Here is a 113,335-nt window from a genome sequence, read left to right on the forward strand (position 1 = left end):
AGTTTCACATCTCCCCCCCTACATTGTCCCCAGCTCGGAGCTGCAGTTTCACATCTCCCCCTCCTCCATTGTCCCCCAGCTCGAGAGCTGCAGTTTCACATCTCCCCCTCTCCCATTGTCCCCAGCTCGGAGCTGCAGTTTCAACTCTCCCCCTCTCCTCATTGTCCCCATCTCGGAGCTGCAGTTTCACATCTCCCCCTCTCCATTGTCCCCAGCTCGAGCTGCAGTTTCACATCTCCCCTCTCCCATTGTCCCACTCGAGCTGCATTTTCACATCTCCCCCCCCACCCCCCCCATTGTCCCCCAAGCTCTGGCAGTTTCAGATCTCCCCTCTCCCATTGTCCCCCAGCTCGAGCTGCAGTTTCACATCTACCCCCCCCCCACTGTCCCCAGCTCGGAGCTGCAAGTTTCACACTCCCCCATCTCCCATTGTCCCCAGCTCGGAGCTGCAGTTTCACATCCTCCCACTCATTGTCCCCCAGCTCGGAGCTGCAGTTTCACATCTCCCCCTCTCCCATTGTCCCCAGCTCGGAGCTGCAGTTTCACATCTCCCCCTCTCCATTGTCCCCAGCTCGGAGCTGCAGTTTCACATCTCCCCCTTCTCCCATTGTCCCCAGCTCGGAGCTGCAGTTTTCACATCTCCTCCCCCCTCTCCCAATTGTCCCCAGCTCGGAGCTGCAGTTTTCACATCTCCCCCTCTCCCATTGTCCCAGCTCGGAGCTTGCAGTTTCACATCTCCCCCTCTCCATTGTCCCCAGCTCGGAGCTGCAGTTTCACATCTCCCCCTCTCCCATTGTCCCCAGCTCGGAGCTGCAGTTTTCACATCTCCCCCTCCACCATTGTCCCCAAGCTCGGAGCTGCAGTTTCACATCTCCCCCTCTCCCATTGTCCCCAGCTCGGAGCTGCAGTTTCACATCTCCCCCTCTCCCATTGTCCCCAGCTCGGAGCTGCAGGTTTCACATCTCCCCCTCTCCCATTGTCCCCAGCTCGGAGCTGCAGTTTCACATCTCCCCCCTCTCATTGTCCCCAGCTCGGAGCTGCAGTTTCACATCTCCCCTCTCCCATTGTCCCCAGCTCGGAGCTGCAGTTTCACACTCTCCCCTCTCCCATTGTCCCCAGCTCGGAGCTGCAGTTTCACATCTCCCCCCTCTCATTGTCCCCAGCTCGGAGCTGCAGTTTCACATCTCCCCCTCTCCCATTGTCCCCAGCTCGGAGCTGCAGTTTCACATCTTCCCCTCTCCCATCTGTCCCCAGCTCGGAGCTGTCGTTTTCAACATCTCCCCTCTCATTGTCCCCAGCTCGGAGCTGCAGTTTCACATCTCCCCCTCTACCCATTGTCCCAGCTCGGAGCTGCAGTTTCACATCTCCCCCTCTCATTGTCCCCAGCTCGGAGCTGTCGTTTCAGATCTCCTCCGCACCCCCCCCCCTACGTTGTCCCCAGCTCGGAGCTGCAGTTTCAGATCTCCCCCTCCCATTGTCCCCAGCTCGGAGCTAGCAGTTTCACCATCCTCCCCCCTCTCCCATTGTCCCCAGCTAGAGCTGCAGTTTCACATCTCCCCCTCTCCCATTGTCCCCAGCTCGGAGCTGCAGTTTCACATCTCCCCTCTCCATTGTCCCCAGCTCGGAGCTGCAGTTTCACATCTCCCCCTCTCCCATTGTCCCCAGCTCGGAGCTGCAGTTTTCACATCTCCCCTCTCTCCCATTGTCCCCAGCTCGGAGCTGCAGTTTCACATCTCCCCCTCTCCCATTGTCCCCAGCTCGGAGCTGCAGTTTCACATCTCCCCCTCTCATTGTCCCCAGCTCGGAGCTGCAGTTTCACATCTCCCCCTCTCATTGTCCCCAGCTCGGAGCTGCAGTTTCACATCTCCCCCTCTCCCATTGTCCCCAGCTCGGAGCTGCAGTTTCACATCTCCACCTCTCCCATTGTCCCCAGCTCGGAGCTGCAGTTTCACATCTCCCCCCCTACATTGTCCCCAGCTCGGAGCTGCAGTTTCACATCTCCCCCTCTCATTGTCCCCAGCTCGGAGCTGCAGTTTCAGATCTCCCCCTCTCCATTGTCCCCAGCTCGGAGCTGCAGTTTCACATCTCCCCCTCTCATTGTCCCCAGCTCGGAGCTGCAGTTTCACATCTCCCCCTCTCATTGTCCCCAGCTCGGAGCTGCAGTTTCAGATCTCCCCCTCTCATTGTCCCCAGCTCGGAGCTGCAGTTTCACATCTCCCCCTCTCCCATTGTCCCCAGCTCGGAGCTGCAGTTTCACATCTCCCCCTCTCATTGTCCCCAGCTCGGAGCTGCAGTTTCACATCTCCCCCTCTCCATTGTCCCCAGCTCGGAGCTGCAGTTTCACATCTCCCCCTCTCCCATTGTCCCCAGCTCGGAGCTGCAGTTTCACATCTCCCCCTCTCCCATTGTCCCCAGCTCGGAGCTGCAGTTTCACATCTCCCCCTCTCCCATTGTCCCCAGCTCGGAGCTGCAGTTTCACATCTCCCCCTCTCCCATTGTCCCCAGCTCGGAGCTGCAGTTTCACATCTCCCCCTCTCCCATTGTCCCCAGCTCGGAGCTGCAGTTTCACATCTCCCCCTCTCATTGTCCCCAGCTCGGAGCTGCAGTTTCACATCTCCCCCTCTCCCATTGTCCCCAGCTCGGAGCTGCAGTTTCACATCTCCCCCTCTCCCATTGTCCCCAGCTCGGAGCTGCAGTTTCACATCTCCCCCTCTCCCATTGTCCCCAGCTCGGAGCTGCAGTTTCACATCTCCCCCTCTCCCATTGTCCCCAGCTCGGAGCTGCAGTTTCACATCTCCCCCTCTCCCATTGTCCCCAGCTCGGAGCTGCAGTTTCACATCTCCCCCTCTCCCATTGTCCCCAGCTCGGAGCTGCAGTTTCACATCTCCCCCTCTCCCATTGTCCCCAGCTCGGAGCTGCAGTTTCAGATCTCCCCCTCTCCCATTGTCCCCAGCTCGGAGCTGCAGTTTCACATCTCCCCCTCTCATTGTCCCCAGCTCGGAGCTGCAGTTTCACATCTCCCCCTCTCCCATTGTCCCCAGCTCGGAGCTGCAGTTTCACATCTCCCCTCTCCCATTGTCCCCAGCTCGGAGCTGCAGTTTCACATCTCCCCCTCTCCCATTGTCCCCCAGCTCGGAGCTGCAGTTTCACATCTCCCCCTCTCATTGTCCCCAGCTCGGAGCTGCAGTTTCACATCTCCCCCTCTCCCATTGTCCCCAGCTCGGAGCTGCAGTTTCACATCTCCCCCTCTCCCATTGTCCCCAGCTCGGAGCTGCAGTTTCACATCTACCCTCTCCCATTGTCCCCCAGCTCGGAGCTGCAGTTTCACATCTCCCCCTCTCCCATTGTCCCCAGCTCGGAGCTGCAGTTTCACATCTCCCCCTCTCCCATTGTCCCCAGCTCGGAGCTGCAGTTTCACATCTCCCCTCTCCCATTGTCCCCAGCTCGGAGCTGTCGTTTCACATCTCCCCCTCTCATTGTCCCCAGCTCGGAGCTGTCGTTTCAGATCTCCTCCGCACCCCCCCCCCTACGTTGTCCCCAGCTCGGAGCTGCAGTTTCAGATCTCCCCCTCCCATTGTCCCCAGCTCGGAGCTGCAGTTTCACATCTCCCCCCCCACTGTCCCCAGCTCGGAGCTGCAGTTTCACATCTCCCCCTCTCCCATTGTCCCCAGCTCGGAGCTGCAGTTTCACATCTCCCCTCTCCCATTGTCCCCAGCTCGGAGCTGCAGTTTCACATCTCCCCCTCTCCCATTGTCCCCAGCTCGGAGCTGCAGTTTCACATCTCCCCTCTCCCATTGTCCCCAGCTCGGAGCTGCAGTTTCACATCTCCCCTCTCCCATTGTCCCCAGCTCGGAGCTGCAGTTTCACATCTCCCCCCCCCCCCCACCCCCCCCCCCCCACTGTCCCCAGCTCGGAGCTGCAGTTTCACATCTCCCCTCTCCCATTGTCCCCAGCTCGGAGCTGCAGTTTCACATCTCCCCCTCTCATTGTCCCCAGCTCGGAGCTGCAGTTTCACATCTCCCCCTCTCATTGTCCCCAGCTCGGAGCTGCAGTTTCACATCTCCCCCTCTCCCATTGTCCCCAGCTCGGAGCTGCAGTTTCAGATCTCCCCTCTCCCATTGTCCCCAGCTCGGAGCTGCAGTTTCAGATCTCCCCCTCTCATTGTCCCCAGCTCGGAGCTGCAGTTTCAGATCTCCCCCTCTCATTGTCCCCAGCTCGGAGCTGCAGTTTCACATCTCCCCCTCTCATTGTCCCCAGCTCGGAGCTGCAGTTTCACATCTCCCCCTCTCATTGTCCCCAGCTCGGAGCTGCAGTTTCAGATCTCCCCCTCTCATTGTCCCCAGCTCGGAGCTGCAGTTTCACATCTCCCCCTCTCATTGTCCCCAGCTCGGAGCTGCAGTTTCACATCTCCCCTCTCCATTGTCCCCAGCTCGGAGCTGCAGTTTCAGATCTCCCCCTCTCATTGTCCCCAGCTCGGAGCTGCAGTTTCAGATCTCCCCCTCTCATTGTCCCCAGCTCGGAGCTGCAGTTTCACATCTCCCCCTCTCATTGTCCCCAGCTCGGAGCTGCAGTTTCACATCTCCCCCTCTCATTGTCCCCAGCTCGGAGCTGCAGTTTCACATCTCCCCCTCTCCCATTGTCCGCAGCTCGGAGCTGCAGTTTCACATCTCCCCCTCTCCCATTGTCCCCAGCTCGGAGCTGCAGTTTCACATCTCCCCCTCTCCCATTGTCCCCAGCTCGGAGCTGCAGTTTCACATCTCCCCCTCTCCCATTGTCCCCAGCTCGGAGCTGCAGTTTCACATCTCCCCCTCTCATTGTCCCCAGCTCGGAGCTGCAGTTTCACATCTCCCCCTCTCATTGTCCCCAGCTCGGAGCTGCAGTTTCACATCTCCCCTCTCCCATTGTCCCCAGCTCGGAGCTGCAGTTTCACATCTCCCCCTCTCATTGTCCCCAGCTCGGAGCTGCAGTTTCACATCTCCCCCCCCCCCCCCCCCCCCCCCCCCCCCCCCCCCCCCCCCCCCCCCCCCCCCCCCCCCCCCCACTGTCCCCAGCTCAGAGCTGCAGTTTCACATCTCCCCCTCTCATTGTCCCCAGCTCGGAGCTGTCGTTTCAGATCTCTCCCCCCCCCCCCCCCCACCCCTCCACATTGTCCCCAGCTCGGAGCTGTCGTTTCAGATCTCTCCCCCCCCCCCCCACCCCCCCACATTGTCCCCAGCTCGGAGCTGCAGTTTCAGATCTCCTCCGCACCCCCCCCCTACATTGTCCCCAGCTCGGAGCTGCAGTTTCACATCTCCCCCCCTACATTGTCCCCAGCTCGGAGCTGCAGTTTCACATCTCCCCCTCTCATTGTCCCCAGCTCGGAGCTGCAGTTTCACATCTCCCCCTCTCCCATTGTCCCCAGCTCGGAGCTGCAGTTTCACATCTCCCCTCTCCCATTGTCCCCAGCTCGGAGCTGCAGTTTCACATCTCCCCCTCTCATTGTCCCCAGCTCGGAGCTGTAGTTTCAGATCTCCTCCGCACCCCCCCCCTACATTGTCCCCAGCTTGGAGCTGCAGTTTCAGATCCCACCTCCGCCCCCCCCCCCCCACCCCCACCCCCCGACATTGTCCCCAGCTCGGAGCTGCAGCTCCAGCCCCTCCCCCCCCCCCCCCCCCCCCCCCACCCCGCAATCTTTCCCCCCAAACGGTTCATTAACAGGGTAACCTTCCAGTTGCCTGATTGGCCGTTTGCTCAGATCCTATTTCAGGCTCCGATTGGCTAATCCGGGATTTCAATGGAGCCTCTGGAGGTGAAGGGAGATTCGGGGAAAATTAGGGGTAATTTATAGGAGGTACTGGGGTAATTTAAAGGAGTTACTGGGGTAATTTAAAGGAGTTACTGGGGTAACTTATAGGAGGTACTGGGGTAATTTAAAGGAGTTACTGGGGGTAATTTATAGGAGGTACTGGGGGTAATTTATAGGAGGTACTGGGGGTAATTTATAGCAGTTACTCGGGGTAATTTATAGGAGTTATTGGGGGTAATTTATAGGAGTTACTCGGGGTAACTTATAGGAGGTACTGGGGTAATTTAAAGGAGTTACTGGGGGTAATTTATAAGAGGTACTGGGAGTAATTTATAGGAGGTACAGGGTAATTTATAGGAGTTACTAGGGGTAATTTATATGAGTTATTGGGGGTAATTTATAGGAATTACTCGGGGTAACTTATAGGAGGTACTGGGGTAATTTAAAGGAGTTACTAGGGGTGATTTATAGGAGATACGGAGATAATTTAAAGGAGTTTTTGGAGGTAATTTGCTGCTCTATCTTTATCACATTATTTTGAGGCCTGTGGAATACCCCCAATAGAATGACCCTACCCCCAGTAGCATGATCATGCCCTCAGTAGCACGATCATGCCCCCAGTAGCATGATTATACTCCCAGTAGCATTTTCCTACTGTATCAGCTTCTCAACTCCTGCCCTCTCAAGGACATCCCCTATTCCAACTCCACAATGTTGGAACGTAATCCACTAATCATTCCCTGGTTATCTTCTTGCCCCTAACACACTTATAAAATGACTTTGGATTTTCCTTTATTTTACCCACCAGTGTTTTTTCATGCCCCCTCTTCGTTCCCCTAATTTCTTTTTTAAGTAACCCCCTGTACTTTCTATAGGGCTTTCACTGTTTTGAGCTCTTGGTATCTACCATAAGCTTCCCTTTTGTCCTTATCCAATCCTGTACATTCCTCGACATCTGGGGTTCTCTGGACTTGTTGGTCCCACCCTTCGCCTTTATAGGAACATGTTGACCCTGCACTCTCACTATATCCTTTTTAAACGATTCCCACTGCTCTGCTGAAGATATTCCTACAAGTAGCTGCTCCCAGTCCACTTTGGTCTGATCCTGTCTTATCATATTAAAATCGGCCTTCCCCCAATTCAGAACCTTTATTTCCGGTCCATCTTTGTCCTTTTCAATAACTACCTTAAATCTTACTGAGTTATGGTCACTATTACCGAAATGCTCCCCTACTGAAACTCTTCTGACATATACCAATGGTAGCTGGTAAAAGTGGGAGAAATTCCTGGTCAGCCATGTGCTGGAAAGAAATTGGAGTCTCTACCATCACTGTCCATAGCTCCAGACTACAACACATATGTAAGACTGGCACAGCAACTTGGATTCATTGAGGGGGCCGGTTGGCTCAATTGGTTGGACAGCCAGTGTGGATCAGATTGGTGCCAACAGCATCAGGTTCAATCTCTGTTCCAGCTGGGGTGAATTCAGGACCTGCCTCCTTGCCCTGCCTGTGGTGGCATTGTGGGTCAGACCTGGCTCCAGGTAGAGAACTCGAGAAGAAGAAGTGCTGATATCCCATTCTGGACAGACTGGGGTCTCAGCACTGGACTGATAATACTGGCAATGACTTTTTTAGCAGTAACTTAGAAAACAATGATATGTCCATGTTTAATAAACTTTTATGCAAACTATTTGGGGGAGAAAAATCACCTTTTAGGTAAAGCACCAAAGGGGAAATCATGCGCAGACTGGGTATTGATCCCTTTTATGAGTCATTTAATATTTAATATTGCTGTTATGTAAGATTTACTCACCACCTGACTCCCCAAAGCCTGTCTACCATCTACAAGGCACAAGTCAGGAGTCTGATGGAATACTCTCACTTGCCTGGATGAGCACAGCTCTCACAATGCCCAAGAAGCTTGACACCATCCAGGACAAAGCAGCCCACCAACACTACTATTTGAATTTGACATAATTTTGAAATATAGTTTCTCCAGGGATCATGAATGAGACAGGATGATAACTAATGGCGTGTGTAAAACAGTATGACGGGAAATGATTGAAGGTAGGAGCGAGAGTTAGGAAACAATAAACATAGCACCAACTGGGAACTGGAATAGCTCATCTTTGGTGTAGTTCAATGGAATATATCAATCCGGTCTTGATGTATATTCTAGTGAAAAGAAAGTGTAGATGAGAATAATAAATCGATAGCTTTCTCTTGGAGATGTTAATGTCCTTCCCTATGAAGTTTTTAAGATAATCTGGCTACTACCCGAGACATCGGCACCATGCAGGAGAAGATAAGCAGAGAACTTCAGATGATTAGCGTATTGATCTTTTGATAAGACTATCTGAAAGTCAACGATGGCTCCTCTCAGATGAAGCATGTGGCATATCAGGATGGGATACCATGTGTGAGTGTGCAGGTGTGATTTGTTAGATGAAATAACTAACACGTGGACGTGCTGGTGGATTTGCACTGAAGAACAGGGCCCAGGAGTACTCGGTTAATTGGCTTCATGTGATGAGATCAGCACGCAGAGATGATTCAGTCTTGTAGGTGATGATATAGGCTTTCCAGCAGAAGTAGTGTACATGGAGCCAGATCTCCAAACCGGGCCAGAGCTCCTTGCCTATGATGCTGCTGGTCAAATGGAAAACTGGCAGACTGAGACTTTGCAGCACAGCAAGGCAACATTACTGGTTCCACAAACCAGAGGCCTGTGTCACATGACTCCCACTTCTTCATACTGTCTTTGACAAAGGGTGTGTATCCCTTATCTGGAACTTCAAGATTGTTAAATGTTTCAATCATGAAGAATTGAAAGAAAGTTTGCAGGGTCCTTTGTCTTAGCTGACTCCAGTTGACCAACCTGGATTATGAAATGCAGATGACCTTTGTTTAGCTCTCTTTGAATTTGGTCTGTGTTGCTTACAGGGGGTCATCAGTGGCTCTTCAGAGATAATGATGTGAGTTTCCCTGAGATTGCCAGGTAGCCTCTTTTGTTTGTGGGTCACAGACAGGGCATAGATTCATCCATTTTAGGTCTTTATCCGTTTGAAGTTTTTAGAGAAAGCAATGACCATACCTCCATATGTTTTATAAGAAAAATATACAGGGTGAGGTCTTAGTCCCTCAGAGTTCTGAAGAAGAGTCATACAGCCTCGAAATGTTATCTCTGTTTCTCTCCCCACAGATGCTGTCAGACCTGCTGAGTTTTTCCAGCATTTTCTCTTTTTGTGTCGAAGAACACATCCTGTCCTGTGTAAGTGGTTATCACAGTGAAGAGAAACCCAGGGAAATGATGCAAGTAAACACCAATGATTTTTTTTCTGTGAATCAAGGGGAAAATTGTACCCATGGAGATGAACATGAATGCAAGGAATCTTCGCTATGTTTTTTTAATGTAATTTGTCAGTTAGTGTCAAAACTGAGTCTTTGAACTCTGCATTAGTGTTTCTCCCACAGAGCCAAATTCAAGGATCCTCATCTTCTGAAGTTTGCAATGCCTGTTCAGGTTCGGTATACTCACCATCATGAGACTGTGTGTGGGGATACCTTCAAATTCCGTGATGTGGCAAATGAAGTGACTGCAAAATTGATAGAACTCTCCAGAAAAGGACATTCTCCTTCAACTGCCCTGAATACCCACAAGCTGGGTTGGCAGTTAGATCATGGACCTCTGACTAGCTCTTTGCAGCTGCAGATCGAGTGCAGTGTCCAGATCTTCAATTTTGCCACAGGTTGTACATTTATACTTTTCATTGTGATTTCAGAGAGCCTTAGCTGTGTAACTGAGGCAACATTTCACGGCTTACCTAAATTGGCCAATTGTGTCTTGGACTGTTAACTTGGTTGAGTTACCCCACTATTGTGCAAGTTAATATTATGATCGTTAAGTAATTTAAAAAGTGTTTGTCACCTGCCAGTGCATTAGATTCCTCGCGCACTTATTTAAAATTAATGGGATAGATCCTAGTGCATCAGGACCCTGTGGAAGTCCTGATTCGCACACTGTGCGCTAATAGGCCATGATGCTTACATTTCCAATGGGCAGTTTTGCGTTCCCTGGGTCCCTATGAAAATGTGTCCGACACTGACCTCAATGTGGGAGAGTTGGGCCTGGCCTGTCACATGCTACTTACATGGACACTTAGCGAGAATAGCTCCATTGAAAAACCCTGGTGTAGGCTAGTGATAAACAGCGGAGCCCACCCACCACTCCCTCCCCCACGCACACCCTCACCCATCCCCTGAGTACACTCACCCCCAATAACCCCCCACCCCCAATACCCTCCCTCCACCAGTCTACTTGCCACCTCCCCAGATTCCCGACCCTGCACCTATCTCACTCCCACCACCACTAACCTCATTAAAACCCTTACGACCTTAAAAACTTACCCGAATACATAGCTGCTCTTGTGAAAAGGGGAGTGGGTGGGGGGGAGTCATGTCGTCGCCTCTCCTGCGCTCCGCATTTTTCTGCCTGGATGTCGCTGCAGTCAGAATCAGAAGACACGGTTGTGGCCATAAGGAAAGGTAAGTTTGTAATGATCTCCGCAGTCAGTGGCAATCGCAACAGCATCGGCTCCGACCAGAAGCTCGGGCCCCATGCGTTTCTGTTTGAAACATTAGGTGGAATTTTCCCTGAATTTCACCAAGTGCAGTGGCGGGAGTGAAAAAGGACTTTTTTCCCGCCAGCTGCAAGGGCGAATTTTTGCATCGTATCGTCCGCTTCCTGCCTCATTAATTATGCAGGCTCGGGAAACACGCCGTATCGCTACCCCTGAATCACCCGCCACCTCGGTACTCACTGTTTCCTCACTCCGGGTGCCATATCGAAACTGCAGCTGCGCACACACAGTTCTCAATGCCTGTACTCTGCACATTCACACAGTAAAAGGAAAATAGAGAAAAGGAGTTTTACAGTGTAAAGACCACAGGAAAATGAATATTAGTTCACGTGAGTTCCAGAGTCCAAAGTCAGAGACCAGAGGGTGATTCCCTTGTAGTGGGGTCCATTCCGATGTGTTTCTGTCTGGTTAAATGATGTGAAAATCCTTGAAACAAATGATGCTGCTGCGAGATGGGCTTTACTGTGTTTAAACCACTTGGCAAGTGTTGTTCAGAGACTTTTAGAATCAAGCAGGCTTTGTGGAGTTGAGACTGCTTATCCAGCCTGGCTGCTGGAGTTGTGTCTAGCTGATGTTAAAACAGCAGTCTGGCTGCAAAGACCAGAGATGTAATATTAAACTGTCCAAAAGGCTGGAGACTTGGGTCATGTGACATTCATTGTCCACAATGGCTTCAAAAGGGATGTTTGTCTAGCATCTGGTATTGGCTTTGGTTTCAGGACTGATAATGTCTCAGTCATTAGTTGCTGAAAGAGTTTCCATCTATGTTGAGGGTCTGGTGTTTGGGAAGTCATTGTCTCAGCAGACCCACTAACTCCGCTAGCAAGGTTGGCTTCTCAAATGCAAATGATATCCCCGTAGCTCCTTTTGAAATTAATCTGAACAGTCCCAGGTATGATGTGAGTCTGTTAGTAGCTCTCTAGGCATAATGAGATGAGACAGTCCAGAAACTGAGCACATCATTCTTTTTCCTTGAAACTCCTGGTGATAGCTCCCAGACAGCGTGTCAACCCTGTGATCAGGTGACTTGTAGCAGCCATCTTAATTTTCTTTGTTCAGCAGAAAAAGACCAGTTTTAAAAATAAATAGCAATAAGGATAAACTTTTCATCTTGCACTCATCGGGACAATTCGCAACGATATCAAATGTAAAGGGAACAACAATTTATGATGTATGAGAATAGAGTGCTGATTGGTTGGCAAGTGGACTCTGATGGGTAGAGGTGTTGCTACGCCATGTAGAATGCACAGTTGGTGGTGATGTAGCTGGGGGCCAGGGAGGCGGGGTCTGAAGAGCAGGACAGTGTCTCCTAGCAGGACAGTGTCTCCTAACATGACAGTGTCTCCTAGCAGGACAGTGTCTCCTAGCAGGCCATCCCACCTTCCCGAGGTGGGATCCCTCAATCAAGCAGTGAGTGCCTGACAACAAGAAAACCCCGGCCTCACTCGGTGGGGTTGCTTTTCAGGCCACACTGCGTTGAACGCCAGTGGAGCTGGGATGAGGCCCTTAAGTGGGTATTAATTGGTAGGGCTTAACAATGTTGGAAATGCAGGTTCCTTTAAGAGGAAACCAGGACAGATTGGGGTGAAGGGTGTTTGGGGTGGGGTTCAGAGGTGGGGCTGAGGTGGGGGGGGGGGGGGGGGGGGTAGTGTTTGCTTCTGAACAGGGAGAGGATCCAGAAGGGAAGAGTATTTTTATTGAGCTATAGTTTAACAATAAAACAGTTGTGATTCACAGAATGCCTTCTGCAGCCTGATTCAGTAAATGAATATCCATCTAATAGACGGGCCTGACAGTCTACAGACATATCAAACAATTACTTAATGCAAAGATAAAAGCAAAATGCATTTTCATTTCCACTAACTGAGATGACTAGCCATTAATATTTTATCTCGAGCGCTGCATTATTTGTTGACTGAGTTACCTTACCACCTGTTGTTGTAGTGGCAGGTTTTGTGTGTGTTTAGCTTGCAAATTCCTGGATGGTCACCTTATTTGGATGAAATAGCCAAAAACAAAAGAATAACTCGCTGTGGACAGGAATGAGCAATTTATTTCAGGTGTCAATAACATCAGTGATAACCCTTTGACATCTTCTTGATGTTTTGTATTTTGAAGAGACATTCAAAGACGACTACAAAAAAGTCACTTAAGTTCACAGGGGTCCGTTCTTTTCCATCTCTAGAATTAATCCCACAAAATGCGGGCTCCAAAAACGGGTCACCCGAAGTGTTTCAGCCTTCCATTCATCCACCAAGCGCGCACCAAGATAGTGTTCGTGCTACCAAACCCAGTGACCCGTGACAGCCTGCCTGTCCGCTGGAGGAGTAATTATATATGCTAATCTCACTCAGTCTGACTGGGTCCAGTTTCTCAATTAGTTCTGCAGAATCCATGCCAGGTTAGCTTTGGCTGAAACAATAACTTGCTGTCACATAGCCCATTTAATGTAGAAAACACATTCCATAGCACTTTGTAGATGTAGTCAAGCAAATTTGTTTTTATTCGTCCATGGGATGTGGGCTTCGCTGGTTAGGGCAGCATTTATTGCCCATCCCACATTGCCCTTGTTCACAGAGGGCATTTAAGAGTCCACCACATTGCTGCGGCTGTAGAGTCACATGGAGACCAGACCGGGTAAGGTCAGCAGATTTCCTTCCCTAAAGGGCATCAGTGAACCAGATGGGTTATTACGACAATTGGCAATGGTTTCATGGTCATCATTAGACTTTTGATTCCAAACTGGATTCAGATTTCACCATCTGCCATGGTGGGATTTGAACCGGGGTCCCCAGGGCATTACCCTGGCTCTCTGGATTAGCATTCCAGTGACAATGCCACTATGCCAGCACCACCTCACACCTGTGCCAACGGAGGGGGTATTAGAAATGGTGACCAAAAGCTCGGCCGAAGAGCTGCGGCTGGGATTTTCAGGCCCCATCGTGGGTGGAACCTGCCACGGGTGAGGCGGTGACCCGGCCAGAAATCCATTGACTTGCGGCGGGACCGGAAGATCGCAGCAGTGGGTGGGCGTGGAAGATCCCGCCATGGGTTTTAAGGAGGAAAGAAAGAACCTGCATTCCTATAGTGCTTTTCACAACCTCAGGACATCCCAAAGTGCTTTACCGCCAATGGGTCACTTTTGCATGGAATCACTGTTGTGACAGGAAATGCGGCAGCCAATTTGCGCACAGCAAGATCCCAAAAAACAGCAATGAAACAATGACTAGACCATTTGTTTCAATGAGGATGGATAAATATTTGCCAGGACACCAAGGAGAAGTCCCCTGGTATTCTTTGAGTGATAGCCATGGAATATTTTCAACCCACCTGAGAGGGAAGACAGAACCCCACTTCAATGTTGCCTCCAAAAGAAGGCATTCCTTTTCATTTACAATTGTATTTTATTGCAGACTATCCAGTAAGGACAGAAATAGGAACTTAAGTTTAAATAGTACATTTTACACCGTCCCGATGTCCCAAAGTGTTTGAGTTACTATTGACGTGCAGTTATTGTTGTGCAGATAAATGCTGAAGCCAGTTTGTAAGGTCCTACAGTCAGCAATGATGTGAATAGGGTGGGTAATTGGTATGTTTTGGCGCGGTTGGTTGACTGGGACACCTCTTTCCCTCCCCCCTTCTCATTGACCAGTCCAATGGGAGCTTTAGCATTCCCTTAGCTCACCTGAAGGATGGCTCTGACAACAATGCAGCTCCCCATTGGTGCTGCACAGAACAGGGATTCTTACTTGATCTACGGCTTGTGACATAAATGTAAGTTAGGCACTAATAACTCCAACAGGAAATTTAGGAGAAACATCTTTACTCAGAGTGTGGTGAGAATGTAGAGTGGCTGAGGTGAACATTATAGTTGCATATAAGATAAACACAAGGGAAAAAGGAATAGAAGGAAATGCAGATAGGGCAAGTTGAAGAGGGCTGAGTGGAAGCTAATGTGAAGCATAAACATTGGTATGAACCATTTGGGCTGAATGGTGTGTTACGGGGGCTGTAAACTCTATGTAAATGGCCACAAAGACAAACGGATCGGATGCACCTGCTCTCTTGATAGTTTCAGATGACTGACAAGAACACAGCTCGAGAAGAGTTCCTGAATGTTGTGGCAGCCTCACACGTAGTTGTAGAAGAGCACAGGAAGTTGCTGAGGGTCTTATAATAATGGTGTTTTAGATACTCTCTCGGCAAAAAAGCACGCCTGAAGCCTCTACTCTTTATTGTAATGTGTACTGCACGATGTAAATGATGGCTTGTATTTCAGGTCCGAAAGTTACAGATGGACAGATTTTTTAATCAGTCAGGGAATCAGGGGTAATGGGGTAAAGGCAGGAAATCGGAGTTGAGGATTATCAGATTAGCCAATGAACTCATTGAATGGTGGAGCAGACTCGACGGGCCGAATGGCCTACTTCTGCTCCTGCGTCTTATGGTCTTACGGACTACTTTCTGAACGAAACTGGATATCACACCCTGTATGCAGCAATTTTAAATGACCTTTGCATAAATCTCCTATCTCTGTTCGAGTCATTTTGTGGGGTGGAATTTAGCATTGGTGGATGTATATTTAGCAAGCATGTTTGTGATTCCTATCTTGTTTTACTGGAGATGCTAACATCTTCCTTCAAATGGCAAAGAAGAATTTCACATGAGCATATGAAGCACTTGTCCTCATTTTGGTACGAATTCACTTCAGTGTGGCCGTGTTGGTTTGTTCACAATCCGAATTAGAATGAAATTGGCTTCAGCAATAACAACTCACAATTGTACAGCACCTTTAACACCTCAAGGTGCTTCCCAGGAGCATTATCAAGCAAAACATGACACTGAGTCATATGAGTTATTAGGGTAGATAACCAAAAGTCTGGTCAAGAGGGGTAGGTTTAAAGGAGCATTGCAAAGGGGGAAAAGAGAGGCAGATGGTTTTAGGGAGGAAACTCCAGATCTTAGGTCTTATTCTGATGCTTTTGTTTTTAGAAGCCTTTCTGAACAGTGCAGGTCCCCATTGGAATCTATCTTTGGGAAAAATCTGTTTAAACAGATAAGCATAAATTTTAAAGGTGTAGATGCTCAGTCATTTTCTTTTTTTTTGAGGATGCTACTGTTGCTTTCAGCAGATAACCTAGTCTGACACCTCAGCATAGACCATGGGGAATGATGCAAGAGGTGCTATGCTTCAGATGAGACACATTTGGCTTTTAGTAAAAACTGTAAACAATTCCAGACCACTGCACTATGTGAAGAGGAGGGTTTGTGATCAACATTCCCTTCAACCAACACCACAACTAACAGGTCAATTGGTCATTCAACTGGTTTGCTTTTTTCAGGCCCCTGCAGTGTTCCCTTGGCTGCCACGTTATAGTGACTGCAATTTTTTAAAAAAATTCATCGTAAAGTGCTTTTTTTGTTGCCTTGAATGTGATTAAGTTATGAATACAAATGTTTTCTTTCTGATCTATCTAAATAAAATGCCCTCGGATACAATATCAGCATGAAATTGCCCAGAAATCCGCCACAGTTTTTTGTGACTGTCTTAAGTTATTTTTCAAATGAGCAATATTGTTGACGGTCTATCAACAACATCACCTGCCTGCAACTATAGCTTGTCCCTGGCATCCGATTGCACCTTAATGCATTCCACAGCCCCTCCAATCAGGTTTCCATCCCTGCCACAACACTAAACAGTGGCAGGATTTTTAGGTGGGCGTATGGGTGCAGGCCCGACCCAGTTGGACGCAAAATCGCACGAGATGAAGTCAAGCGAGCATCCCAACATCATCCCACACTCACGCGATCTGTCGGTCGGTGAGTGTTGGAAGCACGGCCACCGACAATTAAAAAGACAATTAAAATAGTTAAAGTCCCAATTGTCTCCGATTTACAGTTGGCAGGCGGGCAAATCTGCCAGGCGAACTTTGGCATTTTTGATGAAACCTCATCCTAGGGTGGGATGAGGTTTCCGTTATTAAATTTATAAAAAAATAAAAACGTATGGACGGAATTTTCATCATGTGTTTGTTCAGGTGACTGATTCTGATGCCTGGACATTTTTTTTTTCCAGATTTCAAAATCTTTGTTTAAGTGTTTTGAAGGCTTCAGCTCCCTGAGGCAAATCTCCGCCTTCAGGGAGCCTTCATTAGGCGCTCGTCCACGCTTACATCAGCACCGGCCCCCACCCCGGCAGCGCTGAGCATTTCATTGAACGCTTCGAGCTGATTGGCCGGCCGTTAATTGGCCAGCCAGCATGTAATCGTGGTCGAGGGCCAATCACGGGTGGTGGTCCATTGCCCGGACGCTCCTGGGCCCACCGATCGCACCCACATGCCCATTGTGTATCCCAATCATAAATGATATCCAATGTGACTGTGACCATGATAAACCATTCCTGATCAACCTTTCCGACCTGCTGTCAAGCTTTGACATGGTTGACCACGTCATCTTCCTCCGATCCCTCCTTATGATCCATGTGTTTGAGACTGTCCTCATCTGGTTCGATTCCTACCTATCCAGTCATAGCTAAAGGACTGACTGCAGTAGCTCCTCTTCCCACTCCTGCACCATTGCTTCTAGAGCCCCCAGAACCCCATCCATCTCCCTGATTTGGATCTGGAACTCCCTCCCTAAACCTTTCCATCTCTCCAAAAAGCTCTTGGTTACCTGTTCCTAATTTGCATCATGCAGTTTGGTGCCACATTTTGTCTGATGAGGCTGCTGTGAAGTGCTTTCTGATATTGTACAACATTAAGGAAGCTATGGAAATACAAGTTAACTTCAAAATAGCCCAGTACACTCGAGATGAATTTCTGCCAGTGCTTAAACCATTAGTGCTGAGGGTCTTTTGGACACCAGTTTATTTGTCAGTCCTTTCTCTTTTAGTTTGTTTGTTTCATCAGTTTTCCCAGATGAGTTCTTGCCTCCTGTCCCACATTTATATCGTTAATTATTGCTGTGCCCCTCAGTTCATCCCATCTAAAGCATGCAGTCAGTGTAAGTGAATAACTTCAGTTAAAACAGAGGTGGATGTGCTATAGAATTCACCGACTAAATAGACTGTTCTTTGGAGTAGCTCCCTGTGGAATCAGTTCGATGCTCCTCACTCAGTAAGCTTTTCTTATAATCTCAACTATAAAATACCTACTGCACTTCTGGACTACTTTCGAATCTATTTGAAACAGGTGTTGCACATTTATAAAATATTTTGAGCTATGCAATTTGTAAAGGGTAAAGTTACATAAGTAAAAGGAGTGACAGAATAGTTTAACAATACCTCTGTTTGTTTGCTTATTTGTATCTTATGCTTAGATTTGCAGTCAAAAGGAAATTTTAACATAGTTACACTATTTCAAAGAGGAGGAGTGGAGTTACCCCACGGCGCTCTGGTCAACATCTATCCCTCAGGCAAGGTCACAAAAACAGATTATCTGGTCATGATCACATTGCTGTTTGTGAGACATTGCTGTGGGCAAATTGGCTGCCATGATAATTACATTACAATAGTTACTACATTTCAAAACTGTGGCTGTAAAACACTTCGAGATGTTCAGTGATCGTGAGAAGCGCTATTAATGAAAGTTTTTCTATGTAACACAAATTCATTCTATCATTCACCTATATCTATTACTAATAGCCCATACTTTGTATTATTCTAGATTTTAATAGAATTTGATTTGAGTTGATTTGTATAAGTTAAATGCATGAGGATACAGTGTTATTATACAATCCTTCCTGCAGAAGCCTCAGTTTATTTTCAAAATGCACCGCAAAAGCATTTTGGTTTAATTGTTTCTGACTCAACGTTTCTCAAGTTTTCAGATGGATGGTGAGAGTTCCACTACAGATGCTTCCCAGTTAGGACAATCGCGGGTGATTACATTAGTGGAAGTCGCTGTGTTTTACAGTCTCACGAAGGTAAGACATAGTGTTCTGCGATTGAGTAAAAGAGTATTGAAAATACTCTTATGGGTTTTTCTCCCCAGAAAGGCTCCCTGTTGGAAATGGGCTCTGTTCCATTTTCATCACTGTACGGCTGCTAGTGTTGGTGTGGGTATGTGGATGAGTTGGATGCACCGGCATTACATTCAGTCACTTCAAGAGGTCTTTTCTGTTTTTGTACCCCTTAAATACCCACAAGCAGACTCTGAACACATCAGAAACGGCTGCTGGTGATGCACACTGCAAAGTGATACCATTTTCTTTTAGCGATGCAGCTATGCTGTGTGTTCAAGCAACCTCCAATGCAGGTAAGCTGTCACTGTGCATGCTGACTACCTCTATGTTTAAGATCAGAGCTCATGTTTCAATCGTTCTTTGCGTGACCTAAGGACATCTCAAAAAAGCACCTTACAGCCAATGAAGTAATTTTTGAAGTGTAGAAACTGTTATAATGTAGGAAATGCAGCAGCCAATTTGTGTAGAACAATGTAAGAAATAGGTACCTTTAAGAAATGGGCCTGAATCTTGTGCTCATCGGGTGTGTGTGATTGGCAGGCCCGGAAGCAGATACAAAATGCGCTTCCGGCTGCGATCGGCCCCTGAACGCGATTTCACGCTGGCTGGCTGTTATGGACTTGATTTTCCAGACAGGTTTCTCATAAGAAACAGTGAGCTTTATTTACAGGGCTTCAGCAACAGTGACAGGCAACTTCTGTAGTTGCTGGCACTGGCACTGGAGAGAGTGTTTCACCATTTTTTCTATATCACTGTCTATATCTGGCCACCAGATATTGCTCCTTGCAAGTATTTTCATTTTGGAAATTCCAGAATGCAACTATGAAACTCAGTTAAGAGAGGCTCCCTTCCTTGTGCAGGAATGACAGCTCGTGCACCCCATAATAGGATACCATCTTGACTACACAATTCATTCCTTCGGGTGAATGGCTTCAATTCTTCAGGCACTGGTTCCTGGGACCATCCTTTTAATACTTGGTCTCATACTCTAGACAAGACTGGATCACGGTTTGTCCATTTCCTATTTGTCTTGCACAGACTGGTGAAGAATCCAGGAAATTCATCGCTAATATGATCTCTTGGCCAGCTGGGGCATGTTCAATGCCCTCCTGCAACGGAAGGCGACTTAGGGCATCTGCATTGGCTATATGCATCCCTGGTCTGTGCATCAAAGTATATTCATATGCTGATAAAATCAAAGCCCATCTTTGAATTCTTGCGGAAGGGATTGCTTTTTCTTCACTAAATATACCCAAAATCGGTTTCGGATCAGATCCTAGAGTGTCGGCCTGTATGTATTGATGGAATTTTTAAACTCCAAAAGTAATCAATAATCCTTCTTTCTCAATTTGTGAATAACCCTTCTTGGCCGTAGAGAGGGTTCTGGACACAAGGCCTCTCAGCCTTTCTAAACCATCGTCCATCTTGTGAGATAGTACCACTCCCATGCCATAGGAGGATGCACTGCAAGTTAGCACCAGTTCTTTTGTTAGGTTGTAGTATACTAACAATTCAAAGAGTACAAAAGCCGTTGAACTTTCTTGAAGGCTTCTCCTTGAGGTGACTTCCAAGACCAGCATTGGTTTTTCTTTAATAATGAGTGTAGAAGGGCTAGGACCATTGACAAGTTGGGTAGGAATCGACCATAATAATTTACCATACCCAAGAATGACTTGAGCTCTCAGAGATTTGTAGGCGGGTGTGTCTCCTTATTGGTTTGACTTTTTCTCCTACTGGGCGTAATCCTTGGGCATCCATCCGGTGGCCCAAGTAAATGACTGGACTTGCCTGAAAGATACACTTTTCCTTTTTTAAGCGCACCCCTGCTCCCAAAAATCATTTTAAGACTTTCTTCTAGTTAGCCAAGTGTTCCGCTTCTGTTAACCCAGCTATTAAGACATCGTCCAGGTGGACCACAACTTGAGGTAGTCCTTGCAGCAAGCTCTCCATCATCCTCTGGAAAATTGTGCAGGCCGAAGACACACCGAAAGGCAGGCGTGTGTATTGATACAGCCCTTTGTGTGTGTATATGGTCACAAATCCTCTGGATGTAATTTCCAGTTCCAACTGCTGATATGTGTGACTCATTTCTAATTTAGTGTAAGTTCTCCCTTATGCTAATTTGGCATACAGATCCTCAACCCTGGGGATACGGCACTTGTTCAGCTTGGCAGCTTGGTTTACTGTTAACTTATAATCCCCACAGATACGGATTGCCTGATCCGGTTTCAAGAAATGGAGTACGGTTGCTGCCCATTATGAAAATTGAACCGATTGAATAATATCTAACTTCTCTAAATGGTTTAATTCAGTGTCACCCTTCTCTCTCAGGGCATAAGGCACAAGCCTGGCTTTAAAAAAAATGAGGAGTTGCTTTAGAGTCAACATAGATGTTAGCCTGCAGGTCCTTGATTTTCCCAGTTCCTCTCAAAAGACCTTATCATGTTGCTTTAGCAGCTCTGGCAGACCTCCAGCTCTCAGCTGGAAAATTTCAGACCAATTTAGTTTAATTTCTAGAAGATTTTGTCTTTCACCTTCCACTACAATCACAGGAAGCTGTGGTGTCCGGTGCTTGGAATAAACAGGTACAGTGGTAATATCTTTCACTTCTATGGCTTCACCAGCATACATTTTCAATTTGACTGAAGTCTGCTCCATACTCAACTGTTGAGTACCCTTGTTTAAATATTTGAATGTATGCTCCCCTACTACAGCGGTTGATGCGCCAGTATCCACTTTAAATAAAAAATACTGATCCTGATTGGAAAAGGGTAAGATCCTGATCTCGGCTGCAGCAGACTCTGTGGTACTTTCCAGGGTCGTGCCTGTGGAATAATCGCTGAGGTGAGGTAGGTGCTGGTGAGATGTCAGCATTTGAACAGCCACTATTTTTAGGAGAGGAAGGAGAGGGAAAGAAATTCGTTCTCTGTGTTTTATGCTTTGGAGTCACATCAACTACTGACCCAAGAAAGATCAGATTCTTTTCTAAACGATGAGAAGTTAGGAATTGTGGAGGAGCAGAGCAATTTTGTAGGTGCATGAAATCACTAAACGCTAGTGGACAGATACAAAGAATAATTAAGAGGCTAATGGAACATTAGCTTTATCTCAAGGGACTGGAATATATGGCGATAGAAATTATGTTACCGATGTATAAAGCTCTGATTAGACCACATCTCCAGTAGTGTTCACTTCTGGGCATTGCACGTCAGGAAAGATATGTTGACCTTGGAGGAGCTGCAGAGCAGATTGACCAGAATGATACTTGGGTTAAACAGGCTAAATTATGAACACAACCTATATAGACCAGGCTCGTAGTCCCTCAGATGTAGCAGATTATGGGGTGATCTAACTGAAGTGTTTAAAATGATTAAAGAAGTTGATAGGTTAGATAGATAGAAATTATTACCTCTGGTGTGGGGGAGTCCAAAACAAGGGGGTAGAGTCTTCAAATTAGAGCCAGGTCATTCAGGGAAGATGTCAGAAAGCACTTCTTCACACAAAAGGTAGTGAAAATCTGGAACTTTGTTTCTCCCACTCCCAGAAAAAGATATTGAGGCTGGAGTTTAATTGAAAATGTGATTTTTGTTAAGTAAGAGTATTAAGGGATATGGTGTTGAGACAGGTTAATGGAACTGAGGTACAGATGAGTCGTGGTCTTAATTGAAGGGTGGAATTGCCTGAGGGGCTGAACGGCCTACTCTTAAGTAAACCCCGAGGGTGGTGATCGGGAATGAGAAAATCCTCAATACAAGGGTCAAAATTCTGGGCCAGTTGGAAGTAAGATGCAATGAAGTTTCACATGTGAGTACCTTCACCCAAACCTTAATGAGTATTTTCCTACCCAGTTATAATTAGTTACCTGCATCACTTGGGCCTGATTTATCTGAGCAGGTGCTGCTGCTGGGAAATCTCACCCCTTGGCTGCATATATCAGAATCATGCCGTGTGTCTATGCTTCACCAATAGGCTGGGCTGTGTTGACACTTGGATAATTCACCCTTTTGTATACAATGAGATTAATGTCATTGGGAGATGTTAACTATTGGCAAATAAAATGCAGTTAAATCCTACCGGTTAAAACTAAATTTTTGCCCTAATTCCTGAATCTTTATAATGTATCACAGTTACAAAATACTTTTGTTTTGTACAAGAGTTGTTCAGTTTTGCATGGATACATGCAGGAAGCTGACGTCATTGGCCGCTGTGTGTCTGATTTATTACTGTCAGAACTTACCGGGTAATATCTTATTTTCATATTGATTCACGTTGATCCTTTTGTAATTCAAATAAGTAATTTCACTAGACGTACCCTTTTAACAAAACAGGTGTATAGTAAATTGTTTTTGAGACTATGAAAGCTCATGTTTCTGTCCCATTCACTAACAATTTACAAGTTGGAGGTCACTCTGTAATTACTTTGTTCAGCACAAGTTCAAGTGAATCTTTGGACTTAAAGAGTGGTGTTTTCCCCTTCCAAATAGAAGTGGCCATCAAATGGTGATTTACAGCACTGCATTTGCAGATTTATTCAGAAATCAATACACCTACACTATCAATTTGTACTGGAGTGAGTGACCAGTGTACTAACTGGACTTAACAAGTTACACTTATGAAGTAAGTGTTATAAATGTTTGAGCACTTTTATATGGAATGTCTTCAAATTTTTTCCTCCAATTTGACTCCACGATTATCTGCAATTAATGTTTCAAAGGTCTGTTATGACTCCTGCAAAACAGCTAATGGGACCTGGCACTATACAAGGTAGGACTGGCAAGTACATTTAAAATCTTGTCAGTTCTTGGTTTCAAAAAAAAAAAAGGTGCCTGCATTCTCACCTCTTGTTAACCTTGTCTGTCAAGGTTCTCTCTAGATGAAGGATCCACTCACGTGGTTAAACCACAGCCTGGACAACCCAAAGTGGAATTTTACAGCTCCATTGCGGCAAGGGTGGCGCTATAAAATGCAGCCAGCCATTCAGATGTCCGTTGACTTCGGAGGGACCGAAAAATCCTGGTGTAACATTCCACCCTCAGTATTATTGCAGCAGTGCCTGCAGTTTTTGAGGAGAAAGATAGTGACATTCTGATGGTACTTGTGCCTTATGCAAATGACACCAAAAAGGAAGCTATCGACCAGCCTCTCCCCCTCCCCCCACTCACCACCTTGTACCGTTCTTGTGGTGCTTCCCAATGCATCGCAGATTTGCTTCCCTCAAAAAACAGAACCAGCTGCTGTGTGTGCCCTTTGGCTCACTGCTGGTGGTGGTTTGATTATAGCAGTTGTCGCCTGGATATACTCAAGGTTACAAGGAACAGTACAAGAATCCATAAGTTACTGTGGGGTAGACGAATTTTATACAATATCACCAAAAGAGGCAGTAATACAATTACATGGTGTGAATTCGATGCATTCTATTAGCAAAGTGAAACCAAAAACAGCCACCACCCTTAGTATTGACTCTCATCATGCTTGCATAGAGTAATACAGCAGAAGGAAGCAATTCAGCCCATCATGCTTGCATAGAGTAATACAGCAGAAGGAAGCAATTCAGCCCATCATGCTTGCATAGAGTAATACAGCAGAAGGAAGCAAATCAGCCCATCATGCTTGCATAGAGTAATACAGCAGAAGGAAGCAATTCAGCCCATCATGACTTTGAAAGAGCTATCCAATTATAATCAGACTAATGGCCCTTACATTGGCTTGATTACAAAGCATTGCTTATAACTTATTAAGCCGCTATTTTGGGCATTCGAGATTCTTTTTTTAATCACTCACAGGGCGTGGGCTTCGCTGGCTAGGCCAGCATTTATTGACCATCCCTAGTTGTCCTTGAGGTGGTGGTGGGCTGCTTTCTTAAGCCACTGCAGTCCATGTGGTGTAGGTACACCCACAATGCTATTAGGAAGGGAGTTCCAGGATTTTAAGCCAGTGACAGTGAAGGAACAGCGATATATTTCCAAGTCAGGATGGTGTGTGACTTTTGAGGGGAACTTCAAGGGGGTGGTGTTCACATCTATTTGCTGCCCTTGTCCTTCTAGATAGTAGTGGTCATGGGTTTGGAAGATGCTAAGGAGCCTTGGTGTGTTCCTGTAGTGCATCTTGTAGATGGTGCAACCTGCTGCTAATGTGCGTTGGTGGTGGAGGGAGTGAATGTTTGTGGATGTGGTGCCAATCAAGCCAGCTGCTTTGTCCTGGCTTGTGTCAAGCTTCTTCAATGTTGTGGGAGCTGCATTCATCCAGACAAGTGGGGAGTATTCTATCAAACTCCTGACTTGTGCCTTATAGATGGTGGGCACACTTTGGGGAGTCAGGAGGTGAGTTACTCGCCACAGGATTCCCAGCCTCTGACCTACTCTTGTAGCCACAGTATTTATATGGCTAGCCCAATTCAGTTTCAGGTCAAAGGTAACTGCCAGGATGCTGATAGTGGGGGATTCAGTGATTATAATGCCATTGAACATCAAGGGGCAATGGTTAGACTCTCTCTTGTTGGAGATGGTCATGCCCCACAAGAGTCAGGCAATGAATGTTACTAGACACTTGTCAGACCAGGCCTGGAAGTTGTCCAGGTCTTGCTGCATTTGGACACAGACTGCTGCAGTGTCTGAGGAGTTGCGAATGGTGAACATTGTGCAATCATCAGCGAACATTCCAACTTCTGACCTTATGATGGAACAAAGGTCATTGATGAAGCTGCTAAAGATGGTTGGGCCGAGGACACTTACCCTGTGCGTTATTAATTAAAGGCTCTGCTGATCCCAGGCAAAATTGGGTCTTCAAACATTTTCAATCAGCTGTTTATATCTTAATAACGTGTGATTATCTTAGTGGTGAAATTCAGGGTGTAACTGCTTAAAACTAGAACCAGTTGCTAAGTGCAATTTCCTGTTTGGTTACTTCACATTTTGGTTTTACTGCATGCAGTGAGAAAAATCAGTCACAGTGGGACTGTAAATTTTAAAAAGGCAGCCATTCAACTGAGAAAAATATCTTCAGAGGTGATTTCAATACAGATAGGAAGAAAAAACTTGTATTTATGTCATGCCTTTTCACAGCCTCAGGACATTCCAAAGCGCTTTACAGCTAATGAGGTACTTTTTAGAAAAAAGATCGTACGTGGAATACAAGCATCACTGGCAAGGGCAGTATTTATTCCCCATCTCTAATCGCCCTTGATAAAGTGCTGGTCAGTAACCTTCAAGAACCACTGCAGTCTGTATGGGGTAAATATACCCACAGTGCTGCTAGGACTTTGACTCGGTGACAATGAAGGGATGGCGAGATAGTTCCAAGACAGGATGGTGAGTGCCTTGGTGGGGAACTTGGAAATGGTGTTCTTCTAAGTGGTAGAGGTCACAGTTTTGAAAGTTGCTGTTGGTGAAGCCTTGTCAAGTTGCTGCAGTGCATCTTGTAGATTGTATATACTGCAACTACGGTGCGTCAATAGTAGACAGAATGAATGTTTAAGGTGGTGGATGTGGTGTTTTGTCCTGGATGATGCTGAGCTTCATGAATGTTGCTTGAATTGCACTCATCCAGGCCAGTGGAGAGTTTTCAATCACATTCTGGGCTTATGTCTTGTGGAAACGCTTTGGAGAAATCAGATGATGAGCTACTCACTGCAGAATATCCAGCTTCTGACTTGCTCTTGCAGTCACTCCATTTACACGGCTGATCCAGTTAAGTTTCAGAGCCATGGAAACCTGCAGGCTGTTGCTGTGGGGTTTCAGCGATGGTAATGTCACTGTTGTTGTCAAGGGGAAATGGTTAAGCCTCTCTTGGATATGGTCATTGCCTGGCATTTTTGTGGCATGAATGCTACTTGCCACTTACCAGCCCAAGCTTGAATGCCATCAGATCTTGCTGCACGCAGACACAGACTACTTCATATTGGAGGAGCTGTGAATGGAACTGAACATTATGCAACCATTAGAAAATATCCTCACTTCTGATCATATGTTGGAGGGAAAGGCCTTGATGAAGCAGCAAAGATAACTGGGCATAGGACACAATCCAGCACCTGGATTGACCTCCAGCCACCGCAACCATCTTTTTTTAATGCTTGGTATGGCTTCAGCCAGTGGAGTTTTCCTCTTAATAACTATTTGCAATCTTATTATGGCTCGTTGATGCCACACGCAGTCAAATGCTGCCTTGATTATCAAAGGCAGTCACACTTGCCTCACCTGCAGAATTCAGCATTTTTGTCCATATTTGGATCAAGGTTGTATTAAGGTCTGGAGCAGAGTGGTCCTGGCAGAAGCCAAACAGAGCATCAGTGAGATTATTGGTAAGTGGGTACCATTTGATAAAACTATTGGTCACACCTTCCATCACTTTGCGAATGATTGAATGTAGACTGATGGGGCTGTAATTGGTTGGATTGGATTTGTCCTGGTTCTTGTGGCTGTTGGAAATGGGATAATAATTAGTATACAACAAGGTCCCATGAATAGCAATGTGATAATAACCAGGTAATCTGTGGGTTTTTTGGTGTTGGTTGAGAGATAGATATTCACCAGGGCAGTTACATAGGAAACTTCATATTCCAAATAAACTTGAGGCCTCAAACCAACATAGCAAAGACAATTACTTGATTTCAAAAGCCACCAATCACATATATACTTAATATTCTTTAAAAGTTTAAAACATTTTTTTCAAAAGGAAACAAACCTGCTTGGCTTCCTCTGAGAGCATGTTTGTGTTAAAGGTTGATGCGCCGTGTATTTGACACATGTCCAAGAAACTGAAGACAAGAGGACCATTGGATACTATGAACACAGGCATAATATAAATCCTTTATTTCTGTGTAATTTAACTGACAGAAGAGAAAGTGGTAAGTAGGATAAAAACTTACTGGCAATTATTTTATTACTGTCAAGAATGTACAAAGGTAATACTTTTTCCTACAAAGCACAAACAAGCAGTAAAATACGACCAATCGAGAAGAAATAAATCTATATTATATTTTTTCCAGTGAAACAAAGCCCTGAAAACTGTTTCGCTTGACATGAGTCTGTGACGTTGCTCGTTTAAAGATGGGCTGCTTCGCAGCTCGATTTATACAAGTTTAAACCCGAGCACCACGTTGTGGCATATAACCATTTCTCGGCTGCACCAGAGAATGCAGGTTTTCCAAATGTTTTGTAAAAAAGGTACCAACTGAAGAACAAGTGCTTTGTGAGCTTTGTAACTAAAGGGCCAAAGACAAATTCACACTAAACTAGAGCCATTCCTTATATTTAAAAAATCCTTTACAAAGTCAATTTTGATCAACAGCTACAAGGAACTTAGACCATGTCCAACTGTCAAAGTATGATTTATAATGATTTCAAAGTGAATGTTTAATTTCTTCTTTCACATATTGCATAACTGTATCTCAATAAGTGAAATTAAACCTTGCAATCTGATGGTGATGCCATCAAACTCAAGAGTAAATTTTACTCATAGCTGCGATTTAGGTCACAAAATGGCTAGGAAAGCCATGAAATGATTTTATGTAAATATTTGTCATGTTTTTATTTACACAGTCATGTTTTATTAACACTATTTTAAAAAAAGCCAACCATCACCTCACACATTATACTTGCCTTCACATTTACCATAAACACTAACGCAGCAATTAATCTATATTTTATAATATTAAATGGTGTTATTGAAAGTGTGGAAGACCTTTTCTGAAATTTTGGCAATTCACATGAAGTTCCTAGAGAGTTGCATACTGTTTACAAGACTATCCCAGTCTATGATTTGCCTCACACTGACCTATGCTTCGCTTCACTTCACTAGTTTCTGGGTCTCAGGAATGCTTTGAGCAAGCATCCCAGAATGGGTCTAATCTGTAAAAGAGTGTACCAACAGAATTCCCATAAAAAGGACAACCCTTTAATGTATAATTTTTAGTCAGCATAGCTTAACATTAGGTTTTCAAAACAACAATTTATCTGGTTAAATCGTTTTGTTTGATACATCAAGAGCTGAACATTCAAGGCAATTTTATGTATAGAATTAGGGTCTAAATCTGTCCAACTGGTCTAAGATGGTTTTTGTCTTCCTAACAAGGATCCTCCCACCCCCTTCATCTAACCCAACCACCGTAATCCTTCCATTCCTTTCTCCCTCATGTGTTTATCGAACTTCCCCTTGAGAGCATCCAACTTTACCTAAAATATAAATGCATTTTAAATCATAAAAATGCATTTAAACCATTAAGGTAAAAATGAAACAAGCAACATTTTTCCCTTCGATCCCTATGCAAAGGCTGATTGGCTATCACAGAGCAAAATCGGGTCATAAAATAACCTGATTAGCATCAACTGAATAAGTAATCACAGAATTGAATCTTGAAAAACAAGTGAGCTTCTTTCTGCTGAACGGTGCACTTTGGGACTATTTCTAGCTGTTAGAAATGCTGACATTTGACAAGACACAAACTTTTCTGTTTGTTATGAATCCTCCAGGAGAATGCTCTACTTTGCAGTTGGGAGATTTTTAAAACAATATTTCAGCTCATGAACTGTGACATTGAAAAAAATAATAACGTAGCTCAAGTGCTATAAGTAGATTTAAGTAAATACTTAATGTGTATGCTTAAGAAAATGAATTTAAGGTCTTTTGATCTCAAATCACCCTTTTCTTTATTGTTTCTATTCCAATATAAACTAGGATTTCACATTTTTGAACCATATCCTACACTTTGACAGCTTTCTTTTGATCCCCCTCTACCTCACAGACCCTATTTTTAAGTGTGGCTTCTTCCCTAAGCCCATCCCATGTCTTCAGAGCATCACTGTTTCAAAAACTGACCTCCAAAACATCCAAACATGGAAGCCTATCCTGAACTTGAACTGGTCACTGAGGCAGCCCTGATTCTTCAGCCCTTCTAGACTGGGGCTGCCAGGACTCACGGAGTTAGCTTGCCAACAGCATTGCATGGGTTAATCAATCACATAGCGCCATTCTTAAAATGAGCACCTTACTGGCATTTGAAACCCCAAGTACATTGGTTCCTCAAAATAAATAGGAGCAAGGCACAGAAGGTGCACAGAAAGGCTTAAATTTTCCCTTTCTCTTAGGCAGCGTCCTGCAGTTTATTGTACATTATCCAGTGTACAACATAAACCTGGCTGTTTTATCTAAAAATACTGTTGCCTACTAAGATTCCACAAAAGCCCTATTGTTAAGAGGGCGCACCATACAAAAATTATGTATTTTTTTAAACTAGAGTTAAAATGGAAGCTGTTTGTCCTCACTGGAATTCACAGTGGAAGTCCATAGATGTGGTGAGTGATCAATATTTTTGTCTGAAATGAAGAAAATCAATAGCACTTAAGGAGGCTATTTAACTCATCGCACCTGTGCTGATAAAAAAAAACACAATCCAACCTAATCCCACATTCCAGCTCTTGGTCCTGAGCCCTGTAGATTATAGCAACTCAGTGCATATCTAAGTATTTTTAAAAATTCAATGAATGTTCCCTCCTATATCACCTTTCAGGCAGCGAGTTCCAGATCCCTATCACCCTTTGGGTGAAAATATTTCTCGATTCCCCCTCTAATCCTTCTATCAAGTATTTTAAATCTATGCCTGTTATTGACCTTGGTTAGCAACCACTGAAGTAAAAAGTTGCTTTGGTGGCTGGCACAGTTTATTCAAAATGTTAATATAAACAAATTGTCAGAGTGGAATACAGAATCCTAATCTAAGCCATTAGATATGATAGGGATAAAATTCAAATCTAGGGGAAAACACAAATTGAAACAGCACAACCCACAAGGTACACATTTCATTAAGATGAAAACTCTTTCAAACTTTCGGTTTGCTTGCTGATTTGAAAAGAGGTGGCTACAATCTAGGTTGCTGAGCTTTGGGTCCAGCAAGTCCACCTGAGTACCACGGGTGAATTGGAATTTGCATCATCCACATAGTAAACCTTCAAGATGAAGGTATTGTAAGAGAGGAACCTGACCGCTTCATTTCAAAGACCTGTTGCCTATTAGACTCCAGGAAAGCCCCATTGTTAAGAAAGTGCATTAACTTCTTGGAGGTGATTCTGGTTTTGCTTTATTTTAAAATATAACATCTTTATATTTTATAAAGGCTTCATTATTTTACTGTATCTTTCTGATCCCATGTCCATGTGTTATCAAGCTGACCAAGTGGTTTATCTAGTAATGCATTAATTTGATGGCTACTTTTGGCTTTCAGAAACAACGGGAGAATGTGCTAGGCATCCCACAGATTGTCTAGTGAACATTGTGAATCAGGAGTTAATCCACAGCAAATTTAAGTTCACGGGAAACACAATCTTCTTATGGAAACTTGCCATTTAGCCACAAATACAGACAAACAAGTTGGGATAAAGCCGTAATATTAAACTTTGCAAATCTCCCCCAGCTACAGAGCTGGTGAGAAAAATGAAAGGTCATTGAAGCACCATTGTTTTAACTGTTCATGGAACCTTACAGCACAAAAGTAAACCATTCAGCACTCTTTGAAAGAGTTGTCCAATTGATTCCACTTGCCTGTTCTTTCCCCACATCCCTGAATTTAAACGTTTGTGCAAAGTCATGTACATAGTAAGATATGATTATCTGCAGGGATTTATATGCAGGGCCAATGAGCTGGACGGAAAGTATCCTAACACAGTCTGTGCAACACAATCATCAGTGACAATGAGCAACTATTATAACAGATCAAGAAAAGTACTGAGAACACTAAGTAAACATTTTACAAACCAAGCTATTAAAAGAAGCTTGAGTGTTGAAGACATGTCTGCAAAGCTTCCATTATCAATATTTCATCCACACCTGCATATTAATTGATTCTTTACAGTACAGCAATGAAACTAATATCCAATGTTCTCAGCATCTTTTCAGTGGCATCCTTTCTATTGCCTTCACATCTTTCCTAAAGTGTGGTGCCCAGAATTGGGCACACTACTTCTGTTGAGGCCAAACCAGTGTTTCATATAAGTTCACCATTACCTTCCCCCTTTTGCACTCTATGCCTCTATGTTTCCCATATGCTTTACTAACTACTTTCTCAACCTGCCCTGTCACCTTCAACAATTTGTGCACATATACTCCCTTTGCTCCTACATCCCCTTTAGAATTGTATCCTTTATTTTATATTATCTTTCCTCGTTCCTCCTCCCAAAATGTATCACTTCACACTTCCCTGCATTAAATTTGATCTGCCACTTGTCTACCCATTCCACCTGCCTATGTCCTCTTAAAGTCTATTGCTATCCTGCTCATAAGTTCATAATACTTCCAAGTTTTCTGTTATCTCCAAATTTTGAAAAATTGTGCTCTGCACACCCAAGTCTAGGTGATTGCAATAGATCAAGTAGTCCTAAAGCCGATTCTTGGGGAACCTCATTAAAAATCTTTTCCATTCCTTAAAACAACCATCACCATTACTGTTTCCTGTCACTGCCAATTTCATATCCATGCTGCCACTGTGCTTTTTATTCCATAAGCCTTAATATTGCAGAGAAGTCTGTTCGGTGGCACTTTAACAAATGCCTTTTGGAAGTTCATGTTTGCCCATAAACGGTATTATCCTTATCAACTATCTGTTACCTCATCAAAAAAACTCAATCAAGTTAGTTAAACACAATTTGCCCTTGACAAATTTGTGCTGGCTTTCCTTAATTAATCCACATTTGTCCAAGTGACCGTTACTTTTGTCCCGGATTATTGTTACTAAAAGCTTTCCAACCATCGAGGTTTAGTTAAAAGCAAAATACTGCGGATGCTGGAAATCTGAAACAAAAACAGAAAATGCTGGAAAAACTCAGCTGGTCTGACAGTATCTGTGGAGAGAGAAACAGAGTTAATGTTTCGAGTCCGTATGACCAAGGGTTGTATGGACTCGAAACGTCAACTCTGTTTCTCTCTCCACAGATGCTGTCAGACCGGCTGAGTTTTTTCGGCATTTCCTGAATGAAGTTTAGCTGACTGACTTGCAGTTTCTGGGCTTCTCCTTACACCCTTTTTTTGAATAAGGGTGTAACAATTGCAATTCTCCAGTCCTCTGGCACCATCCCTGTATCAAAGGAGGACTGGAAGATTAGTTTATTCATAATTTCCTCCCATACTAGTAGTGACTGATCAACTTTAAATACAGCCAGCCTTTCCTTGGACCGAGTGGCCTGCCTCTCTGTGTAATTTCTATATTCGTAAGTTAAACTGTGCGAGAACCTCTCACTATTGTGCCAATGGTGGTACTGTTAGCTCAGTTTAGAGACACCCAGCTCACCAGCCTGTACAAAAGAAATACTTACACTCCAAAGAATTTTACTTCTCTATTACCCAAACTGCTGTACATTTTGTTGACTATAAAAATCAAAGCTTATATAAATACCAGGACAGAATAAATGACTTTAAAATGGCAACTTAATTATGCCTGCACACTCTGGCTTGGCTAACTTCACTCTTTAATTCCACTTTACCAGAAGACTAGAATTGGTCTTGAAGCCACGTACAATCCCATGAGAAATATACTGAAGTATATAAATGCTTGTGCTCTAATAAATAAACCATTTTATATCTTTCTGAATTCTTAATACATTTTACAAATACCACTTACAATAATGTCTTACAAATATCCTATTTCAAAAAGTGAGTATTATCAGCAGAACCATTTAAAGTAGATGAGCATTAGACGGCACCTCCCTTTCTTCAACCCCTATCAGTAAGTTTGTTATAATTTTGAGTCAACATTTATCATTGTAAATACTTATGTCAACATTCTCCATTCAATTTTCCCAAGTCACTTGTGACAGTATAGCTACAATCAGCAACAAGGGGATTCCTTCAGGAACTTCTGGAGGTGGAGATAATCATTTGATCCTAATGAGATCTCCTTGGGCACAAGTCGGAAGTGAATGTCACTCAACTAGTGCATCAGTGCTCTGACTGATGCCTCCAGTTACCTGGGGCAAGAACAATACTTTGCAGCTTTTTTTTTGAAGAACTAACCAAGCTTGGACATCACTATAGTCATGACAGTGGATTCAGTCATACTAATCTGCAAATACTGTACCATACCTTCAGAAGTCAAACAACAACGAATAGAAAACGGCATACACAGGTGTCTTGAATGTCAGCCACTAGCAAGAGTCCATAACTTTTGATGATACCTTGGTCATGGGCGAGGTGCTGGCAGGATAATGTGCAAAAGCATTGATCAAAGCAAACTTGGTCAAAAGTTAGAAAGAGGTCTGAAAAGGATCATTAGAAAATTATCAGGTGCACAAGGAGCCAGTTTATGTGCCGAAACTTGGGCATATTTAATGCCTATTAATGCTGCTGATAAGGGGCAGAAAAGGAGAGAACACGAGGCACTATATACAGCTGAGTTATAAGGTGATGGCGAACTGTTGCTGAAGTTGGAGTAGGTTACTAGGTACATAATTCTATAGGAGGCAATATCTCTACATACTCTGTAATCTTTGTGGAGGAAGGCTATCACTGTGATAACTGAATAAAACGGTTATTAAAATTCTCTTTCATTTAGAAGAACTGCAGATAGCAAAACTCCCTTTGTAAAAAATTGAAACCTTTCCTGACCACCTGTAAAGTATTATGGTGAAGATTAATTCTAGATTAAATCCTATTCAGGATCAAATTTATTTTTGAAACTGCTGTCCTTTCTGACAAAACATTTCTAATTATGACTATATATTTCCAAAAGTGAGTACAGCTTTCGGCAAGGCACTGGCAAAGAAATCTTAAACACTAGGAACATGTTAAAACCAGTAACATGGAGTGCTAGAACCACAAAGAGAGTACGACTCTGGTTCCAGCGTTTTCAAAAAAATCAGTAGCCTTGAGTTCCCTAATGTGGGTGTACCTACATCACATGGACTGCAGCGATTCAAAAGGGCAGCTCACCACCAACTTCCCGAGGGCAATTAGGGGTGGGTAATAAATGCTGGCCTAGCCAGCGACGCCAACATCCCATGGATGAATAAATAAAAAAGAAACAATTTCCCAATCGAGCCCCTAAAGGAAACACTGCTCAGGAAATCGTGGGCACACACAACCTGATTTTCCATGAATTTAAATGGGTAAGAAAAAGCACCAGACTCAATGCAAACACTGCTCCTTACTAGGAGCAGCTAACTGGCAGAGTCAGTACTTTAATTATTTGTTATATAATAATCAAGGAGTTTATCAGCAAAGAAACAAAAAAAAACTGCGGATGCTGGAAATCCAAAACAAAAACAGAATTACCTGGAAAAACTCAGCAGGTCTGGCAGCATCGGCGGAGAAGAAAAGAGTTGACGTTTCGAGTCCTCATGACCCTTCAACAGAACACCAGTTCTGTTGAAGGGTCATGAGGACTCGAAACGTCAACTCTTTTTTTCTCCGCCGATGCTGCCAGACCTGCTGAGTTTTTCCAGGTAATTCTGTTTTTGAGTTTATCAGCAACGTCTACTTGTCTTCTTTAGAAGTATTGTATTTCTTTGTGCTTGGAATTTCTTTAATACTGCTTCAGTGACTATAATCAAATACCACTGCTTGCTATTAGAGGAGAATATAGAATAATTGCAATTCCTTGTGCTTAATTTTCACACCTTCGCTTCCTAATATGGGTTAAACCTATTTTAATTTTGAGTTCAAACCAAACTTTTACAACCTCTGGTCATTACCCTATCCTTACTCAATAGGATAGATGTTCTAGCCCACAGACATCCTATCTAACAGCACTGTGGTTGTAGCTACGCCACACAAACTGCAGCAGTTCAAGAGAGCCATTCACCATCATCCCCTAAAGAGCAACTGGGGATGGACAATAAATGTTGCCCTTGGCAGCAACACCCACGTTCCATGAATGAATAGAAACATGACTTCATCAAGACACTATTAGATGTGCTCGAGTTACACATAAGGTATTACTGTTTCACGGAGTTAGTACAGGATGTAGCACATGTCAGTCAATGGCATGTCTTAATACATTCCGGATCTGCCAGAACACTGTCTCGCACTACTTTTTACAACTTCAAAGTTTTGTGATAATGCAAATCTACAGTCAACAATAAATCTGATGAAGGAGTGTGATGCAGGAACTGAATTGCAACAAAACATCAATTTGATGCTTTAAACAGCAGGTCTCAAATTTGGCACACATTTAAAAAAAAATAGTTACTAGACATAATGGCCCTGAAAATCTGCAGCTGAGCTGAAAGACTCCTGCCACAAGGGATGTGATATGCCACTCCATGACACCAAAGGCCCCGAATTTTTCTGGCCCGACCTCTTAACTACAAGTAGCTCAGTGGAGTCAGAGGCAGCACATGTACTGTGGTGCTTCCACCATGCTGTAACCTCATCTGGATTAACACATAATTGAAAAGAAATCATCCAAACGGGGAGAAAGTGCTAGTTTAAATATGGCCATGGACATACCATCTCATTTCCACAAATACATATACCTTTATCTGGAATAGTAGCTCTGCTGTTTTTAAAGAAGATGGTGGTATGAAAGTATACAAGGAAGTTAGAAGGGCAGAAAAAAAAAGGAAGCGCCCAAGATAAAGTCAACAGGGAACCAAGGTATTTAGGAAAACAATTCATACAAAGAGATGGGGGAGGGGCAGTGAAGATGAAAGGCATAATTTACATAATCCCCCCAAGACCCTAGACTATCAATGGGGCAGCCTAGTTACTTTCTATGTCTCTTTTTGTACGTTACACTACTCATTTGTACCTACTAAAAAAACATAGAACCATAGAAAAAAGGTGCAGGCCCTTTGAGGCTGTTCCACCATTCAACATGATCATGGCTAACCCTCTGTCTCAATGCCATACTCCCACTCTCTCCCCATACCCCTTGACTCATTTAGTGTCTAGAAATGTATCTATTTCCTTCTTAAACATATTGTGACTTGACTCTCACAGCCTTCTGTGGTAAAAAAGAATTCCACAGGTTCACCATCCTCCGAGTGAAGAAATTTCTCCTCATCTCAGTCCTAAATGACCTACCCCATGTCCAGAGATTGTGACCCCTTGTTCTAGGCCAGCCAGCCAGAGGAATTCCTGCATCCAGTATGTCCAGCCCTGTCAGAACTTTATATGTTTTAATGAGATCACACCTCATTCTTCCAAGCTCCAGTGAATACAGGCCTAACAGGCCCAATATCTCCTCATAAGACAATACTGCCATCCGAGGAATCAGTCTGGTGCACTTACACTTCACTCTCTCTCTGCCAAGTATATCCTTTCTTAGGTAAGGAGACCAAAACTGCACACAATACTCCAGGTGTGGTCTCACCAAGGCCCTGTACAACTGCAGCAAGACATCCTTGCAGCTGTACTCAAATCCTCTTGCAAAGAAGGACAACATACCATTTGCCTTCCTTACTGCTTGCTGCACCTGCATGCTTGCTTTCAGTGACTGGTGAACAAGGACACATATAGAAACCCAGTTCCTTCTCCCTCCATTCAAATCAAAAAATATACAAAACTTTCTGGATGAGCCCTGCATCATTTTTGCATGCACTATTTTCACGTCTAATTTCACAACCTTTGTATAAAGCATCTTTGCATTAGCTTTTGTTCCAAAAGTTACTTTCTTATAAAACCAGCCTATCATTTCAGTTTTGTGTCAGCGTTTGTTTAGGTATTTTTGAAAGGCAGATGAAGTAACTCAGAAAATGTACTGGTGGCTGGAACATCTGATTCTGCTTTCCGAGATGCTTTCATGAGTCTTACCTCTTTCAGTTTCAAGAAGTCATGCTGTGGCTGGATATGTAAAACTTAGGAATTATCAGTCATGGGCTCATCTGTTATCAGTTTTCAATTAATTCAGGGCTTTTAGGGGGCAGTAGGGTTGGGGGTTGTGGGGGGGGGGGGTGTATGGGGAGTTGGTGGTGGAATTCACAAGAAATAAATGTAAATTTGGAAGTGGGCAAAAAAAATATGGGTTGGGGGTGGAAATGACCGCAAACATCATGGAAACAAGGCATAAAAAGAGACATCACAAGTAGAAATACAATTTCATTATACAAGTCATTTTTGAGCAAGAACAGGTAACCAAAGCTACATTCAACCAGCTCTCTATACAGCACTGTTAAAATTTCCCCCCCCGTTTTTTTTTATAACTGATGTCGATAAAATAAGGAAAAAGTGCATTTTTTGAATGCACGTTAAAGCACAGAAGTACGGTTTGCATTCATAATTCGGTTTTTAAACTGTTGGAAACAAAGTAATTTGTCCTTGTGCAAAATAATAAAAATGAAAGAAAAGCACAAAAATAAAACTTGGGATCAAAATAACAAATGTACTTTGGGGAAAACAAACAATGGCTTTTGATGCCTCGCTATCAACTCTGGTCACGGAGAAATCAAACAAAGTTGCTGGAGTGCTATTATGTCTTGAGCACACCATTATTAAGGGGTGGCTCATCAATTAGATCTTAATGTTTCAAGAATATAAAAAGTATGCAGTTTCAGTGTGCACTATATTAAGCATATTTAGATGTACCTTTTCAATCTGAATCACTTGCTGTTGTGAATGGTTGGAGCTGTATATGATGGTCAAGAGAGCAACATTCATATTCGGCAGCTTTTTTTCTTTATTTTTCATTACAGCGGACACCTAACAGGAACGGCTCTGAGCGAATCCTACTTCAGGTCACACTTTGTTGTTGAAAATTAGAAACTTGTCTTAAAAGGGCTCTGCTGAAAATCTTAACTAGCCCAGGTTATAAAAAGTGTTTACATTTACTTTCAAAATAAAAAAAAAATTACCTCTGCTTCTTATTGCGTCGGAAGTATAAAGTGAATGTTCATTCGCAAGGCATGAGGAAATATACCAAATGATCCATTTATTTGTTGGAAATGTAGCTTTTTAATTAACTAAACTGCACAGAATTGTTTAAAGCAGTATTTACTGCAAAAAAAAAAGAAAGCTTAACATATCTTACCAAATAAAGATTACTTCAATGATATTATACATAATATATATCTGTAGAAAGGTACAATAGCAATGTGAATAAAAATTATAACTTTCCTCTGGACTGACACTTCCCAATGTACCTCATTAAAGCTGAAACTGTTAGTGTGGGATTAACAGAAAAGTGTTTTATGCAGATCTATGTGTGCAGTTGCCTAAAATTCAACTGAGGATTTCTCTGCAGCTTTGCGCTATTAACTTGGTGAACAGGTAATGGGTTAACAAAAAAGAGATAGAAAAGCAAATAAAAAGTAAAATGCAAGAAATTATCAACTACCAAGTTCAATGCCAAATACAAATCCACTCGTTAGCTATAGCAAAGGTAATCTTCTGAACTATACAATTTTATGATGAAATTAGCCTGTATTAAAGCATTAATTTTCAACCTCAACCAGTCCAACAAAATGCTCGAGTTATGAATCCTTAAAGTTGCATGACCCCACAACTTTCCAGAAATTAACAGTGTTCATCAAAATAGGAAGCTCTCATAAAAGGAACTTCAATTTATTGAACCTGTACAATTGAAACAAAGCATTTTAAAGCAACTGTTTTGCTTGCACTGCTCTATAGTTAGTCATCACTATCTGCTGGAAGACTGTAATCAATACCCTTTCCACACACCTTTCCTACATTTCCCCTGCAATTTCTATATGGGAATAATTGTGTGTGTAGGGCAAGTCTTTACATCTGAGGAAACCAAACTATTGCTGCTGCAAAAGACTTTCTAAAATTCTTTTTGGCCCAACAAGAGATGATTATGGTAGAGTGATTTGGTGATGTTTCATAAGGACTTTAGTAGAACAGTGGGGTCATACAACTCCTATATGCCCAATACATCGTCAATCATTTTTATATTTGTATAAAAATGGAAAATAAAAAAGCAATTTTAAATTTTTCATCACAAATCATGCACAAAAATGCCACTTAGTCGCACGCACACGCACACACAAAAAGAAAAATTGTTCAATAACTTTTGTTTCTAATGGTGATTCAGAATCTGTGTAAGTGCTACTCTGAGAAGGAAGCCGCTTCTCCGTAGTGCCTTTTTTGGTCCCAAACTTCATCCACATATAAACATGCTTTAAAGACCTACCTAATCCACCTGCAACAAGGTGAAACACCAACATTTCTTTGAAAACTCTTTAAACCACTGCTTGCACGGCAAACATCCAGTCACTACTGTAGTGATTTCAGAATAAGCCACTTTAGAAACAAGCCACCTACATGAACTCGACACAGTAATGTTAATACAAATTTAAAATCTACATTATGTTTCTAAAAAGCTATCATTTAAAACTTGCCTGAAGCCTATTGTCACAGTTCTAAAACAAGAAATGTACTTTGTACAATTAATACAAATTAAATTCCTTCTCTAAGAAGCTCACAAGTTATAGGGATTAAGAGTATAACAGAAACATATTACAAAACATTTACAAAATAAATACAAATACTATCCGATGGTACTTTACTTCTTTCATTCAGCAAATAGAAAAGTTCTTCTGTTCGTCATTCGGACTTGGACTTCTTGGCACCGCCACTTTTAGTGCTGCAATGACATTCAGGGCATTATGTTAACTGTTTTTCATTGTGGTTATATGTTGTAATGTGCCCTCATTTATTCCCCCCTCCTCCTCCACCATCTGTCTCCTTCTGAATAGTGCCATTAGCTGCCATGCATCTCTGAACACTGATGGCAAGGAGGGCTGAGGACCAAGGTTTCCTTGGCTACTAATGAATTACAAGAATCACTTTTTTTTCTGCCCAAATGCGGTCATAATCAATGTAAAAAGATGCACAGAAACCTCCCCTGCAAGTGAATTACAAGCTTTCCAAAGGTCCACCTTGAAATCTGGAGCTGAATCAGTGTGGTTCCATGCATCTAAAATCAAAGTGGTTTTATTCAAACACTTATACTGAAGGCATCAGAAATTTCATTTCCTTGAAGGCTGGCAAAATTGCAAAATTTACTATGCACCAATGCCAGATTTGAAAGGCACTGGGACAAATACTGAATCAGTCCCATGCCAGTTGCTGATAAATTGAACCCAAGCCAGCACTTCTCTGTTCTACTCCAGTTATATTCCTCTAAGGTGGATTTTGGCAAGGGTCTGTAAGGTTTGTAACATTTAGGAAGGCTGCAGCCCAGTGAAAATGCTGGCAAGTTGCGACCACCGTTGTAGAATGGTGAGCTCATTTTTATCTAGGATTTCAGGAGTGGGGAATGTGTGGGGTCCAATTATGAGAGAACATTTACTTGCACATTTTCTTTAAGTAAGTGCCATGAAGCCCCCTACAACTGGACTGTCTCAACTATTCATTCTTGCATAACCGTTAACTGTTTCAAACATCAAATCTGGAACAAACAAACATTTTTTCAAGGTCAGAAAATTGCTGCCATATATGGGAGAAAGGTTTGAAGGACCGACGCAAGAATAATGCCTCATGCCAAGCAGAGCGGGCAAGATCACCAGATCAGACTGTATGCAAATTTCTTAAGTGCCCAGTTCCAATGAAGTAAACCCAATTTATTTAATTTATATGGGGCCGTTAAACAGATTAGGAAGTGAAATGATTTACCCAAGTCAAATATGCTTAAGGTGCCAACAGCTCTGGAACACAAACACATGTTCTTCCAGTTAAAACGCTGGACAGGAGTCCTATGAGTGCAAAACTGGTCTATACCAATAATGCAATAGGAGCTTATAGCAAATTTGCAGACGGTTATACAGTGTCCAACTCTCTTTTGTTAACTTAAACAGAAAAGAAAAATCACGAGCGTTGTAAAGCAGGCTGCCGATTTATTGGGGTTGTTTCATGCTATTGGTGCAGAGCAGTTTATCCCATTATGAGTTTCAGTGTAGGTACTGAAAATGTTTAATCCCATTATTCAATGAGAACAATGCTGAGAAAAGCCTCTCCACACAGAGCCCCCACAAGTAAGCTCACTTACTTATCTGGTGATGCTGTAGGCCGTTTCACAGTGCCTTTGGTTCCTTGTACACCTGCATCTAAAGAACATAAAGATTAAGTTGTGAAAGTTCCCCTGGACACTGATCCATCTTCAGTAACAATGCATGCAGGGATATTATATTCAACATTACAATAATAAACTCAACAGGCATTTCCTCTGCTAATAATTTCCGCCACAAGGAGAAAAATCCAAATCCAACTATAGTGTAAACATTCCAGCTTGATGACAACTAATCATTATCAACATTTCAGCATTTTAATTTGGTTTAAATGGAAAACAATCACTTTTGGAAACAAAATATTGGGAGGAATTTACAATAAACTATCTTAAGTTACATGACCAAAAAAATGAAAAATGTTTTAACATTCTACAATAAATTGAGACACATTTCTATTGCTCTCAACTAGATTAATCAGTGCAGCTTATACATAATGTGAACTCAAGAATTTGAACAATACAGCTAAACAGTGGTAGCTCTGAACAAACCTTGAATCAGCCACATTAATATTTAGTGCTTAGTATCACAGCACCAATTATCTACGATTTTATATCCCACAGGTCACCAGTTCCAAATCGTTAGATTATAAACTACAACTGAAAAGTGCTGCATCAGTTTTCAGCTCAAAACCAGGTTATGGCAGAAATTATTTTTAATAAATTATGGGTTGTGTGCATTGCTGGCAAGATCAGCATTTATAGCCCATCCATATACAACCAAGTGGCTTTCCAGGGCAGTTCAGAGTCAAACACATTGCCGTGGGTCTGGAGTCACTTGTAGGTCAGACCTGGTAAGGACAGATTTCCTCCCCTAAGGATCGCTAACCAGATGGGTTTTTATGACAATCTGGTCAACTGATACAAGTTTTCATTGCAGATTTACTTAATTAACTGAATTTAAATTGCTCATCTGCCATGGGCTGATGGTGGGGGGAAGATTTGAACCAATGTCTCTGCATCATTAGTCCAGCCCTCTGGGATTACCTAGTCCTGTAACAATCATTATGCTACCAATTTTTTTTAATTCATTCACGGGATGTGGGCTTCGCTGGCTGGGCCAGCATTTATTGCCTATCCCTAGTTGGCCTTGAGAAGGTGGTGGTGAGCTGCTTTCTAGAGCTGCTGCAATCCATATGGTGTAGGTACACCCACAGTGCTTTTAGGAAGGGGGGTTCCAGGATTTTGACGCAGTGACAGTGAAGGAATGGCGATATATTTCCAAGTCAGGATGGTGAGTGACCTGAAAGAGAACTTCCAGGTGGTGGTGTTCCCATCTATCTGCTGCTCTAGTGGTCTTGGGTTTGGAAGGTGCTGAGGTCTAAGGAGCCTTGGTGAATTTCCTGCAGTGCACCTTGTGCATGGTACACACTGCTGCTACTGTGCGTCAGAGGTGGAGTGAGTGAATGTTTGAGGATGAGGTGCCAATCAAGCGGGCTGCTCTGTCCTGGATGGTGTCAAGTTTCTTGAGTGTTGTGGCAGCTGCACTCATCCAGGCAAGTGGGGAGTATTCCATCACACTCCTGACTTGTGCCTTGTAGATGGTGGACAGGCTTTGGGAAGTCAGGAAGTGAATTACTCATTGCAGGATTCCGAGCCTCTGGCCTGCTCTTGTAGCCACAGTATTTATATGACTAGTCCAGTTCAGTTTCTGGTCAATTGTAACCCCCAGGATGTTGACCGTGGGGAATTCAGTGATGGTAATGCCACTGAACGTCATGGGGCGATGGTTCGATTCTCCCTTGTTGGAGATGGTCATTGCCTGGCACTTGTGTGGCACGAATGTTACTTGCCACTTGTCAGCCCAAGCCTGGATATTGTCCAGGTCTTGCTTCATTTGAACATGGACTGCTTCAGTATCTGAGGAGTAACGAATGATGCTGAACATTGTGCAATCATCAGCGAATATCCCCACTTCGGACCTTATGATGGAAGGAAAGTCATTGATGAAGTAGCAGAAGATGGTTGGGCTGAGGACATTGCCCCGAGGAACTCCTGCAGTGAGAAACTGGAGCTGAGATGACTGACCTCCAACAACCACAACCATCTTCTTTTGTGCTAGGTATGACTCCAACCAGTGGAGAGTTTTCCCCGATTCCCACTGACTCCAGTTTTGGTAGGGGCTCCTTGATGCCACACTCGGTCAAATGCGACCTTGATGTCAAGGGCAGTCACTCTCACCTCACCTCAGGAGTTCAGCTCTTTTGTCCATGTTTGAACCAAGATTGTAATGAGGTCAGGAGCTGAGTGGCCCTGGTGTAACCCAAACTGGGCTTCAGTGAGCAGGTTATTGCTAAGCAAGTGCTGCTTAGTAGCACTGATGATGGCCCCTTCCATTACTTTACTGATGATCAAGAGTTGACTGATGGGACTGTAACTAGCCGGGTTGGATTTGTCCTGCTTTTTGTGTACAGGACATACATGGCCAATTTTTCACATAGCCAGGTGGATGTCAGTGTTGTAGCTATACTGGAACAGCTTGACTAGGGACGTGACAAGTTCTGGAGCTCAAGTCTTCAGTACTATTGTCGGAATATTGTCAGGGCCCATAGCCTTTGCACTATACAGTGCCTTCACCTGTTTCTTGATATCACGTGGAGTGAATCAAATTGGCTGAAGACTGACTTCTGTGATGCTGTGGACCTCTGGAGGAGGCCAAGATGGATCATCTGCTTAGCACTTCTGAAGATTATAACAAATGCTTCAGCCTTATCACTTGCATTGATGTGCTGGGCTCCCCCATCATTGAGGATGGGGATATTTGTGGAGCCTCCTCCTCCAGTGAGTTGTTTAATTGTCCATCATCATTCATGAATGGGTGTGGCGGGACTGCAGAGCTTAGATCTGGTCCGTTGGTTGTGGGATCACTCAGCCCTATCAAAAACTTGTTGCTTATGCTGTTTTGCACACTAGTACTCCTGTGTTTAGTTTAACCAGGTTGACATCTCATTTTTAAGTATGCCTGGTGCTGTTCCTGGCATACCCTCCTGCACTTTTCATTGAACCAGGGTTGAACCCCCGGCTTGATGTCAATGGTAGAGTGGAGGATATGCTGGGCCATGAGATTACAGATTGTGCAAGAGTATAATTCTGCTGTTGCTGATGGCCCACAGCGCTTCATGGATGCCTAGTCTTGAGTTGCTACATCTGTTCGAAATCTATCTCATTTAGCACGGTGGTAGTGCCACACAACACGATGGAGAGTATCCTCAATGTGACTTTGTCTCCACAACAACTGTGGTGGTCACTCCTAACGATACTGTCATGGATAGATGCATCTGCAGCAGCCAGGTTGGCGAGGATGAGGTCAAGTATTTTTTTCCCTCTTGTTGGTTCCCACACCACCTGCCGTAGACCCAATTTAGCAGCTTTGTTCTTTAGGACTCAGCCAAGCTCGGTCAGTAGTGGTGCTACAGAGTGGTGCATCTTGGTGATGCACAATGAAGTCCCCCACCCAGAGTACATTCTGTGACCCTGCCATCCTCAGTGCTTCCTCCAAGTGGTGTTCAACATGGAGGAGCACTGATTCATCAGCTGAGGGAGGGTGCTATGTGGTATCCAGCAGAAGGTTTCCTTGTCCATGTTTGACCTGATGCCATGAGACTTCATGAAGTCTGGAGTCGAAGTTGAGGACTCCCAGGGCAACTCCCTTCTGACTGTATACTGTACCGTCATCTCTGCTGGGTCTGTCCTGCCGGTGGGACAGGACATGGCGATGTCTGGGACATTATGGGTAAGGTATGATTCCGTGAAGATGACGATGTCAGGCTGTTGCTTGACTAGTCTGTGAAATTGCCCTCTCAATTTTGGCACTAGCCCTCAGATGTTAGTAAGGAGGACTTTGCAGGGTCAACAGGGCTGAGTTTGCCATTGTTGCTTCCAGTGACTTACAGGTGGTCCTTCCGGTTTCATTCCTTTTTTGAGGCTTTGTAGCAGTTTGATAGAGCTGAGTGGCTTGCTGGGCTATTTAAGAGTCAATCACATTGCTGTTGGTCTGGAGTCACATATAGGCCAGTGGAGGAATTCAAATTGTGCAATTTCATCCCGTTTTTCCGTGAAAACCGCAAATCTGAGCGATTGTATGGGCTGAATTTTAACTGCCCTAGAGTAAAATGCTGAGAGGAGGGCTGGGTATAGTATGGTGAAGGATGGAGTGCCTGTTGCCTTCATGACACCATGGAAACTTAGTAGCGTCGGGGAAGATGGAGGATAGGTAGTTAATTGCCTGAGTGCCAAAAAATGCATCCAGGAGTCCTGCAAAAGGTTGAGGTGGTGTTGCTCCCTGGGTTTTCGGCTCAGTATTGGGACCCCCACCATACTGACACAATTCAGCCCACATATTACTAACCTACTGAATCAAGAAAGACATTTACAAACCACACTTGTGCCTGAAAGGAGTTGTGGGGAGATACAGGCTTTACAAGAAAGACCCACTTGCAAATGATAAGGACTTTTTAGAAGTACTTATGACATTTAAGGTTTTTGCTTCAGATGAACAAAAAGATTCTCCACGACTGTTCGTATTTAATAAGTTATTCAGCTCCTTTGCTGCAACTAGCCCTCATGCTAATTTAAATCATCTTTAACACCAAGGCTAATTCTGTACAACTGTTCCCAGCGGCAAATCAGTTCCGGGACATTTCATCCAAAATGGTAAACTGCATTTTAGAATATCTTATGATTACATTTTGCAGCATGCATCCTGCATCTAGTAAGCTATAAGAGCAAATCATACTATGGCTGTAAATTTTTCAGTCTCAAAAACCCTTTTGGCCCCACTGCACTTGTGTTAGTGCGAGCTATTCAACTGCAGTTACCAGTCTAATCCCATTTCTTTGCCCATTCCTCGTAGCCTTTTATATTCTTCCTTTTAACTTGCAAATCAAATTCCATTTTAAATTTTGCCTCAAAAAGTACTCACACTAAAGCATTCCATGTTTTAATAATGCTGCATGTGGGAATATTCATTCTAACTTTCCCTCAATTTTCTAGTGTTAATCCTGACTTTATGTTCTTTTATTATCAATTTGCCAGCCAGCAAAGTGTAAAAGTGCACATCTGCTTTATCAGATGCACATCGACCAGCAAAACTGCATTCACAGTGGCATATAATCCACGTTTTTTTCTTAAGAGTGGGTGAGTTTTGAAGTTTACAAGCCAGTTAGACACAATGCTCGGGTGCCCAAATTGCATCAAAACTCTGTTACCTTGAAGCCATCTAACTTGTGTAGCTGGTCCGTATCCCTTCTCATTCCGTGCTGCAATCCTGAAAATAATGGCGGGCTTTGTTGTACAATCAATATGTGCATTTGCAAGGTGTGACGAGGACACCACACAAGATGGCTTAGCACCACAGTACACCCGCATAAAGGCCAACTGGGCTGGGCTTCCAGATTTCGATTCTGTCACCTGAATACTGCGCACTGCTAAATAAACAGAGTACTCCAGAATTTTGCCAGCTGTTGTAGCAGGTGGTTCCCAGGTAAGATGAGCACCATCCACACTCTGTGAAAAGGGGAAAACAGCATTGAGAAATTAAAACAACCGGTGCTCACTTCAACATTGTTTTTCCGGCATTTCTTGGCAGTTTCTAAACTAACTCAATTTTCAACCAGAAAATGTAACTTAAAATTATTATAACATCAGCTTCCTCACCTCCCCACCCCCACATTTTGAGTCACAGCAAAATGACTTTTGCAAAGAAAATCTTACAAAAGCACAATAGATTGCAATATTTCTAAGAGGCATAATTATACAGCTTTGTACCTTGGTAATTTTGATAGCAGATGGAGCTCCAGGAAATCCAGGGAGGCAGGTTTTGAACGCACATATCTCACTGAATGGACCCCTTCCACATGCATTAATTCCAGCAACTCTGAATTTATACGCAGTGCCGGGGAGGAGTTCTTGCTTTTTGAGCATGCTGTAGTCTGGGGTGTTAGCACTTGCATCCTAAAACAAATAAAGGAATATTTAAACTTAGTTCTGTTTCGTAATGTTGTCTTTTTTTAAAAAAAATATTCATACCAGTTACTAGCTGTTAGGTCCATCCATAATTTTAATCTCACAAGCTGTTTTTCTAAGGCCAGCTAGTTATGCTAAAAACTTGATTGAATCATCCGTTCTTGAGCTGAAGGTGTCAACCCGGACTCAGTAGTAGCATTCTCGTCTCTAAGTAAGGTGGTCCTGGGTTCTACTACGGGAGCTTGTAAATTGTCCTGATTGTTTGAAATTTAGCATTCTTGCATTTGTCCTGATGAGTGCAAGATGAAAAGCTTCCGCAACATGTCTTTTCAGCAATATTCAAGTTCTGTACTATCAAGCACCTGTTTTTTACCAAGAACTAAAGGAAAATCCTGCCTTCTGTAAACCATGATCATGAAAGTAATGTGAAGCACGGGATAACTTTCAAATTCACTGTTTGAATTTCACTCACCTCGCCGTGACTGCCCTCTGGTGGCAAGTGATAATGAGTTACCACAGAGTTGGTTCCTTTGATGATTCCTACATCATACCATGCATTGCTTTCTTTTTTTGGTGTTATCTTTAATTGTGCATAAGAATTTTCTTGTTTCTGAAAAAAAAATGGAACCTTGTTCAGGTTTTGCATCTGCTGCAAAGCAAAAACCATCACTGAAAAACCGACCAATGCAAAGCAAATTGAAAATCAGCCACGGTTGTAACTTTATTCACATTTATGAGCAGAGCATCAATCCAGAGATTAGTTGCATGGCCTTACAGAGGGCATTCTTTTTTACCTCCAGCCTCAGTTTTAGCTTATTCTCAAGCAAAGATTAAATGATAGCATGCCACTACCTGTTGTGTATGTATCGTATTTAAATATCCAGACAATGTGCAACTTCAACAGTTCTATAGTGACCGTGTAAGATCTATTGAAATGGGTAACCTGATAAACCAGTGGAACTGTAGCTGAGGTAATAATAGTAACTCTATTTACCCCATTTGCTAGTGGATTACTATTAGAGACTTCATTTGGTGACACAGCTGCCGTGGTGGAAGATGGTGGAAGTGAACTGGCAGGACCTAGAAACAGAAGACCTACAAGATTATTTTCTGTCTGATAGATGTGAATTTATTCAGTCTTAACATGTGTTTAATTGTTAAGTTAATGACAGCACATAAAAATATTTCAAGTGATTCATCCATTAATACTAGCACTGACTCCTTAGACATCATATGTATGATCCTGCCTGCTCAGCTCCTAGCACCAAATTATCACTTCATTAAATCATGTGCAATACAGTAAAATATATTCAGCAATACATACGCCACAACAAATAAGAAACCAATGTAAAAACATTGAACTCAATTAGGTGTATAAACACATCTCATTAACTTTGCTTTCAAATGGTAGGCAGATTTCAGACATGCGGCATTTCAGGCATCTTTTTCCCATACTGACACAGAATGAACTAATGTTACAACAGCTGCCATGTTAATAAGAGATGGAAAGATATTCCAATCAAAAATTTTCTGCAAACAACTCCATAAATCAGGCTACACAAAACCACACTTTAAGATTAAAAACAATCTCAAGTAACTCATTTTTCCTGAGGAGTATTCCTCATATTTGTAAATAACATTAAATAGTGGATACAGACATATTTGAGGCATTTGCAATCTTGTCTTTTCAATTATATGCTTTAGTTAGATATCAGAATCACAGTTTTTCCATTAAATTTATCTTATTTTAATGCAAATATTGAGTCATACAAAGATGCAGAATTAATTTTAAACAAACAAAATGAAATTTAAATGATAGCTCCTATTCTGGAAGTAAAACATGGTCAAAATATTGGGCATGTTCTTCTCCTTGTCCATTAATGTAAAAGCACTAGTGTATCTCAGGAGAAAGACCTCGATCTGACTGCCAACACAGTGAAGCCAAGGTACACGAGAACACCTCCTGCAGGTAGTCTCACACTGCACTGCTTTCACATCAGGTGTAGTATAGGTAATTTAGCCATAGTCCTCAAAAGTCCAGAGGCACCTTTCTCCATTAGAGGGAGACAATTGGTTTATATAGCTTGAGGGGCAACACTCTGCAAGTGTGGGGCAAGGTGAAGAGGCAAACCTCCATAAATTACCACACTCAGTCTGGGTATTGAACCCATCCCAATGGCATCTTTCTGCATCACACTTTAGCCAACTGAGCTAACTGACCCCCACCAGGTGTATAACTCCAGTCACATTTTATGAATGTCTAGCCAATTGATTGATACCCAGTAACTTTCTGCACTAACCTTTGAATCATTTTCATGTTACAAAACTGATCCCGCCACCCGTATTTTCCTGATGCTGAAAATTAACAGGTTGCAGCTTCCAGTGCAACCCTAGTTTATTTGCTGCACCCCACACTGTAATGGGTTTACAATTACAAATGCTAAGGAGGAAACATGAATAGAATATGCATCATAACATCTCCAGCCAGTTAAACATACTTGAAGTGGTAGGTTGGTGAGTGTCCTCCGTGACTTGGCCTTGCTGACTGCTTTGCATGTTCGTATCGTTAGGACTCAGCATTGCTGCTTGAGGAGGAACACTCAGTGTGCTCAGAGGCACTGGAGGCTGCAATGGATCCTTTTGCTGCGCTGGTTGTTCAGGGGTCTGAGTCACAAGCTTCTGGCAATGTTGCAAATGCTGAGAAGAGTCTATGTTGGGCACACCGGGTTCCGAAGCAACATCTTCTAAGGGAGGCTTTACAGTGTTGCATTCTAAAATATAAAAACAAGCAGTTCTGAAAAGGTTAGAAATTCTGAAAACAAGGATTTGATCTAACTGACTTCTACATAATACATTTTGTTCAGGAAAGAAAAAGTGGAATCAGTTTATAAATCCAGAGATAGCCCCTGTGATGTAAACAAAATATATAATAAAACAACTTGAAAAAAGACCTAAATTTGACATCCTGCAAGGTACAGAATGCAAATTTATCCAGGAGGTTGGATTATTTTAGAAATCAGATGTAGAAAACTTTAATAGTTCTTTGTTATCAATGTGTTCTAATTAATGTAAAATAATTTATAGCCATTAATATAATAGTATTGTCTCTAAGGCTGCAGTTTCACATTTTTGATTGCAACACAGGCTTACTCAAAAGCTATTTTTTTTTTAAGTAGTGGGTCAAAGTAACATTTTTAATTTTGTTGCACTAATCTGCAGAATTATCCCAAGAACAAAAGCTTATACTTGGCCTCTACCTATACTCCCTTCATAAAATGGAGTTCTAGCTTCTTCCTGACTCCAAATAATAGCTTACATTGCTGTCAGAAGATGTCCTTTTTAGTGATAACAATTATAGCTACTGTTCCCCTTTTGAGAACAATGTCAGCCTATTCCTGAACTACATTTAAAAGTTACTTAAAAAACATGGTGCTTACCTGTAGCTTTTGGCAATGAAGATGCTGGAACACCTCCAGCAGTCATTTTCTGTTGGATACTGTCTGCTGGTTTTGTTTCAGTAACAAAAGGCTCAGTTGCAGTGACATGGTGTTGGTGGTGATGCTGCTCTGGGTTTTGACTTAACTGTTCCTGTGCTTTACCACTTTCCACTTTCTCTTGTGGGCCCTGGAATGCCTCCGACTGATCAGGTTGCTGACTCTCAGTCGGCTGTGGGATTACTGCATGGGCAAAGTTCTTTAATGTCTGACCGGAAGAAGTCTGGAGCTCAGAACTCTCTGGATTTTGGCCAGTCTCTGCTGTGGGTGCCAACTGTGACGTGCTCAAATCTGACAAAGATGTACTACTGCTTGAAGTAACACCTGATGTTGTCGAAGAGGCCTGGTCATTCGAAAGTGAAAAGTTAAGACTGCAGGTATGAGTACAAAACATAAGCATAACATAATATTCTCCATCAATTTCTATCTTTTAGATATAGCAAACACAAAATATTCCTGATGGTTATGATTATTTTTGTGCTCATAACTTGCATTATCCAACAAATTTGTTTTTTTTTTATCCAACAGAGTAAATAAGGAGCAACTGCTTCCTGTGGCAGAAAAGTCGGTAACCAGAGGGGACAGATTCAACGTGCTTGCCCAAAAGAACCAGAGGTGACTTGAGGAAGCAGTGAGGTGTTATGGTCTGGAATGCGTTGCTTGAAAGGGTGATGGAGGCAGATTCAACAGTGACTTTCAAAAGACAATCAGATTAAATACTTCAAGGGGAAGAAAATGCAAGGCTATGGGGAAAAAGCAGAGGGGTGGGGTTAATTAGATAGTTTTACCAAAAAGCAGGCACAGGCTCGATGGGCTGAACAGCCTCCTTCTGCACTGTACCATTCTTCTATTATCCATATTCCACAAAGTATATAATACAGCTAAATAGTAATTTGCTGTAAAAAAAATTGAGCGATCAGATAATTTGAATTAAGCAACCCCGAATTAAGTATAAACTACTGTAGACCAGGTATGCCCACAACTAGAAACATTTCAAGTTTTAAGTAGGTGACAAAGGGAAGATTTAGGAGGCAGCGATTAAGATTCATACAAGGAGAATACAAGTCCCATCATAATTAGTCTGAGATGCTAACAAACCTATTTTGAAAAGGCTAATATCGCAAATAAAAAAAAAACATAGTATTATTATACAAATGTGCTAAGCATTTGCCCAGTTATATCACCATCAATAATTTCCAGTTATAGTTCTGAGTAAAAACAGATGCTAAAGCACCGAAACATCATCTCTATTTAATTCTAACCTTAGAATGGATTAATTGCAGAAACAGGTTTCTATGGTCCAGTCGAAGAACAGCCTACAGGCGTTTGTTTTTGTGGGGCTAGAATCAGGAGTGGTCTTCCAGACTCCAAAGAGCTAGCTTGGGCTGCTGCTGCTGCTCAGAGTCTACCGATCCCCACCTCCAAACTGGACTTACTTTTTTTTCCAGTTTGGCTGCCCGATATTAAGGCAGTCCAGAACCAGCTGCAATGGACCACTTGATTTTCAAACACAAAACCACTAGCCCGATGTTAGTGAGGTTTGACCCTCAAAATGGACCAGGCCCACCCTAGGTACCAACAGGCAGCGACCCGATAGTTAAAATATGCTCGCAGCAGTGGGAACCCTGGCTAATTTTCTCCTGCCTAAATGACTCACTTATATTGCCAATTAGAAAGTCTGTGTAATTTAGTTTACTTCCATATTGTTCAAAATACTGCTGTGAATTACACTTTTTTATTCATCGCCAGGATATCGACATTGCTGAAGAGTCCTGCATTTATGGCTTATCCCTAGTTTCCCTTGAGAAGGTGGAAGTGTGTCTTCTCGAACCACTGCAGTTCCTGCGGTAAAGGTACTACTATTATGCAATTAAATAGAAAATTCCAGATATTCCACTCAGTGATGATATAAGCAAATCAGGATTTTTGTATGACTTGAGAGAGGAACTTAAGATGCAATGGTGTTCTCATACGCCTTATGATCTAGGTGGTAGAGGTCACAAGCTTGGGAGATGCTCCTTATGAGACTTTGACGACTTGTGCAGTACATCTTATAGATACTACACTGCAGCCATGCTCTAGCGGTTGAGGGGGATGTTTAAGCTGGCTTATCAAGTTGGTTGCATTGTCACGGATGTCATCAGAATAGTTGAGCGTTACTGTACCTAAGCCCATCCAGGAAGGCGGAGAGTATTCCATCACACTCCTGCCTCATGCCTTGTATGTGGTAGAGAAGCTTGGAGGAGCCAATTGTTGGAAAATACTCAGCCTCTGAGCTGCTCTAGTAGCCATGGTATTTATGTGGCTGGTCTACTTGAGCTTCTGGTCAATGACCTCCCACAAGGATGTTGATGGTTTGGGATTTGGCAAAGTTATTTCCATTGATTATCATGGGAAGGTGGTTAGATTCTCTCGAGTTGAAGATGGTCATTGCCTGGCACTTGTGTGGTGTGAATGTTGCTGGTCACTTATCAATGCAAGCCTGGATATTTCCCAGGTCTTGCTGCACATAAGGTAAGTGTGCAAAGCTCCCCTGCCAACACTGAGCCTTGTTGGATGGATTGTTAAGTCAAGAGATTGGGCAGGACACCAAGGCTGGGCAGTATAGCCTCTCCAAATTTCCTCTCATATGTTGAAGATAAAACAGTTTAAAAACAATGCTTATTGTTACGCCAGTCAAAACAGAATAATTTTCTTCTCTTCTTACCTGCAATGAAGGGCCTGGTGTTGGTGTAGATTGTGTAACAGTGGTCACTGCTCCAGTGCATGCTGCTGAGACAGTGGTTGCTGTATTAGTTGTTCCTGCAGTTGCTGTTTCGCCATGTACACTTTCTGGCATACCATTGTTACTTGTGTCTGGTGGCTGAACTGTGACATACACATCCCAATAGGTTAACAAAAAATAAAAAGCACTGTACGGTTTAACAAGAATAACAGGTTAATATCATAGAATTTTGCTTGCTTATTTTTGTGGATCACAGGTGATATTTTTGAGAAGACTAAGTTGGGAAAGACCATGTTAAATTTTATATTTCACATGCTCACAACAAGGCTACGGGATTGAACTCTCTTCCTCATTTTGGGAATCGAGATACGGAATAAACCTCACTCTGCATTGTACCAATTGCTTTCTCATAAGAGAATGCTCCAAAACTCCAGTGTTCATTTTATTTCTTCCGCACTCTGTGTCCGAATACAACATTGGAAGATACCCACATACAGATTTTTATGAAATTGCAAACAAGATGAGAGTCCAGTTGATTAAAAAATATACAATTGCTGATTATACTTAAGTTTATAAGACAATTCTTCACCTTGAATGATAGATAATACTTTGTACTGCCATAGTTAATATGACATTTTCTGTGACTGTGGTGTGTTATCCCATTTCATCCTGCTCACTTTCTGCAGCCTTTGACTTAGAGGGCCATCTCCAGACGCAACTGTTTCAATGCTCTCCTGGTCAGCATCCCTTCCTCCACTTTCCATAAATGATCTCATTCAAAACTGTCTTGTCTATATTTAACCTTGCACCAAGTTCTGCTAGCCCACAGTCCTTATCCTCAATGATCTAAACTGGCTCCCTGACCCCCAGTGTCTCTAACTGAAGATTTGCACACTTGCATTTAAATCTCATTCTGGTCTTTCCCCTCCCCATCCGTGACCTCCTCCAGCCCCTTTTTTCACCTTTAAAACTCTTCTGCGTGGGGCCTTGTGCATCACCCCTCCTTTTGTCTCACCATTGGTAACCATACTTTAAGCTACTTATGCCCTATTCCCTGGAATTCTTGACCCAAAGCCCCTCTGGCTCCCCTACTCCCTCTCCTTCCTTAAGGCTCTCTTTAAAATGCACCTGTTTGGCTATGCTTTCGGTTATTCCCTCTTTGCTTAGCGTATTTCTTTTGATTACACCTCTGTAAAAGCTCTTTGGGATGGTTTTCTATATTAAAAGAGTTATATAATAATATATATTGTTCTCGTTGTTTAAATATCTCCTATGACAGAGCACTCAGCAAGTGGGATAACATGCATTACAAGGACAGGAAAGGATTGCATGATGTAATATCTTCTGCTGAGGGTAGACCTGTGACACATTAAGGCCACAAGGTCTAAGCTAAGCCTGTGTTTACGTAACAACAATAATCAGAGACTAACTTGTTTGCTAAGAGAAGCTGAAAATAGGAAAATGTTTGCAAGTTTCAGGTCAAAGATCAGGAGCACCCAAAATGAAGCGGATATATTTTTTAAAAAATATTTTCTATCTGTAACATAAAAGTATGACACCTCGCACGGCAGACATATTATTTCCATCTGCAACACTGTGAATTATATGCTCATTCTCCAGAATAACTATAATCAAAAAAGTATTTTAAACAATAGTTACTTCTCATTGCTCCAGTACACCTCTGAACAGTTGAAGCGGTCAGGGTCCAAGTCAACAGAAAATGAGCTCACACATTCTGCAAACCCATCCTTGCTTGTAATAAGAAGACAAGCAGGAACAAAATAGTAGCAATTGAACTTCAACATTAATAAACATCAATCCTTTAAATGGGTGACCAATCTTAGATGCCGAACTTTTGTTTAGTCTACTCACTTTGATTTAGAGATATATTTGCTGTACTGGAGGTAGCTGTATTTGTAGTATTTGTTTCTGTAGTTTCATGGGCCGGTTCTTCAGCTGCTGGTTGTATCTGTTGATCTGAAGTTTGCACACTATTCTCTGAAACAGATACTGCAGTTGCGGTCTGTTCTACAGCTACTGGCACCTGAGTTTCACTGGTATGTGCAACCAAGCCAGTTACTCGAGGAGTTACTGCTTCTCCTGATATCACAAACATGGGCTGTCAAAACACAAAATACACACAACAAGAAAGTATTAACTTGTGAATACATTTGCTACTTGTAACTGTAAACATTCAGGAATAACTGTTCAATGTAGAGGACCATAATAATCTATAACCCACAAAGGAACTCCCAATGTAAACTTCTTACACTCGTACCAAAACCTTAGTGTGCTTCTGCATTACAAATTCAGAATTTTGGTTAATATCTGTTTCAAAATAAGAATCGTTAGTGCTGGGGAAAACTCTGGCAATCAATGTAAATCAGCCATAGCCAGCACAGTGACCCAGATTACACTTGCATTTTATCTTTCACATAACAAAACAGCTCGATATGATTTATAAAGGGAAATCAGGTAGAAAGCAGGAAAGAAGTTAGGATAGGTGACTGAAGGCTTGGCCAGATATATATAATATATATATATATATATATATATATATATTTTCAAAAAGTCTTTGATGATAGTAATGAAGGAACCAAAGCTAGGAGGGTTAGGAAGAAAATTCCAGAGTGCAGGGGATGTAATGGCAAAAGGATCTTTCTCAAATGTCAGGAGGGGGGGGTTCAGTAGAGCACAGTTGAAGCAATGTTTCTTCACAAGGGCGTTGTTTCAAGCTTGTGGAGATCAGTGAGGAATTTGAAGATGAGGGAAAGGATCAACATACTGGGGAACTAGTGGCAGTTGCCACACTAACTCGTATTTATATTGTCCCTTTAATGTAGAAAAAAACATTCCAAGGTGCTTCACAGAAGCATAGAAAAAATTGCTGCACCTGGGAGATATCAGGAAGGGTCAGAGGTGACTAAAAGCTTAGATTTTAAGGAGGAGCTTAAAGGAGGACCAGGGTAAAAAATTGGGGTTTAAAGATGGAATTCCAGAATGTGGCACTTAAGTGGCTAAATAAGTGACCATCAAAGGAAATACAAAAGGAGGTGAAGGGATGCACAGGAGACCAGAGGGGAAAAAGTGAAAAGCTTGGTGAGGAGAGGGCGTGGACTGAAAACGCCCAGCAACTGAAAAATTCAGGCCAATGTTTCGGTGGAGAGTACAGAGATGGGAAGTAAAGTGGCCACAAACTGATGCAAACACAAGGCTGAGGTTGAGGTGTACGTTAAACTTAATTTAATTAGCAAAAGATAAAAACACAGACAAACAATGAATAACTACCTCAGTGTTAACTATAGAAGAAGTTGAGACAATTCCTGGTGTAACCTTTAATGTTGTTGGTGCCACAGCCAAAGGGTCAATAGTTGTGCTAATCCCTTGAGTGCCCAGTGTTGTTACTCTTGCCAGAGCAGTGACTGGTGTAGTGAAGTTTGACGATGCAAGACCAGTCGCTCCAGCGTGAATTGTAGTCGCTGCAGCAGTCACAGTACCCAGTGTAGTGACACCTGCATAGTATTAGATTACAACAATAAGCTTTCAAGAACTATTAAAAGCTTGTTAAGAAACCCTAAACAATTCTGACACAAGTCTAGATTGCAATTGCAGTCACCCAGATGCTAACACAGAAGGGCCATGAATAGAATACAAAATATTTTCTCATGTACATGTTTTAGTTTAGCGCAGCTTTTGATTTTAAAAGAGAGCAGATAGTTAGTGTAAAACAAAGGTCCAGGCTACTTGTAGAATGTAGCTCAAGTACACGTTCACCAATGTTAAATATTCATACTGAATGTTCAACAGCAGTATTTGAATTCAAGTAGATTACCATTGCTGTTGAACAATTGGTACAACTTCTTCAGAGGCTTCCAGCAGGAATTGCCCTTTACCCCTTATAGGACCTGACATCGGCTGTTGCCTTGTGAAGCCAGGCAGCTCTTCTTGGGGGATGGAGAGAGGAGTAGAAAAAAGGTCAGCTGAGTATGGTTGCATCTCCTGATTGACACAGCAGATAGTTTTACACTGTCCTGTTACCCAAAAGTCTGCCTGTTTCATAACTGAGCCCAGCCCCATTAGGCTTGGATAATTACGCATTCAATATTATACAGAAAAGAGCAAGCGAAGAAATTCTCAGTTTTCCCGTCTACTTCTTGCAGTCAGCATTCAACCTCGGTGAAGTTCAGTGCCATTGAAAGCATGGAACTGGGAGTGCTTCAGAATATCAAAAGGCATTTTTAAGGCTGAGTGGTGAAGAGCTACCTCGTTAACTCTGCTATCTCAAGATAGCTCTTTGGGAGAAAATTTCAAAAACTTGTAAAGCAACTCTAAAAGGGGAGTTTAAAGAATCACATTCAGGGTTATCTACCTACATAATCTATCATATATTTTGAAAGTGCCTGTAATCATTTCTAGTCTCCATGAGAAAGCAGAAGAGGTGTCATCCAACAGCCACTCCAAATTTAAAGTTGGGGAGTGGTTATACTTGATAAGCTAATTCAATTTGGGAGCCATTATCCAGCTATGAAAAAATATATTAAAAGCAGCTTAAAAGAACTAACACAAACTGGTGAAAGATGAATACACATCACTATTGTAAAACCTTGTCTCACCACAAATCTCCCTACTTTCTGTTCTTGTCCGCACTTCAGAAATTATATAGCAGACAAAGGCTAGGTACCATTGTCACATCACATATCTTTGTCAACAGCTAGCTTAGTAGCATTGCTTGAAGCTTGGGTGAGGTTGCCTGCCCTCTCAGCCATATGCCTCATGAGACCTGGGTGGCTGGAGAAAACACACACAATTCATAATTCAAATGATAGCTGCTGACTGAGATAAGAACTCAACTGGAGAAGAATGCTTGGCATGTTATGGATTCCAGCCAGCTTTGGAAAGGGGATGCTCATTTAATGCACTACATCCCAGTATGCACACATCAGTGGAACCCAACGGTCCTAATAAATTGGTAACACGTGAACTGTAACTAGATTTGGGACAATGATCTCAACCAGATACACTATCTTTTTTCTGAAAAACAGATTCCCATCAGTCCAACTCAGATCAGTATCTGTTAGATTTAACTGCAATCATCTTATATCAATTAATTTAGGAGGCTATGGAAGATTTTAAACATATTCCTGCACAACTTTTAAGTATGGTCAATTTTTTTTTAAATAAGTGTGCTGACTATAAAACTGTGTCAACCGTACAAGGGCAAGTACAAATTATAATGAGTACCTGTGGTTCCTTTCACTAGCAAAGTTGGGACTGTAGGCTTGCTTGAAGACACAGTGACAGGTGTAACCAATCTGACTCCACTAACTGTGACAGGAGTCCCACCAACTGTTCGCAGGATGGTACCAGGTGTTCCTGGAGTCTTCAGAACCACCTAGAAAATTGGAAGACTAACTTTCATTCTATTGGTTAGAGTAATGTGACTAGCTGACCAAGCAGGGTGACTGGACAACAATTAGGAGCTAGAAGGTTAACTTTCAATTAAACAAGGCACTGGTGAGACCACATCTGGAGTACTGTATACAGTATTGGTTTCCTTATTTAAGAAAAGATGTGAACATATTGGAAGCAGTACCAGAGATGGTTTACTAGACTAATACGCAGGAATGGGCGGGTTGTCTTATGAGGAAAGGTAGGACAGGTTAGGCTTGTATCTACTGGAGTTTTGAAGAGTAAGAGGCAACTTGATTGAAACCTTTAAGATCCTGAGGGGTCTTGACAGAGTGGATGTGGAGAGGACGTTTCCTCTTGTGGGAGAATCTAGAACTAGGGGGGGGTCATGGTTTAAAAATAAGGGGTCGTTCATTTAAGACTGAGATGAGGAGAAATTTTTTTCTTTCAGAGGGTCGTGAGTCTTTGGAACTCTCTTCCTCAAAAGGCGAAGGAAGCAGAGTCTTTGAATATTTTTAAGGCAGAACGAGAGATTCTTGATAAACACTGGGGGTGAAAGGTTATCAGGGGTAAGCAGGAAAGTAGACTGGAGGTTACAATCAGTTCAGCCATGATCTTATTAAATGGCGGAGCAGGTTTGAGGGGCCGAATGGCCTACTTCTGCTCCTAATTTTTGTTCTTATGTAACCTTGCCAAAATTATTCCCTCCCTTAACCTCAGGATGTTGGAGGCAACCAAGCAATCCTCAATACCGTCTGATAAAGAACAAGCCAAACACTGATGAGAGGTGTGGACTGCACTAGTTGGTTTGATTCAGTATCACTTCACATAGTGAATCTATCCACTGTCCATCCATGCAATAATCTACTGTATGTTTATTTAGTTAGAACAAATTTCAATTGCAGCCTTGACTGGAAGGTTCATTCCCAGCAAGTATATGCAAACTGGGAGCATGGAATGGAATTATCCCCATACCTGTGTCACTCCAGGCTGTCCTGTGGTAAATTTTGGCACAGCTGTTATGATTTTTGCTGGAGCTCCAGTTCCTGATGTGACTACTTTTGTTGTAATGATTGTTATTGGAGATTTCATACCAGGAGATGCAGACACACCTAGAGAAAAATGCATATATCACTGTTTAGGATTTGTAAATGAGGTTAAGGCATTCACTTTTTATATGCAGTATTTAAAGTTTACTTTTAGATTATCATCATTCATCCTTGCTTTTGTTAGCATTTTTCTTGGACAATTGTGAATGTTTATCCAGAAAAACTAATTGAGCACAAGTAAATTCTTCCAGATGCCGCTCTAACACTTTAACCCTGAGAATAAAGAGACTCACACACACACACACAAGATTAACAGGAAGATACATTATAACAGGTCAAAACACAAAACAGTGAAAGAAAGTACAGTGAGGGAAAGACTCTGACCTCACGGCACCACTACCACTCAATAAATGGTTTTCATATATCAAGGATGGAGGATATAAGGTGCAGCTGAAAAAAAACCACATCAACAACTGATTCATGCTAATATTTCCTGAGATTTCAGGTGCAAATTTCCTTTTGCCAAATCCTGCCCTGGAACTTCCTGGGACTTTTTGGCATAACTATGTAAGTGTGACATTGCCCCAGTATTTTGAGAAACCTTTCACATAAGTGATTTACGCCAGTTTTACATGGAAGCATTGCTAAGTGAGAATTTACTCGATTATTTATAGTACGTTATAAACATCCACTGAAAGCATCCGTTGCTTATTTGCATAGCTATTTCTCATGCAAATGGTCAGCTCAAGCTGGATTTAAACGAATAATAAAATGTTGTAGATGTACAGCCAAAAATTTAGCTACGTCAAGGCACGGTCACCTAACATCAGCATACGTGAGCTCTCGGGAGTTTGATGGTCATTTTCTTTAAGATTCTTTTTGTTGACTTTTCCTTACCGAGACTAGAATTATACTTATCCAAAGTATGCCTTCTCTGTGCACTCAATGTTTGGGTCTCAGTTCAGCAGCTGGAATGGTCGATCCAATAGGAATATTCTGCTCTGCAGAATAATGGTAAAGGAACAGCAGCAGAGGCAAGAGCTGGAAGAGTGAATCACTAGAGCAGATAATAGCAGACCACTCACTATTAGAAAGGCAGGTACAAGAGTAGACCATTTAGCCACTCGAGCCTGTTACACTATTCAATGACATTATGGCTGATCCGCATTATAACACCATTCACCCACCTTGGCTCCATTTCCTTTAATATCCTTTTTAAAAAAATATTCCAACTGGATTAGGGCAATAAACCACTTGGCATGATATAACACATCAAATACATCCATTCGTGGATCAACCATTTGATGTGTCTGTAGGCTTACAGAAGATACATATTAATACTGTGGCTACAAGAGCAGGCCAGAGGCTAGGAATTCTACGGTGATTAACTCACTTTCCAACTCCCCAAACCCTGTCCACCACCTACAAGGCACAAGTCAGGAGTGCAATGGAATACTCTCCACTTGCCTGGATGAACGCTGCTCCAACAACACTCAAGACGTTTGACACCAACCAGGACAAAGCAGACTGCTTGATCGACACCTCATCCATCACCTTAAGCTCCCTCCACCACTAGCACACAGTGGCAGCAGTGTGTACCATCTACAAGATCTACACTGCAGAAACTCACCAAGGTTCTTTCAACAGCATCTTCCAAAGCCAAAACCTCTACCACCTAGAAGGACAAGGGCAGCAGATACATGGGAACACCACCACATGCAAATTCTCTTTCAAGTCACATACCATGGAAAGAAATTGCAGTTGCAGGGTCAAAATTCTTGAACTCGCTTCCTAACAGTACTGCGGTGCACCAGCACCAGATGGACTGTAGCGGTTCAAGAAAGCAGCTCACCACCACCTTCTCAAAGGCAATTAGGGATGAGCTCACATCCCAAGAATGAACAAAAGGCACAACCAGTTTAAAAAAGAATCACCTATAAAATTCTGCAGGGTGGCTGTTTTTTTGCTATCTTTCTAGAAATTCCACTTGCTGTAGCCTAGCTTGATGATATGCAGCTTTCCCATACTGTACTCACTTTCACAGGGTTTCCAGGTGGAAGCCATGTAAGCTATTCAGCCCATTAAGTCGGTGATGGCTCTTTGAAAGAGCAATTCAGTTAGCTGCACTCCCCTGCATTTTCCCCATTTTGCTGCAATTTCTTTTTCTTCAAAATTTAGCCAATTCTCATTAGAGGGCTATTTCTGAATCTACGGCCATTACCCTATCAGGCGGTGCATTCCAAATCCTAACCACTCAAAAAAGTTTTCATCAAGGTTATGATGCCAAACACCTTAAATCTGCGCACTGTGCCATTGCTCCATTAAATATCTGTCTGCCGGTCTTTGACTCCAAATTACCTTGGGCCAGGTCCATCTTCAATTTGCTCATATTTGTCCTCTTCCAGTTAAGTACTTTTATTCTAGATTGCTCCATGCTCTTCTTCATAACGAATATAAACCGTATGATACTATGATTACTATTCCCAAGATGTTCCTCAACTCTAACATTCTCCATTCAACCCACTTCATCCCCTGAGGCTAAATCCAGCAATACTGCCTCCATGATTGGGTAGGAAAGATACTTCTTTAAACTTCATTCTCGGGGTGTGGGCTTCGCTGGCTGGGCCAGCATTTATTGCCCATCCCTAGTTGCCCTCAAGGTGGTGAGGGGGAAGGTGGTGAGCTGCCTTCTTGAACTGCTGCAGTCCATGTGGTGTAGGTACACCCACAGTGCTGTTAGGAAGGGAGTTCCAGGATTTTTACCCAGTGACAGTGAAGAAATAGCGATATATTTCCAAGTCAGGATGGTGGGTGACTTGCAGGGGAGCTTCCAAGTGGTGATGTTTCATCTATCTACTGCCCTTGTCCTTCTAGATAGTAGTGGTTGTGGGTTTGGAAGGTGCTATCTAAGGAGCCTTGGTGAATTCCTGCTCAAGAAAATTCATCTGAACACAATTCAGAAATTCTTCCCCTCTCTGCCCTTAATGCAATCGCTGTTGAATTTAGTATTAGGGTAATTAAAATCTCCAATTACCACTGCTATGTAGTTTATGCATTTCAGTAATTTCTTTGAAAATCTGTTCTTCTATTTCTTCCCTACTACCTGGTAGGCTACAAAGTACACCAAGTAAGCTGATAGCTCCATTATTGTTTAACTCTGACCAAACAGATGTAAATTTTATGAAAAATAAACAACCGTACTGGTATAGCAATGATTCAAGGATAAGCAAGACACTTACCTCTCCCTTTCATCAGGAGAATAGTAAGAACTGAAGCGTGCAGCTCGTTCATCTAGTTAACTCCTTTCACAAAATGCATATGGTTTATATGCAACTAATAAAGCATAGATTCTACTTTTGTGAGATGTGGTTAAAGATTTTGCAGGCTTCACGTTTGAGAAGCTGAGATTTATGGTATTAAATGCAGCATGGACACAATGGGCTGAATGGCCTTCTTTAGTGTTGTAATTACACTATGGGCTGAAATTTCCCCCAGTTGGCGGGGGGTGCGCGGGGAGCGGGTGGGAGCGAGCGTGCTCCCGATTGGCGCCCCCAATCGGGTTCATGCTGCCATTTTACGTAGGCAGGCCAATTAAGGCCCACCCAGTGTGGCGCTCACCTGGAAGCGCTGAGCGCTCCCTGTGTGGGCAGGGGGAGATTCCCTGAGTCTGGGCCTGTGCTCTTACGTGCGCATGTGCACGAAGGAGCGCAGAAATCTCCCTGAGGTGCAGATTTAAGGTTCAAACATTTACATAAAGAATTAAAAATAATTTAAGACATGTCCCCTCATGTGACAGTGTCACATGGGCTGGGACATGTCAAGGAACATTAATTAAAAAATGTATTTAATTTATAAACACTCCCGCCTGTGGATGAGGTTCCATGAAAAATGCGAAGGCCGCCTGGGCTCTTTGCCTGCCCACCAATCTCAGGGTTGGACGGGCAGCTCATTTAATTGATTTAATTAGTTTTAAACAGGCCTTAATAGGCCTTTGACAGTTCGGTGGGCGCGCAGCCGAGTCGGCTGCATGCCCGCCGAACTGAAAATCTAAATGACGCGCAGTGAAGTTGGGACGCCTGCCCGAGGTCACCGCACGTTATTTTACACGGCCCGCTCGTTGACCAGAAAATTATCCCCTAGGACTCCAAACGCATACCAAAATACTTGTTAAGTAGGATCCTTAGAATTAACTCCAGTTAATACTCTTAATTCAGTGAAAAATAATTTTCAACTCTCCTCAATCCATCCACTTTACAATGGTTGGGTCCACACACTGGCCTGGATTTTCGCCACAATGGTGAGCCTCTACGGAAATGGATAAAATTTCTAGGTCTCGCCCACGAACACAGCACTTCCCATTTTTGCAGGGGCAGGGCTGGAGTCGGAACTGACTTCTGATTTTTGAACTCTGACTGCATGAATCCCCAAATCCACAAAGCAGATTAGGTAAGAGGAATCGCAGAATCATACCGTGCAGAAGAGGCCCTTCGGCCCATCGAGTCTGCACCGACACGTGAGAAACACCTGACCTACCTACCTAATCCCATTTATCAGCACTTGGCCCATAGCCTAGAATGTTTATGACGTGCCAAGTACTCATCCAGGTACTTTTTAAAGGATGTGAGGCAACTCACCTCCACCATCCTCCCAGGCATCGCATTCCAGACCATTACCACTCTCTGGGTAAAAAAGTTTTTCCTCACATCCCCCCTAAACCTCCTGCCCCTCACCTTGAACTTATGTCCCCTCGTGACTGACCCTTCAACTAAGCTGCTGCCTATCCATCCTGGCCATGCTCCTCATAAGGAAGTCTGAACTTGGCGGATTCTTTGGATAGCCAGGGTGCCCCTTTGGAGAGGTAAGGCACCTTTTTGGATGGGGTCCCAGGGCATCTTTGGGAGAAGTAAGGCACCCTTAGGGATTGTTATAATTAAACATGTTTATGCATTTTTATACACAAACTCATTGAACTATTAAGCTGTCCAGGAAGAGTCAAAGGATGCTAGGTGAATTAACATGGAGGGGCGAAGGGCATAGGGGTATGGGATGGCATGAGTTGGCAGTAAATTGGAAGTGGGGTATGAGGGGCCATGGGAAGTGGGTAGAGGGGCATGGGCTGACATAGGGGATATGAGGGGGCCATGGGGGGAGGGGGGATGACTGTAGGGGAATGGGCTGGCATAGGTTGGCAAGGATGGGGCATAGGGAGGAGGGGCGAGTAGTGTTTTTTGTTTTATTATATTTTTATAAAAAATTAAAATTTATTTACATGTTGTGGGCATCGCTGGCTAAGCCAGCGTTTATTGCCCTTCCCTAATTGCCCTTGTTTAGAGGGCATTTTAGAGTCAACCGCATTGCTGTGGGTCTGGAGTCACATGTAGGCCAGACCAGGTAAGGACAGCAGATTTCCTTCCCTAAAGGGCAGTAGTGAACCAGATGGGTTTTTACAACATTTGACAATGGTTTCATGGTCATCGTTAGACTTTTAATTCCAGACTTTATTGAATTCAAATTCCACCATCTGCCGTGGTGGGATTCGAACCCAGGTCCCCAGGGCATTACCCTGGGTCTCTGGGTTACTAGTCCAGCGACAATACCACTACGCCATCGCCTCCCCTAAATTTAAGCACAATTCCAGAGCACTGAGGCAAGCCTTGTGCCCAGCAGCCTCCACTCGGGGTCGTCCGCTCTAATTCCTATTTCAGACCTCCATTCTGACTGACAATCCAATCTACAGGCGGCCATTTCTAACTGTTGAGCCAAGGAATTTCCCGACTCTGCGAACCCAACCCAGGGACGAAAATCTGGCTTTGTGTGAAATCTTACAGAAGGTAACAAGCTCCACAATTAATTGGAACCTTTTGTATATCTAAAGAACTAGTGTGTGTCGCAAAACTGTTTTAAAAATATAGTCTTTAAACAAAAAAAAAATCAAGCTGAACAGAGATCTATCATACATAAATATTCATGAAATTTAAATTGGAAACATAGAAGACTCCACCCATTACCTGTAACATTGGGTTGAGCCATCAGTGCTGAAACAGGGATGGTTTTTATGATGGTGGTTGCTCCAGGTTTGCTGCTAGTTGGTGAGACACTGCCAAGACCCAGGATCGTTTGCTTCGTACCTATTCCACCAGCTTGCGAGGTTGTGATTATTGTTGCTGGCTTACCATCTGCTGCTGTTACAAGTCTCACTATAGTCCCTGGAGGAAAGGGACCTTTTGCCTTCAAATGTGTTAAAATAAATCAAAGTGTTTGTCAAATGGGAAACAGTAAGATGAATGCCATGGCAGACATACACCAGAAACAATTATTTCATTCTTTTCTAACACAGTTTTGTATATTTAAAAAAATACAGCTAATTCATAGTATGACTCCTGCAATAAAAACTCAAATTAGTTTAAAACAGAGATAGCCAGCTGTGATTTTTCTAGAATCAATTTGCACCTGTGCTCTGATACTGAAACATGCAGAATTTTAATGTATGTCTATGAAGCAAACACAGTAGATAGGCAGGCAATGGGACAGAGCAATCACAGAAACAAGTCAATGCAATGTGAAATGGCATACAATGATAATACCACTGAACCTGCATAAATGCGAACTTTGTCTACACATTTCACACACCATATTTGTTCTTAACTGTTTTCATTGCTCTTCAAGTTATTCTGTTTCTAAGCAATGTTTTAAACATTTTTTTACTGTATACTTTACACAAAAGTTTGTATTCCATTCCTTGATTATACATGCACAGATAAATGGATTCAACTATTTATTTGTGGGATGGGCAGAGTTAGCATCTAATTTCTATTGGTATTTATCCTATTTTAAATGATCGCCAGTTATGGTGTGAGACTCAACAAAGTGCTAGAAAAAGCAGGTTCAGGGGTTCATCTTAACAACTACAGAACTGTCTGTATTGGAAAATGCCACAGTGCTATAAATTTGGGTGAACAGATGGAACATAGGAACAGTAGTAGGACATTCAGCCCCTTCAGCCTGTGCCACCATTCAATTTGATCATGGCTGATCCATTTTTCCACTATCCTTACCTAACAAACATCAGCTAATCTCAGTTTCGAAAATTTCAATGAATCCCTCAGTTCTATAACACAGTTACATATAAATTAAACATACATCTAACTGATATTTATTTGGTTCATTAAGGTGTGTAAGAGTTTAAAACACAAAATATAAAAATAGTAAAAGAAAGCAAATTTGAAGTTTAATAACTGAAGCAAAAACTGCAGAAACATGACTATAATCACCTTCAGATTTAATATTTTCCTAATAATTGATAAATACTGAAGTTCCAATTGACAATTATGATACTGTATTATAATTTTAAAAATAACAAATTTGATCAGTTTTTGTAAGGAAAGGAACTAAAAACTGTTCTATAATCTGTAACGGTGTTTTCCTGAACTCAGAAGAATGCCATTATAAGACTGGTGTTACTGCATGAAATATATAGCATTCAGAATCAAGCTGCACTGTCATTGAGCTTCAGTGTATATAATATTTTTCCCCAGCAATAAAGGAGGTCCACAGATAATACAAGCAATGCTTTGTTCCCTAGTTGATGAATTTTTAATGCTTGGAGACACTGTCCACCAGAGAGATAGCTTTGTCCTAACTCTTCAGATATTTAAAGTTTATGAAATGCTCAACAATACATCAATCATCAACGTAAGTCGAGTCAGATTTTCACCATGCTGTCAAGTAGACTCACGGAAAGTAGTGCAAGACCTTCTCTATTAGCTGGTCTCCCAAATAAGGGTACATATCTAGTGTTGTACAACTCCAGTGTGGTGCAAAATCATGTTTCAAAGTGTCCCTGACACAAGGTAGAATGCTGGCCTTGAACTATATCTGAATTTGACTATGCACGCAGTACAAGTTTTGTTGTTTAGTTCTCAAATGCTTGCTGTAGTGCTCTGCTATCGCACAGTGTGTAACCTTGAGGGAATAAAGGTAAGGAGAACTGGACTAATCTGTTCCAACCTACAAAATATTCACTGAAATATGGTGCAGCATTGATAATAGCCACAGAAAAGTCTGTGGCACAGACTATGTCACCTGATCTCCCAAATGGAAGAAACATGGCAGCAAGTAGCAGCACTGAGGAATAATAACACAGAAAAGGCAAAGACGACCCAGTAAGCTTCTTAAAGAATATATATCTATGAAAAGTAAATTGCTAATGATGTTGCTTTTGTATCTAAAATGGTAACTGGTTAGGGAAGGCTTCAGAGCCACTCTCCAGAGCCACTTAGTGGCCACAGCCTGCAACGATATTGTGATGGTTGAAAGAACAAAATGAAATGGGAACAGTTGAGCAACTAATTAATAATGGTAGATGCTGAAAGAAAAGTATGACAACAGGATGTAACATTTGTAGACAGAAGTGCTCACCCTATGAAACATTTTTAATACAGATATGGATCCATACATTTTCTATAACTGTAACAACACATGCTCCTGGAAATCACTGTGGGCAGTATCACTGATAACTTAGCACTGTCTCTTGGTGTTGTTCTATCTGCTATTTAAACAGAGACATTAAAACTGCTAAACACACAGTTAATTTATCCACTGTCAGCCATAGTCATTTCTAGGTTATGATTATGAAAATGTAACACAACATACCTGAATGAACTGTGCCAAAGACCCAGCAGTAGCCTGGCCTGTGATTGAAGCACCAGTTTGTACAGGGGCTGTCTGAACAAGAGTCATCATTTTCCCCAGATTGGAGATCTAAACAGAACAAATTTCAACAGGTCACACATGGTTAACAACAATAGCAACCAGCACTTACAAAAAATTTAAGATAGAAAATAATCCACAGTGCTTTACAGAGGTGATTAAAAAAGATAAAAGGAATAAAGCAATGGACAAGGTGCAAGGCACAAGGGTTAGGTGAGGTGACTATAGCTGAAAAGACTTTAAGGCTTTAAAATGACAGAACAGTGGAAAAGATGACGGAGTTTAAAAAAGCAATTCCAGAAAGTAGAGCCAAGGAGGCTCTAAACATACATATATTCATGCTAAAAAATTTACGACCGACATAAAATTTTCTTAAAGTTGTGCTTGGTGATACATATAGACAATTTTCGTGGAAACAAAAGAAAGTTTACTACGCCCAACATACACAAGAGAAGTAGGCAAGTTTTAAAAAAATTACTTTGTGTTCACACATCAGACCATACACAAGTTAAAATTAACGCTAACCTGTACACAATCCAGCAAAGCAAGATGGCAATTGTTACAAAAATCCATCTTGTTTTCTCCAAGTTAGTAACCTCAAACACATGAAACAACTAGTTCCTGCTATACAAATTTTCATGGTTCAGTGAAAACAAATCTTAAAACTAGGCAAAAAGTAAATCAGGATGAATAAAACCACATATGCCCAATTACAACTAATCTCTTCAAGTTTCATCATATGATGCATCAGTTAACAAGATGAAAAAGGGACTTAATCCTGAGGTTTCTGCTAATGTTGCTCTGTAATGAGCTGTTAAGTGCAAATGAACATCCTAAAAAGTTAATTTGCCCTCTAATTTTCCCTCCTCTCCACCCAGTGTTCCTCTGAAGACACAGCTGAGATCAAGAAGTATCAAGCAGTTATATGTGTCCTAACACTTTGTTGCAAGGCACATAGGACCCCAGTTTGTTTAATAAGGAAAACTGAACAAGAGGTGTTGGTGCAGGAACACAGTCAAACATTGCGACAACCGCAGCATCTACACCCGAGGAACAACGAGTGGGTTGAAGGCTTCCAACACCGAAGGTTCCTGCACCAATGGCCAACATAGGATCCAACATTATAACGAATGCAGGTACATGCCAGTCTCCATTCTTCTGGGCTGTGGTCAAGGCCTGGATCCCCAAAGATGAGAGCATTTTATTTTTTCCAAAATGCGAGGATAAGTTCTATAAATTCTGTTTTGGAAGGGAAGGGGTATCTGGCACTAACCCCCATTGCTCAGCCTCTCACTTGCCAACCTACACTGCGCTATGCAGGCCAATTTTTGTAGCAGTGGCCAGCCACACATTTTCAGACCCTCAAAGCTAAATTTTCAACTTGCCATTCAGGTGTAAAACTGCCATTATGGATGCTTATTACAGAGCCCACCTGATTCAAATTTCCAATGACCTCTCCTAAGGGGCCACCAAGCCACAAGGCCAGATTAATACCCGAGCAGCAAGTTGAGAACCCGCACCTCAGCGTTCAATGAGGAGAAATCACCTTGAGGCTTCATTAAATCATTAGCACAAATCTGACATGCAAAGCCATTTAATAATTTTGAAGGGCTAATTACCAGGGAGCCTCCACCACCGACTTGAATTGGGCTTTTGACAAGCGTGAACGTTTTGGTGACACCGCCCACAACAGTGGTGACAACTTGAGTCTGTTGAGCTACAGTCAATGCACCAGATTTATGTACAGTTATAATAGGTCGGGATGAAGCAGAGCCAAGAGAGCCAGATGACGTTGCCACTTGTGCAGCTGCTGTCTTCAGCATTGTTGTGGCCGGCGTGTTCACCTGCACAACATAAAGGCACTTTTACACATCTTTCGTAGAATGCAGATACATTGCTAGAATTACTTTTACACCTGTCCATTATGGCTCAATGACAAAGAACATTCACTTCACAATTAAGTGCTACAAGCTTCTTTCACCCACACTAAGAAAAATTCACTTTGTTTGTCTTCACTTCATTGAAATCACCATTCCTCCACTGTCCATCCAGCAATAGTGAAAAATATATCTGGTATACTGCATTTTGGGACTTGCAACCAGGAATAATCTCTCCATTATGAATGAACGGTAAAGGACAACATTTATTATAGGTAACTTTTAAAATATGTCATTTATAAATAGATACATCATTTCTGAACACAATATCCTCCCATGGACTCCGATTTCCCTGATGTGTTATGGAGAAATTCAGCTAGCAATGGCTTAATTTTTCACCAACAAGGGGCTGATGATTCCTCCCACCAGCAATTTATCCTGAAAATAAATCACTGTGAATAAATTCTAATTTGCAGCCAGACTATTAAAGTTCAAGACAATACCTTTTCATGCATTTAAAAAAAATTTACTTACTATCTAACATTCCAAGTTCTTTTCGAGCAATTACTTCTTAATAAAAGCATAAGCTTACAGTTAAACATACTTTGAAAGCACTTCAGCATGAAGTAAAGCTTCCCTTGCCCTAGTGAAAAAACCAAGCAATACTCAGATAAGAGGATTTTATTCACAAGCAACAAAGTGATATTGTAAAAAGGGAGAAAGTAGTAAGGATTTTCCTGATAGATGGGAAAGAAAGGAAAAGAAAGGAAGAGCTTCTATTAGTCAATCTACAATTCCACACCAATGTCTAGAACAGGGTGACCTACCTTCTTGCTCCTCAACCCAATTCCCAATAAACATCCAACTTTGAATGAATGGTAGCCAGTTCTTCCCAGTCATTAAGTTGAGGAAGCAGGACTTTGCCAGGGGATGGGTGGGGGGCGGGGTGTGTGTGTGTGTGTGTGTGTGTGTGTGTGTGTGTGTGTGTCTGTGTCTGTGTGTCTGTGTGTGTGTGTGTGTGTGTGTGCTTTTCAGCCATCCAGATACAGTGTCCAGTTGATCCTACTTGATTTTGCAGGAGTTTTGCCAATCTACCAACTGTTCAAAATGGCAACAATTTGTATAACAAGCTGCATCAAGCTTTGAGTCCAAACTGCAAAATGATGAGGTAGAGCGGCAGCAGAGAAGGAAAGGAAAGGAAACAAATCCTGCACCCCAGATCCTGCTACCTCATGGGATGTCCTGCCCTGTGTGCCCAGAGATTTCCGGGTCAACAACTGGCCTGTTTGGTCTCATGAAGACCATGGCAGAAATTCACCATCCTGAGTAGACGTGCTCCTCGAGTCGTGGGACACAGCCTACGACAAAAGATCCAACTTCCCTTCCTGCCTCCCATTGTAGGTACCACTGCAAATAATTTCCTTTCCTTGCTGACTGTACTGCTGCTGGCTTTCAAAACTGCCTTTATAACACACCTGTCCCAGCTATAATCCCTCTGTCCTTCCAAGCTATTAACCCGTCTCTGAACTGCCTTTCCTCACCAAGATCCTTTGGCGTGGCATATCTTTGCCTTCCAAAACTGTGCTCATCCCTCCTAGTAGCCTGTGTGAATCTCTCTAATCAGTTTTCTGCCTTTTCCACAGCACTGAAACAGCACTAACCATGGTGACCGTTACCATTGTGCGTCATCCACCCTTGTTCTCCTTGGCCACTCTGCAGTTTTCAGTAGTGAATCTCACAATCCGCTCTCTCCTCTGCTATTCAGTCCACACGACTGCCTCACTTGGTTGCAATTTAATCATCAGCAGATCATCTCTGATAGCAGCTTCTCCTCCCACCCTCAACTTCAAGCCTGGTGGGATATATTCTCGCTTGTCTGGTGGATGTTCTGTGTTGACATTCTGGAGAGTACAGCTGATTTGGAACTGTATATCTCAGCTCATATCAAAGAGTCACAGAATGATACAGCATAAAAGGAGTCCATTCAGTCTATCATGCCTGTGCCAGTTCTTTGGTAGAGCTATCCAATTAGTTCCATCCTCCTGCTGTTTCCCATAGCCCTGTATTTTTTTTTTCCCTTATCCAGAGAGAAGGATCCAAGTTAGGTAAATGGAGTCAAGATGTTTTTGCAGCATTTAGAATTTGTGGCCTCAGAGTGGCAGGCTAGATGCTGCTCCCAAGCAGCATTACTGCATGTTATTATGCTCCAGTCATGAAATAACATCTAATCTAAGTTACTATGTGCAAGGCCACAGGAGATATACTAGTCTAGGGAAACTTCTGATAAAAGCAAAGCTGCCTCTACCTAACCTCAAGATGTTCCTAATTAGGGCATTTTTCCACAAGGTCAGCCTCAAATGGATAGGCTGTATTAGTGGTTAAGTGTCAGAATTATGCTCCAGGTTCTTTGAACGCTGCCAAGCAGTGCTCCAGCGCTACTGTAGCCAATGTTCCCTTTAAGCTGCATGGACATGCAGAAACTCAAAAGTCCCTGCGCAGGCGGAACACAAGTCAGCCCCTTTAAATTACCAAGCAAAAATTTAAAGGGATTGCACACCTAAAGAAAGTATCCATGTACTCAAGAAAAATTAAAGGGAACATTGATTGCAAACCTTCTACTTTTTTTTAAAAAAGGGCTTTCAAATTGGTACATTTTAGTAACTTACACACCCCTTCAATAATCGGACAATCATTTATCAGTTGAACAGTACAATAAAATTCCTCCTTCTTGCCACCAATCAAACACACCTCCCCCAATTTCTAATTATTCTTTTATTCGTTCATGGGGTGGGGGTATCACTGGGCGATCATTTATTGCCCATCCCCAAATGCCCTTGAGAAACAAGTGGGCTGCTAGGCCATTTCAGGGGACATTTAAGAGTGGGTCTAGAGTCACATCTAGGAAGTTTCTGCAAGTCTCTGGAGTCACCAGATCTGGAGGCCAGAACAGGTAAGGATAGCAGAATCGACAATGGTTTCATGGTCATCATCAGACTTTTAATTCCAGATTTTTTATTGAATTCAAATTTCACCATCTGCCATGGTGGGATTTGAAACCAGGTTCCCAGAGCATTACCCTGGGTCTCTGGATTACTAGCCGAGTGACAATACCACTACGCCACCGCCTCCCTGTCCCCACTATATAATCAGCTTGAACAGAATGTTATGACTCCACTATATACAAGTTATATTTCCCTCACACTGTACTTCAAGCCTCATGATAAAAATGAACTAATGATTTAACTGGTAGATAAGAGGGAAAGAAAAGTAAATACTCACACTTACTACAGAGGGAACAGCATTTGTGGTGCTTTGAGCTGGGACAACCAGACGGACACCAGCAGGTAAGGAAGAAACTGCAGCTTTTACTGTCTGTACAGCTTGCTGGGAGACTGTAACCAGCTGGGCTGCTGCTGAAGACATCCCAGATACCTGAGCAGCAGAGACTTGCACTGGAGTCATAGCACCTTTACAGAATACAAGTAGAAATATGTAAAGTACTGTACAAACCAAAAACTGAATAATTAATTGAAGTTCTAGAATATTCCTCCAAATGAAGTACATTCCTCAGTTAAAATGTTGTAATAGTCACTCAGTAGTACAGAACTTGAGCGCTGCTGAAAAAGGAGATCAGATTTGCAAGAATACCAATTGTAAAGGGAACACAAATTTATGCTGCATGAGAAGACAGTGCTGACTGGTTGGCAAGTGGACTCTGATTGGTAGAGGCTTTGCCATGGAGAATGCACCAGGGAACAGTTAACTGCCAAGCTTTTGTTTAAATTCAAACTAGGCAGGTCAACTCTGATTGGTAAAGGCACTGTCCCGGGGAATGAACCAGGGAATGGCTGTTCTACGACCTTTTGTTTAGTTAAAAAAGATTGCATTGTGTGGGCGTGCTCCTTCTGTCTGCAAAGGACAGGGCCCTGTGTGTGAATATATGTAGCTTCTAGCATGCGCAAGTGAGCCACACTACAAGCTCAATTGATCTTAAATTGGTTGTCAGTGTAATTCGTAGCACGTTGAGGATTATTTAGCAAGTGCCGTCCAATCGCGGAATTAAATCTAATGTTGGACACTATGCTTTCAGTTTTGTTACCACGGGCTGGTTGCGTACAGTCAGTACTTCGTCTGTTGCGCTTAGCCGAAGATACACGCTGTTTGAAACGATCTGTCAGTCATTGGGGTGTACAGCCTTCATACCTAGCATCACACTGGCATTGAAATTCATATATCACATTACTCATTTGTGTGATAGGCAGAACGTCTTTTTGGCTTGACAGCAACATCCTGTTAGTGGCGAATACCACTCGTGTTGCTACTGCAGAGTAGCAGCACGAAACAGCTAGCTTCAGTGTGAAGTTATCCATTTTGGTTGGAAGAATAAAAAGGAGACTTATTATTTAAATGGAGAGAAACTTCAGAATGCTTCAGTGCAGAGGGATCTGGGTGTCCTCGTGCATGAATCGCTGAAAGCTAGTATGCAGGTACAACAGGTAATAAGGAAGGCAAATGGAATTTAGGCATTTATTACTAATGGAATAGAGTATAAAAATAGGTAAGTGTTGTTGCAACTGTACAAGGGATTGGTGCAACTGCATCGGGAGTACCGCACAGAGTTTTGGTCCCCTTACTTGAGTAAGGATGTAGTTGCATTGGAGGCAGTTCACTAGATTGATTCCAGAGATGTGGGCCTTGTCTTATGAGGAGAGATCGAGCAGTTTAGGCCTATACTCACTAGAGGGGATAGACAAAGTAGACGCGCAGCGGATGTTTCCCCTTGTGGGACCATAGTTTTAGGCTAAGGGGTGGTAGATTTAAATCAGGGATGAGAAGGAATTACTTTTCTCAAAAGGGTCATGAATTTGTGGAATTCACTACCTCAAAGTGCAGTGGATGCCGGGGCGCTGAATAAATTTGAGGAGATAGACAGATTTTTAATTAATAACGGGTTGAAAGGTTATGGGGAGAGGGTGGGAAATTGGAGTTGAGGCCGAAATGAGATCAGCCATGATCGTATTGAATGGCGGGGCAGGCTCGAGGGGCTGAATTGCCTACTCTTGCTCCTAGTTCTTACGTTTACCTGTTGCTCAAATTTTTGAGGCACCTTACCCTCTCAGGGTAATTTGAGGTAGACTGAGCACTTTTCAGGACCGAAAGTGGCTGCCTTAGGCATTCATGAGTTTGCGTAACATACAGTGCGAAATGAACTGATAAGGAAAGCCATTATCCTGCAGGATGCCTTGATGTGCCCTATTTAGGCATCAAGCTTGCATAATGAACAAGTGGCTTGCGACCTATTTACAAGGTTACCGATAAGCCTAATGTTATAGCGTGTGAAACTCTAGGAACCACAATATTTTTTGAAATGGAACGCTCAAATGAGCTCCCTTTCCTTAATGTGATAGTTGAGAGATCTGCCAACGGGTTCTGTACTATGGTCTACCACAAGCCTACCTTCACTGGTCAATATACGCACTGGGATTCCTATGTTTTTACGAGGGGGGTCTCATGGCAGGTGTTGAAGGTGAGGCCTGAATCTTGCCGGAGAGGCTGGGGGAATGGGGTGAGAGCGCTCTCGGGGGAAGACCTCGGGGAAGGTGGGGGCCGGAGGGGGCAACTGAAATGGAAAGTCCCGCCCGAGGTCCAAACAGGGTGCCCAGCCAGGCTTCCCCCCAACCCCAAATTCCTCCCGCCAGCCTCAAACCTGAGGCTGGGTGGGAAGCAGCCTTTAAGTAACCATTATTAACCATTTCCCTTGGCCTCACCCACCCCGCATAAAATTGTGGAGAGGTCAGGAAGGCCACTCAGGAAATTTTAGAGGCCCCCCCACCTCACACCCCCTAAAATTCTGCCCTATGTCTTTATCTAGGTTCCCCTTAAATGCATCTTTGCTATTCACCTCAACTACTCCTTGTGGTAGCAAGTTCCACATTTTTACCACTCTCTGTTTAAAGAAGTTTCCCTTCAATTCCCAACTGGATTTATTAATGACAATCTCATTTTTATGGCCTTTGGCTCTGGTAACCCCTGGAAACGTCTTACCTACCCTATCAAACTTCTTTCATAATCTTAAGGACCCTGATCAGTCCACCCTTCATGACAAATAATAACTGATAAAAAAAAAAACAATAAATGTTTCCCTTTCTTAATTTACTTATGAAATATAAATGAATGGTCTCAAAGGAATAAGAATCAATCCCTTACATTGCCCAACATATATTACTATCGCTTTGGAATAACTGTGATATAGCCAAAATCCTCTGCAATTCAAAATGCAGCTTTTTGTTTAAATAAACTCAAACAGATTAATCCCAATTACAAATACTGATATACAGAGTAGCACATTACGACTGAATCCCATCAGGTATGACTAACAGCAATGACAGTAGGGAAAGGCACTGGAGTAGTCACTGTTGTGCGTCATTCCAATGTGCAAAGTATAGAGATTCAGGCTCAAGAATCCCCATATAATTAACTTTCAAATGCTGACTTGGCTATTTTAGCTAATGTTGGGGGTAGGGAAGGAGTGGGAAGGTGGTGAAGGCATTAGTTAGAGACAAACAGTAAAATAAGTTAAATCAAGCAGTGAATGTGCACTTCACAGTGACTAGGTACAGAACTATGGCTGATAACTTGCCTTTATATATTCAGCTAAGAAACCATACCAGGTATAACTTAAAACAGGAAAATTACTCTAAAACAATAGTTTAATATATTTAAAAAATAATAGCTTTCAAAATCAGCAACACTAAAATAAACCTTGCTGCATGGGAGGAACATTAAGAGGTTATAATTAACAGCATTTCAATGTTTGTAAACACAAGCCTTAAATATTTTCTTGTACAACTGGCACATGATAGTCGGAAATACAAAGGTTTTAAATGGTGACAATTAAAACTATTAAAAATACCATGGTGCTTACTAGTCATTCCAGGAACCAGCGCACTAGTAGGGGAAGCTACTTTAGAAACAGGGAGCGGTGAATGCAGCGGTGTGGCAGGAGAAGCAGGCGTAGGAGAAATAGGGCTGCACGGAGTCTTCTGTGGCAGTGGGGTGTTGCTCAATGATGGAGTTGCCATGGTGGTGGTGGTGGTGGTAGTTGATGGCGGCATATCATACTTTTGCAGCTGAAGAAGGTAGGCATCTGCAGTTGGAACAGCACCCCAACACACTTCAAGTGAATTTGTGCTGGCTCTAACCAACTGCACACGGGATGGTGCAGGGGGTTTTTCTAAAGACAAATGAAACAGTATTTCAAGTTAAATTTAGTAAAACTGTATTTTAATATTTCTCTCACATACCTCTGCCCAGACCCACATTTCTGAAGCTTCTATTTCCAAAAATCAAGATAAACTGCTGCCCTCCATTATTCCAACGTCAACGTTATCTCAAACTGATTAGGAATAGACTGGTAAAGGTTTATCATAAAACCATTTGCATATTCCTGATCTAGATTCCAATTCTCACGCAATTTTCTATTTCTACCACTAGCTTTTAAAACACGCCATGGTACGTTCCAGTCTCCACCACCTAAACATTTATGGTCCCAAAAATAAATGCATCCCTTCTTCTGAAATAAAAACCAAGCAGCCGAAATGGATATAAATATACACAATATAGTTATAGATAAGAAAAGTCATTCAGACTTCCAGAAGTACCCTACATTTCCCCCGCAAGAGCAGCGCCCATTTTTAAAAAAATGATTCCAGGATTTTTGCCTCTAGTACACATTCAGGTGGTCTGTTTCACATGTGCATCATTGTGCATGAAGAGGAATTTCCCCATTGCTGTTTGAACCCATATCTCCATGCCATACTCTTGCAGTTCACTTTCAGAGGCATTTTAAACCTATTTCAAACAAAAAAACAATTCTTCAGCCCAAGTTTAGCATTAGGGACAATGCAACACCCACCAGTTTCCAAATACCAAAGATCTTTGCAGCAGACTTGATTATTCCAAGCCTTCCGGTAGCCATCTCTTCCACTCCAGATATAAAGACGAGTATGAATAGCAACAGCACAGTGACCAGCCCTGGCCCTTGGTACATTGTCCTCCAGTGTGTCTGAGACTACAGGTGTCCACATATTGCCATCTGCCAGAAATACACCACTAACTTAATTCATTCTGCCAAAGCATTTTTTTAAAAAAATTACACCACTTATAAAACGTAAACACAGAACAATTAAATAGTGAAATTCTGATATATGCTTTAATCTTATGAAACAGAGCCACAAATTAAATTATATTAGAGTTTTGAAACTGTTTTCAAGTGACATACTGTTGCCATTTACCTCAGAGGATACTTCCCAACACCGACATATTCAACATAAAAAAATGTTCCATACAAGTTTTTAAAAAGTACACACCATGTTTTCCCCTGAATTAAACCAGGTTATATCTGAAGTATATGATAAAACTGTGTTTGTGTATACTATTTATCTGTGGATACACTTTGTGAACCAGTAGCTTATGAAAAATTGACCGCTTAGTAATGGCAACCAGATAACAGACTAACACCAAGACTGAATTATACTGACAATCTATAAATCATTGCTCCTAAAATAAGTTCTATTTAAACTAACTACACAGTTAAAGGCTCTATAGTTACATGCATGAAAACTAAGCAGTCTGAAACTGACAAAACAGGCGATAGATCATTAAAAAACCTGCAATTTTAAAAAAATAAACCATTTACAAAATGACAATGCACTTTATGAAAAGGTCGTTTACAAAAATATTAAACCACCTTTGTCCATAAAGCGAGAAAAGAAAATGTCCTGCCTGTCTTGATGGGAAACTAAGCTACTGAGCTACATTTCACATACTGCTGTAAAAACAGAAATATGTATGGGAATAGATTTAACGCAATAATGATCAGGTAGAATTGGCAATATATTGCCAATATTCAACTCATTTCTACCACAGATCTGAAACGGATATATCTGCTGCACCTTTATCGAAGTCTAGAGTGGATGAATTGAGTAAAAATCTCCCGAGCCAAGGATCAGTCAAAATAATTACAACACAATCAATATAAATGTGGAATTTCAAGGAAATTACCTTTTCTTTTCATTAGAACATAGCAAAAAATTTAAGTACAACCATGACGAATCACCTCCTCAAAGATGTCCATGTTATTTCTTAAATTTAGAGGAAGCAAGCAAATAATTTAAATTGTTAATGTAAAATTGCTTCTGGAATGAATTGTTCAATAATTCTGGCAGAGAAGTGAGATGGAAATCTTCTGTAGGGAAATTCAATCACTGGATTCTAGGCTACTTTCTAGCTTGGATGATTCTCTTGACTAAAAGATACTTGCGAACATTTGAATATTGAATAATTGAAAGTACTGTAGATTATTAATACACTTATTTACAGAAAGCTTTGGTTTAACGTTTCATCCAAAAGACTGCACCGCTAACTCATTACTGCACTGCAGTGTCAGCTAAGATTATGTGCTCAAGCCTTTAGAGTGAGACTTGAACCTGTGACCTTTTAACTCAGATTTGAGTGTGTTACTGACTGAGCCACAGCACACACCCTATGGACAACATTCATAACTGCACAAAAAATGGAAATGAAAAACATTATTTTGCGTTACAATCTGTAAACAATGGCTGGAGATAACAGGAGGGGAAAATGCGGTTTGATTTCATACCCATTAGTCGCTTAAGTAAGAAACTCAAGAGACTGACCTAAATGTAAGTAAGCAAGTGTATTTGTGCACTTCCATTCCTTTTCATGAGTGGCAACTTTCACATCATCCATCACAAGTGGTACCCAGCCACCAAAGACAAACATTCTAAAGGAAAATAAATACAGACAAAAACATAAACAGGTTGTGCTGAAAACTATTTACAACAAAACTGTGCATTTGTATTTAAAACAGATATATCAGACTTAACAAGGAAAACACAATCAGCAATGAATCATGCTGTTTAAATGCGACAGAACGTCAATTATCCAAACCGATGGGAAATTTGGATTGTTCAGATATACTTACACTGTGAAAACATACTTCTGAAAAGCTCATTCAGAAATAACTGTGGCGAGTAGAAACAAAACAATTTGGACAATTGACCTTCTAATTAATAAAAAGATTTAAATGAATATATAATCATCAAAACAACAAATACAGATAATAGTTTATGGAAACCAAAAAGACCATTGATAAGAGGATTCGAGCACCTGATTTGGAAACGTGTTACATAACAGATGAGATGCTAAACAGTGATTACAATTCAATAAACAAAAATGTATCAACGTAATATAATCAGGTGTAAAATAATATCAGATAGAAAAATTAAATGCCTTTTACATTTCAAGTATATCTCAGTGATAATTTAGCTAAAATTCAATTTAAAAAAAATGTGGGATCAGCAGATCAATCAAAGGTTCATTAAAAAGCCAATACTCTTCACATAACAGTATGATTAACTAACATTGGTGCTGAATACGCTAAACCTCTCTGAGTGATTAACAGAGTTATACTGCAAATGATACAAAACCAAAGCTGTGCAAGACCACTGCCTGGAAATGACCTCACACTCAATGCAAGCCATTTAAGCTGCGGTTATACTGTATCTCATGTTTTCAATTGCTGCAACCTCAAACCTGCTGCAGTGATGGGAAATCAGCAGAGATTCGCTACTTGTAGGGACTTTTAGCATTGTGCTAAGGACATATTCCTGGGATGAATATATTCGAAAACAATTTTATAAATATTCAAAATGCACATGGTTATAATTAGAGGAGATAGGTGCGATACTCATTTCAGCAGCTATGAATTTGCGATGATGTGACCAGCATGCTCAGATTACTTTTTATTCACCACTTTCCCATCTCTACCAAGAATTTTCCACCTGAAATCAAATCATTTTTGGAGGCTGGGAAGGGGAAAGGAGTCCTCTTCAGTGTTTAACTACTGTATGTGTAAATAGTTATTTGTAAAAGTGTCTTAAAAGCCACAGAAGTACCAGTGTATCACTTGAATACTCACCATTCGCAATACTTAACACCCCCATAGTAAGTCCCCGGTAAAGATAGAGCAATGTTTATTTTTAACAATTTCTCTCCCACACCCTTCCACATTATTTAAAAAAGAGCAATTAATCATTCTGATTATATTGGTATGATTCCAATAAACTCTTGTGCATGAGAAATGGCACCCACTGATTACCCTGCTAAGAGGCCAGGGACAGAGAATGCTCCTCTTGTACCATATGCTTTCTTTCTCATTACTGACTTTTTGGAAGAATCCTCAGATAGCAGCAGAGCACTTACTTATTTCCAATAACAGTAGCAGAATGCAAACTCCGAGGGAGTGGTGTTGAACCCTTGGTTGCTGGCTTAGTCCAAACCAAGCTTTCTGTAAACAAAAGAAGAAATACTTGACAGTTTACTGTAAATATGTCTGCACAGTGCTGCTGGTCAAGTAATACAGAGTCCAAAAACAATAGTTTTCAATGGGTTATGCTTATATAAACTACTCCATTTAATGCTATATCCAGCTGCCATCAGCTTTGCACATTTTCTATGGCTATTAAAGAAGTAAATTAAGGTGAAGACAAGCAACTTAATGGTTTATGCACAGATTTACACATCAGTCTCCACTTCACCAAATTGCAACAATACTAAGGAGCCATTACAAGAACAACTTACATTTGTATGGCATATTTAACATAGAATAAACACCAAAGATACTTCTGGCGTACTGGAAAGATGCTGAGTCAATGATGGAAATATTAGGAAGGCTGATCAAAAGCTTGGTTGAGGGCGTGGCTGTTTAGGGGAGCCTTAAAGAGAGAGGAATGCAGAGGCAGGAGAGCTTAGCGAGGGAGTTCCAGAGCATGGGCCGAAGAGGCTGAATGCCATGGCCACCAAAGGCAGGGCAACAAGGGAGGGGAATGCACAAGGCTAGAGACAGAGGAATAGAGTGTTGGAGGGAGTGATTGTAGGGTTGAAAGGAGATTCCTGAGAAGGAGGGGTATGGTTATGAAGGTATTTTATACATGAGAATTTTAAATGAAACTTTGGGCTATAAGGTAGGGGTGAGAGAGACAGATTATGGGATGAACTTATTCTTTCACGTGATGTGAGCATCATTGGCTAATTATTGCACTTTCCTAATTGTCCTCGAGAAGATGGTGGTGAGCCACCTTCTTGAGTCACTGCAGTCCTTGTGGTGTAGGTACACCCCCAGTGCTATTAGGAAGGGAGTTCCAGGATTTTGACCCAGTCAGTGAAAGAACGGCAAAATAGTTTCAAGTCAGGATGGACTGTGGCTTGGAGGGGACCTTGCAGACGGTGGTGTTCCCATGCATCTGCTGCCCTTGTCCTTCTAAGTGGTAGAGATCAGGGGTTTGGAAGGTGCTATCGAAGGAGCCTTGGCGAGTTGCTGCAGTGTATCTTGTAGATGGTACACACTGCGCAAATGTTACTTGCCACTTATCAGCCCAAGTCTGAATGTTGTCCAGGTCTTGCTGCATATGGACAGGAATTGCTTCAGTATGAGGAGTCATGAATGGAAATGACCATTTTTTAATCATCAGCGAACATCCCCATTCTGACCTTATGATGGAGAGAAGGTCATTGATGAAGCAGCTGAAGTTGGTTGGGCCCTGAAGAGCTCCTGCAGCAGTGTCTTGGGACTAAGATGATTGACCTCCAACAACCCACAACCATCATCCTTTGTTTTTGGTATGCTCCAACCAACAGAGAGTTTCCACCAACACCACCCCACACTCCCTGCTGCCAATTCCCATGGACCCCAGTTTTTTTAGGGCTCCTTGATGTCACACACAGTCAAATGCTGTCTCGATGTCAAGGGCAGTCACTCTCAGCTCACCTCATGTTATATACATACGAACATAAATATTAGGAGGAGTAGGCCACTAGGCCCCCTGAGCCTGCTCTGCCATTCGATAAGATCATGGCTGATCTCATTGTAACCTCAACTCCAAATTCTTGTATACCCCGATAACCATTCACCCCCTTGCTTATCAAGAGTCTATCTAGCTCCCCTTAAAAATAAGTTCAGCCTTTTCATCCATGTTTGAACCAAGGCTATAATGAAGTCAGGAGCTGAGTGGCCCTAGAGGAACCCAAACTGAGCATCAGCGGACAGGTTATTGGCAATTAATTGCCGCTTGATAGCACTGTCGACAACCCCATCCATCACTTTGCTGACGATTGCGAGTAGACCGAAGGGGCGGTAATTGGCCGGGTTGGATTTGTCCTGATTTTTGTGGACAGGACATGTCTGGGAAACTTTCCACATTGCCAGGTAGATGCCACTGCTGTACTGGAACAGCTTGGCTAGGGACAAGCCTAGTTCTTGAGCACAAGTCTTCAGTACTATTGCTTCAATGTTGTCAGGGCCTCTAGCCTTTACACTATGCAGTGCCTTCAGCCATTGCTTGATACCATGTAGAGTGAATCGAATTGAAGGTTATTGAGGGTGCAGCACTGGAAGCTAATCAGAAGAGCATGGAATAATTAAATCTTGAAGTAACAAGAGGTGGTGTGGAGATGGGTGATGTACTGGAGGTGCAAACAGACAGTTTTTGTGATGAAGAGAATATGTAGTCAAGAGTCCAGCTCGGGGTCAAATAAGACATTCAGTAGCAAACACTCTAATTCAGCCCGGGACAATAACCAGGGTGGGGGATATAATTAGTGGCAAGGATAATGAGTTTACAGTGAGAGAATTCGGTCTTACTAATGCTTAACCGGAAAAAATGTAGCACAGCCAAGATTGAATGTTAGATAAACAGTCCAGACAGTAGAGTTAATGGAGGAATTGACAGTGTGCTGGGGAGATAGAGCTGGTGCCATCAACAATCATGGAGATGCTCATGCTTGAGGGATTTGGGTGGGGTGTGCTCTGGAGATAACGGTGCAGGATGATAAGAGGAGCCAGTGCTGGAGATATTCTAACCACAATCAGGTAACAGTAGAACCAAGCAAGGACTGCCCCTGAGATGGGCAACAGAGGAAAGGCATCAAACTATGTCAAAGGTTACAGAGAGGTTAAGAAGGATGGTGAGGCACAATGCACCAATCGTTCACAGAGGATGTCATTTGCTGGTTGGGAGTGTTCTAGTGCTGTGCTATGGGTGGAAACCTAGTCAGAGAGAGGAAAACGTAAAGATAGAGAAAGATAGGCATGGATTGGGAGGTGTACACAGTCAAGGATTTTGGAGAGGAAAAAGAGATTGGAGATGGGTAAGCAGTTTGCACAGACAGAAGGGTCTGTGGTGGGCTTTTTTGAAAAGCGGGTGATGACACCAGTTTTGAAAGAGAGAGGAGCAGTAAACGTAGCGAGAAAACGACTTACAATACCAGCTATCATGGGGGGCCAAGAAGGGAGTTTGGGTAGTCAGCAGTTTACTAGGAATGAGTTTAAGTGATCAGGCTGCAGATCAAGAGGAGTTTGGAGAGTGCATGAGAGGAAACAGGAGAGAAAATAGAAATAGATACAAATTCAGTGCTAGGGTACAAGGAACCAGCAGGCGATGGGGAGGCATCACAGCAGCACTTTGGGTGGAGCAAGTGATGGAAAGTACAGCCATGTGGAGAGATAGCAGTAAGAGGCAAGGAGTCACCGTCTGAGAAACAAGTTTTAGTCAAAGCCAGGGTGTTATTGCAATCACCAACAATAAAGCTTGGCAAAAAAAGAGAGAGGGAAAGCTCAAATGATGGTCTCAATCTTAATGACAAAGACGACCATGAGCCTCACACATTTATTAGTTTAAGTGAAGATGTAGGGGGCAGAGAAGGGGGACTTAATATTGATAATGGAGAACAAAGGCTGGGTGGTTATCTTTTCTCAACAGGATAATCCTAGTGTAGTGGGTGTTTTTGGCAGAGGACAATGATTCTCATTAGAGCCTGATGTGGCCCAGCTAGCTAGCTTAAAGACTGTGTACCAGATGTGCTCGAGTCTGCACCACTTGAACTTGGTCGAGCAAAGATAGAGGCCATACTAGCACAGCAACTTGGCAGTAAAGGTTTTGCCGACACAAGCACAGTAGAGATGGAGGTGAGGGAGCTGGCAAAGGCTGGGCAGTTGGAAGTCTGAAAGGGCAACTTTCAATGGAACAGGGAAGAATGTTTTTTCCAGATGCAGATAGAGTTGCAATTGGAAGGGGTAGGACAAGTGGTACTACAAAGCTGTCAGAGATAGCTTTGTCAATGATCAAGACTATAGAAGCAGAGGCCACGGAATATGGAAAGATTAAGGGAATTGCTATGATTGGATTACCAGAGTTTATATGAAGGAAGAGGTTTAGGGATGATTGGAAGGGCAGTGAAATCATGAGAGAGAGAGAAAGGGAGGCCGAGATGGAGTTTGAAATCATCAAGGATGAAACGTTGCTCAATTCAGAGGCTCATGGAGGGAAAGGCAGAGGATAACTCTGAGATCTCGGGGTGAGATTTGGAACAGACTATAAACAATGTAAAACAAGGCAAAGGGTTTAAAGGAGGGGAAGATGCCAGAGTGCTGGAGGGAGACCAAGATAGAACTTGGGTGATAAGAGCCACAGCATCACTGCAGAAATTTGGGAGCAGGTGATGTGGTGAGGCATCAGTAAGAGGCAAGGAGTGAGACAAAGTTGCAGATCTCAAGTTCAAACATTCTGGAGGAAATGCAGAGTGGCACAGAAGCCAGGAGTGTAATGATGGGTGGGAGGTGTGCAATGGGAAGGATGTTGGCCAACTTACTCACCTTGGGTGTGCAAGGCAGCAAGGATGGCAAAAAAGGGGAATGGAGTGGTTAGAGTTGCTATTTGGAAGGAGGTAGCAACAGATGTCTTCATGGGTGCTTCAGAGAATGCCAAGATAGGCAGAAGGCATGGCTGTGGCCTTAATCAAAGGGGATTTGAGCCTGGAAATGGTGATAGGAGTGTACAAAGGCAGAGTACAGATAGGCTGGGGTGGTGATTGGTGGGGGTAAAGGACCCAAGAGGAGAGAAATGAAAGGTAGTATGACTGGGCAACAGGTAGCAGAGGAGAGAGAAGGAAAGACTCAAGAGAAAAAAGGGGGAGATAGAAATAATGAGCACCGATCCAAAGGGCAGCCAAAATGCGCATATGAATGGACGTTGAGGGAATTCAAGTTACATAAGCATGAGACATTGGAAGCTGCCTTGTATCAATGGATCGAAGATTGCAGTACTCAATACCTTAATGTTAGATAAAAGTATTACAAATCTAATTACAAAACTGTGAATCAACAGCTTCCCCAAACACTAAAGCATTCCACAAAACAAGGCTGACAAATTCAGATCATTGATCTCTGGTCTGCCCTGATCTCCTGATGGTAAAGGATTGATCCCTGGTCCGTGTTGCATCCCTATTAATGTCCTGGCCTGGGCTGATTCCTGAGTCGCTTACCAGAGGCTGTAATCAGTATGGTCAAAAATGGCAGGGCAGTTTAACCACTCAGGGCTTGCAAGAAAATGCATAATAACACAAACCCTGAAAGAATCAATTCTACAGAAAAACATCTTATCAAGCCACCACTGAAGGATATCAGTGCTGAGATTTTTCTTTCCATTCTATATGCCCTGTGTCAACATCGTATTAAAATCAGCTATAGTACAAGTACAGGGTAACGTTGCTATAAAAATGTGCTTTATTCCAATTTGCAGAATGAAGCATTCTGCTGTGAAGTGGGAATTTGAGAATTCACGTCATCCATTCTTAAGGCCTCTAAGATACATCTGCCTAACTAATGCTTAATCACAGGGGAGTTTGCATTCTGAATTTATGTTCACTGTTAAATGAATTGAGACTAATTTAATGAATTATTCATTTCCGTGGCAATGTAAATTTTGGGAGCACTGTTGAGATGATTGTGCAGAATTGTAATTAAGCCATGAGTGTATTGAATTCATACTTGTACACCGGATTCTTCTCTGCACCAGGTGGGCTGGTAATTTCAATCTCTGACCTTGAAAGTCACTGCTTATAGTTTATTTGGATAAATACCGTTGCATACTTTGACTTGCCAAAGACATGTGACTTGGTGTGACTGCTGACATCAATGGAAATTAATAAAGGCTCTGGCCATTTTAGTCACTGCAAGAAACATGGTGTCAGAAATGAGTCACTGGGATTTGAAGGTTTTTGATAGCCTTTCGATTGAGGCATGTCAGCTGTAAGACAACCAGCAGAAAAGCAAAACATCAAAGAATAATTATGTCGTGTGGAGTTCCAGCAGGGAAAGTTTTAGTGTAATTCTGTGGAGAAGTTTGACCCGCTACAGCCTGGCTATGTGCACACAGGCAAGTGGGATTAGTATATTAAGAACACCTAGAAGTCCTCCCTTGCCCATGTGAGCATTTTGCATAGGAGCCAGGTCATAAAACTCCTGTCAAACAGCATCGACACTTGCGTAAGTCATCATGGCTTTGAATTTTCTAGTACTTCCTGTGGATATGAAGAGAGATTTGAGGGAACTGGCAATGCTTCCCTTCTCAATGGTAGAGTTGTGAGATTTGCATAGGGTTGGACAAGAAACCCGAACAGATAAGAGTAATAACTCTGTTATCAGTGATGGGAAAGGAGAGTTACAAGCTGCACTGCACCATAGATCTCGCTTTGCAAAAAAGCTAGACTTGGGAATCCTCCATTGATGTCATATATGAATGCTATGTGTTTAACACTGGAGCTCAAGAAGAGAGGGAGAATATTGATCAGTATTGTCATTGTACTGAGATTTGTGGCTGAGTCTTGAGAGTTTGGGCAACTGGAGGATGATCTCATCAGAGATAGAATAGTCTTAGGTACAAGAGCTTCTGTTGTGAGGGCATCGCTGCTGAAAAAGAGAAACTTACTTTCAAGAAAGCTATTGGTGTGTGCAGAAACTCTTGAGCTGCCTTATCATCAGTTGAAGAGTATTGATGGGAAAACCAACAAGGCTTTGCACTATGCTGAGAGGCAGTCCAAATCTTCCAAGCACAAATCAATCATCAAAAGGGCAACTTTTAGAAGGCCAACAAAAATATCAAAGCCAGAGTATTAGATGTAAATACTGTGGAGGATACCACAAAAAGGAAAATTAAGCATATCCAGAGTGCAGAAAGCAGATTTTTAACTGCAAGAAGTTGAACCACTTTGCACGCCAGCATTTTGCTAAGAAAATGAAAAGTGACTCTGTAAAGATAGTTGCAGGAGAGATATCATATGGTGATTCTGAAAGATCACTCCACACCCTAGAACAGGCCGGCACTGTCAAGTCTCGAGTTAGAAAATGCTTTGGGACTGTTAGGAGAGCATCAGGCTGACGTGAAGTATCAAGACTCTGGTTCTATGTGCGACATCATGAGCTTCGCAGGCTTGTGTGAAGTTGCTCAAGGTGGCGATCCAAAAATGAAGCCCAAGGAAATGTTGAGACTCTATGATGGAACGTTGCTCACCTAAGGGGACAAACTAAACTGACAGTCCACTGCAACAAGAAGAAAGAGCTTCTTCAGTTCCAGAGAATGGGCACTAAGCAAACTTCCCTCATCTTGACTGAAACAAGTCAAATGCTTAACCCTCTGCATACCAGGAGAGATTTGCAGTGTTTCGCATGACACAAGTCATGACTACTGACCACATCCTGACAGATTATAAAGTTGTTTTCATAGGCCTTGGATGCCTTCCTTGTGAATATCATCAAGTAGATGAGAGCATGAGGCCAATTCAACATCTGCAGAGGAGAATTCCAGCTACCATCAAATACAGCCTGAAAGACAAAACAAAGGAGCTTGAAAAGATAGGAGTAATCAAGAAAATGACAACTCCTACAGACTGGATAGGCAGTACGGTAGCAGTGAAAAAAACCTGGAAAGCTGTGTGTGTACTAAATAGATCCAAAGGATCACGATAAAGTTTTAAATAAATCTCACTCCCCATTATCAACCACTGAAGAAATTCTGCCTCAACTTGCCAAGGAAAGAGTGTTTATTACCCCAGATGTTAAGAATGGATGCTGGCAAATAAAACCGGACAAAAGCAGCAGGTTTCTGACTTCTTTCTGGCCCTATTTGGGAGGTACCGTGCATATGCCATTTGGCATTTCTACTGCTCCAGAAGAGTACCAATGCAGACAGCATGAGATAGTCAATGGCCTACCAGGACTGGAAGCAATCTTGGATGATCTACTAGTCTATGGATGTGGAGACACAATGGAGGACACAGACCGTGGTCGAAATCTAGTGAGACCACTAGAGAGTGCTCACCAGATGAACCTGAAGCTAAACAACAAAGAGCTGGAGATGATTGAAGTACATAGCTCATGCACTCACAGCTAAAGGACTTCACCCTGATCCTGATATGGTGCAAGTGATAACAGAGATGCAGCAACCAACAGGAGTGAATGAGGTTCAGCAACTTAAATTTTTGAACTATCTAGCCAAGTTCTGGCTCAATCTGTTGTCAGTTTGAGAGCCTCTTAGAAAGCTCACTGCAAAGGGTGTTCAATGGTATCGGGGCATGGAACAAGAAGCTACTTTTACTCGTAACAGACGTGCCAGTACTGAGGTACTCCGAAGCCAGTGTGATGCCTGTAAAACAGCACTTGGAGCAGCCCTCATGCAACAAAGACAACCAGTTGCACTTGCATCCAAAGCATTGATACGAATTGAACAACACTGGGCACAGATCAATAAAGAGTGCCTAACTATCACATTTGCTTGTAAGCATTTCAACCAGTACCTGTTAGAGTATGAGACAATGAGGGTAGAGTCTGGCCACAAGCCATCCCAAAGTATCTTTTTCAAACTGCTTCTATCTGCTCCAAATCATTTATAAATGATGTTACTTCACTTGCAGAGATATCACTTGCAAGTGAAGTACAAACAAGGGAAGCAGATGTACATCACCAACATGCTGTCAAGGGCTACACACCCTTTGATGGAAGCTGATGAGTACAGTGTGAAATCTTCCTGATTCAACAAGAAGTAACAGAACAACACACTTGGGAAGTTATCGACCCAATACAGATATTGAATCTGACAAAAAAGCACGTTGCTCAGATCAAGCAAACTACACGATGACATGCAATTCTCCAAGTGTTACAGGAAGTTGCAATGAAAGGATGGCCTGAAACCATCAAGGAAACACCTGATGCTCTAAGAGAGTATTGGGCATTCAGAAATTAAGAAATTGCCCAAGATGGCACCTTGTACAAAGGGACTGTTTAATAGGTGGATAGCCATTCACCGAATCAGGCTGCAGAAGATATTCTGTGAATCACAACTGCTTTATTGTTAAATTATAGTTCAATATAAACACCAGTTCTGGATCATCTCCCTGTCCGGAAGCAAACCCCCTACTGGGGAAAGCCCATTGACGCTTCAATGAGCATCACGTGCTCTCAGTTCACTCCGAAGTGTGTCCTGGTTTACTTTTAAAGGGACCTGCAATTCTAACATTGTCAGGGTCTAGGATAATTATTCCTAAATGATGAGAAATTAAATGCTGAGATATGTCCACTTAAGACATCAAGGAACCAAGTCCAAAATGAAAACAGTAATTGCTGGAAAAACTCAGCACATCTGACAGCATCTGTGGAGACAGAAACAAAGTCTACTTTTTGAGTCCAATATGACTTCTTCAGTTCCAAAGAGTCATACTGGACTTGAAACATTAACTCTATTTCTCTCTCCACAGATGTTGCCAGTCCTGCTAATTTTTCCCAGCACATTGTTTTTATTCCAGATTTCCAGCATCTGCAGTATTTTGCTATTGTATTGCTGAAAAAAGAGACATGTCAAAGCTTTTCGTCTTGCACTCATCAGGACACTTCGCAAGAATACCAATATAAGGGGAAAAACATCAATTTATACTGTATGCGAAGAGAGTGCTGATTGATTGGCAAGTGGTCTCTGATTGGTAGAGACGTTGCCATGCAGAATGCACAAGTGATGGTGACTGACAGTTAACTGCCAAGCATTGTTTGAAATTTAAACCAGGCAGTTTGACCCTGATTATTCAAGGCATTGCTGTGAGGAATGAGTACTAACAAACAACTATTTTGTTTTAATTTGAAGGATCGAGTCTAGTCTGAGGAAGGCAACAGAAGTGCTCTAACATGAACGAGATTAAAGATTACGTGTGAACTCTTGTGTGACAGACAAATTTGAAAGATCGAGAAAGAACAAACATTCTCCACCCGGCAACGTGATAATTTTCTCTATGGATTATGTATGTGAGGTAACGTGCAAACAATTTTGATACAATATTTTTCTATGGAAAGCGGATGTTTGGGTGAATACCTTTAACGTTTTGGCTTGTACCAGACATGTGACACAGCTTGACTTCTGATGTCATGTAAATTAATAAAGGCTATCGCCATATCATACGCCTCTGAAACACAGTCTAAACTGATAATGCTTCACAAGATGGGTTTGGATGAAGAAAGTTCTTCATCCCATTTGATATCCAAGAATATCAGCCCATCTACCTATTATGCTTATCTAGATTTTCTTTCCTTAAATGAGTCTGAGCTCAACCACTCATGTTGACTACCCATTCCAGCTGTTCGAAGAACTTACAAAAAGGGCTTTGAACTGAAAGAGTTAGAAGGACTAGCACTGCCCCCCTCCACATACTCGACTGCAGATTTTTGTGATATCACCTTTAAGGACAAATGTTCAATTAAAAAAAAAAGTCCCATACTTTCTGAACAATAAACACCTCTTTCAAGTAGCATATTCCACATGTAAAATGAGCCAGGGCCTTTTATAATGCAACCCTTGAACACTTAGATGGACTTTAAGCCTGCAGTGCACTTACCCACATCTAGTATCCAAAGGTCACCAAGTCTACATCCACTCATCCCTCCATAAATGATCATCTTTGGTTTCTTTGAATCTTTATAAACAACTGCTGTGTGAGATTCTCTTGGAGGAGGAGGAGTACCATGTGTAACAGGAATGTCCCATCCTACCACCCCTGATCCAGTCCTAAGTTCCACAGTGTACAAGTCATTCAAGTACCTTCAAATACAGCAAACAAAAACAAAAATTAGAGAATAGTGCACATTTAACTGCATAAGAGAGAGATCGAGAAAACCAGTGATTTGCATTCAAAGCAAGTCTCAAAATGAATTAGCTGCCCACTGCATCAGTGGTGGCTCTCCAAACCAGTCAGCCAGCAAAGAAAGTAAGTCAGGTGCCAGAAGCAATAAAGAAATTGCATTTTGTCCCTTGAGTAACTTGGATTGAACTTAGATACTGGAGTTGGTAAAAGTTTAATAGGTTTTAATCACATCTGACGGAGGACCCTTCACTCTTGGTCAACACAGAAGAACCTTCGCCTTACACTCTCTAACCAAAATCTGACTGATCATGCCGATTCTTTCCACGAACCATGTACAATATGCTCTATTCAGACTTGGTCACATTTACCAAACCTTATTCTTCAATTAAAATGTGATAAGAGAGCAGGGAATAATTGGACCAGATACACAGATGTAATTCAGCCCCTCAATTTCAAATTGTTATATTTCCATTACAAATTCGTATGTTGTCATTTATAACAGAAATCACTTATGTAATCTTGTCTGGCAACACTTATGCTCTCTCATCAATGGGGGCGCACAGGTCTAAGGTTTTTAACATAAATCAATCTCCTGGAGTGATCTGTACTGGAAGTCAAGAACAGCCACAGTTTTCAGGTGAAGCATGATTTGGGGAGGGGGAGGGGGTGTGCAAATGAAATGAACCAGAGACGAGGGAGGGCTGTGCAGCTGGAGGCCAACAAGAGAAGAGTGGGTTGAGGGAAGCACCATGACAATCAAGGCAGAAGAGTGAGTTGTTGTGGGATAAAGGATAGAGCCACAGCAGGGTTTGAACCTGTGTCCTCAGAGCATTAGCCTGGGCCTCCGGGTTACTAGTCCAGTGATGTTACCATAATGCCACTGTCTCCCACTGAACTATCTTTCCAACCTTTCATTCAGTCACCTATTCCATTTTTCTCCCACTTAGTAGATATCCATTTTCCCACCTCCTCCTCCATGAAACATCTTGGGACATTTTCTACAGTAATGGAGAAAGCTGCTTTTGAGAAAGAGATGGATTCAGGCTATTGCAGGTTAGCACCGTCAAACTCAATTTTATGTCTCTACCAATATCATATTCCACCGGAAGTGATCCAAAAGCCTGCTTCCTGTTGTGCTTTACGGTAACAGTTGGCTCTATGTGTCCCATGAAAACCAGATTTCCAATCCCAATACATCTGTGTGACTTACAGGAACACTATCAAGCAGTAGAACTGACTTCAACCACTTTACAAATGAATGGAGAGTCACACATCATTCCAAACAGAGAGTTACAAGTTGTGGAATTCCCAAAATGACAGTGGTTTACCCTTATGATCCCAGCTGAGGTTACCCTTGGACAAGCTTGATCCCAGAGAGGTGCCTAGCTTGATAGATCCTAACTTTTATTTGTTTGTTTCGATACGTGGAGAGTAGCCAATGTGGTGAACAAAGCCATAGGAGTCCACTGATGAACTTTTAACTAAAGAATAAAACATTTATTAAACAGAAGATTAACTATATTACAATACTCTTTCATCCACAACTATAACTTTACAGATATATACAGATTTGTAAGGATAACACAAGTCATAAAAGCTATCTTATACTTTAATGTTCACAGTAAATACGCAGTTTATGTAAACCTATGGTGACCTGTGGTCAGACATACCATACTGTGAAACCAAGTGACAGGTGCCACCTCAAACAGATGCTATGGATCTCTCCTCATCTTCCCCCAGATGCTTGTCAAACTGTAAGCTGACTGGTCTCACTGAACTCTGTCTTTCACACATGGGTTTCCAATCTCCACTCTCCAAGGCTTTGCTTTTGAATCTTCTCCCAAACTGACGTTTTCTCTCAGAAGCCTTCTGCAAGGGTTCACCTCCAGAGTTTCGAACTCTCCTTCTGATGTTCCTCTCCCCTGGGTCACCACATGCATACAAGCTGTCTTCCATGCACTCTCTCTCACTGACTCAGCCATCAACAGTAACACTGCTGCACATGCTCATAGCAAAGAGTTACAGACCTTCAGTTGTCTCCTTGGACCTTCTGGCCTCTTGCAAGCTGTTCTTGCCTTAAATGTGTTTTCTGCAGCTTTTGTAATATTAAATCTGAAGCTTGGAGCCCCTGATTCTTATCTTCACTTAACAGGACATTTTCCAGGTTGCTGTCCTTCCTTTGACTAGAAGGTCTTCCTGGGACTTTCTCCTGTTGCACTCCCCTTTTGGGGTCTTTTCTTTAGCTTGGAGCTGGCCATCTATCCCCTTTGCTCCAGTCTCTCCTGGCAATTACTTTCAAAACCAACTGAACTCAAACAACTTCCCAAAATCAAACTACTGTCTCTCTTCTTGTGTGTGTGTGTCTGTGGGAGGGACCTGCCTCTTTGGACGCCTGTTGCTAGGCAACCGCACTGTTTTTTTCCCTACTATTATTTGCTTAACCCAGCTGCAACAGTTGTAAAAACCTTATTAGAAATGCAAGCACCTTTTAAAGTGAAACTAAAGCTCAATTTGACCTTTCTTACCATAAATACAGAGATACAAACCAAACTTAAACTTTAAAGCTAAAACTCATTCCTAACACCCACAAAATACAACTTACTTAAACTGTCTCTATTTCCTAACACGCTTGACCGGTGGCTACTGAAAAATCATTTAAATTCCCAGTACAAATCTATATGAAACACAGTGTAGTTCAATAATACAACAGCCAATGATCAACATACAGCATTATGCAGCAGGTATTATAGTATTACAGCACAAATTGCTATTAAAAACATGAGAGGAATACCTTGGAATATTATTCTTTGGGTCTTCACTGTCATTAGCCAGGCCACCAAATAAATAACACTTATTCCCAACCAGACACAAGGTGTGACCAAGGCGGGGACAGGGCTGCGGACCATTTTTGGGAGGTTTTGGTTTTAGTTTCTTCCACTCCCATCTGCTCGCCTGTAAGAAACCAAATTGAATTTTTACAATGAAGTAAACAACACCTTACATTTATATAATGTGTTTTAACATAAAAGGCTTTACAGAGCATTTTAGAACAGAATTTGATACGAAGCCACATATGGAGGTATTAGGCCAGACAACCAAAAGCTTGGTCAAAGAGATTTGAAGGCAAACCTTAAAGGAGGAAAGTGAAATGGAGGCATAGAGAGATTCAGGGAAGAAATTCAAAAGCTTCAGGCCCAGGCTACTGAAGGCACAGCTACCAATGGTGGAGCAATTAAAATTGGAAATACACAAGAGACCAGAATTGGTGCAGCACAGAGTTCTAGGGGGTTTGTAAGAGATTACAAAGATGGCAAGAGGCTAGGCCATGGAGAGATTTGAAAACAAAGATGAGAATCTTAAAATGTTAAATTTCTAACATTGTTTTATTTAAAATTTTAAACAGGAAATGATATTCGAGAACATAATATGCCCAGTTGATCAGAGTTCTGAACTAAGAAAATTGCGACTGAGAAGTAAGGGTGGTGTTTTAATGTCACAGAAGTAAATGCAGCATTTGAAACAATTGCTCACCTGCAGTTCATATAGATCATTGCTATATTTTCCATATTCTACCATTCCTCCAAATACCAAAATCCTGGTGCCATCACAGATAAAGCCATAAGCTGCACAGCCTGGTGGGATATCCCCCCTAACTGCAGGGATGAACCACTGGTTTGTGGCTATAATAAAATAAAGAAAAAGAATTAGGTTCAATGAACTGTACAAAACCACATGAAGGAAAAAATACATATACCAATTTTTTCATTATAACCCCAAGTTCAAATTAATATAATTCCATTGCTTAATATTTTTCTAAGGATATTAACACTTTCATCATTAAACTGGTGACCTTGCAATGTGACAGCCTTTAAAGACATGCTAGTTGTGATGAATATTTGAAACAAACCATGCTATACTTTCAATGGTAAACTTACACTAAGCTTGGCTTCAGGAAACAAACACTTAAATCCTGACCACATCAAGGACATGACTATTTTTGTCTTAAAGGGGACTACAATGAATTTACTTGTTGGAGCCAAGTATTTTTGAGCGTACATGTGAAAGACGTGGCCTGAAAAGACTCTCAACATTATATTAAGTAATATTTTGTTACTTTTAAAAAAGAATTGCGATGCACTTTATGAAATGCACACAAATAAAGATTGAATGTAGCAAAAAAATACAGAACATTTTAAAGTAAAAACAAATTCATGCACTGTACACCTCTTAACTGCATGCATTATGAACCACTCTCTGACAACTGTGTACTGATCTAGCTCCACCCAGTTCTGTAGTTTCCACACTCAGTGTTAACTAACTACATGCTTTTTGCTCTACAAAAAAAACCCTACATTTTTTATTAGATATATATTAAACTGAAGTCAGTGGAAATCAGGGGGAAAACTTTCTGCTGGTTGGAGTCAGACCTAGCACAAAAGAAGATGGTTGTGGTTGTTGGAGGCCAATCATTTCAGCTCCAGGACATCACTGCAGGAGTTCCTCAGGGTAGTGTCCTAGGCCCAACCATCTTCAGTTGCTTCATCAATGACCTTCCTTCCAATCCAAGGTCAGAAGTGGGGATGTTTGCTGATGATTGTACAGTATTAAGCACCATTTGTGACACCTCAGATACTGAAGCAGCCTGTGCCCACATGCAGCAAGAACTGGACAATATTCAGACTTGGGCTGATTAGTGGCAAGTGATAATTGCACCACACAAGTACCAGACAATGACCATCTTCAACAAGAGAAAATCTAACCATCTCTCCATGGCATTCAATGGCATTATCATCACTGAATCTTCCACTGTCAACATCCTCGGGCTTACTATTGACCAGAAACTGAACTGGACAAGCCATATAAATACCATGGCAACAAAAGCAGGCCGGAGGTGAGTAATTCACTTCCTGACTCCCTAAAGCCTGTCCATCTTCAAAATGGCACAAATCAGAAGCGTGATGAATACTCTCTACTTGCCTACATGAGTGCAGATCCAACACTCATGAGGCTTGACACCATCCAGAGCAAAGCAGCCTGCTTGACTGGCACCCCCAACCACCAAACCCAACATTCATTGATGCACAGTGGCTGCAGTGTGTACCATTGACAGCGCCTTCCAAACCTATGACCACTACCACCTAGAAAGACAACAGCAGCAGATACATGGGAACACCACCACCTGGAAGTTTCCCTCCAAGCCACTTAGTATCCTGACTTGGAAATATATTGCCGCTCCTTCGCTGTTGCTGGGTCAAAAGCCTGGAACTGCCTCCCTAACAGCACTGTGCTACACCACATGGGCTGCATTGGTTCAAGAAGTCAGCTCACCACCACATTATCAAGGGCAATTAGGAATGGACAATCCAGCAATGCCCAAATTCCATAAATGATTTTTTTAAAAATTGTTGAGTATTGCTGAAAAAAGACATTTTGTCAAAGCTTTTCATCTTGCACTCATCAGGACAATTGCAAGAATACCAATGTAAGGGGTAGCAACAACTTTGTACTGTATGAGAACAGAGTGCTGATTGGTTGGCAAGTGGACACGGATTTCTTGAAGGGTATATTAAACCCAAGGTTGTGCCAGTTTTCATTTCCAAACATAGCGATAATGCTAAAGTGAGATGCAGTCCCACAATTGAGCGAGCATTCATGCGAGATATGATTGAACAGATTGGTAATAGGGTTACTAATTTACATTGTACTTAGTCTGAGGTGTGCAAATTTCTTTCATATTTGGATTTGATCAGTGAGGGGTGTGCGAGGAGATAGGTGCTTACGCCGCAGCGAGACAGAGACCGAGTGAGTAGCGAATTAAGTTCACTTTGTAAGTTCTGCTAAGTCCTTTTCAGGTTTAACTATAGATCAAGAATCAATTTCTGAAATAATACTAGCCTTCAAGTAAGTTAAGCCAGCTTGTTAAGTAGAGAACTGCCTGGAGTGGCAATTATCTGTCAGTAACCTGAAAGCAGTTGGCTCAAGTGGTATTGATTACTGTAGCAGAAAGCTAAACTAGCTAGTGACTCATCAGAGGTCTATATGGGAGTGAGATGGCGACCAAGTGAGTAGCGAATTAGGTGCACAGGGGAAAGAGGTGTAGTATACATAGGAATTATTCTAAATTAATTAAGATGGTAATTAAATTAAATAAATAACAATAGCAGGACAGGTATGATATTGCAGTTGTGAAATGTGGGAGCTTTTGGATACCATGGTGATTCATGACAAACGCAACTGCAAAAAGTGCAAGCAGCTAGTGAAATTCTGGATCAAGATTAATGATCTGGAAGCCGAAATGCAGATACTGTGCAACATAAGTCAGGGGGAGAAATACCTGAACACACTGTTCCAGATGATGGTTATGCCTCTTAGAATAGGCTCATCTGTTTTGGTCAGCAGTGAGGGACAGGAGGATGTGACCGTGAGTGAGGCAGGTAAAGGGACCCAGTAGACAGTAGTGGGGGAGCCTCAGACTTTGCAATTGTCAAACAGGTGTGAGATGCTTACAACCTGTGTGGATGAAAGCGAGGTCTACAAGGTAGATGAGCAGGCTGGCCATGGCACCATGGTACAGGAAGCCGTTCAAACAGGGGGAGCAAACAGAAATGTTGTAGTAGTATGGGACAGTATAGTGAGGGGGACTGACACTGTTCTCTGCAGCAAGGAGTGACAGTTCAGAAGGCTGTGTTATCTGCCCAGTGCCAGGGTTTGGGACTTCTGCTCACGACTGGAGAGTAACTTGCAATGGGAGGGGGAGGTTCCAGTTGTCACGGTCTATGTAGGTATCAATGACATAGGCAGGACAAGAAAGAGATTCTGCATAGTCAATATGAGAAGCTGCGTATCAAATTAATCAGAACCTCAAAGATAATAATCTCTGCATTATTACCAGAGTCACGTTTTTTTTTAAATTCATGGGATGTGTGTTTCGCTGGCTGGGCCAGCATCTATCACCATCTCTAGCTGTCCTTGAGAAGGTGATGGTGAGCTGCTTTCTTGAACCGCTGCAGTCCATGTGGTGTGGGTACACCCACAGTGCTGTTAGGGAGGGAGTTCTATGATTTTGACCCAGCAACAGTGAAGCAACGGCAATATATCTCTAAGTCAGGATGGTGAGTGACTTGGAGGGGAACTTCCAGGAGGTGGTTTTCCCATCTATCTGCTGCCCTTGTCCTTCTAGACGGTAGTAGTCGTGGGAATGGAAGGTGTTGTCGAAGGAGCCTTGGTGAATTCCTGCAGTGCATCTTGTAGATGGTACACACTGTGCGCCGGTGGTGGAGCAAGTGAATGTTTGAGGATGTGATGCCAATCAAGCGGCTGCTTTGTCCTGGATGATGTCAAGCTTCCTGAGTGTTGTGGCAGCTGCACTCATCCAGGCAAGAGGGGAGTATTCACACTCCTGACTTGTGCCTTGTAGATGGTGGACAGGCTTTGGGGAGTCAGGAGGTGGGTTACTCGTCACACAATTCCTAGTCTCTGCCTGTTCTTGTAGCCACAGTATTTATATGGCTAGTCCAGTTCAGTTTCTGGTCAATGGTAACCCCCAGGATGTTGATAGTGGGTGATTCAGTGATGATAATGCCATTGAACATCAAGGGGCAATGATGGTTGGATTGTCTCTTGTTGGAGATGGCCACTGCCTGACACTTGTGTGATGCAAATGTTACTTGCCACTTGTCAGCCCAAACCTGTATATCGTCCAGGTCTTGCTGCATTTGGACAATTGCTTCAGTATCTGAGTCATTGCGAATGGTGCTGAACATGTGCAATCAGTGAACATCTCCACTGATCTTATGATGGAAGGGAGGTCATTGATGAAGCAGCTGAAGATGTGCAAATTGGCACTGGGCAAATAAGGTTAGAGAGATGAATGCATGGCTCAAAGACTGGTGTAGGAGAAGTGGATTCCGGTTCATGGAGCACTAGCACCTGTACTGGGGAAATTGGAGGCTATACTTTTGGGACAGTCTACACCTGAACCATGCTGGGACAAGTGTTTTTGTGAATCGCATAACTAGGGAAGTAGAGAGGGCTCGAAACTAAAGGGGTAGTGAGGGATCAAGTTTGGATAGATGCAGCAAATCAAGTGGCAGATTCAAGGTAGGAGACCATAATAGTAATATGGGAAATGAGGGTCAGAGAATAGCAGGAAGGGACAGAGATAAAACTGAAGAATACACCAATACTGAAGACTAGATATTGCAAAAATAACAAAAAGACAAAACTAAATGCTCTGTATCTGAATGCACATTGCATTCATAACAAAGTAAATGAATTGATAGCACACATTGAAGTAAACATGATCTGATAGCAATTACGGACTCGTGTCTACAGGATAAGGATTGAGTCCTGAATATTGAGGGGTATATGACATTTTAGAAGGATAAGAAGCTGGGTAAAGGTGGAGGGGTAGCATTGTTAATCAATGATGCCATTGGTGCAATAGTTAGAGATGACCTTGGTTCAGGAGATCAGAATATAGAATCAGTTTGGCGGAGATGAGGAATAGTAGGGCCAAGACATCACCAATGGGAGTGGTCTACAGGCCCCCTAACAGTAACCACGATGTAGGGCGAAGTATACAAAAAAATAATTTTGGGTGTGTGTGATATGGGGATGGTAATAACCATGGGTAATTTTAGTCTACATATAAACTGGAAAAATCAGATTGACAGTAGTAGCCTGGATGAGGAGTTCATTGAATGCTTTCCAGATAGTTATTTTAGAGCAGCACGTTCTGGATATAACACAGAGTAGGTTATATTAGGCGTGGTATTGTGTAATGTGACAGAATTAATAAATGACCTCAGAGTAAAGGCACCCCTAGATAGCAGCGACCACAATATGATTGAATTTTACATCCAGTTGGAAAGTTTGAAGAGTGGGTCTAAAACTATTATTTTAAACTTAAATAAAGGCAACTATGTGGTCATGAAAGCTGGGCTAGCTGACGTGAACTGGGGAACTAGGATAGGGGATGGAGCAATAGAGAAGCAGTGGCAGATATTTAAAGGATGTTTTCAGAATACCCTGAATAAGTATATTTCATGGTTAACCAAAAAAGTTAAGAAAAGCATCAAACTTAAGGAAAAAGCATAACTGCAAAGATGAGTGGCAGGTCAGGTGATTGGTCAGAATATAAAGAACGGCAGAGAATGGATGAAAGATTAATCAGGAGAGTATGAGGGGAAGCTAGCTAGAAATGTAAAAATGGATAGCAAGAGTTTCTACAGGTATTTAAAAATGAAAAGAGTACGTAAAGTGAGGGTTGGTCCTCTACAGTGTGACAGTGCAGAGTTAATAGTAAATAATAAGGAAATGACAGATGAAATGAACAATTATTTTGTTTCTGTTTTCACTATAGGGGATACAAAAAAAATTCCAGTAATAGCTGTGAATGAAGAGGTGGGAGAGACCTTGGTGGGAAGGAGCCTTGGTAAACTCAGAGGTCTTAGTCTGTTTACAACTAGCCAGATAAGCAAGGCTAAGGAATGTGTTTATTTTTCCCAAAGGTTACTGACAATATATTGGCAACATGAAAAATTTTATATTATGAGGAAGATACAGTTTCAAAGGCATATGGTACAATAGATTTTACATATTAAATGAGAGAAACATATAAAGGAGAATGAAAAGCTGTGTGTGAGAAGGCCATGTAAGATTTAACAGGAGTGTGTGAAACAACCTTAATGAAGCCTCCAGCACTTGTGCATAAGTCTGCTATATAATGAAACTGAAGTTGGGGAAAAGACATTTAGAATTCAACTGTCAAGTGGCTATTATGTTAATTTGCTGATTCTGTTTTAAATCTAAAATATATTTTGGACCGTAGCTTTAAAGAGAATGTAACTGGTGGTCAGGTTAATTACGAATTTTAGGAGTTATTATAGTAGTAAGTAACTGTAGTCTTATGTATGTGCTTGAAATCCTTTATATTTTGTTAATAAATATCTTAATTTAATTTTTAAAATCTCTAAAGGGTTTGGTGGCCTTATTACTTCTGAATTCAGTGCACACATCTCATAATAAATACAAATTGCAAAACCATTGTCATAGCACAACCAAGTTTCCCTTGTGGATTTGAGGCACAGATCATCTGCCTCGTCATAGCAGTATGTGCCCAAGACACAGAAGTGATGTCCCTTTACGTCCTATCTTATCTATGACCAGTTCTGCACAGAATGAATTGGCCAAATGGTTGGGCAAATTGTTACAACCAGTTTTGAACAAGTTTTCCAAATACACGGTGAAGGATTCCTTCACATTTGCAAAGACCATACAGGACTTGTATATTGATAGCAACGTTGTGTCCATATGCTCATTTGACATTGCTAGTCTATTCACCAATGTTCCACTTAAGGAAGCCATAGATATTTGTGCTGTAGCACCATATCATGGCTATCTAGACCTGCCACCATTGCATGAATCAGTATTCATTGAGCTTGTGAACTTGGCAACTCACGCAGTTGCGTTCAGCTTCAGCAGCACCAGGTATGCCCAAATTGGTGGTGTTGCCTTGGGGTCCCCTCTAGGCCCAGCTCTCACAAACATCTTTGTTGGATTCCATGAGAAATGTGTCTTCGATGGAATAACACCTAACTTCCTACCACTTGCATATTTCTGATGTGGATGATACAAAGAACAAAGAAAAGTACAGCACAGGAACAGGTCCTTTAGTCCTCCAAGCCTGCGCCGATCATATTTCCCGTCAACTAAAACATTTTGCACTTCCGGGGTCCGAACCCCTTATTCCCATCCTATTCATGCATTTGTCGAGCTGCCTCTTAAACACCACTATCATACCTGCTTCCACCACCACCTCTGGCAGCAAATTCCAGACACTCACTACCCTCTGCGTAAAAAACTTGCCCCGCACATCTCCTCTATAGTTTTCTCCTCTCATCTTAAATCTACGTCCCCTAGTAATTGACTCTTCCACCCTGGGAAAAAGCTTCTGATTATCTACTCATAATCTACTCATATGCCACTCATAATTTTTTAAACTTCTATCAAGTCGCCCCTCAATCTCCGTCGCTCTAGTGAGAACAATCCGAGTTTCCCCAACCTCTCCTCATAGCTAATAACCTCCAGACCAGACAGCATCCTGGTAAACCTCCTCTGCACCCTCTCCAACGCCTCCATACCCTTCTGGTAATGTGGCAACCAGAATTGCACGCAATATTCCAAGTGTATAACCAAGGTTCTATTCAGCTGCAGCATGACTTCCCAGCTTTTATACTCAATACCCCTGCCAATGAAGGCCAGCATGCCATATGCCTTCCTGACTACATTATGCACCTGCGTTGCCACTTTCAGTGACCTGTGGACCTGTACACCCAGATCCCTCTGCCCGTCGATGCACTTAAGGGTTCTGCCATTTACTGTATAATTCCTGCCTGTATTAGACCTTCCAAAATGCATTACCTCGCATTTGTCCGGATTAAGCTCCATCTGCCATTTTTCCGCCCAGCTCTCCAACCAATCTATATCCCATTGTATCCTTTGACAATCCTCTTCACTATCTGCAACTCCTCCAACCTTAGTGTCATTTGCAAACTTACTAATTAGCCCAGTTACCTTTTCCTCCAAATCATTTATGTATACTACAAAAAGCAAAGGTCCCAGCATTGATCCCTGGGGAACTCCACTAGTCACAGCTCTCCATTCAGAAAAGCTACTCTCTGTCTTCTATAACCAAGCCAATTCTATATCCATCTTGCCAGCTCACCTCTGATCCCGTGTGACTTTACCTTCTGTACCAGGCTGCCATGAGCGACCTTGTCTTTGCCTTACTGAAATCCATGTATATAACATCCACTGCCCTTCCATCATCTATCATCTTTGTCACTTCCTCAAAAAACTCAATCAAGTTAGTGAGACACGACCTCCCCTTCACAAAACCACGCTGCCTCTCACTAACACGCCCATTTGTTTCCAAATGATAGTAAATCCTGTCACGAAGAATCTTCTCCAATAATTTCCCTACCACTGACATAAGGCTCACTGGCCTGTAATTTCCTGGATTATCTCTGCTACCCTTCTTAAACAATGGAACAACATTGGCCATTCTCCAGTTCTCTGGGACCTCACCCGTAGCCAGTGAGGATACAAAGATTTCTCTCAAGGCCCCAGCAATCTCCTCCCTTGCCTCCCTCAGTACTCTGGGGTAGATCCCATCTGGCCCTAGGGACTTATCCACCTTAATATTCTTCAAGATGCCTAACACCTCCTCTTTTTTGATCTCAACACGATCCAGGCTATCTACACACTCTTCCCTAGACAAATCGACCGCTAAGTTCTTCTCTTTGGTGAATACGGATGAGAAGTATTCATTTAGTATCTCTCCCATTTCTTCTGGCTCCACACACAGATTCCAACCTCTGTCCCTGAGTGGGCCTACCCTTTCCCTGGCTACCCTTTTGCTTTTTACATATGTATAAAAGACCTTGGGATTTTCCTTATTCCTGGTTGCCAGTGACTTTTCATGACCCCTTTTAGCCCTCCTAACTCCTTGCTTAAGTTTCTTCCTACTTTCTTTATATTCTCCATGGGCTTCATCTGTTCCCAGCCTTCTAGCTCTTACGACTGCTTCCCTTTTCTTTTTGACTAATCTCATAATATCCTTCGTTATCCAAGGTTCCTGAAACGTGCCATACTTATCCTTCATCCTAGCAGGAACATGCCGGTCCTGAATTCTTATCAACTGATAAGTTGTTGATTTGCCCTCAAACATCCGCCTCCAGTCTAGATTCCTCAGTTCCTGCCTAATATTGTTATAATTAGCCTTCCCCCAATTAAGCACCTTAACCCGAGGACTCCTGTTACCCTTATCCACCAGTACCTCGAAACTTACTAAGTTATGGTCACTTTTCCCAAAATGCTCTCCTACTGAAACTTCGACCACCTGGTCGGGTTCATTCCCTAATATCAGGTCCAGAATTGCACCTTCCCTAGTTGGACTATCTACATATTGTCTCAGGAAGCCCTCCTGGATGCACCTTACACATTCTGCACCAACCAAAACCCTAGCACTAAGTGATTCCCAGTCAATATCACAATATCACAAATCACCCACCACAACAACCCTATTGCTTTTACATCTTTCCAAAATCTGCTTACATAACTGTTCCTCAATCTCCCATCGGCAATTGGGAGGCCGATAGTAAACCCCCAACATTGTGACTGCACCCTTCCTATTCTGGAGCTCTACCCATAATGCCTCGCTGCATGAGCCCACCAAGGTGTCCTCCTGTCGTACAGCTGTGATATTCCCCTTAACCAGCAGTGCAACTCCCCCACCTCTTTTACATCCCTCTCTATCCTGCCTGAAACATCTAAATCCTGAAACATTGATCTGCAATCCTGTCCATCCTCCAGCCAAGTCTCTATAATAGCTATAACGTTTGCTATCCTTAAATTCACAGCAGCATGTAATAATTTCCTTGCAGATCTTAATGGGCTCCAGCCTGCACTCAAATTCACCTTTGAAATGATGCAATCAAATGAACTCCCTTTCCTTGACGTACTAGTTGAGAAATCTGCCAGGAAGTCCTCTACCAGGGTGTACCGCAAGCCTACCTTCACTGGTCAATACACGCATTGGGATTCTTACAGTTCCATGCCCTATAAGACTGACCTTATCAGCAACCTTGTAAATAGGGACCAAGCCATTTGCACACAATGCAAGCTAGATGCTGACATCCTGCACAATAATGGCTATCCTGATCAGATCATTTTGCGCTGTATATCGTGCTAACTCATCAGTGGGCCTAAGGCCGTCATCTTCAGCCCTGAAAAGTACTCAGTCTACCTCAGATTAAACTCAAAGGGCAAGATATATCAAAAGTTGGACAACAGGTGAAGCAAGCTGTTTCAACATGAGTGGTATTCACGACTAAGAGGATACTGCCATCAAGCCACACAAATGGGTAATATGGTACATGAATTTCAGTGCCAGTGTGATGCCATGTATATAGGCTGTACGTCCCAAAGACTGGCGGATTGTATCAAAAAGCATGTCCCTTCCACTGTTCACAAAGGGCAAGGTACAGACCTTACCCAACCAGCCCTTGCTTGCAAAACTCAAAACACAACACCCAGAATTAGATGTGATGCAGTGACTGAACAACATTTGCTAAATAATCCACAAAAAATTATGCTGATGACCGATTTAAGATTGTCAGTTAGGCTCGCAGTGTATTAATACACTGGGCCCTGCTCTTTGCAGACAAAAAGAACATGTACACACATTGCACCTGTTTCAGCTAAAGAAAATAAGTGATAGCCATTCGTTGGTTCATTGCTCAGGTCAATGCCTTGACCAGAGTCAAGCTACCTGGTTTAAATTTCAAACAATGCTTGGCAGTTAACTGTCAGTCACCATTAATTAGTGCACTCTTAATAGCAATGCCTCTACCACTGTCCACTTGCCAACCAATCAGCACTCTCATCTCATACGGTATAAACTTGCTGCTTCCTCCAACATTGGCATTTTTGCGATTGTCCTGATGAGTGCAAGACAAAAAGCGTCGACAAAATGTCTTTTTTCAGCAATACTCAATTCTGAACTACCAAACGACTATTTTAAAATATTCTTATTGCGCTGAAACCATTCTATTCTCTGATCCCTTTGGGTAAACAAAATCTTACATCCAAACACTGCACCAAACTACTCACAATGTGCAAAGCACAAAAAAATTAGAATAATCTGATGCATTTGGGCACATCTCTTTTCACAGTTGGCTTACTTTTTAAAAAAGATAAATCGCATTCAAGGGAAATTTTAAAAGTTACTTCCAGCTTGCCGGTTGGTTTGAATCATTGAAAGATGGCATCAATAGGCCGTTTTCAAAAATGTCTTTCAAAAGATTATCTTTCAGGATGGCAATGGTGTATTTAATCCTGCTACACCCTTTAGCCCGATCAATTTCAGTTTCTCTCCTCCATTCAGCCCTGGTCAGTTTCAGGTTTGCTCTTCTGGGTTCAGCCTGGCTATCTGTTCCTGATTTTTGTTTGAGATTTAAGATTTCATTCCATAACCGTTTACCTGCTGAGGCAGTTTCTTAGCTGGGTGCAAACACCGTGCTATGATCAGGCTAGGAATATGATACACACTAAGAACCGCCCTACAATAAATGTCATCAAATTGATGCGAGTGCTTTACAGTTGCTGAGACATCAAACCAAGTGATACACTACAATAAGGGTATTTTTTCATACGAGAATGGTTATTTTTCATACTCGTATTCCCCATGGTCGAATCAAATCGATGTTTAGCCTTTTCTGCTGCTTTTCAAAGTCAGCATATTAAAATGCATTTGGAGCTTACAAATGACAAGTGATACTACAGAAATTTAAAAGAATTGTTTTCCTATTTCAAATGCTCTTCTGGAAATTCTCCTTAATGCAGAATACAGTCACAAATTTTGAACACCCCAATCTATAAGATGATCATTTCACTACACAATAACAAAATCTTACGTCCAAACACTGCACCAAACTACTCACAATGTGCAAAGCACAAAAAAATTAGAATAACCTGATGCATTTGGGCACATCTCTTTTCACAGTTGACTTACTTTTTAAAAAAGATATTACTATTACGTTAGCTCCATAAAATTACAACCAGCTATACTAAACAATAGCACTTACCACCTAAAAATCTGATCACCAAAGCTTAACAGTAATTTGAAAAAAAAACCCTGCAGTTTTGCTTTTCAAAGTGGATTTGATCTTATTCCACTCTCACCTCTTCAGGCATAAGCCTTGCTGGGGTGGCTGATTTTCTTGGGCAGCAGAGCCTGGATGTTGGGCAGGGCCCCACCCTAGGCTATAGTGACTCCTCCCAGCAGCTTGTTGAGCTCTTCATCATTGTAGATGGTGAGCTACAGGTGGCAGGGGACGATGTTGTCTTCTTGTTGTCCCGGGCCGCACTGCCGGCCAGCTCGAGGATCACAACCATCAGACACTCGAGGATAGCGGCCAGATAGACGGGGGCTCCAGTTCTGACATGCTTGGCATAGTGACCCTTGCGCAGCAGTCGGTAGATGCGGCCGACAGGAGAGGAGCGAAGTTTGGCCTTGGCGCACCATTTGCCTCCGGTTTTACCTTTGCCAGACATCTTGCTGTTGCTCCTGCTAAAAGTCTTCACCAATGTTGAATGGACAAGATTCCAATGATTCGTAATGACTCCCAAATGCAGGTTGGCTAAGCCTAACTGCACTTCCCCAGATAATCTTTGCTCCCTTTGCAAGTAAACGCGCAGGAACCAAAGCACTGCTATGCAAACATTTCCTTCAAATAGTTCATTTTTTCTGCAGCTTTATATCTCTCATCCTTCCATTATTCACAAAAATACCATACTGTGAGCCAGAAAGTTGCAAAGACTAAAACCACATGTATTTCCAGCTCTTTTTAGCTGATTTTAGAGGCTACTTCAAGTGCCACGGGACAGAATCGCTGCAGAAATACCAGTCAGAAATAGATTCTGAACCTTCGTTCTGTGGAGTGTTTTGGTAACAAAATGACATTAAAGCTGCTTGAGTCATGTTTATCCTTTTATTGCAGGAGCACAGGTATGTGCTTTCTTAATAAATTCAGTGCCTGAATCTGTTACTCAGTGCCAGACTACACTTAAATCAGGACAGTATAACCCCTGGTCGGTACTGATTCCTTCGATCTCAATCAGGACTTCTTTTGCAGCACTACAATTAATCTCAGGTTCCCTGGCTTGGGAAACCTAACTGACTTCCCATTTCTATGTAAAGGCAGAGCAGAGGTTTAGGCTCACTTGCGATGCTTTTCAATCTGTTAGCATTCACCATCTAAGCTCACAAGGTCAAAATGGCCATGGAGCTAGCAGCTTTCACCAGAATCGAGTCAATGCGTTTGGAAGAAGAATATATTGGTCTTGAGGGGGAGTGTAGTGTAGGCTAACCAACATGATACTTAGACTCCAACGGTTTAGTTACAAGGAGAGATTACAAAAATTAGGGTTGCATTCCCTGGAATTTAGACGGTCGAGATGTGAACTGATCAAAGTTTTAAAGATATTAAGGGGAACAGAAAGCATAGATAAAAACTATTTCCGCTGGTTGGGAGGTCCAGGACTTGAGGACACAGTCTAAACATCAGTGGTAGGCCTTCCAGGAGTAAAATTAGAAAACACTACAACATGCAAAGGGTGGCAGCAATTTGGAATTCTCTTCTGCAAATGGCAATTAATGCTAGATCGATTATTAATTTTAAATTTGAGATTGGTAGATTTTTTTCTTACCCAAAGGCATTAAGGGATATGGGGAAAGATGGATTCATGAAGTTAGGTCACAAATCAGCCATGATCTCACTAAAAGGCAGTACAGGTTCCAGGTATTAAATGGTCTCCTCCTGCTCTCATGTGGTTGTCTGACCAACAATGTCAAGCGGGTGAAAACTGGAGATTTTTACTATAACAAATTCTGGCAAATAGTACAAAATTTTAATGTGTGTTTTTGAAAGATCTCCAAATAAAATGTCTTAAGTAAAAGTAATTAAAAATATATTAGATAAAGAAATTCAACAAAGGCACTTATTTAAGTTAAACATTAAATTTAAGAAAAAGTGTTTCATCTTAATGTTCTTGAGTTTGTACATAATCAATCCACAAACTAAATTTGTTATAACTCATTCTAGACACGTTTAAGTAAATCTGGTACAAAAATATAAACTGGCACACCAATTCGGATCTTAAAAGGGAGTGTATACAATTAAATCCCCATGTTAAATTAAATTTCTACAAATTAAACGTTAGAAAAATCTATCAGATTAAAAACAAAAAGATGCTGCAAAACCAAAACGAGACAATTTTGGACACGCAGATCAGTCATTATTAACTCGTCTTTTTGTCTCTACAGATGTTGACTGATCAACTGTTTGTAGTATCTTCGGGTTTTTGTTCCTCTAATCCTAATGCTGTCTTTCTGTCACTCTTCATTGTCTCGTTTTCTGCTTCGAAACCGCAAATTAGAGACAAAGCAAACAAAAAGGGCTTCAGCGAGAATCTTAGTCTAATTATCGGGAATTTCTACCCGATCAACGTCGGAACAGAGCGGTTCGTGGGCATCAGTCTCATTCACGGGGAAGTTCACAGCAGGGGGAGCCCTACACAAAATGTCAGTTCATGGGCTTGCTTCAAACAGCAGATTTGAAGGCAGGTCGAAAAGAAATGTAAACAGGGAGCGAGTGAGGAGGATGCACAATATGGTGCATCGCCATACAATAATGTCTTGATCCAGTCTTTAAAAAAATACAGAGATAAAAACAAAAAAACTGCGGATGCTGGAAATCCAAAACAAAAACAGAATTACCTGGAAAAACTCAGCAGGTCTGGCAGCATCGGCGGAGATTCTTCTCCGCCGATGCTGCCAGACCTGCTGAGTTTTTCCAGGTAATTCTGTTTTTGTTTTAAAAAAATACAGACTTCTCGGCCAAACATACCCATAAATTGCTACAAACCGAAACAAAGCGAGCATTATTTTGAAATAACTACAACTTGCATTCGTATAGCGCCTCGAACAATAAACGTCTCGAGGTGTTTCGTGGGAGCGATTAACAACCAAAATTTGATTTTTAAAATCAATCTGCTCAAATAAAACTTAACGCGGAGTCGCATGAAGTCGCATAAATCCAGGTGACCAAAAGCTTGGGTGGGTTTTAAGGAGCGACCTAAAAGAGCAGAGCCGGGCATTTTCAATGTTTTACTTTCATGTTTTACAGTCGGAAAAAGGTATGAATTGTGGAATGGTGGGTGACAGAGGAGGGGGGTGGAGAGGTGGTAGTACCACCTGCGTTTAAAATGAAGTGGTCAGAAGGTAAAATCTCTATGAGAGAGGCTGGGTGGCGGAACAGTGAAGGTGAAAGGTCCGGGGATCTGCTCAGCCTCAGTGTAAACAAAGGGAGGCGCTCATTCTCTGCTGGAGTGGAGCTCCGCCTCTCCTGAGCCGAGCCCCGGAACCAGGTCTCCCCTCCTACCCCCATCCCCCACCGGCCCCCGTCTGTCAACAGCAGCAAAAACCTCGGTAGACACGGCCCGGCCGATGGGTAACGGGAACCGCCGTTATCATCTTCACAAATAAATAATAAAATAAACACAGCCGGGTGGTTGTGGTGACTCTCCGCCCCTCGTCCACCCCGCCCCCCTCAGGCTGTCTGTCTGTCAGCGGGGCCGCTTCCAACCCCGGTGCCTGTGAATAAGGGCACGGTCACCTCCCTCCTCCAACCTCAAAAGTTGCCGGGTTTTCCCTCCCCCTCCTTCCTCCTCCTTCTTCTTCTCCTTCTCCCCATATCTCCTTTTCCCGAGAGCCGTCTCGGCGATGCCGGTAACCTCCGTCTCCCCTCCCCTCCCCCCCTCAATCATCAACAACAACTCCTCCTCGGTAAATCAGCTGCCGGTAACGTTGTCAACGGCCGGAGGTGAGACTAGACCCCGAGGTCTAGCCCCAGGTCTCCCTCCCCCCGGCCCGCGGGGCCTTCTGTCGCCGGGAATAAACCGATTCTGTTCAAATCCGGGCCGCTCGACGCCAGCGGCCGCCATCTTGGACACTGGCACCAATGGCGCCTTCCCTCCCGCTCGGGGTTCTTTTTGTCTCTCTCGCACACACGCAAGCCCCCACCTGTATTGTAGACATGCAGCTCGTCCACGATCCCCTCGTTGCCGCCGCCGAATATGATCATTAACTCTTTGATCGCCACCACCCGGTGACCGTGTCGGGGCCGCGGAACCGGTCCGGTGGCTCCGGTTACCCGTCTCCATTTGGGAGAGGGAGCCGCCATCTTACTGCACCCTGCCCAGAGCGCACCGCGGGCCAGACCTCCCCTTGCCCAGGGTGCACCGCGGGCCAGACCTCCCCTTGCCCAGGGTGCACCGCGGGCCAGACCTCCCCCTGCCCAGGCTGCACCGCGGGCCAGACCCATACCCCTCCCCCACTCTGCCCAGAGAAGGATTCTTGGATCAGTACCCAAAGCAGCAGAGGAGGGCTTGAAGCTGGTGGACTCTTCAGTAATTTTCCATTCTTCCTTAGACTTAGGGGTGGTGCTACAGGACTGATGAGTAGCAAATGTTACATCTTTATTCAAAAAAAAGGATACAAAAAAAGTCCAGCAACGACAGGCCAGTCAGTTGAACTTTGGTGGTGGAAAGAATAACTTGGGAGAAAATTAAGAGTCACATGGACAAATGTGGGCTAAGGAAGGAAAGCCAGCATGGAGTTTTTTTAAGGGAAAAATGAGTTTTCACTAACTTGCTGGAGTTTTTTGAAGAGGTAATAGAGAGGGTTTTTGAGGGTAATGCTTTTGATGTGATGTACATGGACTTTCAAAAGGCATTTTTGATAGAGTGCCACAAAACAGACTTGTGAGAGAAGTTATAGCTCATGGAATAAAAGGAACAGTAGCAACATGGATACAAAATTGGTTGAATGACAGGAAACAGAGTCCCTTAATGTGTATTTTTTTGGATTCTAGGAAGGTTTGTAGTGGAATTCCTCAGGGGTTTGTATTGGGACCCCTGCTGTTCCTGATATGTTTGAATGACCTAGACCTTGGTGTACAGGACACAGTTTCAAAATTTGTGGATGATACAAAGCTTGGAAGCATTGTAAACTTTGAGGAGGATTGTGTAGAACTTCAAAAGGACATAGACAAGCTGGATAGATAGTGACAGATGACGTTCAATGCGGAGAAATGTGAGGTGATTCATTTTGGTGGG

General features: G+C 42.5%; 1 protein-coding gene across 4 annotated transcripts; it reads right to left on the reverse strand.

Moving 5' to 3' along the window:
• Positions 1 to 38,238: 38,238 nt before the first annotated feature.
• LOC121293259 (host cell factor 2-like) lies at positions 38,239 to 112,401 on the reverse strand. 4 transcript variants are annotated; one of them, XM_041216130.1, is made up of 25 exons: positions 112,242 to 112,401; positions 96,125 to 96,273; positions 95,385 to 95,545; positions 92,348 to 92,550; positions 81,842 to 81,926; positions 80,254 to 80,360; positions 78,471 to 78,650; positions 77,481 to 77,789; positions 73,841 to 74,022; positions 70,298 to 70,522; positions 68,622 to 68,729; positions 65,978 to 66,197; positions 59,896 to 60,032; positions 58,753 to 58,903; positions 56,800 to 57,023; positions 55,384 to 55,630; positions 53,494 to 53,654; positions 50,730 to 51,129; positions 49,791 to 50,063; positions 48,287 to 48,372; positions 47,765 to 47,902; positions 47,095 to 47,280; positions 46,536 to 46,833; positions 41,314 to 41,371; positions 38,239 to 39,909 (listed from the first exon to the last, which is right to left on the reverse strand). In XM_041216130.1, exons 1-25 carry the CDS (start codon positions 112,399 to 112,401, stop codon positions 39,870 to 39,872), a joined length of 4,488 nt encoding a protein of 1,495 aa, XP_041072064.1. In that variant the 3' UTR covers positions 38,239 to 39,869. The 4 variants fall into 4 exon arrangements, with proteins under 4 accessions (XP_041072064.1, XP_041072063.1, XP_041072066.1 ...); XM_041216129.1 differs by having other exon boundaries at positions 73,835 to 74,022; XM_041216132.1 differs by lacking the exons at positions 92,348 to 92,550; positions 95,385 to 95,545; positions 96,125 to 96,273; positions 112,242 to 112,401 and adding an exon at positions 89,163 to 89,196 and having other exon boundaries at positions 73,835 to 74,022.
• Between the last annotated feature and the right edge of the window lie 934 nt (positions 112,402 to 113,335).

Source organism: Carcharodon carcharias, chromosome 21 (assembly GCF_017639515.1).
Source record: "Carcharodon carcharias isolate sCarCar2 chromosome 21, sCarCar2.pri, whole genome shotgun sequence".
Taxonomy (NCBI): domain Eukaryota; kingdom Metazoa; phylum Chordata; class Chondrichthyes; order Lamniformes; family Lamnidae; genus Carcharodon; species Carcharodon carcharias.

Coding starts and splice junctions, on each gene's coding strand:
- LOC121293259 (XM_041216129.1), bottom strand. CDS start 112,401: ATGGCGGCTCCCTCTCCCAAATGGAGACGGGTAACCGGAGCCACCGGA. Junction 70,523..73,834: donor CTGTTCCCTCTGTAGTAAGT/GTGAGTATTTAC, acceptor TATGTTGTGCAG/GTGAACACGCCGGCCACAAC. Junction 58,904..59,895: donor GACAGCCTGGAGTGACACAG/GTATGGGGATAA, acceptor CCAATTTTCTAG/GTGGTTCTGAAGACTCCAGG.